Below are 144,179 nucleotides of genomic sequence, written 5' to 3'. Positions count from 1 at the left end.
GAAGCTTGCAAAAGATTCTACTACTTCTACTTTGCTAGACCAGCATACATCATGACTACATTCTAAATTTTATCCTTACACCCACGGCTAAGTGTAACTACTGCCCTTCATCAAAAAAGTTTCTCTTTACAGAAAATGGAGAGCAGCACAGAAAATCACAGCTAGATACAATACAGAGATCTGCTTTGTGGCAGAGCTCAATCCCAAATGATACATCTACATCACAGCTCCTGGATCTATGGCTTGAAGAACATCCCGGAATTCACTCTGCAGGCCAGGTTGACCTCCAACGCACAGAGATCCACCTGCCTCTGCTGGGGTTAAAGGCATGCACCACCACCCAGCTGACAAACACAATTTAAAGGGGAAATAATTACATTTGACTCATGGTTTCAGAGTTTAACCTGTTCTGGCAGATTCCAATGTTTCTGGGCATGTGGTGTGACAGAATTTCTGGTGGCACAAGCAAAAACTTAGAAACATTACATTGTGGTAGACAAGAAGCAACCAGGGCAAAGATGAGGGCTGGACGGAGTCTGCACTTCAGAGACACCCCTATTACCGCCAACCAGATCCTACCTTCTAGAGTTTTCCTACCATATAAAATAGTGCCACCAGCTGGGGACCAATCATTCCAAATGTGAGCCTTTTATAGATATTTCAGATTCAAACCATAGCATCCCCTGAACTTCTGAATTTGTTGCCATGTGGCAAAGGGGAATTACAGATAAATTAGAGAGATATGGAGAGATGTGACACTTACACTGGAACATCCTGTTGGCCCTGTTGGTAAGATAGGACAGTGGGAAAATAAAGCAAAATTTGGGCAATATAGTTAATTGACCAAACAAGCTAAACCACGAGCAGTAAGTGTTGAATAGACAAATTAACAAAAATAAATTTAAATTACTTTTATCATTCACATGTCTCCAAAAGAAATGTAATCATTAAATTGTTCTGATATTACTGTATAGCAAAGCTTCAATTTTCTGTGTTCATATAATTGCATTTTGTTTTTAAGATAAGGTTTTATCTGAAAAATAAAAATATAAATATTTCCAGGTCACATCTTTTACACCCCTGCAGTAGAAAGTTTTTACTAGATTGAAACAAAAAAGCATGCTCATTATCTTTCATTTTTTTAAATGCCTATGCACGTTTTGAGTTCTTTCATATTTCTTTTCCCAGGCATCCAGATGGGGTCTAAGAAAAGCTGAACAAGGATTACATTCCATCTGGTGCTTTTAAAGAAAGAATATTGTCATTCTCCAAATTTAGTTAGTGCTTTTCAACCCAAATTCCAGATTAGAGGGCTTAGGAGTTCGGAAGTCACAGACCTAGGAAACACACCAGCAAATCTTCACAGATATACCTTGGCTAAACACTATGTGACTGAAAAGATGAGAGGAATCTGACATCTCTAACAAGCCCTTGGGAAGCTCCGCCATCATGCAGATCTGTCCCCTGGGTTCTAACGTCTCTCATCATTCAAGGCATCATGGGGAAACCAAATGACCAGAAGTCAAGGCATTCTAAGTTATACCCTGTTCATTAATTACTAGTTCCATGGGCCTATAGAGCTTCCTCTGGCTAATGGTTGATCCCTCCTGTGACCAGTAGAACATGTACCCAACTCAAACACATTAGAATTCTATAAGGACTCATGTGAGGTAGAGCCCTTAAATTTTTCCCTAGGAATAAGTGCTAGGACAATGTGAGGTACTATCATATTTCTGAAGACATTCAAAAAAGGTAAATTCAGAGACATAAAGGAATAAAAATTTTACCAAAAGAAAACAAAAGCTGTGTATCAACTCTCATTGTCATTATTAGCATATTTTAAATCATCAAGCTTTGAACATAGAGGCATGATATAGAAGATCTCCTGATGTCAACACATCTGACAATTGCATAGGATGCTCTAGAAAGTCTGTGAACTTAGACCAGCACTGGAAGAAGCCAATCCTCATCACCACTGGACAGTAACATCACCCATCACCTGGCCCATTCCCTCTCCTTTATTTTTAGATTTATTTCATTTTATGTTTATGAGTATTCTGCCTACATGTATGTCTGTGCACCATAAGCGCACCCAGTTCCACAGAAGTCAGAAGTGGGCACTGGATCCTCTGGAACTGGGATTGTGAACAGTTGTGAACTGGTGTGTGAATGTTAGGACAAACCGAGGTCATCTGCAAGAAGCGTAGTGAGTGCTCTTAATGGCTGAGTCATCTCTTCAGCCTCTGGCCCACTTCCATTTAGCAGCTAGTTAAGACTGGCGGTTTTTAATTTTCATTATTTTGTTTCTTCTCCTCTTGGAAATGGAAACATAAATGTGAATGTGTGCTTTAAGGATGTAAATGTAAAAGGAAACATACTCTGGAAATGCTAAGCATTCAGCATCTGCTGAAATAAAGGCAAGAGTTGTGCCAAACAGAAAGTGTTATGTATTATTTTTTTTAACTATGTTAGAAACTAGAGAAGGGAGAGTTCTGTCAAGGAGAAAAAATAATGTCCCAAGGGAAACTAGCTCAGCACGGTAAGAGTTAAAATTCAAGAATATCTCAGGCTAAGAGGTGTGTCGCTTGACTTCCTTCTGCCAGGCTCTGTGTGGTTGATCCATATCATAGATCACAGTATCCTGGGGAATTGTTGTGTGCACATCCTGGTCAGGAACTGCGAGCCCAGATGACATGTTCTTCACCAGGTATGCCTTGAGTCAAGGAAACAGCAGAGGAGATGTTTACAAATCTTCTCTCAAGAACTAGATCTTGTACCCCGCCTCTTTGCTGAAGGTGTTTTTCAGCTATAGGAGTTCCCTGGTAGAGTTTTTCAGGTCACTTATGTAAACTATCAGATCATCTGCAAAAAGTGAGAGCTTAACTTCTTCCTTTCCAATTTGTATCCCCTTGATCTCCTTTTGTTGTCTTATTGCTCTAGCTAGAACTTCAAGTATAATATTGAAGAGATATGGAAGAGAGGACAGCCTTGTCTTGCTCCTGATTTTAGAGGAACTGCCTTAAGCTTCTCTCCGTTCAGTTTGATGTTGGCAGTTGGTTTACTGTATATTGTTTTTACTATGTTCCTGTTATCCCTTATCTCTCCAAGACCATTATCATGAGTGTTGGATTTTGTCGAAGTCTTTTTTCAGCATCTAGTGAATTGATCATATAATTTTTCTTTTTTAGTTTGTTTATATTATGGATTATATTGATAGATTCATATGTTGAACCATCCCTGCATCCCTGGAATGAAGCCTACTTGGTCATGGTAAATGATTTCTCTGAAGTGTTCTTGATTCAATTTCCCAGTATTTTATTGAGTATTTTTGCATCAATGTTCATGAGGGATATTGGTCTGTAATTCTTCTCTCTCTTAGTTGTGTCTGTGTGTGTCTTGAGTACAAAGGTGTAGTCTTGTAAAAAGAGTTTGGCAATGAACCTTCTGCTTCTATTGTGTGGAACAATTTGAGGAGTACTGGTATTAGTTCTTCTTTGAATTTCTGAATTTCTGGTAGAATTCTGCACTGAAGCCGTCTGGCCCTGGGCTTTTATTTTTCTTTAGTTGGGAGGCTTTTGATGACTGCTTCTATATCATTAGGGTTATAGGTCTATATGAATTGCTTATCTATTCTTGATTTAATTTTGGTGATACCTATCCAGAAATTTGTTCATTTCCATTAAATTTTTGAATTAAAGTGGGAGGTACCCTTGAACAAATAAGTACAGGAGACTGCTTCCTGAACATAACACCAGTAGCACAGATACTGAGATTGACAATTAATAAATGGGACCTCCTGAAACTGAGAGGCTTCTGCAAGGCAAAGGACACAGTCGACAAGACCAAACAGCAGCCCACAGACTGGGAAAAGATCTTCACCAACCCCACATCTGACAGAGGGTTGATCTCCAAAATATACAAAGAACTCAAGAAACTAGTCACCAAAACACCAAATAATCCAATTAAAAAGTGGGGTACAGAACTGAATGAGAATTCTCAATAGAGGAATCCAAAATGGCTGAAAGACACTTAAGAAAGTATTTAATATCTTTAGCCATCAGGGAACTGCAAATCAAAACAACTCTGAAATACTCCTGTCAGAATGGCTAAAATCAAAAACACCAAAGACAGTTTATGCTGGAGAGGATGTGGAGAAAGGGGAACACTCCTCCATTGCTGGTGGGAGTGCAAACTTGTACAGCCATTTTGGAGATAAGTATGGCAGTTCCTCAGGAAAATGGGAATCAGTCTACCACGAGGCCTGGCAATTCCACTCTTAGGCAAATACCCAAATGATCCATATCCATGCAACACAGACATGTGTTCAACTATGTTCGTAGCAGCATTATTTGTAATAGCAAGAACCTGGAATCAAATTAGATGCCCCTCAACTGAAAAATGGATAAAGAAGATGTGGTACGTTGTACATTTACACAATGGAGTACTACTCAGCAAAAAAAAAAAAAAAAAAAAAAAAAAAAAAAATGGAATCTTGAAATTTGCAGACAAATAGATGAAACTAGAAGAAACCATCCTGAGTGAGGTAACCCAGTCACAAAAAGACAAACATGGCATGTACTCACTCATATATGGCTTTTAGACATAAAGCAAAGGATTACCATCCTACAATCCACACTGCCAGAGAATCTAGCATACTAGGAGGACCCTAAGAAAGCCTCACAGAAGGGGAAAGGGAAAGATCTCCTGAGCATATTGGGAGTGGGGTGGGGAGGCAGTGAGTGGAGAGGGAGTTAGGAGAAAAAGAAGGGGAGAAGAAGAGGGATGAGGAGATCATGAGGGACCAGGAGGATTGAGTCGGGGGATGGACGAATGAAGGAGAGCAAGAAAAGAGAGACCATAATACATGGAGCCATTATGGGTTTAAAGAGAGAACTGACTATAGAAATGTTCAGACACCTACAAGGATGACCCCAACTAACAATCTGAGCAATAGTGGAGAGGCTACCTTAATGCCTTTTTCCTGATAATGGGATTGATAACTAACTTATATGCCGTCCTAGAGCCTTCATCTAGTAGCTGACACCTACAGATAGATAAATACTAAATCAAATTCCTGGCATCAAGTTGCAGACAGGCAGCAGGGATGATCAAAGGGGTCAAGACCAGGCTGCAGAAGCCCACAGAGACTGTTGACCTGAACAAGGGGGAGCTCATGAACCCCAGACTGATGGCTGGGAAACCAGCATTGGACCGACTCAGACCCCCTGAACATGGGTCTCAGTTAGAAAGCCTGGGCAGTCTAAGGGACCTCTGACCATGGAACAAGGATGTATCCCTGGTGCACAAAAGGACTTTGGGAGCACATTCCCCATGGAGAGATACTCCCTTAGCCTAGAGACAGGAGGGAGGATCTAGTCCCTACTCCAAATGACTTGACAGATTTTGATCCCTCCTGGAAGGCCTCACCCTCCCTCTGAAGTGGGTGAAGAATAGGATGGAAGGGGGGTCGGAGGGCATGGGAGGATAGGAAGGTGATAGAACTGGGATAGATATGTGAAATAATAAAAAATAGTATATATTAAAAAAAGAACTAGATCAAAGGGCTGGAGAGTTAGCTCAGTGGTTAAAAGTACTGACTGATCTTCTAAAGGATGCAAGTTCAATTCCCAGCAGCTCACAGCTATCTATAACTCCAGTTCCAAGGGATCCAACACCCTCACACAGACAAATATGGACAAAAACTAAAATAGACAAATAAAAATATTTTTTAAAAAGTAGATCAATGGGGAGCCAGAAACATGTTTTTGATGAGAAGGTCTTTCCCATGGAAAAGACAGAAGAAAGGAAAGAAACCAGAATTTGGAAATCAGGTTGGTAGAGGTAAAAGCAAAGGGGAGTAACAAGGACATAAGAAAAGAAAAAAGTAGGTTGATAATCCCCTCGCCCCTCCTTTATACAAACAACTGCAACTTCAGAGAAATTAACTTTATGGCAAAGTTGGAGATTGAAGCAGAGCACAGCATACTTTGTTCATGCTGACAAATCAGAGGTGAGCCAGGGAGAAGGCCCGGGCTACAGCATCCCACCAACCTTCCTGCCCAGCTCAATGTCGGAGTAACATTCTCCAGGCAAACATCTTGCTTTGCTGTGCATAGATTATGAAGCTGCTAAGCCAGAGCTCACATGTTGGCAAGGTCAGGTAATAGAACCAAAACATAAAATCCAGAAGGAACCTTGAGATATTCCCCACGATGGGGACAAAAACCAGCTCTTGTTAAAGGGTGACCAAGTCACCAGGAAGTGGAACAAATCTCAGAGTCCAGTTCTCCACAACCACAGGGAAAATTCTCTCTTGATCCATGATGAGTTTACAATCATAAAAATCCTGTCTCCTCATCAGGTCTGAATAAGATATAAACATCTATATGAAAATCCTGTTTTTTGATGGCTACAGTCTGTGATTTCCCTGGGTAGAGATCATTTCTCTCTCCCCATCTTCCCAGCCCGGCAATTCTAACTTCTTCTTTCCCTGAAATGGCTCATTGCTCTTGAATACTTACCTGTAGGGACTTCCGAATGCAGAACAAATACTTCCTGAGCAGGAAGAGAGGAAGGGGAACATTGCCCCTTCCTGTGAAGAACTGTAATGTTCTCCCGTGTGTGTGATGAGTCTTGGAAGTTACATCTCCTGAAATCTTTCATGTGGCACTTCGCGTCACATCTCCTGTCTTTATGAGGGGCTGCTCCTATCTTTCTGTGATTTTATTTTTAAGTATTAAATAGAGGTTAGGAAGATACTCTTCTGGGACTCAAGACTGCATTCATATATACATTTTCTTTTGTGGATTTATGTGGAAGCGACTCACACATCAGAGGCTCAGCCCTTGGCCCATAATTTGCAAGCATGAAATCAAAGCCTCATATTGACTGAAAAGTATAATACTTAGGGAACAGCATTATATTTGCTCGGTTCTCTAACGAGAATAAATTTAAATAATGGGCCAAATAAGAGAATGTTCTCAGCTCTCTGGAGAAGAATCCATCACCATTCTAGATGTTCCTGATTTGCTTGGAGGCGGTCGGGGAAAGTGGCTGATTCCACGAAGGAGGATGTTCCCCTTCAGATGCTATTATGGGAGTGAAGGGTCGGGCTGCATCCTCACACCGGAGTGTGAAACGGTTAACCAGCACTTCGGTGGATATGTGGGCTCAAGTGTGGCGCAAGCAGAATGAGGGAGAGCAGTATCCAAGCAGAAGAACCAGCATGAAGAACCCATGGCTCTCCAGTTGGTAGAAATGATATTTCCCCAGTGTATCGCAAACTCTAAGAGTGAACACAGGGATCTCTGTCCCAAATGATTTGAAAATGGGGAAGAAACAGTAGTTCTGCAAGAAGCATTGGTTAAATTATGTTCTTTAAGTTCATTTAAGGAAATAATTAAATAACTACTAAGCATCAACTAAACTCGGAGTAAGAAGAACAAATAGCATGGTGTCCAGCCACCAGTGAGCCTTGGGCAAACCAAGTATAGACAATATCCATAAAGTATAGCAAAAGATAGAGAAATCACAGAATGTACAGAAAAGACTCTGCAGTGAGGTTAGCTTTTAATCAAACAGTTGTGGGATCTTTAGCATCCTAAGTGGTCTCTGTTTTTTTTTTTTTTTTTTTCAGGTCACCTTCCACTCAGTTGTTTCTTCTCACTAATAGGGACACTCCAGTGGTTGAGGCCTCTTGCTACCATGGAACTTGGTGACAGGCACCGTTCGTCTGTGACTCTGCCATCCTCACGGCATCCAACAAAAAAGATGGTGTCACCCTTGAGTTTGAACTCTTAAGGATTCCTCTCAGGTAAGCTACAGGCTTAATTGATTGGTGGCACAATCAACGATCTAAACTACACTAGGCACAAACATTGCGATAGCAGTGTTCCTGGCCAACTCGATGAGCGCTTGGAAAACTCACCTGGATGACTGGAATCCACGCTAGTGCAGGTATTACAACAGCTGCTTGCGGTGGCTCACATCTGTAAATCCCAGGACTAGGGAGGCTGAAGCCTCCCTGAGGAGGCTAGCCTAGGCTAGCCCAGGCTATAATAAATATGTAAAACAAAGCTGAAGGTCTTCAGTCTGGCGGGGGGAGGGGGGGTGTAGTAGGGGGAGACAGACAAAGCCAGCCCAGTCTTCCTCATTTGCTCTGGGATGACATTTTGCAAGTGTTGAAGAGTGTTATATGCAAGCATTTGGAAGCCGACATTAAGATGAAGCTATTATGTGATTACATGGTGAGGATTGTAATTTATAGTGAAAACGCCAGCTGTTCCATTGCTTCATGTGACTTCAGGAAATATTTCTGGACACAGAACCGCATCTGGACTCTAAAACTGCTGTGTCTTAACCACCACAGAGCTGACTGTGATCTGCTGTAGAAAAAAAACAAAAAAAAAAAAAAAAAAAAAAAACAAAACAAAAAAAAACCCTGCTTGACACTGCAGGAGGTCCTGAGGGGGATGCAACTCCCCAAGTCAAAATTACAAGTCACGATTTTCAATACAACTGTCTTGTGAAATGTGAGCGAGCCGTCTTTAAACTGTTACCCCATGGGTACCATATGGGACTTCAACGCGTATGCATCGTTAAATCAATAATTTAAACATAGGTAGATATTTGAGTTTTGACAGATTTACTCCCCCCCCCAAAAAATAGTTGGATCCTGGGGAAAAAATCAATGCCTAACGCTGTGTTCGCGTCAATCCAGTAGACTAGAGTTAGCACTGCAGGGTTCAGTGGGAAGGCAGGATGCTGGGTAAAAGAATTAGGCCCTTGGCCATTGGTATTGGTATTACTAACTGAACTAGTCAATGGAGAAGATGTAGGTTTATATGAGCTAGGATGGGCCAAGTGATAGTTGACGTTAACTGGCTTTGAGGTTCCTGTGGGATTGCACAGTGTAATTTTGGATAAGGGATTTGCAAAAGGGTACATAGATTGTGACCAACACAAATAGGACAAAAAAATGATTCTGGTGGAAGTAGGGTAGGTTATTTACTGTGGTGATATCTTTCTTGCACAAATAAAGCCTGTCTGGGGCTCAGAGAATGGAGCGTGCCACTAGCTAACCATAGAGGTCTGGAGGTCTGTACAGACTGACAGGAAGTGACGTAGCTGGACAGAAACAGGATATAAACAGCGAGAAACAGGAAATTGCCCTCTTTGCTGAGATGTTTAGGAGATAAGGTGTGCAGTGGCTTGCTCCTTCTCTCTGATCTCTTAGCATTTCCCTCTATATCTGACTCTGGCCTTTTCTTATCTAGACCAATTAAGAACTCCTATTACAGTTTACACTGGAGCCTTGGAAGGAAGGCCACAGGAGCAGATCAATATAACACAAAGAAGCACAGAGACCACGGGCCAAGTGATGCAGGAAGTTAGTTGACTGCAAACAAAGCTGGGTGTTTGGCAAATAAGTAACAAGTGGCTTTGAGGTTCTTAATGCCAGTGTCCTGGCACTCACTGGAGACGTCATCTGAGACCCTAGTAGTGAGAACCCAGCACAGCAACCACTGGGCTCAGAGGAAACACAGAGGCCTGCAATCTGGGGCATGACGTCTCAAGGGCTCAGGGTTTCCATCCACAGGGAACAAAGCCAGCTTAGCTACTAGGTTTCTTGACCAAGAGTGAATGGCATAGACACACACATTGACAGAATAAGTCTAATCAGTGTTCTGCTCGGGAACTCATTGTTTCCCTCAATTCCTATCTTGGTGCCCTAATCTCTGGTATGAGGGATTAGGAAGAGTGTCTTTGGAAAGGTTTTAGGTTTGGATTAGGTCGTGAGGGTAGCATTTCCGTGATGGGAGAGGATGCACTGTGTGAAAGCCTAGCATGAGATATAGGTGGCAGACACTAAGTCAGGAAGTGGAACCATATCCCTCAACACTTGATCTTATTTGTCCAGTCTCAAGGACAGCGAGGTGATTTCTGCTGCAGAGCACTCAGCCCATAGCATTCTGCACACTAAACACAGTATGCCTCCGGGGAATTGTTTGGATAGAAACGTTTCCACTCTGGCTTCTCAGTGTGTGTGGCTGTCTCCATTTCTGGAGAACTGGGCTAAGGGCTTAATGCTGCTGAGAGTAAATAGTGGCCCGAGCCCAGGGGCCTGTCCCTTCATTTCACCATCTATAAGACAGGCAACAGACTCTCCCTGCTTACCTCTTGCAGGTAACCCGCATGGAGGAAAAGCTTAGGTCTTCATCTTCCTCATTGGCGGAGCTCTTACACGGCCCTTGACAGGGTCATGAAACTTGCTACCCCTGGCTCGGTCCCCAGGATCACTGGCCCACCAGACAGACACAGCATCTTCTCTTTCCTCAAACATCTGTTCTGTTGGGCCTCCAAGTGAGAGGGTGGGCACTCGGTGGCAGCCTGGCTAGGAAACTGTCCATTAGGAGCCGCGGATCATCTTGCCTTCCATTAAGTATGTGATTACAGCCAGATGCTCTGGTGATACCATTCCCTATAATAGCCATAATTATGAGCCTGGTGTGCCTTCAGCTCAACAAACTCCGATCTTGTGAAGTCAGAAGAAGTGGGCAAGAATTGCTTATTATAAAGGGCCCGCAATGAAAGAAGGGGGAAGTTCCTGCCTGACATGTAGGCTTCTGTGCAGCCTGCTCTGGCCTCCTGTGGGGTGGCCCCAACTCCACATTCTTCTTCCTCTCCCCCTCCTCCTCTGCTCTTCACTCGGCCCCTCCCGTCTCAGCTGGGAGAGCAACAAGAGCACCTGCCTGCCCACCAGCTTGCTCCTCCACTGTGAGGACTTGCCAAGAGGGGCGCCTCTCCTGCCCGTTTGGGCGAAGTTCTCGGGGTACCAGGGAGAAGGGGGTTGTAGAAAGCTACATTTGGCTGCTTGCCAGGATGACTAACTACCACCTGGCCTGCCGTTCTTGTGACTCTCCGTCTATTTGTGGACCACGGAGCTGTTTGGGGTGTATTTGTGTACAAGCTACGTCTTTACATACAAGGTGCTGGAAATGCACCATTTGAAGAAATGAGCTGACTCTGCTTTGTCCTGCTGTTACAAAGTCCCATGCCATAGGCGGCTTAATGATAGGCACTTGCTGTTAATCTTTCCCAGTCCGGGAGGAAGGTCAGGAGTTCAAGATCCACGGGGGTGAGGGGACTCGTTTCTTCTGTAAGGTGTGGGAGGGGCCTGGGCCCGATGCCTCCTTCATTCTGTGGTGCCTTTCCCTCTCCCTGAGTCTCTCCACACGGTGTCTTTCCATCAGCGACTCGGTCGAATTGGATTAGGGAGTCATTCTACTCCAATATGACCTCACCCTCTGCCGTGGTTGGAAGGAGGTCATATTCTGAGATGCTGGGATCAAGCATACACACAGATGGGAGGGGTTGGGGGACACAGTTCGGCTCTTAACATGTGTGTTTGTAAGCCTGCCATGGGTCAGGCATTCTCTGAATTCTGAAGATGGACTCGTAACCAAAGAAATTCCTGTTTCCCTACAAGCCTCTGAGAGGTATCCAGACTATGAAGAAAACTTATAGGATCAATAAGATGGCGAGTGTGGCTATAGGTTCCTGCCCATGGGAGGGCTGTAGGTGAACTCAGGCAGGGAAGTCTCCCCGGACACCAGAGGAGGCTGCCCTGTGGGAGTAAGGTCTGGAAGATGATAGGTAGCCACAAGCAATAGGGTAGGTAGAACAGATAGGAAGGGGCAGGAAGCACAATGAGCAGAGGGGCAAGAAATTGTGAGGAAGGTTCTCGGGGTTGGAATACAGCACGTGTCACTGTTCCAGGTGTGAAGATGAGGCTGGAGGAATGAGACAGCACTGTAAGGAATATAAAGCAAGCCTGGGAAGCCACCGAGGAGTGAGGACAGAAACCCGGAGTGACCCAGGGGGCGCTAAAGAATGAAGTCACTCACTAGGAAAGGGACTTACTAAGATAACCTCATTGGCTCAAGCAAAACATGGCTGTGGCCTGAGCAAGGGGAACTCTGGAGTACTTTGGCCTTCAGACCCCATCCCAGACTTCCCCGAGCTCACATGGCTCCTCTCCTCAGACAGCCATATCTCCAGTGTGTAGTCTGTCAGCCCCCCCCCTTGTTATTTTAATGTTTACACGCTTTACCATATGCCAGGGTACTACTGCATTTAAAATGTCCAGTCGTCTATGTGACCAATGGTACCTGTCACACTGCCGCAAATCACGGGTCTCACAGGTGGCAGCATCAAGGTGTGCCGTGGCTCATTTCTCCTTGGATACTGCAATTCTTTTCTTCAGTGCTACAGATGAAACGGAGAACCCCACACAAAGCGTTCTACCACGGCACCACACCCAGGCCCCCAGAATTCATAGCGGTAACGGTGATTCTCTCTACACTGCCTCTCATGAGCAAGCTGGGTTTTTTTTTTTTTTTTTTTTTATCACTATGCATAATGGAATGCTTGCTGAATGAATGCCTTTAAGAGATGGGAAGATGGCGCTGGGGGTATTAAACATGACTTCAAAAAATGTTTAAGGTGGATAGGAGGTAAGGCTATTCTCAGACTTGGAAACCACAAAAGAGCAAGGTGGACAGATGTGTAGATAGATCGGCAACCCGAAACAGCCTGGTGGGACACAGCAGGGGTTTGAGCATCTATATCTTCAGCCTCCCCTCTCCAGGTTCATGTCCCCCCATCCCATGTCCCGAGGAGGCGCGTCAACGTGAAAGTGCTTCGGCTTTACCCCATAACAGTTGAATAGCTGCTATTAGCTTTGGACTCTAGGCATTTTTATGAGATCTCAGTTCCAAGGCTTTGAGGTTTGGCAAAAGAAACATATTATTCACACACAAAACAACTGCATTAAAATAGCATTAAGCATCTGGCTCACAGTGACAAGGCCTAGGAAACCAAGAGCCGTGGTGAAGAGCTTGTCCTGAGTTCACCCCCAACGCCAGACCTAGTGCTGTTCCCCTTTGGAGACGAAAAGGTCTCCACTGTGCAGAAGTCACGTGGGGGAACCAGGATAAGGTCAGGAGGAGGAGGGGGACTCGGGGACGAGCCACCACAGTGGCGCCATTTCCCTGGCCAAGGCTTGAGAGATGTTAGAAGTGACACAAACCCACAGCACCAGACCAGACACCATGCCCCAACCCATGATTGTCTGGATCTGAGAAATACTTCTCTCTTAACTAGCGGAGCAATGGGAAAAGCAACTGTGTTCATTTCTAAATTGATCCAAATCACTCTAAAATACCGTCTATTCTTGGGAGTAAATTGGAGATCCATTTCATTCAGTGCTCTTCTTAACTTGGAAAATGAAGCCGAGCTAACAAATAGCGCACGAAGACCCAGACCCTAGGAAATGACCCGCCAGTCACTTCCCCAGTGTGCTATGAAGCAATGATGCTGCAAAGTCTGGCTGGAAATGCATTAAAGGACAGGCAGCTGGGAGTTGGCAGTAATCTGGGTGCCCCCTCTGACCCGTCACTTAGCAGAGTAGAGACGACCTTGGCTCTGTCATGCTGCTATTTACGTGTCACAGCTGTAAGTGAATCTGTGACATTCCACCAAAGACCACTGGTGACAATGGTGACATCTCACCATCCCCCCACCCCTTTTCTTTAGGAAGTCATGAGTTATCCTTGTGGAGCTGATGGACAATGGCAAGCTCATAGTTGCCGGGGACCATGGCGCTGCCATCAGAACAAGGCACCTCAAAGCAGGGGACGGACCACACCAGCACACCAGCGGATTTTAAAATTTTTCTTTGTAGAGCTCCCTATAGTTCTGTTCTGGCTTGAATCTTATTTAACAGTCTTAATGAGAGCATTAGCTGTGACTTAACACTACGTTTGAATGAAGCGCACAAGGATTTGACATGTTTCTTGGCAACAGCTTTTGACAAAAACGACGTGTTTGTCTCCAGCTTTGTGCTAGGATTCTTCAGTAGGAAGTCTCTTGAATTAAAACATCCTCTTTAGAGGTTGAATTTTCAGCTTGTTTTTTTTTTTTTCTTTCATGTGTTCCTCACTGCATACACCCACATGCACACATAAATCCACCAACCCACGTGTGGGCTTGCTCAGCCCAGACGTAGTCACTGACCTATGTACAGCGACGTCTACAGGGCAGCAGCAGCCTGGGAGGCAGGCATAGGAGATCAGAGCCACTCTAGCATCTTACACCCCAGAGATTGGCCTTCATGCGTTCTCCCGGAGCTATGGAAACTCAGTGAGGAAATGGCAAAGAAATACAGATATGAGGGCAGCAGGGAGGAAAGAAGGTTCTAGAGCAGCAGCTCTCAACCTGTGGGTCATGCTCCTTTGGGGGGAATCAAATGACCGTTTCACAGGGGTCACCTAAGGCCAACAGAAAACACAGATATTTATATTACGATCCATAAAGGCAGCAAAATTACAGCTATGAAGTAGCAATGAAAATGATTTTATGGCTAGGGGTCACCACAGCATGAGGAACTGGGTTAAAGGGTCGCAGCATTCGTAAGGTTGAAAACCCGCTGCTCTAGAAGGTGTTGCTGGCCTCTACTCTATCCCCTTTCCCGTGCAGCTCAGCACCGCACAAGTATGGACACAACAGACTCTACATCCCGGTTTAATTATGTAATCCAATAGCATGGGTGACTGAGTCGGGCTGATTGTGAAATCTCCAGGTCCAGAGCGCCGGGAGGTGGGGAGCAGCATGCGAGGAGGGTTCACTGGGTGCAGTCTCCTGGCACCAGCTGAGTGGGACCGCACCTTGTGCTGGGAATTACTGAACCCACGCAAACCTTTGGCCTCCATGGAAACAGCAGCAATGCATTCAGGCCTAGCTGCTGGGTTTTGGACACTGAGCATCCTGGCTGGGCTAGCCCAACCACTGACTTCCTGTGTTGTCAGTTGATGCCTCAGCTCCGCAGTAAAGGCCAAACAGAGTCCATAGGCATCTTGTCAAAGCTCTCGGCTTGCTTAGGGCTGTTTGGTTTTGCTCCTGTTGAGACAGGAGGCGGGATGGGGATGAGATGACTAACTCTTGTAGGCCATCCGCCACTGTGTTGAAAGGCTCCACAGGCTCATCCTAGGATAGCAGGGTGACAGAGAAAGCCAGGATGTTGATGCAGCCCAGGAGTTCACAGTAGCATGTGACTTCATGCAGAGCCACACTGGGTGTCGTCTACTGTAGCGGCAGAGCATTCTGAGTGGACATATTCATTGGGTATTTTAAACTTAAGGCCACAGACTAGTATGACTTCCCTGCTTTTCTCAGCAATTACCTCCCTAAAAAAATGACAGCAAGCATATTTCATGGAAGCCCTGGGTGACTTCTGACACCAGCTAATAAAATGAGAGGAAAATGTTAGAGGGAAATAAACCCATAAAGTTTTATTCTTACATACCTAAAAACGCATACTTACCTGCCACACTTTCCCGGTCAGCACGCACGCACACACACACACACACACACACACACACACACACACACACACACACGAAAAGAAAAGGAGAAAGAAAAGGAAAGAAAGGAGAAATGGCTTTTCTTGGGGAAGATATTGCAGATGCAAGTTTATAAATTCGGATGAATCTGAATGTTTGCCCGTGTGGAAGGCAACTAGGAGAGACGGGAAAACAGGGAGGAGAGATGGTTGTGGGGAGCTTCCTAGAGCATGTGACATCTGACTCAGGCTGGGGGTGGGACCAAAGGGCCAAGTAGAGGGACTGAGGAAATGAGACGCTATAGAAAATTCTGTGGGAGAAAATGGTTTTGCTTTCTCATCCTTCCAAAAGATGGGTGATCCCAGAAGAAGCAGGTTCATGACTTGGTGGGAGGTACTTGTTGACCCTGAAGACATACACCGAGACTCGCCGCCAGCATCTAAGTGGCCCCTGGGTCTACAAATGTTGACCTAGCTGATATGGGTTCTTGAGTAGTTCCAACCATGTCTCTGCAGCCACGAGGCTTGCATGTTTGCCGAGGACAGGGGCAAACAGTTTGCTGGGCTATCAAATGACAAGAAAAAGGAAATGGAAACCCCATGTGACGGAGCAGCGGGTAGAGGAGAGTAGCACATGACGAGGAATTAGGAGAGACCTCTCTGGAGTTGTGACTACAGAGGAGTCCTAAAGAAGAAGAAACAACCAGGCTTGGAATGTGAGGTGCACACAGATGCAGAAGGAACAGAACATGCAAAGGCCCTCAGGAAGTAAGAGTGACACATCCTAGGGACAGAAAGAAAGCCAAGAAAGAGAGTGACATAGCGCGGACTCTAATTGGTTGTCCAATGTCAGCCCTGAAAATATAAATACAAGTAACATTATACAGAGCAAGTTGTATTTGGGAGTGCGTATGTATGCGTATGTATGCATATATGTATATGCATGCAATAACAATTAATGTCAAACAAAGCAAAACAAAGTGCCAGGCAGCATTTGGAGACCAGAGAGAGGTAGCTATATGGAAGGTTTGTCGGGAGAAAATGGAAGGGAAAAATGTTGGCGTTATAATCTCAAAACTAAAAAAAAAAAGACAAAATTTTTTTTCTGTTGTAATCCTTCTCCCAGGGACTATTTAAGTGAGACATGTGTGAAGCATATCTGACAATAAATATGTCAAAAAAGAAAGAATGAATGGAAGACAGATAGAAGGGAGGGAGGGAGGAAGAAGAAGGAATGGAGGGAGAAAAAGAAGGAAGGAAGGAAAGAAGGAAGGATGGGAATAAAACAGTGATGATTCAGGGGGAGAAATATTAGAATGGGGGGGCTCTAGAGTTGTAGAATAGCCTTGTAATCCTTCTGATTCACGTGAAGGATTTGAACTTTACTGATGTATTTAATAGGAAAGCAAGGCGGGGACTTAGATGGAATAAGCTTTAGGAGGGGTATAAATTTGACCCTGGTGCGAATCTCAGGTCTCAGAACACCTGTGATGCTAGTTAATGGGTAAGATCTGATCAAAAGGACATATGTAGCTGGTATTTCTTAAACAGACAACCCTAGCTGAGAATGTCGGGGTCTTCCCTGAGAGTCTACTGCCTTTTATGCATATATTACTCCAAGCATAAGGCTGTCCCATGACTATCCAAATCGTGTCTGTATATTCTGTTTCCTAAGCATGTGTGTGGTCATGAATGATGGCCAAGTTGAAGATGCGATGCATTCTCCATATGGCATTCAACACTCTCGGTGGTTACCCTGAAATACCACGTCTGGTGTGTATGCTACAGACAATCTGAAAAGACGATGGGGGAGTCTCAATTTTTATTCCAACCCAGCCATCCCGAGAGGCCCTGGAACTCTGGGAAGAATCAGCCGCCTTTTCCATCCCTGTGACAGAACAGAACCTTGGGTACTAAGTCATTATTTCACAGCCAATGATCTCCAGTCTGTATCTCACTCACTTGACGAAACGTTGAAAGCAGCATGTACGCTTGCCCACCCCATCCCTCTTCCTTTTAAAATGCACGGATTTATCAGTTTTGTTAACAACAAAATCTGTTGGAGATTTTGAGGATGCACTAAGTACCCCCTTACACCTCCACGTGCAGATGGCAGAGCCTGAAGGGGCAGAGCACTTACTAAATGGGATTTAATGTGTTTGGACCAGCAAGAGGGCTTCGAGACCCAGACAGCACAAGGCTGACCGGAGCCTGCCTGACTGGAACTGCCCTGTAATTACTCTCCTCATACGTCAGTCTGGAGGGCTTCTGGGCTGAAGCAGAGGACATTCCCATCTTCTGTTGTCTCATAGCTACTGGACAAAAGGCCATGGAGCCAGAAAGGAGATGCTTAGAGATAATTTCATGTTAGAGCAGATGCGAGAAGTCCAGGCAATTTCCTTTGCTGTTCTTGTTTTTCCTGACATCTGATCTTGGGACACACTAGGTCTGGCATCTACCTGCCACAGATTCTGCCTTTTAAAGTGTTTTAAATAGAAACTCACAGCTCAGAGTGTTAAACTAGAATATAGGTTTTGTTTGTTCGTTTGTTTTGAGACAGGGTCTCAGTGTAGCCCTGGCTGGCCTAGAACTCACTATGGAGACCAAGCAGGCTTCCACATCACAGAGATTTGCCTGCCTCTGCCTCCCAAGTGCTGGAATTAAAGGCATGTGCCACCCTGCCTGGCTATACTAGAGAAATCTTGTGCTCTGTTCCATATGTTATGATTTATTTAAAAATAAAATAAACTCAAGTAATTGAACAATTCTTTTTGAGGTCACAATAGAACCAGGGGAGGAAGCTATATTTCTTTTTGCCAAATCTCCCCAGTTCAGAGCCACCCAAGTCATACCTACCTCAAGAGTCAGCCACAAATGTTCCAGTGCTCAGTTACTTAGGGGGAAAAGTTACCCCATTTGTATCCATCCAAACTCCTCCATAATGCTGCACAAAATGCAACTAGACATCAGGAAGCTAGCACAAAAGGCACCCGACATACAAAACAGCTCCGGGGCTACATGAGAGATTATAGCAGTCCCAGTGGAGTGGATGTTCTCACTAAGTCTCTGATTCCTGTTTAATAACCTCTAAAAGCTTGTTTGAAGAGTTTTCAAGCTCCAAGGGGACTGAGAGTTACAAAGAAATAAAGGGACTAACATTGCTACGGATGGGGAGCCGCTGGCCAGAGCGAGTCTTTGTTGCCGTTTGATTGCTATGAAGAGACACCACAACCAAGTTGAAGGCAGTTCTTATGAAAGTATTTAGCTGAGGGGTTCCTTACAGTTTCAGAGGTTAGCGGTGATGCCCGTGGCCGAAAGCAGACAGACATGGCACTGGAACAATAGCTAAGGATGCTCCGTCCTGATATCCAGGATGCAGGCAGAGACTGAGACCAGACGTGGGCTTTTGAAACCTCAAAACACACCCAGTAGTGACACATTTCCTCAATAATGCCCCCCCCCTTCTCCAAGAAGGCCGCACCTCCTAAATCCTTATAATCCTTTCGAATAGTTGCACTCCCTGCTGACCAGGCACTCAATACATGAACCTATGGGGGACCATCCTCATAAAGCAACCACCAGACAACACACATCTCAAAAAGCAGTATGCAAAAGAAGGGCTTCCAGGCTGGTTTACAAGGCTCCATGAGCTGGCAAACTGTCACAAGCTTAACACCACAGCTGAGGTTAAAAGCATCCCTGATTTCATGAGAAGTGTCTTTATCTTGTCCATCATGATTCGAAGAAACAGTGTGTTCCATACTATCAAGATTGGCAAGGCTGTTCATTAACAGCCGCTAAGACTGCATTGCTCAAGGCACACAAGTGGGAATGCGCCTGTCCGCAGTATAAGCCAAGGACTTATCCTGTTGGGGTACATGTGCCCAGTGTTCCCTGAGCATCCATCCCCAGACATCCCCCCCCCCCAGTGCTGGCTCCTCATCTTCATTCTAGGGCTGCTAAGCATTTGGGGACCATCTAGGTTTCATTTCAATACACTTCGGAGGCTGTGAACTGTTTTTAACTGATGCTCATGTCAATTGCCGCTCCATGTAGACACTCAGCAAATCTTCCCTGTGAAGACTGATTCTTCCCCATGTCCCTTCCTAAACTCAACACCCCTGAGCCATCATTCCCAACTTCCCCTCCTTGAAGAGTGATTTGTTTCTACTAGGAGTTTCTTTTTGTTAAGCAATGGCAGTCACCATGCTGAGCTCTCTATTGCTGTTCTTGTCAATGTGTGCATTCGAGTTCTATGGTTTCTCCTCATAAAAAGTAGTTTTGATTAAAGTACAAATTAAAAAAAGTGTCTAGTTCCATGTGGATGAAAAAAACAAAAGGAAAAATAATTTCAAGTCACGTGCAAACAGTCCATCCTCTGTTTCTATAATGAAACACCAGAAATACAGTAATTGGTGAAGAATAGTTTCATTGAGTTCATGGTTCCAGAGACTCTGGACGCATGACCGTTGTGTTGACATTTGCTTTGTGTTTGTTCAGGGCTTCCGTGCTTCACCTTACTATACCAAGCAGGTTTAAGGAAGTTAAATCAAAGTAGCTCAGGTTATCCTCTTCAAGTAAAGCCACTAGTGCTATGATGGGTTCCCCCTCATTTGTATTCCAATTCTCATTACTTCCAATACCTCCATCTCCAAATGCTCTCTCCATATGCAGATTTCTTTTATATGCAGAATGCAAATGTAAATAAGCACACATTTGTACCAACGGAGGGAAATTGATTGGTAGGCTTTCTACAAACCAATTATCTTGCTGAGAAAGAAATGAGAAGAAAAAAAAAATTAGTCTCACTTAATGATAGCTTTTGAAATGCCTAGGAGTAAATATGGCCAAAGAGGTCAAAGACCTCCATGATAAAAACTTGGAGATTGAAGATAACGTCAATGACAATTCTAGAAGACGGAGAGAATACTCACGCAGATTGGCAGAATTATTTTAAAAGCAGGTGTACTACTAAAAGGTATCTGTAAAATTCAATGCTTATAGGAGATCCAGCGCAAGGCAGGGACTGAGATTGTCGTGGGTTGGGAATATGCTTTGGGAAAGAAATAAACTCAGTGACTCTTCATTTATGCCTGCTACAAAAAAAAAAAAAAAAAAAAAAAAAAAAAAAAAGCTCTCTAGGACAGCACAATTAATATTGGGGAGAAAGCAGGAAAGTTTAAAATGGCATCAAATGATCTGTAGCCCTTCTGTTGCCAAGCCTGTTGGGATGAACTACCAAGTGAAGTGAAAATTGAAAACAATTGAAAATTCTCCAACAGGACGTCTTTCTTTATCAAGTACTGTGGTTGTTTTTCACCAACTTTTGTGTAATATGGATACGCAGGTCCCCAGGAGCCTGACTCTCACAACTCCATTCATCAATCCTGCCATCAGATGGAAGTGTAATTACAAAGGTTGTCTTCATCCCCAGTGTTCTGAAAGCAAATAAATGGGCAGTTGATCAGTGCTTGATGGTGTGTGACTTCCTCCCTGATTTGAACATCGAACCTGATCATTTGTCTACCCAGACGGTTGCTTTCCTATGAAAATGCTAAGTCCATTGAAGAACACTGAAGAGAGTATAGGAATCAAGAATGAATGGGGACATTGCTGAAGTTTAAAAAAGAAAAGAAAAGAAAAGAAAAAACTAATGTTCAATGATATTTAGCAATCCAAGGACATGTTTTCTCTGGGGTGTGTATAACTAACCAAGCCAGTGATGAGCAAGCAAGCATTGGAAAAAAAGTGTAAACAAAAGACAATTTCAAATAAGTTACAATGTTTTGTTTACAATTTTAAATAAGTTACAATGTTTGTTTACAATTTCAAGTAAGTTACAATGTTTTGTTTACAATTTCAAATGAGTTGCAATGTTTTGTTTCCAAATTAAATTTCCAATTAAACGTGGTGAAGGAAGCAAGGGTTTTGTTTCACTTACATTCCCCTCTTAAGACTCATGGAACAAATGTCTATTTTTAGTGAAACAAAGAAGAAATAGCCCCACACGCCAAGAAAGCCGTATTTCCCGGAAGTTCTAAGGCCTTGGCTGGGCTAGGTAAGGTGGCATTCCTGAGTCTCCAATTAAAGAGAGGTGGTCCAGGTACCGGAGAGGGGGAGATGAAAAATTGCCTCTATAGAGGCCCAGTTCCACAGTCCAAGAGTGGCAGGACCAGTCTGCTTGAGGCTCTTAGTGCTGCAATTATAATTCCTTTGTCTTCAAATGTGTCTCCCCTTTATTTGGTGGTAAGAATAATGGACTTTCAGGAAATCCCTTTAAGTTGAAAAAGACAACCTGTTTACAGGTATTCTGTGGTTCAAGGAGGGTACGGTGAAGCAGGGCTCACTACAGGAAGCAGGCCGCTGCTAGGAAGAGTTCTAGAACGTGGCAAAAATAGAAGTGACTGCTAATTGTGCAAAGCAGAAGTGGAAAGGAGGAAGGGAGGGAGGGAGGGAGGAAGGGAGGGAGGAAGGGAACGATGTTTATTAGTTAGCACTCCAATAAAAGTAGATGACTTTGCACACGTCTGTGCTGACTTTAGATGACACCAGTCTTTTATATGTGAATATTCTGGCAATGGTTCGCCTTAATTTTCATCAGCATGTCCCAAGTAGTTTTGTACGATAAGTGTGAGTCACATGTATGTGGCTCCATCTAGAAGTCTCCCCTTGAGGTTGGGGAAGGATTCTTAAAAGAAATGTGAGTGATTTGGTATTATGGCATTAGCCTTTGCTGGCATTTTTTATAGAGAATGCTTAGTCTTCAGGGACAGGGTGACTGTTGAAAAGGTCTATAGAACTAATTTCCTTAGTTTGGAATCAGCCAAAGACAAGGGAAGATACAAAACCTGAGAAATTGTAGAAACATAACTCAGACTCAGACATTGCATGCCTGATGGAAAAGAAATGTAAAGAAAACATCCTTGTTCTAAGAACCTTTGAAGCTAATTATTTAAGAGTCAGAATTTGAGCCTTTGAAAGTCCCCGGTTGAGCATCATAACCTAATGATGGCTGGGAATCTACTATGCAGTGTTTGTTGTCCTAGTTGCTGAGTAAATCAAAAAGTACCTTAATTTATCATGTTCTCGGGAACAGACAGAAGTGAGAACCATCCTGAATCACTCATCACTCTGAAACTGTGTGCATGTGCCATTCCTAAGTGCAATACTCATCACCTAAAGCAAGGGCTAATCACGCCTGCCAGCTAAGAGCCAGAGTTCTGAAGACAGGAATCCCTCCCCTTTCTTCCACCTCTCTCTACAACTAATGTGCTGGTATCAATCCTTGTTAATCTAACCATGCTCATGACTCAGAATGCATCACTTATAATCTAGCTGCTCTGGGCTTGGAGCAAGATGAGATGTTGCACAGGGTTAAAGAATCGATGGATGTCCCCCAATAGACCAGGGCTCGTTAACTACCTGTTTCTGACCACATGTTCCTCTGTCTTTTGCACTAACCCAGCACATGCTGTTCCTCTGGTTTTGTTCCAGTAGGCCGGGGAGGAACATCTGGGTCTGCTTGTCTTGTATGGGGGGGGGGGTGGAGAAGTGGATAAGTGTTTGACTCAAAGGTGGGAGTGATGGAGGCCCACAAGCCAGGAGGGGGAAGAGAGTGAGGCAGAAGACACAGCTGATGCTAAACTCTAAGTCTTCACTTTCCACTTAGGATTAGGATTTTTCCTTTATTGCAAAAACCAAAGCTGAAACCATCTTCCCAACTTTTTAAGTTAGAATTGTAAATCCTCCAATATCTTCACTTAACAGCCACGGAGCTTTAGAGCAATCTCTGGCAGGGACATCATGCTGAAGGGTATTTGAGGAAAGGAACCCTTCATCATCTCCCCAAGGGCTGAAATAACCCAACTGTGTGGATTTGCATCACTCTGACTGCTATGCAAATCAGAGAGAAGCCTGCTGGGTACCCTTGTTTATTTTGGTAAATGTGTGGGCAGTGAAGGGAAAGGGGCTGTTTAAAATGTATGTGAAACTTTCAGTTTCAAGTTGTTAAAGTCTCCAAGAAGGAACTTAGATGCCCCAGGAATAAAATCTAACCTTACTTAAGAAACATGTAAGGCATAAACATACTTAAACTCTTTATTGAAAGCTTTATTTTATGTGCGTAAGGGTGTTTTGCAGGAAGATGTCTGTGTGTCACATGTGTGCCTGCTGCCCAAAGAAGCAAGAAGGGTGTATCTAATCCCCTGGGACCAGAGTTGCAGGCAGTTGTGAGCCACCCTGTGTATGCTGGGAATCCAGCCGGAATTCTCTGGAAAAGCAGTCAGTTCTCATAACTATTGACATCTCTCTGGCCCCATATTTAAAATCTTTAAGATCATATTGCTGGCAGTTTGAACAAAGGACTAGAAACATTTTCTTCCAGATGTATGAGACAATGTCTCTCACCTGAAGAGACAATATGTATGCTCCCACATAAAGCATTCCAGTGCTGGAACTGGAATGTCATAATTCTAGGTCCTGCTTCAATTGTCCTTCTAAGACTGGCCATGGCCTCTGGTCATCTTAGTCATGATGCTCCAACCAACCATGACTTCAGGATACAGAACTTATCTGGAGTTTGCATCCTGTCTCTGAGATTTTCCTCACTGTGTCTAGGTTGCTGATGTTTGGTCCTCAACTTTTCCCTTGTCTCTTAACACTGAACTCCCATTGGTTGAACTACACACTATTAATACAAGTGTGCTTTTGAGCCCCAACAGCTGCTTCCCATAAATTTAGCATCACACAATTGAATTATGTGGACTTTTACTATCAAGTTGTTATTAACAGTAGTAGGTATATTAGTTACTTTTCTGTGTTGTGGTAAAACACCATGAACATGCTGGGCGATGGTAGTGCATGCCTTTAACCTTAGCACTCGGGAGGCAGAAACAGGCAGATCTCTGTGAGTTTGAGGCCAGTCTGGTGTAGAGAGAGAACACCATGACAACCAACACTACACAGAGACACTCTGTCTCTAAAAATAAAAAACCACCATAAACAGAAGGAAACTTGTAGAAGGGAAAATCTATAGGCTTACAGTTCCAGAGGGAAAAGGGTCCACCATGGCTTGGAGGCATGGCATCAGGCAGCATGGTGGCTGGGGCAGAATGCTTACATCTTCAGATCAGAGAGAGCAACTGGAAATGAAAAAAACCCTGCCTTCATCCCATACTTCTTCCAACAAAGCCGCGCCTCCTATACCTTCCCAAACAGCATTACCAGCCGAGGACTGAGTGTTCAAAGACATGATCCAATAGGACACATGCTCACCCAAAGCGCCACTGTAGGGGAAACGAACAGAAAAGAACAGATATAAACCTAGTTGAAGAAATGCATGGGGTTGGAGAGATGGCTCAGAAGCTGAGAGCAGCGCCTTGTCTTCTAGAGGACCCATACCGGAGTCCCGACAGACACATGGCAGCTCACACTGTCTGTAACTCTAATTCTAGGAGAGTGGAGGCACTATTTTGGGCTTCACAAATACCAAGCATACATGTGGTATATAAACATACATGCAAGTGAACCATTCCTACGCATAAACTTCAATAATATATATTTTAATTGGAAAAGAAATATGCATGAAAAGAAATCGATCCAATCAGACCTCCAACTATTGTCAGGCTTCTGCACTTAAAGCACCTGGTGTGGACCATATGATGAGATGAGCAGAGCCATAGGATAAAATAGAAATTCTCCAAGTACAGATAGAAATTGAGTGTGTCTGTGATAGAAGGATCGTATTAAGTTGCCAAGACAAAATAGCTGGGTAGGCATGGGGAAAAGATAAAATGAGCATCTCACACCAAATACAAAAATAAACTCCGAGTGAATAAAAATCTAGTCATAATCAGAAGAATATAAGAGTAAGTTCCTTTTTAAACTTGGTATGGAAAGCCAAAAAAAAAAAAAAAAAAAACCAACAACAAAAATTTAAAAAGCTGAAACCTAGGGTTCAATAAAACTAAAAATGACCATGTACAAAAATCAAAAGACAATTGACACGTAGGGGAAAATATTTGTCAGCATATACCACAAGCAAGGAACTATAAGCCCTAATACTCAGAAATTCATGACAAATCAGCATGCACGGGTCTGCACGGTCTGCACCAGGCCCACCGTACATGTATTAGAGCCTTTAGCTTAGGATTTTTATGGGACTCCAGAATGTGAGGACGAGTGGGTCTCTGATTCGTGTGTCTGCTCTTGGGACTCTTTTCATTATGTTGGGTTGCCTTGTCCAAATTCAATATGATGGTTTCTGCTTCATCTTATTATATTTTATTTTGTCGCGCTGGCTTGTTATCTCTTAGCAGCCTGATCTTTTCCAATGAGAAATGAAATGGAGTGAATCAGGAGGGTAGGGGGAGGCGAGGAGGTTCTGGGAGGTGTAGAGAGAGGGAAACCATAATTACGATATATTGTAGGAGAAAAGAATGTGTTTTCAATGAAAGAAAGAATAAAAAGTATCTAAAAAGGGTTCATGAACTAACCAAACTAGTAGAAAAATAAGAAAGTGTCATACAAAGACGATTTCAATATATTTCAAAGTTTTCATGACATTTGGTGCAATAAACACAAGCTAAAACTGCAGCTTTTCTCACCCACCGGACAAACTAAATTAATTTCAAGAATGACAACACAATCAATTGACAAGGCTGAAGAGAAGCAGGTGTGCTCATGCTGGTGGGGACAGGTGCAGACTGGCATAGCCCTTTCTGAGGGGAATCTGGTAATGACTAACAAATCGATCCACACACTCGCCTTTCAAATGAGCAATCGCACCTCTAGGAATCTCCTTTGAAGATGCATTTCCAAAGACTGATATGCAATTTAGTCTTGGTGGTATTGGTTGCAAACAGCTCAGATATTCATGGGAGTAGGTGAATAAACTCTATCATATACAGACCTACAGTCAACAAAATGTAGGCAGCTGTGAAAAAAAGCTATGATGAGCGTTCTGTGGCATGCTGTGCTTAGCAGGATATGCTGCTTAGTGTGAAAGGGTAAAATGCTGAACAAATTGACAAAATACTACACATCGACAAAATGTGCAAATCTCTTTGCAAAAGATGGAGATGACTACAAAAAAAAAAAAAAAAAAAAACCCAACCAATCAAAATCCAGAGTTGTGGAGCCTATTCCTAATGGATACATCTTCAATACACTCATGCACCAAGGCTCCAGTAACAAATGTTGCATTCAAGGGAGTGGTGGAAAAATTATAAAAGCCCGGAGACCAAGGAGCTTTCTGTGGGACGTTGTCTCCTAGTAATGTCAGAAGCTACACCCATGTCGCCTCACCAACATGACTGCTCATGCATGAACTCAACAAGGATGACACCAATCAACATGCCAAACTGGACAGAGAAAAGCCCACGGGGCCTCAACCCTACATAAACACCTGTAGGCAATTGAGGGAAGCTAGGTGTGGAAGAAATACCAAAGAGTCATCCCACAAGTAACATTACGTGGACTCAACGGGTTATATTTCGGAATGTTTGTGTATATACATCTACATGTATGTATGCATGCAATGACAATTAGTGAAAAAAAGAGGCCATGAATTTGAAAGAGAGATAGGAGGCATACATCGGAGGACTTAGAGGGAAGGGCAGAGAGAAACGTTTTAATTAGATCATAGTCTGAAAAATGTTTAAGTAATGGAGGAAATATCAAAAAGATACAGGGATCAGCTGAAGGAGTTACCTGAGTCTGTGGGGATTTAAACAAACACTGTCAGGAATAGGCTGTTACAGAGTAAACATATCTATGACTCTTGTCAAGCATGACTGTGGGTGCTGTATTCCCAGCGCTCTGGAGGCAGAGGCAAGCCCTGGGGAGGGCAGGCTGGTTCACATAGCAAGTTCCAGGTCAGCCAGGGTACATAGTGAGACTCTGTCTCAAAAGATATAAATCGGTGATTTTGTTCTGCTATAAATAATTACAAAAAGCAACAGATAAGAAGAGAAAGCTTTCTCTCACAATAGAATGCCAATCAGTAAGTGTAGAAGCAATAATGGAGAAAGCCAGTATCTTCAAATACTCCACAGCAATCACGACGTTACAAAACAATTGCCAATGGATGATAAAATTAGAAGGGAAGATAGTCACGTGGTCTCAAATTATATTCCCAACAAAGACTTGCCAGTTACAGGGAAAATATTTTACAGTAGAGAAATCCACTTTTAACCAAATGATCAAGGACAATGTCAATAGATACTGAACACATCAACACTGGGTATGTCTTCTTAGAAACAGTAAGAAACTCAAAACGTAACTTCCAGAGCAGTTTACAAAGGCACAACCCAAATTTATTCATGAAGAAACCTTAGATGAATAAACATGACCAGTATTTTTTAAGAGTCAGGGATGACAAAGGAAGATAAGGAATCAATCTGGACTTAAGCGACAGACACAGAGCAAGCAGAGCAGCCAAGATGAAGACTGAAGGAAGCTTTCGTGCTCAAGGTCATGCCCTACAGAATTGGTCTTGAAGGGGACATGACAAGGTCATGACATTCTGGCTGAGATCTGGGGATTCGATGGGAAAAGTGGCAAAATTTGCATAGAGCTCATTGGCCACGAACAGCATCCTATCAATACTAATTTCCTGGTTTTGATTGCTGTAGTTAGGTAAGGTGTTAGCATTTGAGAATCTACTGTACTGTTTTGTATGATGTTCTTTTATATGGGTAAAATTCATTTAAAACGAAAGCTTAAATTTCCATTTTAAAATTCTTACAATAACAGCATGGAAAAATACATTCTTGTTGAAAATCTAGCATAATGTTATATAGGGGGCTATTTAGTAAGCAAGAAAGTAATACTTCGTGGTGATCAGATGGGTTTTGAAACCATCCAGATGTAGGCTCAACTCTGGCCTTGTGTGATGCAGGCTAGTAATGTTTGTAAGGAATGTATAAGCTCAGCCAACAGAATTTTTGGCAGTTGTTGTGATTGGGATGATTGGCCCCATCAATGACTAGTTGACTCCTTGTAAACAAACTACCTGACAGGTCTCTTAAAGCCAGAGAGAGAGAGACCCCGTAATTTATGCTTCTAATATTTTGAGATGTCTCACTGTAATGAAATACCATACATGGACATTTGAACTTACAAAACTCACAAAAATTGATCATACATTTTTTTAAAACCTGATTTATAGGTCTCTCTTGAGGCCAGCAGCACCTGGTTTACTTGTAAATTTAGAGGGACAGATCTATGCCACAGGACAATGGTTTATGTGTTGATTTAAGCAGACTTAGAAAGGGGCCACTACTGGGTGACTTGAGCCTGTGGAGACGCTGGTTTAATACTAAATCTTAACAGCATCGACTTTCACAGGGGCAAAGAAAAGCCAAACTCCCTGGTTTGCCTTTTCTAAGCAGACTCTGAACGACTCGAATGTGATGACATAGATCAAATATTTGAGGTTAAGGATTGCTTGTAGGTTCATGCTTGCTCCTTTAATCCATCTTTTGAGATAAGTCCAGGATAAATAATGAGCAAACACAGAGGGTGAGTGTGGCTAAACATGATCCCGTGTCAGTGCTAAGTCAAACACTGAGATGTCTGGTGTTTCTAACAATGCATTCGTTTTGGGAGGAGGATGTAAGATCAAGGGTCTTCCATGGCAAACATTCCATTTATAAATAAGGAGTACAAACCATCACAAACAAAACATGCCACTCTGCTGTCCCATAAATATTTCCAATAACAATTTAAGGCTAAGAACAAAGGCTAAATTCCTGAATAAATCCTCTTATCTTCCAAATCTGATCTAAGGTTTTAGAAACCCTCACTTCTGGATATTAACCAAAGAGAGTTTCCATCCAGTCACTGAGAAGGGCAGGTCAAATTCATGCTAATTTTAACCTCAGCGGAGACATTTTCTAATCCGTTTCAGAGTCCTTGTTGATCCCTATGCACTCTGATGGTGGATTCCAAAGCACCTTCATGTGCTTGGCATGAACTTCTAACTGTAGCTAAGATCTAGGGTATCAAGCCAGCATCGTATAAATCATTGTTGCCTTCCCCACAGTCATCCAGTCTCCCAGCTCTGCACTCTAGCCTCAGAAGCAGCACACTCCATCCTTAAGATTCACCTTCGTTTTGGGTTTTAAATGTCATGACTTTAGAAGCTTCTTCCAGTGGGTCCTTTGTTTTTCTGATTATCATTTTTCTTCCTTTCATTTTATTCTACTTATTGCTTTGTTTGTTTCACAGAGGGTCTTGTTATGGCTCCCAGATAGGTCAAGAGCTCATTTTTTTACAGCCCAAGATAGGCATTTATGGCAGTCCTCGTGATGCCATAAATAGGCCTCTCTTACTGTCTGTTAGTGCTGTTTTTGCTCCTTGTCCAGTTTCATTTGAGGGAGAAAGGGGCGATTTGCCTTGTGAACCATTAAGATAAGTATCATAAGTAGAAGAGCTCTGCCTTATGTAAATTATGTGTTCCATAATTAGGGTATAAATTTTCATTGACACAGCAAGTAGTATTGTGTTTATTATTTCTTCAGCTAAAGTACATCTTGAGCAACTTAATTTTTGTAGTTCCTAATAAACCACATATTAAGTGTGAAAATCTTCATTCATAAAACAAAAGTACTAATTACCTTGGATTGTTTTCACAATTCTGTTGTGGTGAGGATCACTCATTAATTTCCACATCTTTTGATGGGCTGGAGTTGTATATATGATGGAAAAGTCCACCCCCTGCTCTGGCTTGAATGTAATATCCTTGAGTTATCTGGAGCTTCATTTTGCAGTTTGTTTCTTATGTAATCATAACACCTGGACCTATTTTGGAACCTTTATTATGAAGCATTTTCAGATATAACATATTGTTTGTTATGCTGATTGCACATCATGGAGAAACTACTGGTAGATCACGTGACCAAGACCAAAACCAGAACTACAATAGGAAAAGTCTTTGCTTTAATAGTCATGTTCTTTCTTCTTCGCCATAATTAGTAAGCTTCCCTTTGGGAAGCAATTAACTGTTGGGATTGTATTTTATTTACTTCCCACCGTGTTCAACTTGTGCGTACCACCGTTGTTTAAGGTGAAGGATGTCTCTCCGGTTCTTCAAGAGGAAGACAACAGAAGCAGTAGTTGGTTACTGTACATTTGGCCAACAGACATTCAGCGAGTGCCAAGTACAACACATTGAGCCACCTTCAGACAGTAAGAGCATTCATTCAAGCTTTTACGCAGCTCTTGCTCTCACTGTAGAAACACAGGCCAGTAGCACACAATACGGGAAGCTAGCATAAGCAGGCGCGACAACACAGTTGTGTTCCCCTGAATGTTCATATCCATCAGGACATAGAATTGAATTCCTCAGACTGTCTTGTTTGCCCTCCTCACTCTGCAGGCACCATCCCTTCATTTTAAGTTATCACTTCCAAATAACTCTGGATTTCAGAGGTGATCCCCAACACTGCCTTAGACTCGCAAATTCCTGATAGATCCTCAGCAGTCTACTAAGCTCACTTAATTTGTCCTCCCCAAAAGAAGCAGACAGTTGCCTCTATTATATCGTCAATGGTGCAGGACAGGATGAGACAAACAGGCACTACGGGATACATTGTGGATGTCTTCTTCAGAAATGCACTTTGGGCAAGCAATGTATCTTAATATGCTCAGGCTCATGCTATTTTGCCTCTAGGGTCAACAAACAGAAGTACATAAAGATTTCCAACTTTCTTCAGAACATGTACCATGAAAATGGCTTAATTTAAAAGAAGAAGAAGAAGAATGCAACAAGCAAATTATACTGCAAAACTAGACAAAGACACTTGCAGAAAAGGGTGTTTGAAAGACAAATATAATGGCATATGCCCACAGTACCAGCTCTTGGGAGGTAGAAGAATAAAGATCAAATGTTCAAGGGCAACCTGAAGAAAACAAAGAGTATCTGATAAAGAGACTGGACTTCCAATCAGCCAAAAAAGTCCACCTTTATGAAGAGATGAAATGAACATCATTGCAGACTGGCTTAAGGATGCTGCTATCATTGTTTTTTTTTTTCCAAAAGAGCAATTTGTACAGGGTCTCGTTTTCATGTATAGATACTGCTAATGTGGATGGACTGGGGAATTGCTGGGATGATTGGAGAAAAAGAAAAGGCATCAGATTCTATACACATTACTTTTCTGATCTTCCACAGGTGGGGGGGGGACTGAAAGAATACAAAATACAGAATGAAGAAGGGCAGTGATTAAAATTCTGTGCACATGTTTCAGCATAATGTTTTTTCGGAGGCCTTGCTAAGAGCTCCCTCACAGCGCTCACATCGCGTACTACCAAGAGGCAGATGTCTCCATCAGCAATGTACAAAGGGGAATGGAAAGACTGTTGATAACTGGGATGATCAGCAATGTACAAAGGGGAATGGAAAGACTGTTGATAACTGGGATGATCAGCAATGTACAAAGGGGAATGGAAAGACTGTTGATAACTGGGATGGAGTTGGAGGAAAAACCGGTTGTGAAACTTCCATTTATTGCACAGGCTTTCAACCTGAGGAAGGCAAACCCATCCTAACCCATCCTTTCAAATCCAGCCCTGCGTCTTAATACCTCTGTGCCTCCAGGCCACCTAACTGCGGAAATCTCAGTTTCTTTACACCCAAAGTGAAAATATGCTGCAGATTGAAAGAAAAAAAATGGCTCAATTGTTCATCATTCTTGGCATTCATTCCTTTTTATTAATGACTTATTGTTATTGTTTTAATCATATATATAGGCACATGGGAATGCAAGTACCTCCAGAGTTCAAACAGATGTCAGGCCCAATGGAGCTGAGTTGCAGACCCAGTGTGGGTACTGAGAATTGGACTCATGTCCTCTGCGAGAGCAGTATCTGCTCGTAACTGCAGAGCCATCTCTCCAGCATTACCATGGTCCATTCTTTTGCCTTCTCCAAGGAAATTAATGGTGATTGTATTAAGTAACTAAGCTATATATACTCTAAGCCTTAGCCATGTGGCTTGGTTTAGCTAATGATATATTAACAGTCATGTGACAAGCAAAAGGTTGGAATGGACTTAACTGGATTATTCAGACCTTGAGGGTAGAGCAGGTATACTTCTGCTGTGGCCTACTGAATATAAGCAAGCAGCCCAGCATATTGGAGGATGAGGGACATGGAGAAGCTGACTTGCTCTGGTCATCCTGTTTGAAACCAGAACCAGGCTAGATCACACTCCAGTGAGATGAACCCTCTCTATAGTGTAGGTCAGCCCAGCCAACATCAGTAGATCTGGTTAACCCAATACACCAGATGTGTAATATGTCCACAGGATTCCATGAGCTTTTTGGTACACAGTACTGGTGTTACAGCAAATCCGTGACCTCTGATACTAGTATCTACCAACTCTGCATCTACCTCGTAATAACAGTAATACTAATATGCTATTCCTTCCCATGAACAATCACAGAATATGGGAATGTGTGGGACGTTCATCCATGAACCTAAAATGGTATCTTTCCTGACAAGTATTCCAAAATCATGTTACTAGTTTTTGTGAAGGACCAGGATGATGTAGTTACACGTTTAAGCTAATAGATACCCTGAGCTCTATTCTACAAGGCAAGCAATTCATTTCCTTCTACAAGGTTTACACTGTTAAATGTTTTAAAAACAAAAGCAACACCCCCCCCCACACACACACACATACACACATCCCACGAAGACATTCAAATCCACAGTCTACGGAGAGAAGTAGAGCCTGGCTTCATAACTAACCCTGAGTTATAGGATTGTGCTGCAGGGAGGGATGGGCAGGAAAGCGTGTTTACCATCATCCTTTTCCAATGTTTCCTATGTGGGCAATCGTCCTGAGGAGGTTTAATGGCATAGGAAATGGGAGCTTTGGAGCCTAAATGCCAGCTCTGCCCCTCTGTGATCTTGAGCAGGTTAAACTTTGTAGACCTGGATTACCTCATTCCTTGAATGAGGATAAGAACAGGAACCTCTGCACGTTGCTGCAAGGCTCGTATAAAGTTATAGCTATAAAGCCCCCACAGTTGTGCCTGGCGCACAATAAACAGTCAATAAATACTCGCGATCACCAGCTACTCCTCGGTTGAGTCTGAGGCCTTGCAGCTCCATTTGGAGCTTTGCTAGATTCTGTGGGACACACTGCTGTCTGTGGTAGGTGAACCTAAAATGACTTGATTCCAAACAGGTCGCCAGCACTGAAGCTGTCACCGTGCTCACTTCAGATTTCACAGCCCAGTGGAGGAAGAGCCACACTCAATGGCATAAAAGGAGGAGCCGCGGAGAATTTAGATAAATGCCAAAATGATGCTTTCTTTTTCTCTTTCTTTCTTTCTTTCTTTTCTTTCTTTCTTTCTTTCTCTTTTCTTTCTTTCTTTCTCTTCCTTCCTTCCTTCTTTCTTTTTCTTTCTCTCTCTTTCTTTCCTCCTCCTCCTATGGATTCTAAGCTATCTCACCCAGCCTCTTAGAAGAAAGGGGAATTCAGAGACTTTCAACGTCCTGCATTAACTCTGCCCATTACCACCCAGACAAATCAAATGCCCTTCACCTAAGCCAGCCAGGTAAGCAGATAGGCTGTCCTTCCTGTAGACACCAGTGTGAACTATTTCTCTCGTTGACTTAGTGAAACTGACAATTGGAACTATAGTATACTTGCAGTGCTGCTCTTTTAAAGCATGGGTCAGGAGAGAAGCTACCAAATCATACTTTCCTTCTTCGTGGAGCCACGTTCTGGTCCTCTCCACACCCCCTGATATCGAGGAGATGGCTGTTCAACATCTCAGGGCTTTTGCAAGTTCTCTTGTTGTGGTCTCCAGATGCTCAAACAAGGCATTAATGCCAATGCCACAGACATTCCCAGTTCTCCTTTTGAATCCTGTTCAGCGAATGCTACACAATCCAGCAGGATGAGCAATGGGTAGCAGATGGAAGCGGCAACACTCTAAAATCCCTGAAATCACTGCCACCTTATAAAAGTTAACAATACAGACTTTCCCCCATTATCAATTCAATCTACTGCTTCCACAGGCAAACCTTAGTTCAGAGTGTGGCTCTGCCACAGGCAAAGGAGATGGCATTTGGGGATATGGTGGAATCCAGGGGCCTTTGGCAGCTGTGTCCTGGGCTGCTTGCCAGTATAATTAGACAACTTAACACTGCCGATCACCAAGTATATCAATGCCATGTCTCTTTTTTTCCTCCATTCTCTGTCTTACCTAAGGGTCAAGAGTGCACACAAGACGATCACAGAATCAGCCTTCACTCCTCCCTCCCCCCCAGAATTCAGAAGCACAAACCAATTTCCAGTTCATAGCATAAGTGTAGATTTCCATCTGGTGACAGTTTCCAAGCTGAACAGGCTTTCCCAGAGCCCAGCGCGGGCTATACACCAGACCTCTCTCTCCTTGAGTGCCAGTAGCAGACCATTGTAAAGAATAGGGGCGGCCCGGGTCTTCAGGGAAACAAATGAGGAGGGCATTCATTTCCTGCCACTGAATCCAGCCATGGAGATTGCGCCAACTGTTTGAAGTCAAGTTGGTGAAGAGAGTATCTGCATCAAGACATGGACTGTGACACGTGGTCCTTGCTGAGCTCTGCCAAGATAACTGAGCTTCTATGCACTATGAAAATGGCAACTTAAAAGCAAAGACTCGAGATAATCTGCCACATCAACTGCCTGCTCTGCTGTTGCCAAAAGTAATCGCCACGAAGAGATAACGCCACTGGTATTCAAACTGAAATGTTACAATAATAATAAAGCCTACGGTCGCCTTCCGGTTAGTTTATAATAAAAATAACTTCTCAATCCTGGAAAACTTATCCAGTTTCTTTCTCCTTCTCATTCCCCACTTAATGACTGAAGTTATTATTTCCATGGTGGTCTCCAAAACCACATTTGGTTTCTATGTAGATTGGCATGTCACCTCCAGCAATTTCACCGGCTAAGTTTCCCCTCTCAAGAGACTATGCTTAAAATGTCAATCCAGTTTCAGGACTGATTTAGCAAAAGAGTTATATAAATACCTAACACAGAAATCCTTCCCTAGTGTCGCCTCTTCTTTCAATTGTCTCATGGGAACGCTACCGAAGAGGAAACAAACACTGCATATCCCTGTTCCCACTCCTGGTTGTCCTTTCCGGGGTTTCAAATGTGAAAACCAGAGCGTGGAAGCCCAAATCCCACATGTCAGCTTCCAACCGGCATAAATGAACTGGAGAACATCTGGAGTCCAAGCCATGCTCCCTTGGCTGCCCAGCTGTCTGGCAGTGGTGGCCTCTGTGAAAAAAAGGAGCATTGGACAGTGGATTTGCTCAGTAATCCAAGAGGACAGCAGCCTCTCTGGTAGTGCTAATTCACCCATTTGTCCTGCTGCCTGGAAACCATCCAGAAACGCAAATCCATCACTCAGCAAGCATTTACTGAAGCTGCCTCTGGGCCTAGTATTGGGCTAAATCCTTGCTTTTGAGCAGCTTACAATCTAATTACTGTAATTAGAGACCAATTGGGTATTAAACTATGTGACACTAAGTAGGAGTTTGAAGCAAAGGATCACTGTGGGCTGGGGTATCTAGGTATCTAGGAGAGATCTCATAGAGATGGCGGGCCTTTGAGAAGATAACATAATAATGCTGAGGTTTCCACCTCTGATGAAGGAGCTTAGAGTAAAAGGTCACTGGTGTGTGTGTGGGGGGGGGTGTTGGGCGAGGTAGAAGGGACACATCGGGGAAAGTAGAGGCTGGCTCTCCTGGTATCATGCCAAAGTCCCTAATCACAAGGAAAACGGAATTTCTCGAAGGTTGAAAGGAAACTCGGGAAGGAGAGGCAGAGAGATGCCTCAGCAGTAAAGACCATGTGCTGCTCTTGCTCTGGGGGGACTCCCAACTGTCTGCAACTCAGTCTCCAAGAGGACCCAATGCGCGGGCACCTGCACACAGGTGTACATGCCTACACACAGATAAACAGAGACGCAACTGAAGTTTTTAAAAAAGGTAATACAATCTCTCCTGAGACCATCTAGCATTCAAATCTTGATGGTGACATTGCTGAGATCTCAGACACCTTTAATTTCTTTTGGTCTCTAATACAGAAATATCATGAAAGGAGACGACTTGTTACCAATGCCAGCACAGGCTACAGGCAAAGCAGAAGGCTGCAGAGGGGGAGAAGGAGACACTTGGTGAGACCCCGGGTAAGGATCAAGCTGACAGAGTAGCAACAGTCTGTCTGCTCACCCGCTAACTTGTGAGTTTCTATCTAAGTAATTAATGGAAGTAGCACGTTCATTTTTCTTTAATTATTAATTTTGCATTCATCTGAATATTTTAAATAAACTATGAGAATTCTGTGATAAAATCCATTCTGATGAGCACCACGTGGAATAGTTTCTCTTTGCTTTTAATTTGTCCCAAAAAAAAAAAAAAAAAAAAAAAAAAAAAAAAAAAACCAAAGAAACGAAAGCCGAAAAGATCTGACACCATACTAACTGTCCTTGAAGAGGACAAATGCTCGAAAAGCCTTTTGATAGAATCCTAAGTTAAACGCACCTATTCCAAACACAAATAAAATGGTGCATGATCTTTTCTCTTTGCTACTCTTGAAAGTAGTATATAAAGAGACATAACATAGTTGGAGCCGAAATAGATATTTCAGTGTCTCCAATCGCACTTCCATATTTATAAACAAACATAGAAAGTCACGGCAACGAGGTAAAGCTGCACGGGGAGCCACACTACCCAGTTGCAAAGTCAAAAGTCAGGGAACTTGAGTGAGCATGGTGGGCTCCAGCCTGGTCACCTTTCCCACCCTCCATCAGGGGGCAGGAAGCGCTTTCCAAAGGGCCCGACGCTATTACAGACCACGTGACCCAGCCGGCCCTACTGCTCATCACTGTGTCCTTGCAGCCCCAAAGCCAGCGCAGCAGACAGAAACAAATGGAAGTTGCTCTGTCCCCCCGGAAAGATTTAGTGAAGCGTTATTTTCCTCTGAGGTTCACAAGCCCCTAAATATTATCCAATTGATTTTTTTTTTTCTCCCCAGCTACTTAGAAATGTTCAAAAGAAGAGTATATGAAAACAGGCAGTGGAGGGATTTGGTCCACGGGCCATCTCTGCGGGCTCCTTCTCTAGATTTTTGTTTGCCCCTTCAACCTATTAAAAGAAAAATTTATCCCAGAGCTTGTAAAGATGGGAAAGACAACGGCATCAACACTGTCAAATTTGGGGAGAGATTTTGCTCAAGCCCAGACATAAAAACAGTCGGGGATTTATAATCAGAGTACGGGATGGGGGGGTGGGGGTGGGAAGGAGGAAACAACTGTTGACCCATTGCTAAAGGTAAAACAAGGCCAATTCCACCAGTTGTTGCCGTGAACAATTCGACTTCCTATTGAGAGTGGGGGAGAGGTTCCTCTCAAGAGAGCTAACGGGACTCCTGTAAAAAGCTGTGCAGACCCAATAGGCAACAGGGTCAGTGTTGTGGGCTGGTTAAGAGGCCTTGGACCTGGACCAAAGCTTGGCCCAGGACAGCCTTTGTCAAGTAAAACTTTCCCTACTAGTTGTCATTGATATGTGGTGTCCAGCACGTAAAAATCCGCCTGAAAAGCAGGTGAGAAAGGATCGTGTAAGCCTGCTTTTATGAGCTCAACATACAAAAATGTAGGACCCTAAAAATGTCAAACTTTCACCACAACGCATGCCCGTCTGACCCATAAAAATAACATCAGCCATCAGGCCTTTCCTCACTACACACAATTAGCGCCCTGTGAAGTAAGGAAATAGCTGGCAGTTGTCTGCATAGATGAAGTCAATACAGTCTCATTCCTTTGCCAAAAGGCAGGGGAATCAATTGCTGATGTCTCCTCTCGTCAGGCCTACTCCAGGCCAGCTGATGTGGAACAACCAGGCAAGACTGGCTTTGGCTCCCCGGGACTCTTTCTTTTTTGAAAGAATCTACACTACCTTTAAAACAAATGAAAAATGTTAAGAGTCATAGCTTTTGCTTTTACATACCCTCAAGTGGTGGGGTTTAAAACATTTAAGTCAGGATGTCTCTATGGAAACACACACACACACACACACACACACACACACACACACACACACACAAAACAAAACTTGTATTTTATGGCCAGGTGATTACCAGCCTAGAATTCGGTGTTCTATTGTATTATCATAGGCCATCTATGATGTCAGAAGTACCTTGGACCATTTTCCCACAACTCTGTTAGTTATAATGGAGTTTACGTAATGATTTCTTTTATTGAGAAGGGAGTCTAGAGTGGAAGTACTTAGTCCTGGGACTTCCTTTTAATTTTTATTGACAGTGTGCTGTTTAAAATATTCTTACTAGAGAAAAAAATTAAGACTTTTTGGACATACAATAAAGAGGGGACATGAAATCAAATAATTCAGCAGCTGCTTTTTGAATTCATAGAATTAATTTTCCTTCCCTCCCTTCCATCAGTGTCAAACACACTTCCTTATTTAAAAAAAAATTTACAATTTCTTTCCCCACAGACTGCTCATTCACTGCAACCAAGAGGAAAAAAAAAAAAAAAAAAAAAAAAAAAAAAAACTGAGTACGGAGTGAATAAATCAGACATCTTACCCACATGAGCAAAGTTAACGTCACTTGCAGAGTCTGCTGGCCCTTGCGTGCCTCCGGGTGAGCAAAACAACACAAACCAAAAACAAATAAAAAGACCACTCTGATACCCAGAAGACCAGAAGTAATGGCAGAGCAGAGCGGCAGCTGAGTTGAGGGGTGGGGGGGTGGGGGGGCGTGGTTCAGTGGGAGGGTGGGAGCTGGAGAGCACCCAGGAGGCCTAGGCCAGGCCCCAAGGCCCAGGCACTGTGAAAAGGAAATAGTGTGAAAGGCAAAGGTAGCATTCTGGTTGGAAGGAGATAAACACAAGGCAGTAAGGTGTAAGAGAGTCCTAGGAAGCTTTAGGGGGCTGGAGGAAATTCTCTCGGGCGCTTAGCTGAGCCAACTGTTGGGACCCGAACACTGACAATGGATTGAGACACAAGAGCATAGCCTGGTGGTGGAGGCGCGCGCCTTTACTCCCAGCACTTGTGAGGCAGAGGCAGGCCGATTTCTGTGAGTTCGAGGCCATCCTGGTCTACAATAGCTAGTTCCAGGACAGGCTCCAAAGCTACTGAGAAACCCTGTCTCGAAAAACCAAAAGCCACATGAGCATTAGACTCAATGGGTCATTAATTATAGACTGATGATGGCATCCCAGAGCACTTTCAGCTTGAATGTTGAAGTGTCTCAGAGTAAAGGTTTAAAGAGTTCGGTTTTTCCACCCGCCGCCACTCTTGTCCGGCAGCCGCGCCAGCCCCAAATAACACACAGAGACTCTGTATTTGATATTATACTGTTGACCAGGTACTAGTTTCTTATTGGCTAGCTCTGCCTTAATTATTAACCCATTTCTGCTGATCTATGTATTTTCACATGGCCTTCTCTTACCGCAGAGGCGGCTGGCGTCCGGCTCTCTCCAGACTCTCCATCTTGACTCCTCCTTCCTACTTCCTATTTCCTCCTTGTTTCCTAGTCCCTCCTATGTTCCTTTCCTATTGGCCAACAGTGCTTTATTATTAACCAGTATGAGAAACATATACAGAATGACATCTCCCATCATAAAGGACCATGAGGATGCATGCTGCAACTTTTAGAAAACTTGAAGAGCTCTGCGTGTAGGTAGCTCAGTGGCCGGAGGGTTTGCCAGGCGTTCACAAACCCTGACGTTGATTCCCTGGCATTCACAAAGCTGGTACAGTGACAAACACCTGTAATCCCAGCACTCCAGTAGCGGGAGCAGGATTTGAAATTCAAGGTCACTCTCAGCTGGACAGTGAGTTTGAGGCCAGGAGGGACTACATGAGAAACAAAATACAAAGTGGGGGGGGGGGAGTCTCTTAGAAAAACAATCTTGCCTACATTTGGGTCACTGGCTGTGTTCTCCATATTGGAATTGTACAACACAGGAAGAAAAGTGCAGATGTCTTGACATGCCCTTTCGTCAATGATTGCAGCCTGTCAACGCATGACATAACCACCCATCCTCAAATTCTGCTACAAAACCCCAGCAGACACTGGGTCGTCCAGCAGCTTGGATGTGGCCATTTCTCTCTAATGTCTCTTGACCGGGCAGAGACTCTACAGCCTGCCCGAGTCCTATGCCTACTTCATGTGCAAAGAATGGCTCTTAGTCTCTTCTGCACGCACAACCCAATGGTTAGGTAGGTTGGATAAGCTTTCCAGCTGGCCTCTTAATATTTGAAAGCCTTGGCCAAGACTGCTCGAGAGACCAGCGCTCAAGAGTGTTTCACTGAATACAGGTGTACAGTTCCTCGCCTTCTTTTTGAGTTCTGCAGACTTGGTGTGTGTGACATCCACAGGGACCCTGACCCAGGCAGTGGTTGTAGTGGTCCCTAATCTACAACAATCGATCCAAAGTGATTTTTCCCCTACGAAACTATCTATGCCTGTGTCCAAAAACACTGTCAGTGGCTGGAAAGGGAATGTAAAAGGTGGTAAAAAGAAATTAAACTGTTCAACCCTGCTTAGGGATCAGGAAATGTCCCCTAGCCATCTGCTAAGACTGAGAAGGGAAAACATGCTCACTGCTTTACTTTCTGGTGTTAATCTCCTCCCTTCCTAATCCGTGCTTGTCTCTGGGATAAAATGCCCACACGAGATTTCTAACTGTGCTTTTACCTTACTTAGTCTTTTTATTCATTTCTCCCTAAAATTCAAACTAATCACTTTAGCAAAAGTTTACCATGAACCCGCAGCCAGCATGACCCGGTAGTACTCTACAGGCGAAAGATCCCAGGTTACTTGGCCTACAGATAATACCCAGAAAATAATATGAAGTCAGTAAATGTAACGACGTCTGCCAGAAGTGAATTAAGACCAACTGCAAAAGCGAACACACTAGTCAAGGCACTAAAATTTAATGAGAAGACAATTTCTTAGAGTAGATAAAAACAAGAAGAGAAGGTGTGCAGCCCATTACTGTAAATTTGAAATCGTGCGCATTCTTTGCCCATAAAACTTCTGAAATGCCATTTAAAAACACACAGGCACAAAACCACGCAATTACAAATCCCCTGAAGCATGTAACTGTGATTAGCCGCCCCCCCCCCACACACCCCTCCCCACGCCAGCAATATAAAATACTACCGCCACAATCACATTCCAGCCTGTAATGTAATTCAAAACAAACAAGTCGGAGAAGGCGCTCAAATGGCAGAGTCAACAAACACAGCCGCTTTGCATCAAGGACTTGAATGCGCTGAAGAAATGCGGCTGCGCTGGCGCTGGCCCTGCGGTGGAACGGCGAGGCCCCCTGTTGGGCACAGACGCGCACTGCACCTTGCCTGCGTGTGACCCTTCTTGAAGATTTTGTTGTGAGGTCAAATTTTTAGCTACTCAATTTAAATGTTATCAGTTGTATTTGAAAGAGTAATGGCTTTGTCATTTCGGGTTAAATGGATCATTTTATTCAAACCTGTAACCATCATCCCAGCATTCTTATCCCAAGTGTCATCTGACTGTAATTTGGCGGGGGTGGGGGTGGGGGGATCCTACACAGCTCAGGCTTGAAGTCATGACCCTCTTGCTCCTACCTCCCCAATGCTGCATTACAGTGGGTACCATTATGCCCAGCAGCACCTAGCATTCTCCAGCAAGTCACATACTTTTTCACCCATCTCTCATGAGAACGAGGTCTTTTGTTTTGAAGTATAATGCGTCTTTGTTTTGTTCTAGGAAGATATGGACCTTGACACAATACTTGCTCTATTATAAAGAACTACACTTTCAGTTTTATCTTTAAAAAAAGTTTTAAGTGTGTGTGTGTAAATTGTGGAAATGTGTGCACATGTAAGTGTAGGTGCCCAAGGAGTCCAGAAGAGGGTATTGGAGCCCACGGAACTGGAATTACAGGCGGTTGTAAGGTGCCTAGTGTAGGTGCTGGAATCCAACTTGTATCCTCTGAAGGAGCGGTATATATCCTTAACCCCTGAGCCATCCCTCCTGCACTCATTAGTTAACACTATTCCTCTTCAAAGAAGGCAGGAATACAATTTTATTGTAGCAATATGCGATGATTCAAAAATGACCCTTAAGCATTTACTTTAAAAAGCAACCATTTTATCTAAATACTTTAAAAAATGTTCTAGGGCTGGAGAGAAGGGTATCTGACCGTACAGTGGCAGAAGGGACCTGAGCTCAATGTCCTAAACTCACATTTAAAAGAAGAAGGGAGGGAAGCGGGGGGGGGGTGGCACATGCCTGTAATTCCTGCACTAGAGGACACAGGTGGGACCCTGGGCATTCCTGGCCAGCCGGCCTAGCTGAATGATAAGTTTCCGGCCAGTAAGAAACCTGTGCTAACAGACAAACACAGTAGGAAGGAAAGGGGACTACATCTAAGGAAAGGCAACTGAGATTGTCCTTCGCCTCCACACACGAACCCCTGACATACACAGTCATATATAAAATCCTATTACAAACCAGCACGAGCCCAGGTCCCCATACCCTGGCGGAAGCATGCGCAGAACTGGAACACCCAGTAAAAGCCCAAGGCTTTCTTTCTTTCCTTCTACTTGATCAGTCCTCCAAAGACTTTTGTTTTGCTTGTGTGTGTGTGTGTGTGTGTGTGTGTGTGTGTGTGTGTGCGCGTGCACGTGCGCATGCGTGCGTGTGTGGTGTCAATGTGTGATGTGCGGTTTCTGCATTTGCAGCTTGTGTCTGCATTTGTGTGGGAGTAGGTGCACTGTGAGGTCTAGGGTTGAATCCTGGGGGGTCTGCTAGATCACTCTTCACTTCCCTCGCTGAGGCAGTGTCTCATGGGAACACAGAGCTCACCAATAAGGGCTAACCCAACTTGCTTGCTTTGGGATCTCGGAAACCCAATTCTGCCTCTTAAGCACCTGGCATTTGTGCGTGGTGTTGGGGATGGAGGCCTTTTGCTTGCACAGCAGGCTCTTTATCACTCAGTCATCTTCCCAGCCCCCTAAGAGCTTCCTTAAGACCGGGACTAAGGCTGTGGCTGAAACAGGCACTGTTTGCTGAGCTCTGTGACTTCAAAAGCTTAATCTTTCCCCTCCCTGAGACACTCTTTCAGCTTGGGGAGAGCTAATAGTTGTTTACGTTTGTCAGACTTTAAAAAGGGCTCATTTGTTCCCTTAACAGAGCAAATGACATATGAGGAGAGACACCATTTTCCCACGCAGTAACAACAACATATAAACATGGCCAGTGAAGGCAGCCGCTCTCAGTCAGGAATTCTGTCCAGGTCCCCAAAGGGCACCAATCTTCCATCAGAACATCAGGATTTCTGACAATCCTTTTTCCGAACTTTTGATTTTGGTGCTGAAAAAAAAAGACAGAGAGAGAGAAACGGAAAATGAGGAATGCCAAACTTTGCTCACGCCGAGTTTTTTTTTTTAAGGTGGGCACTGTACTTGGAGAAAACTGACCGTTTGGGTTTTCTTGTTTGTAGAAGGTCTTTAGGAGTTCCACAGCCTCCTCGGCACGGTACCCAGGGATGCACTGAGGAAGGGAGGAACAGTAGGTAAGCACTGGCAGTTACTTTGTGTGGGTTATACCCCAACAGCAATGTATACCCAGCTACGACATGAAGAGACTCCACACAATATTCACTAGGCAGGACAAATATTAGCATGGATAAAGATGTAAATTTCTAGGGTTTCACCAAGCATGGGATGCTATTTACCTAGTGCAGGTAAACTATTCGTGGTAGAACAAATCTAGTCCACAGCTAAGAATGACAAGCTAGCAATCATTTTTATACTTCTAAGAGATTTTTCCCCCAAATATTATTAAACCAAACACTATGTGGCAGAGACATGTTTCTCACAATAGCTAAAAATATTCACTATCCGGTCCTTTACAGGAAACAGTTTTCAAGTTTTGCTTTGGAAAATTTAAGAAAACTGTTGAGTTTGTTTTCACTCTGGGATCTGGGCAGAAGAGACGCCAATAAAAGACGAGAGCTATAAGGAACAATGGATGAAATGTGGGGTAAAGATGAACCTGAACATGTACAGAAGCTAGAAAGCACACTTTTGGGAGGATGGGGAGGATGGGGGAGGATGGGGGTAAAATGGGGGAGGATGGGGGAGGGTAGGGGGGAAGATGGAGGATGGGGAGGATGGGGAAGATGGGGGAGGATGGGGGAGGATGGAGGAGGATGGGGGGAAAACAGGGGGAGGATGGGGGAAGATGGAGGAGGATGGAGGGAGGGTGGGGGGAAAATGGGGGAGGGTGGGGGAGGATGGGGAGGATGGGGGAGGATGGGGAGGGTGGGGGAGGATGGGGGAGGATGGGGAGGATGGGGAGGGTGGGGGAGGATGGGGAAGGATGGGGAAGGATGGGGGAGGGTGGGGGGAGGAGGGGGGAGGATGGGGAGGGTGGGGGAGGATGGGGGGAGGATGGGGAGATGGGGGAAGGATGGGGAGGGTGGGGGAGGAGGGGGGAGGATGGGGAGGGTGGGGGAGGATGGGGGGAGGATGGGGAGGATGGGGAGGATGGGGGAGGATGGGGAGGGGTGGAGGAGGATGGAGGGAGGGTGGGGGGAAATGGGGGAGGGTGGGGGAGGGTGGGGGGAAATGGGGGAGGGTGGGATGGGGAGGATGGAGGGAGGGTGGGGGGGAAATGGGGGAGGATGGGGGAGGGTGGGGGAGGATAGGGGGAGGGATGGAGGAGGATGGAGGGGAGGGTGGGGGGAAATGGGGGAGGATGGGGGAGGGTGGGGGAGGATAGGGAGGAGGGGGGGAGGATGGGGGGAGGATGGAGGGAGGGTGGGGGGGAAATGGGGGAGGATGGGGGAGGGTGGGGGGGAAATGGGGGAGGATGGGGAGGATGGGGAGGATGGGGGAAGATGGGGGAGATGGGGAAGGATGGGGGAGGGGTGGGGAGGAGGGGGAGGATGGGGGAAGATGGGGGAGAATGGGGGAGGATGGGGGAGGATGGGGGAGAATGGGGGAGGATGGGGGAGGGTGGGGGAGGATGGGGGAGGATGGGGGAGGATGGGGAGGGTGGGGAGGATGGGGAGGGTGGGGGAGGATGGGGAGGATGGGGAGGATGGGGGAGGATGGGGGAGGGTGGGGGAGGATGGGGGAGGATGGGTTGTGTGTGTGACGGGTTTGGAAGGGCAGGGGAAAGACATTAAACACATATGAGGTGGGGCCAAAGGCTCGGGGTTTTGCACTAGGCTGGAGAGACTGGAAAGGCTCTCACCCACCCTGCTGAAGTTTATGGAACAATACAGTCATGCTCAACAAGCTGCCTAGCCAGGCACCTGCAGACTCTCTGGGGCTTTGCTCAGAGTGAGCTTCCCTTTCCAAAGCACCGGCCTGCTCTTGCCTCGGAACATTCCAGACTTCACCTTCGGTCTCGTTTCCTCCTCATCTCACCCCCCACTGTCTTATGCTCTCAAGAGGCCATTGCAGCTGCCCCGGGACCGGTGCCATCCAGTTCCTCTACCTTCACTCTGCAGATGTCCGCCTGAACCCACCGGGCCCTCTTCCCCAGGGGCTGGGAAAGCAGAGCTGCTCCGTCAATGCTGTTAATTACATGGGCAACCTCTGCAAGCACAGACGCTCATCCCTGCCTTGTTACCCATCTGACCCACAGTCTGGGCACAGACAAGTGCAAGACCCCTCCAGGAGGAGGGCAAAAAGTAATAGTAAAAAATAGTCAAAATGAAAATGATGAGTCTATCTAGCAAGCTAGCATTCTGACACACCACAGAGCTACCCACATGTACTTTTAACAAAAATAATATTCCAACAAAAACTTAATGTTTTAAACAGAAGAGATATTAAAAATGAATACCCATCTTTTTAAAAAAAATAGTTCCACAGGACTCTGAATTTTATGCTGCCTATAATACAGTATTATAACCTACAGAATCTATAACCCTGACATAAGATCCCACCTCCCCTTTGTCCTTTGTCCCATGAACCCAGACAGAGGAAAGGAAGGAAACACAGCATCCAGAAGCCTGGACCACCAAGGTGTTAGTGCTTCCAAAGACCTCCTTGACCTATGCTTTCAAACCATAGGCATTTATTTCCCATTGAGCCAATATGGCCACATAGATGACCTGGAAATGAACTTTTCAGGTTGAGAAAGAGTGACTGCACAGAGACCCCCCTGAGAGAGAACTGCTCAAGACTTCTTGTCACCAACATTCTTTCTATTTGTGTGTGTGTGTACACACGAGCGCACGCTCGGGATGTACACGTGTATGTGTGCAACTAGCAGGCAAGTGGAGCCCAAGCACATTCCACCTTATGGACACAGAGTCTCTCATTGCATGATGCCAAGTACAGCAGGCTGGCTGGCCAGGACTCTCTTTGTCTCTGCATCCCATCTCATCACAGGAGCCCTGGATCCCAGATACTGGCTTCGGCATCTGGTTGTCTGGTCTTCATACTGCATGGTAAACACTTTATTCGCTGACTGAGCTGTCTCCTTGGCTCCTCACCTACACTTTAGAAAGTAATGTTCAACCTATGTCTGAGCCCCAAGGACACATCTTAGTTTTGCCCAGAAACTCTGAGAAATTAGTTAGGAGCCAACAATCCGTGCAGTTACATTAGCAATGTTTGGGCGGCTCCTAGAAATGACTGGAACAATGAAGTCACTTTGCAGACGTCTTTAATAATCAACCTCATTTACTCCCCATCACTCTCTTACAGTTTCTGTCTGACGTGATGGTAAAGGTATCTGTTCTTAAATACAACAGTGGCCAGGAGACACTCGGCTGGAAAACTCAAGGCAGAATGCTTAACAAAACTTGCTCTGTGTAGGACTGGGGCTCTGTAAGTTCTCACTACAGCCTATGAATCTGTGAGGTCTTCAAGGGAAACTCCAACCTTTACTGAATCTTTTTCAAGTGCAGTGCCTTGGGATTAATCCTCTGTCTTGGAGAATGAACCAGTATAGAAAACTGGGTATGTATCCAGACAGTGTAGATTCCTAATGCTTACACATTCAACTATAAAACTTCCAACAGTGTGACAAGGAAATTAGAATTAATAATAGCTAAGATATTAAGTTCTCTGGTCTTGGGGAAGCCCCAGCATTAAAAGGCATCAAAAAATAATGAAATCACAATGACAACTGGAAAGTAATAATGGTTCGTGACAGAGTGATGGAATTTGTGCCTAAATACTGTTGTCTGTGAACAGCATCCAGGTCACTGATACAGGCCAAGTTCCATCACCACTCACAAAGCTAGCATTGGCTCCAACAGACAGACCGTCTCTAAGCTCACACAAAGTGCCAGAGAACCCCATTGGGAGCTAACAGTTCAGGGTAAATTGCAGACTCCGCCGTGGAACACAATCTGGAAGTGAAGAGAAGGCACACACATTTTCCTCCAGTGAGATGTAACCTAGGGCCCCAAGGTAATGTCGGATTTTGTTATGGGCTTTTGTAATACTGACCACACATGATTGGCAAATCCATCAGGAGATGGATAAACAGAAGAAAGGGGTGAGGATGACGATTAGGATGGAGGGAGGGAGGGGAGGGGAAAAGAGGGAGGTAGAGGGAGGGAGGGAGGGAAGGAGGGAGGGAGGGGAGGACATAAGCAGAATCTATTACCTGGAACGGTCTCCCAGTATTGGGTAGGTCAGCAGAGGCAATGTTTAGGACGGAACCACAACCACCAAACCGTTCATTCTGACAGCCATAGACGACCAGCGGGATTTATAGTACAGAATTAAAGTCTGTCACGCATGTGCAGAACCATGGCAAGGGCAGGATGATGCTAGCTAGCCACCTTCGAAACCTCAGTCCAGACTTCAAAACAATGAAAGTTCATGGTTTAAAGTAATAAAATGCACTTATACAATAGAAGAGAAAGAAGGTTTGAGCATCTAGAAACCAAAACATAGCAGTCGTGGGTCCTAAAAATGGCCCAGCTGGCAAAAGCCCTTGCCATGCAACCAGAGTTTGATCCTGAGAACCGTGCGAGTCAAAGGAGAGCCAACTCCTCAGGATTATTCTCTGACCTTCACATATGTGCCATAGAATGTGCTGGCCCACATCATCATAATAATAATATAATAATACATAAATTCAAAAGATGAAAACCTGGCCATTGTAAATGGAACAGAGAGGCCCTTACATTTAATATGCAATTTAATCAATTCTCTGCTCTTTCCAAAGTCACTTTTGGAGAACCATTGCAGAATTGGAAAGTTAATTCATTATTTCACCTTTCAAAATATGTAGCATAATCCCAGGAACCCACTGTAAAACAAGAGAATAGATTCCTGAAAGTTGTTCTCTGATTGAATACAAATGCCAATGGCATGCCCATGGTCCCACAATAAATACATCAATTTAATTCAAATGTAAAAGGGTGGATGGTAGCTTCGGGTGGTGGCATGTGCCTAAAATCCTAGCCTTTCAAGAGTGGAGAGTCAGGATCTTAAGGCCAACCAGTATTGTGAGCGCCATGCCAGCCTGGGCTATGTGAGAGCTGGCCTGGGCTATGTGAGAACCGGCCTGGGCCATGTGAGAGCCGGCCTGGGCCATGTGAGAGCCGGCCTGGGCTATGTGAGAGCCGGCCTGGGCTATGTGAGAGCCGGCCTGGGTTATGTGAGAGCCGGCCTAAGCCATGTGAGAGCCAGCCTGGGCTATGTGAGAGCCGGCCTAAGCCATGTGAGAGCCAGCCTGGGCTATGTGAGAGCCAGCCTGGGCTATGTGAGAGCTGGTCTAAAAGCAAAAATAAGAAACCAGACCAAAATAATCACCTAAACAAAAGCCCCCCCCCCAAAAAAAAATAGCCACATTGTTCTCTCTGCAAGGCAGGAGAGGAAAATGGCCTAATAAATCCTCTAGTAACGGTGTCAACAACTCCTCTTACATGGAGACAGTATGCTTTATTATACCCAGAAGGCCCTCTGCATTATTTTAAGTAATAAAAGCATACATACTTTTAAAAACAAGTGAAGATGCACAAATGAAGTAGTGTGCTTGCCTGGCACTCACAAGTGCTATAAAATGAATAAATAAGGAATAAATACACCCTCAAAGCTGACTACACCCTGCATGTAGGTTGCTCACTCTAGGCAGGACACAATCCAGCCACGGAACACTAACTCACTAATATCCACGCACACACGTACAATGAGCTCCTTGAACTCAGTGTGTTTGTACTTTGTGACAAAACAGATTGACAGAGAACAGTTAAATTACCCACAATCTGCCATCCAAGGGCAAAGCATATTCCTCAGAACGCATTCCTCAGAACGCGTCTGTCCTGTGCTCTAACTGAATTTGGTGTAATCCTCACTCTCGCAAGAGTGTTAGTTCCAAGCTTTGCTCTCTGTAGCTTATGGATTGGGCAGTTCCTTGGCTATTTGGGCAGTTCCTTGGCTATTGACACAGAGAAAGAACAGGAGACGTTACTGAGGAAAAACAGTCTCTCCGGTCTCTGGCTAAATTATACAATGTGTCTCATAACTGTTTCCACACTTTAAGAGACTCAAAGCTGGGGAGTGGCTCCATAACAGAGCATACTCTTAGCCTGGCTTCCATCCCCCCCCCCCCCAAGGAAAAGAAAAACAAACAGTCAAAGGGGAAACAATGTGTCTCGTATCTGGCCGTTTCCTTGTGCTCGGGCAACCGAAAGCCAAAGGATACTCATGAGGCGGACAGCGGCTGCACACATGATACAAGGTTCCACGGTGACATACAACACGGTGTGTTCAAACACTTCTGCAGGACTACGGCTGTGTTGATGGCACCAGTCTAGGACCTGATCGATGGCCACCATTTCAGCATGCCGAGTAGCCTTGAAAGAGAGAGAAGGCAGGACGTTGATGCGGCTGGTTTCACACAGCCGAAGCCTTTAAAAAATGCAAAACATAAATTCAAAAAGCACACTCCTGCCTTAGAACCCTAGGTTTCAGAATGCCCGTAGTAGCTGCCCAGTTCAAATTCATTACCTCACCGACAGGATGCCTAATCCAAGACATTACACAAACATGTGTTGCTATGGTTTTAGTGAAATTCCCATGTACCTTGGGGGGAAGTTTTCATTAAAATGTTATAGATACTAAGTCTCAAAAAAAAAAAAAAAAAAAAAAAAAAAGAAAAGAAAAGAAAGAAAAGAAAAGAAAGAAAAGAAAGAAAGAAAGGTGTCTGTGGTTTCTGGATATTTCAAGGGAAGGTTGAAATTTTCATAGGCTCCTCCTCTAGTTTCAGAGAGTTTCAACTGACCCTACTCTAAGGCAGGGCTTCATTGAACAAACCAGACTATCGTCATACACACCGTAGGAGAGGAGATTTCCCAGCACAACTGATTCTAAAAATACACAGACCTGACACTTCAGCTAGTCCCTGGGAGACAGTACTACAGGAGAGATCACCCAGCGTCCACGTGGGTCCAGTCCTACCAGCATCTGAGTCCTGACAGTGATGCACTGTTGGTCTCAATCAAGCTTTGCATCTCCGTGTCTAGAGTTTACTGTTCCCTCCTCTGCCGCTCTCGAGCAATCGGAGTCTCCCTAGCACAGGGTGGTGCGATGCTGTTCAGGTACTCTTCACCTTCTTTCTCCTTTCCTGCAGTGGTGAAGGCACGGCTCGAAGATTAAAAGCCCTCGTTGCTTTTGTACAGGTCCAGAGTTCAGTTTCTAACACCCACACTGGGTGGCTCACAACAGCCTGTGAGTCCAGTGAGCTCCAGCACCCCTGAAGGCACCTGAATGCTTATGACACACACACAAACACACACACACACACTATTGTGTACCGGTTTCCTCTGAGATAAAGCCTTCGACTTTAGACATGAGTTCCTTAAGACCCAGGATGTTCTAGAGCAGAGGTTCTCAACCTCCCTAATGCTGTGACCCTTTAATAGTTTTTCATGTTATGGTGACTCCCCCCCCCAACCATAAATTATTTTCTTGTTACTTCATAATTGTAATCTTGCTACTGTTGTAAATCATAATGTAAATGTGTTTTCTGATGGTCTGGGGACAACCGCTGTGAATGAGTTATTTGACTCCTAAAGGGGCCATGACCCAGAGGTTCAGAACTACTGTTCTAGGGGGAGGAGAAACATTCCTTCCCGCAGGAAGCTCAGGAAGTAAATATCTCAAAGTCCCTGAGACTGACTGAATACCCTCCTTCCCCAATGCATATAAGCAAGCAATAAGGGCTGGTAAGGGACACAAAGCCTGGCAGTGGTAGTATACCCTTTAGTTCCAGCACTCCAGAGGCAGAGGCACATACATATAAAAGAAAACAAGCCTCCAAAATAACTTACAGCAAACTCCTAAACACATGTAACATACCGATAATTAAGTCAAGAAGATATAGACAGATTAAAACTATGATACCCTAATGAAACTGAAACAATAATCAAAAGTCTCCCACAAAGAAAAGCCCAGGACTGGATGAATTCATGGCCAAATTCTACCAAACTTTTGAGGAAGATTTAATACCGGTATTCCTCAGACTCATCCACAAAATAAAAAGGGAAAGAACCTTACCAACCTCTTACAATGCAAGTCTTAACCTGGTAATAAAGCCAGACGAGGGTACAACAAAGAAAACTCTAGGTCATTTTCTTGATGAACACAGATGCAAACTTTCTCAATATTCTCACAGACCGAATGCGAGAATGCAGTAGTTGTTCACACATTACAATCAAGCTGCTTTAGTTCCGGAGGTGCACGGACGGCTCAACATATACAAATCAGTTAAGTGCAGGGCACTACATCATCTAAAAGAAAACTGAGCATCTCAACAGATGCAGAAAAGGAAACAGACAAAGTTCAACATGTGTTCGTGATAAAAGTTCCTGAAAAGAGTAAGAATAGAGGCGCTATAACTTAATATAAAAACCGCCCTATGTGGCAAGCCTACAGCCAACAAACTAAATGAGAAAAAAACTTAAGACATTTTCTCAAGAAATCACACTATGAGACAAGAGTGATCACTTTCTCTCCTCTTATTCAAAATAGCGTTCAAAGTCTTAACTAGGGCAGCAGGGCCCAGAGAAGGAAATGAAAGGCATATAGATCAGAGAGGAAGAAATGAAATTATCTCATTTTTGGATGACATGATACTGTACTTAAGGAGCCTTGTGGATGTAAAGAAAACCTTTACATCTGACATTTTCAACAAAGTGGCAGGGTAAAAACTTAGCATAGACAAAAAACAGTAGGTTTCTATATACCAATAACCAACTACTCAAGAAAGAGACCAGGAAAAACATATCTCACCTTCACAATAGTTTTTAAAAACTACCTAGAAGTAAATTGCATTAATGAAGTCAATAATGTACTATAAGGAAAACTCAAGACATTCAAGAAAGAAATGTAAGAAAATAGAAAACAGAAGGCCTGCCCATGAGCATGGATTAGCAGAATTAGTATTGTGAAAATGGCTGTATTACCAAGAACAAGCTACAGAGTCTATGCAATCCCCATCAAAATCCTAATGGCAGTCTTTGTGAAACTATAACCTTTGCAAAACTAACCTCAATATGGAACCACAAAAGACTCTAAATAGCTAAAGCGATCCTAAGCAAAAAGAACAATTCTGGAGGGATACATTACAATATCTGACCTCAAATTACTCTACAGAGTCATCGTGACAAAACAGTAGATACTGGCACAAAAACAGGCATAAAGATCAGTGAAATGGAATAGAGAACCCAAAACAAATCCGCCTAGCTATAACCAACTGACATTTGACAAGTATAAAACCACGCATTGGAGAACAGGTAGGTAGCCTCTTCAACAAATGGTACTGAGGAAACTGGATTTCCACACCCATGACTACCATTAAACCCGTTTCTTTCACCCCACACCAAAATCAATGTCGAATGAACTAAAGGTGTTGATATAACATCTGAAACGTTTTAGCCCCTAGGAGAACTTTGGGGACTACTTCAAGAGATAGTAGGTATGAGCAAAAAGTTCCTGAAAAAGGTTGCAACAGCACAGGCAATTGGCAGCTTGAGGAACTGGTGCACAACAAGGAAAACTAAATGCAGAATGGAGAGAGGGGCTTCAGGATGGGAGAGAATCTCTGCCAACTCCACCTTGCTGTGAAGACACCATGACCACGGCACCTACATGTAGAAGAAAGCATCTAACTGGGGGCTCGCTTATAGTTGCAGGGGGTTATGCCCATGATCCTCCACGGCAGGGAGCATGGCGGCAGACAGGCACAGTGCTGGAGCAGGAACTGAGAGCTATACCCTGATACACAAGCACAAGGAAGAGAGAATGAGACAGAGACATGCAGAGAGACAGAGAGACAGAGACTAGGTCCGTCCAGGACTTTGGAACCCTCAATGCCCACCCCTACTGACACACCTCCTGCAGTATCTCCTAATCCCTCCTAAGCAGTTCCCCAACTGGGAACCACACATTCAAATATTTAACTGGACTGGCTCATTTTTATTCAAAGGCCCCCATGCATGAAAACTATGAAAGGGGAATAAGAGTTGTTAAGGGAGAGTGAGTTGGAGAAGTGAAAAAAAATAAATAAAAAATAAAAAAAAAAATGGCTGCCCGGAAGTAGAGGCCTTTAATTCTAGAACTTGGGAGGCAGATCTCTGAGCTCAAGGCCAGCCCGGTCTACAAAGCGAGTTCCAGGACAGCTAGTGCTACACAGGAATCCTGAATCCTAGCTTGACATACATAAAAAACAAAACACAACAAACAAAAAACACAGGGCAACAGACTCCAAGAAAGCAGAAGGGGATTAGCTAGCTGTGCAGGACGGGAAGAAGGCCACCAACGAGCATGTATGAAAGTCTCCCAAAGAAATGTATTACTTTGCACACAGATTTTAAAAGAAAACTACCCAAACCGTCCAAAACTTTCTATGCAATAATTTATAACACCTGTGACAGTAACTTTTATCAACAATTGAAACTGAGTGCTAACTCTATACAAGCTAACTAAATTCTATACGTGACTTTAAAAAAAAAAATCTGTCCTCAACAACCTGGGTGAGGTTAACAGAAAGGCGTCCTTTTCCTGTGACTTAGAGCACAGTGAGAGAAGATCTGGCATTGGCCCACGATGCTGTGATAAGCCAGTGGCAGGCAGGGGCAAACCTGTGTGAATACAGAATCAGAAACCGGGGACAGGTTTCTTCTATAGAAGAGGGTATGGCTCTGGATGCATACCAAGGCAACAAGAGGACTTAAGACCAAAGATTCCTCCAATTGGAGTCTTTAAAGCTCAGATTCGGGATTCCTGAGAGATGGCATCCTCACGGCTCTCAATAAATGCCAGTTGAACTGAAATCACCTATGCTGGCTTATCATGCATTGAGAACACACAGGGAAAGAAGGTGGGGAGTAACAGAGTGGTGTGGCTATCAAAGCCCAAAGCAGGACTCTGGGCTCCTCACACTAGAGCCCACAGTCTTTGTATGCGGCAGGAATAACCCCGGTGGCTAACTCCTGGTTAACTTTGTCTAAGAACAGAACTGCTAGGTAAGCATCAACATGGCCTCTAACCTTAGCACAGCTTACAGATCTGGGTTCCTACCTGACATGAGCTTTGCTAAACCTCAGGGTTGTGATGGATGAGCTTTAAAGGCCTCAGAGCCCCAGTGCTGAGAGCAGACTGTTCTATGCTCCCAAAGCACATAAGACCAGAGTCCACAGGAATGGCCTTCGGCCCATCTGGTGCTATATTACAGCTCTTCCACCTACTTCCACTTCCCAAACAAGTCTACAGAGACACAATATTGTGCCACCATGTTTAAGAAGCACTGCTTTAAGCCATGACCTCTGCAATCTCCCAATACATCAGTAAGTTGTTAAAGCTGAATCACATGGAGTTGAAGACAGCTCATCCGGAAAACCTTATTCCACTGACTATCCAAAATGTTGTCTCCAATATAATCCTTCTATGCTTCCCTCCAGTTTGTACACCGAGGGTTCCCCCTCCCTCCCAGAAGGAAAAAAAAAAAATGTAAAGAAACAAAAAGGAAGTCATTACAAGTTAAAAGGCTCTCCTTTGCAAAGGTTCATTTCCAGGTTGAATTTGCTACAAGCTGCCTGTGAACTCCGTTCTTCTGCACTGACATTCCAATGTAACAAAATTCCTTCTTGGGTTTCACTCATGTATTAAAGGGAAACATAATGAAATAAAAAAACAAAGAAACAAACAACATTTTTTAGCTTTTGGTTAGTATCACAAATGTAGAAATAGGAATCCACTAGAATTATATATATAATATATAATATATATACATATACATACATATATGTATGTATATATGTATGTATATGTATATATATTATATAATCAGCAATAAAAAAAAACAAAAACAAAAAACAAACAAAAAAACGGACATTACAAAGGAAGAAAAAGAGATGGCTGGGGAGATGGGCTCCGTAGGTAAAGTGCTTGTTGGGAAAAAAAGAGGACCTGAATTCAGAGCCACAGCACCCATGTAAACAGACACAGACCCATACAGTCATAGACAAACCAGGGTAGAAGAAAGGAAACCACAGCGAGGGGGTTCCTAGGGCTCCCTGGTCAGTTACCCTAGCTGAACGGATGAGCTCCAGGTTCTGTCTCAAAAGTGGAAGGTGAGAGAGGAAGGCATCTTGACCTCAACCTGCACACGCACGCATGCACGCGCGCGCGCACACACACACACACACACACACACACACACACACACGTCACATTTGGTCTTGTCTTGCCATCTGGTCCCCACCATGGCTATAATATATGTTTTATTTATACTGCTCAACTCACATTTTTCGTTTGATTCACTTCATTTCTTCCCTTCCCCACAACTTCATTGTTATAGACCATCAGACAGCCAACAGGAACTTCAATATTTTCGAGTGCTTCTTTGGCCTGAAACACAAAGTGGAGAATCTCAGAGGCGCTGGGCAGTGTTTGAAAGGCTATGCAAAAGAAGGGGGAGTGAGAGCAGATGTGTGGATAATGACCAGGACAAACATTCCTCCACTTTCCCTTCTCAAATCTGCTGCGCTATGGAGTGCTGTGTTCTCGCCTACGTTAAGAAGGACTCGGGAACGGCTCCCTTCACAGGTCCCGGAGCCTTATTTTCTCTCCCTGGAAGCACATATAATGAATGGCGTTCTTTAAATGCCAAAGCTACCCCTTCTCAGAGATGATGTGCATATTTGCAAAGAGGAGGGACAATATATAACACACGTATATATTTTGTTACAATACTTTCCCTTGATAAAATTCTACTCAATTACTTTTTTAAATAAAAGGTTCTCTAAGAAGACAGAAACAATCCCATGGAGTACCAATACCATAAAAATGATCAGACTGGATGTCGCTCCACCCCACACTTCTATTCTAAGAGACACACGTAAGCTTAAGGATACTTTATGTAAGAATGGCACAAACTTGGGAAGCTGGCAATAAGGCTTTCAGTGAGCCTATTTCCTGGAGAGCTGGAGATGTGGTCACATGAGCAGCTTCAAACACAGAACAGAATCAAAGGCTGGGCCAGTGATATGGTTCAGCAAGAAAAGGGACTGCCTGTGAAAGCCTGATGACCTGAGTTCAATCCCCAGATCCCACAATGGAGGGAGAAAAATCTCTGTCCTCTCAACAGATGTCCTCTAATCTTAATACATGCGTGCCCTTCGCGACCGTGCAAGCCCACACGCATGCGTGCACACACAAATAAATTATTTTTAAACTCCCCAACCAAGTAGGAAGTACCTAAGTGTACCAAGAGCTCTGTCCACTGTGCACCTGACATGGTACACAGCACCATCTAGCAACCTTTCTCTGCTCCCAGATCAACAGAGGACTGGGTGTCTTGGTCCCTAGTTCCCCTGGGTCCTCTCCTTTCCCTCCCAGTAAATTTACCTCACTAGAAATGATAGCACTGACTTAAAACAACAAACAGTACTGAGAAGGAATGGCTTTGTAGGACATGCTGAGGGCGAGTGGCTGAGCAATGATAATGATGGGCCAGAGAAAGAGAGGTGAGAGGAATCCAGTCTCTGGGAGTCGACTCGGAGGTACCATTTTCCAGTACGTAAAACTGTGCATACGTTTCCGCTACTGACAAGTTTTAAAACCTGTTTAAAAGCTGGAAATCCATGTCACTCCACCCTACCTCAGACTTTCCAACGCCCCCCCCATCGCAAGTGCAAAAGAGTCCAAGTAAAACAGATCTAATTGTGTAGATGGCTTTGACCTTAAGACGCCAGCCTTCTTCGGAAGAGGCCAAAGTTCTGCCACTCAAATGGGGAGTTGATCTTCCTTAAACTAACACATTCTCAGCTTCAGCTTCAAAACTGAAGAACAAAGGCTCTCTTCATATCACCCCAGGTTCTGAGAAAGACCACAAGGCCAAACAAAAAAGTTATTAATTAATAATAATATAAAGGAGAAATATTCCACTTATTTAAAAAATGCATTTCTGTTTTCACAAGGTCGGAAATACATGAAGGGTGCTCACAAAATGTCAGCAGTGCTATCTCTGATGTCAGGACTTTTAGGCAATTTTTACGTAAGTCGTGAAATGTTCTCGAGTTTAATTTCTCATGAATTTAAACTTTTGTGACCATCAGAATAAGAAGTTGAAACAGTTTAACTTTGTAAAAGAATAAACGGAACGGATATTCCTACATCAACGACTGAGTTCAGTTTCTTGACCTTTATAAGGATGTAAACCAATTAATGTGTAGATGGCTATACCACTAGGTCCCTGTGTAGTACCTTCCATCATGTTCACAGAATGAAAACCTCCATCAGAAAGACTTCTATCCCTGGCACACATCAGGATGGGTAAAGCTTGGAACAGCATGTACATACCACCAGAGCCCTGCAGTATTAGCAATCCCTGAAGGGATCGAAGAAAGGGGATACAAGGTCAGAGAAAAGTGTTGTAGAAAGAGCGAGTGATAGATGAGGATTGTACTGGCACACGTTTTCAATGACTCTTTACCAGAAACTTCTTCAGCTTCCTTGCATTATATATGTTCAAGGGTGTGGGGAGCAAGGCACAAAATAATGTAGCTGTGTGGGTTTGAAATTCTGTGTCAATCCATGGAAAGGAAGATAGGCAGGGAGGTAGAAGAGCAGCTAAGGCTACATATAACACACACAGCACACCAGTCGCTACATTTTCCCTGGACTCCAACTCCTATGAGACAAAGTCAAAGCACACCTCCCGAGAATACAACAAGCTGTTGATTTAGAGGTTCCGAGAGCCGATGGGCAGTGGTGCTGAGAAAGAGCGCCAGGCACATTTGCTCAACTACGCAGGGTCGGGACGGGCCCACGTTTGCACTCTCCTCATCCACCTGCCGGCTTCCTCACCATTCGCATCGCCTCCTCCATCCACTTCTCGGTCTCCCGAGCCGACACCATGCACGCGGCGGGGGAGCCCACCTGGTCCTCCATGCCGCCGCCACCCACGCACCCGGGCCGAGGAGGAGCGAGGACCGCGGCGGAACGCGGCGGGCGCGGGCCCTGGCTTCCGGGAAGACACTAAACGGGGAGGCACCCGGGAGCTGTTTGCGGACGGACCCAGGCGGCCCGGCCCAGTGAGCAGCGGCGGCTGCGGGAGCCAGGGCGCCGCCGCTCCGCTGCAGTCCACGCCCCCTTCCCCTTCCTCCGCCGCGGCCGCAGCCTCCGCGCCCAGCAGCGACTGTGGCTTCCGAAGAGCGCCCAGCGCCGCCGCCGCGCTCCTGCCCGAGGGGAGGCGCGGCCCCGGGGGACGACGCCACGGTTTCCTGGTGAGCCAGCCCCTGCCTCTTCCCCTAGGCAACCCACGCAGCCCCGGGTCCGAGGATGCTGAGATCCATGTGGAATTTTCTGAAACGTCACAAAAAGAAATGCATCTTCCTGGGCACGGTTCTGGGAGGTGAGTGGCAGCGTGCTTTGGAAGGGGACGTCGGCAGGAAGGAGCGACCGGGGTGACATCTAAAACAGGCAGGGCCCGCGGATCCTAGCGCAGGCTGCTGTGCAGGGCAGAGTGGCTCAACCGTCCAAGGAGACCCTCCCAGGCCCTTTTAGCTCCTCGCTCTGTGCCCTCTGCCCCTGTTTCTGCCCCCCACCCCCACCCCCACCCCGGACCTCGGGACCCTGCCCCAATGGGGTTTCTTTTCCAATCACTATACTCGTATGGGTACATTTATTTGCCTCCCGGTCCCCTTCTGTTGCTTCCCTGCTAGATTTCTTCATTCTTTTTGGCAACTCTAGTACTCTGACTTTCAACCTCTCACAGGGGTTTCGAAATATCCTAGGGCAATTAGCTTAACTCTGCACTTTGCTGCGGCGGTGTCCAAAGTTAAACTTGGAACAGCTGTAACATGTTGCTGTAAGATGCACTGGATAAGTTGGGGGGGGGGGGGGAATAAGTATTTAAGAGTCTCCAGTTCTAAAATACAAGATTGTCTAGGTTGTGGCCGTTGCCCATTCTGCTGATATAGTTGAGTTTACTGGCTGAGAGGAGAGTTAGACGTAGGATGAAAATCTCAATAGTGGACTTGTGGATTTGTCATAGAGTGCTTGCTTAGGCTAACTGCATTTTGGATCTCAAACAACACATAGCTTTAAACACTTCGTCTTCGTAAAACACTCACTTCATAATTCTGGGACTTTAAGAAGGAGATAGAAATCTTTTGAATCACACAAAAAGGAAACCTGGAAACTTTATAAAGGAATTTTTAATCCTTGAGTTTTAAGAAATATCACTCTTCTCTTATCCTAAAATAGTAGGTCACTGATAAGACAATGTCATATTCTGCATATATCTGAAGTGTATCATAATTGGGTAATGACTGATAATCACCTTTGAGAAATACTATATGGATACGATGTGTTTTCTATTTCCTTCAGCCTCTAATATCTAAGGTGTATTTAAATTGTGCCAATACTACAGAAGGCATGCATGAAAGATAAAGATGGATGTGTCATTGAAGACATATAAATAAAAGTGTTTGGCCTGCCAAAGGAAATGAAATTGCCCCTTACAATTTCACATGGGGACATCCTACCCCTTAATCACAGGAGAAATTAAAGAGTATATGGATGTAGTAACAGATTGTCTTTTGGAACTCTATTGAGAGCTTTATAATTGCAGATTAAGAGGAAGGAAAAAGCTGGCTGTTGTGGCTCATGCCTTTAATCCCAGCACTTGGAGGCAGAGGCAGGCAGACCTCTTGAGTTGAAGGCCTGCTCTACAGAGTTGAGTTCCAGAACTGTCAGAACTTCATAATGAAACAACTCTTGTCTCAAAGGAAAAAAAAAAAAAAAAAAAAAAAGCCAGAGACTTAAGAGAAACACTGCAGTTTTCTAACAAAATAGAAATCTTAAAATAGTTCAACATGTCTTTGATTTGTAAGAGTTCATATTTTTTCTGTGTCATGTGGAAATTCCCATCTTACATTTCAGTTTAAGAAATATTTATTAATTGGTTGTACTGCAAAAGGTAGTAAGATTGAATAGGTACAATTTACAAACTTTTAATCATTAACATTTATTAGAGACACCCTGTATGTTGAATACCATGCTAAGTTCTTTTCAGCCAATAGAAATGACATCAGAATAATTACTTTTATGCCATTTTTAAAATGTAGACTTAGAGTCCATAGAAGTAAGAAGCTTGCAAAGAGTTTGAGTTACTAACAAGGAAATAGTTCAACCTCAGGTATGTTAGATCCTAATGCATGTTATCATTCTATACTACTCTGTCTTTGTGGATTCCTTGATCTTTTAAGAACTAAGAAATAAGTGAAAATACTGCTAACAGACCATGATAGAGTTGAATACAGAGCTCATTGATTGAAAAGTAGCAGCATGGAGTTGTATAAAATGAGATTTCACAAGAGGAGTGGCACACTTTGACAGACTTGAAAGCTGAGTAAGGTGTTATTCTGCGTAATCAAAGGAGTTTGGATATTTAGTGATGGAAAAACACAGGCAAGCAGAACTTTGAGTAGTGTGGCTTCAAAAGTCGGAATTTGTTTCCCTGCATTTTGGATGGTAGTTGCTTCATGTCTATGTAGTTTGACCGTTTGATGGGAAGTCTCCTTTCTACTCTTAGAAACTAAGATTCCCCACTCCCGCCCAAGCCTCCTAAGGTCTGTATCTATTAACAATTATCACAGTTACAACCTTCAAATATGGTAAGATGTTTTAAAAGTACTTATTAGCTTGTGTTCAATAACAATAATAAACCTATTGAATATTTGCATAAGATATTTTCAGGGCTCTCTGAGAAGAATGGCATTGTTTTACAATTGCAAAACTCTTTAGTTTGGCTTAACTGCTGAAAGCTTCATTTGCATCCCTTCTGTAGTCTCAGTCATGTGTGAACCCAGCCAATAATTAGCTTCTAAAATTCTCCCCTGTACACCCAGGAAAGAGTGTAGAGTGCCAGCGACAACATTTTAGTTTGACAAAAACACTGTGGACCTCACAGGTCCCCAAACAGACTCCAGAGATGCCGACACCATACTTTGAAAACCAGTGCACCAGAGAAGGTGTTACAGAGCATAGGAGACAGAGACAGGCTTGCTGTCTTGCTGATGTTTTAAAAAAAAAAATCACAGAATACTGAGCTGTACCTTGAGCCTTGCAAATTTTAACCTCTTTGGGTTTTGTTTTTTTTTTTTTTTTGTCATTTATTTACTCAACATTTGTATAGGAATAAGGCCTACTCTAACTATACTGAGCGCTGAATATACAAGGACTAAGACACCATTTCTATAGTCTGGAAAGTAAGGGTAGAGATAAAGCGGTTTGGAGTGTGAAAAGCCTACCCTGTGCCACTGTGTGTAACGTGGGCAGGGGTGTGTGTGTGGTTGCTTCTCAGACTCTACTGTGGATGAAAACCATTTAAAGTGGTTCAGAAAAATAGAGAATCTTGCCCTTCACATTCTAGGTCTTCAGGCGTAGTCCACCTCAAGAACGCCTCCTGGATTGGAGATACCACTGGCCTACCATTGGCAAGTTCATTGCTCAGCACTGATAATAAAAAACATACAGAATCAAAACATGAGAACGTAAGGGCCTGCCCAATTAGATGTGCTATTGATTAGTTATTTTCAAATTGTTATAGAAAATAAAGGTGGCCGGGCAGTAGTGGCACATGCCTTTAATCTCAGAGGCAGGCAGATTTCTGTGAGTTCAAGGCCTGTCTGGTCTACAGAGTGAGTTCCAGGACAGCCAGGGCTACACAGAGAAACTCTATCTTGGAAATAAAAAAGAAGAAACAGAAAGAATCATGCTGTACAAATTTTCATCCTGGAAGGCAAGACTAAGAGGTGGTGTTTAAAACAAACGATTTATACAAAGACTAGAAAATATTTGCTTAACTAGCCATGAAAGTAAATGTCCAAACATTTCCACTTATTTCTTGGTATTTAGTAGATGGTCTCATTGCAAATAAAGAAGGCTCTGCTTACAGAAGAAATCGGAAGGTATTTGATTTTACACACAAAAAAGACGTGTCCACAAAGGAAGTAAGTCACCTGCTCCAGGCCGCCTCACTTGGTGTTTTCCAGCCCTGAGTCAGGCTGCCAGAGATGCATGTACAGCCCTGAGTCTTATATCTTAGCTAATGATTGTTTTCTTTCCTTAATATTTCCCAGAGAAACAAAGCTGAAAAAGTCAATTTCTGAATTTGTATATGGGATCCTAAGTGAACTAGGCCTTGAATATGACTGTCAGTGCTAACTAAAGAAAACCAATGGGTCTAGGGCCTGAGAGAATTTCATGTGTGACTTTTCTAGGGCCTCCTCAGCGAAGACCTACAAACTGAGTGCCTGAAGAAACTGAAGCTTGTCTTACAGGTTTGAAAGTTAATAGTCCACCATCAGGTGTGGGCAGTGTGCTTCCGTCGCGTGTCAGGGGTCTGTCCTCGGCTGTGCCCCATGACGGCCATCTTGTTTGCAGGCAGTCTTCTGCAACAGAAGCCAGAGAGAGGCTCTAGGAACCTTCCAGGTGTCTTCTCAGATCAGCGCATGTCTGTCTAAATTTCACTCTCCTTACAGGGCACTGGCCGTGCTGGTTTGGGGCTCATTGGTCTCACTTTGTATTGACCTCACATCCTAGGTGCTCTGCCTTTAACATATTTATGTGGTGTAAAGGGGGAGTGGGCACAATTCAACCTGTAACAAATCCTCTCCCTCTTTCGCTTTAGCTAGAATATACTGCACTTGCCAAGTAAATGCAGAATTGCTAAGGTTTTTTATTTTTGTTTTTTTTTTTTTAAATCAGCTTTATTAAGAATATGATGAAAGGGACAGGCCATCTCCCTAAGAAAACACATATAAGAAATTTACCACTGTCCCCCCCCAAATATGATCTATGCAAAGAGTATCACCTCAACAATTCAGTTTACAATATAACGTGAAAGATAATGATCACTTTGTATGTAACTTTCAATAATATGTTATGGAAATAAGCTACAAGCAGTGCATTCAGAATTAGTTGCACTAGAATTGCCTGTTAGACAGCCCCTTGGCTGAATGCCACTCAGTTTCTTCATTCTCTTGTGGTTTTAATGGGGAGAGAGGAGAAAAGGTTCTCACAGTGTATCTCAGGCTGCCCTCAAAATAGTGTTCCTCCTGCCACAGCTGGGATTGCAGGCACGAGCCACCATGTCTCTCTTATTCTAATGGTAATGATGTTACAGAAATGGCAACCATTTAAGCAGCATTTATGAATGTCTATTTGCTCTTCAAGCTTAATTATAATGCATATATCTATACACATAGTAGCAACAATCCTATACTACTCCTACTTAGCACATGATTTTATGGAACTATCTAAGGATGTGTAACATCTTAGATCACGTACAACATCTGTCTTAGTGAAAATAATTTAGGATGTGTTTGTTATGCAGTTCCTGGCTGTGAGAAACAGACCAAATCCAGCTACTTAGATCATACATAATTCTTGAAGCCCTTTTGTAGATATTGTGAGCTACTTACAGTGGACATAAACGAGAGATGGTTAGTCCCCTTTACCCTTGCTGCCAGGTTATAATGAAATCAAGTTCTGGCACACACACAGACAGCTGTTAGCAAACAAAGATGAAATAGTAACACAGCCTGCTCTATAAGCTTGTTGAATTCTGTTCTTCTTTGGCACTCTGACAAAATCATGTACCTGAAACAAAGGCAAACTATTGTTGCTGTAACTCATTTGACTCAGAAGCCTTTTCTGGGTTCCAGGTTAAGCCATCCCTGAGGAGAAAGGCCTTGCTAGAGCTGCAGATTCGTGTTCACAGACATGGTTCTAAAACGTTTCCGCTAATCCAGTGTCTTGGACACTTACCGATGTGTTCCATGAAAATCCAGTTCTGCTCTTCATTGTACCGCTTAGCAAAATATCTGGTGCTGATCAGAGATGGTTGCTTAAGACAGACCATGTGGCACTGGGGAACTGCCTGGGGAAATGTGGGTGAGCAGGAGTGGGAGGGAAATAAGAGTGACAGTGACCTCAGTGCGTTGTGTCCATATGTGCAGTTGTCCACAGCGTAATTCATCAGATTTTAACACTCGGTCGTTCTCCCGGCTAAGAAAGCCGATGGCTGCTCCTTCTGAATATAAACAAAAATATACCACTTGTATTATACCATCTCTGCTTAGGTGTGCTAGAGACTGCAGGACACTGCCATATGCTTATACCGTGTGTTATGATGCTGTCCTCCTGCTGTCTGTATGGTTCAGTAGTTTTTAGACAATGTCAATTCTTTTTTTTCCCCCTCAGGTTTTTCTAACAAATGGATGGATAAACACGTGTGTGACTGTATACCTGTCTTTCTTTCCTTTAAATCTTTTATTATATTTTTAAAGTTATGTGTTCATTGAAGAAAATATGGAAAATATAGAAAAGCAAACAAAGTGAGAAATCACAATTATCACAGTTTATTTTACTTTGGAAGTTAAATCCACATTATAATAAAAACTTCCTGGATGCTCTTTTATCACCTAATAATGTAAGGTAGATATTTCCTGAGTCATTAACTATTTAGCAATGTGGTTTTTAATAGCTACATAAGATACCATTATGTGGACAGATCATGATTTATTTAAATAACTCTCTGTTGGTGGACATTTAAAATACCTTCAGTTAACTATTGAAGATGCTGCCAGACTTTTATAAATTCAGTACCTTTTTGCCAGCCACTTCTCTCGTTGCTGGCCATATTGAAATGCATTGTATACGTGTAAATAAATAAGAAAGTAAAATATGCAATGTCCTTTCCCTTTTCAATTCATTAGCTAAGGTATTTTAGAAGCTGTAATTCTCAGCTTGTCTCTAATATAAACCTTATAATTTAATTAAAAATACTTAAAATATTGTTTGTAATTTTTAGAACTTGAATATACTACTTTGGTTTTTTAATGATTTTAGGAGTATATATCCTGGGAAAATATGGACAGAAAAAAATTAGAGAAATACAAGAAAGAGAAGCTGCAGAATACATTGCTCAAGCTCGGCGACAGTACCATTTTGAAAGTAACCAGAGGACTTGTAACATGACAGGTAAGCAGAGAGATATATGTATTTAATGTGTGAAAGTGCTTGTTAGTTTATATTAAATTCACATAGTTTCAGGCCCCAAGTTAGAGAAAAGGCAAAGAAAGGGTACTAAATCTCCCAAATGTTCTTATTAACAAACATAATTTCAGTGTGAATTTTTAAAAACAGTATAAATACTCATTTTATTTATCACTCAGCAGATATTTGCAGTGCCTGCCACTGAGGATATAGAGTATAGTAAACTTCCCTGACCTCTAGGGTCTGTGCTCTGGTGAAAATATGATAAGCAGCAAATAAATCACCTTAGGTAGTGGTGGATCCTGTAAGGGAGGTAAAGCTGTGCGGGGCGGACACCCCTGTGGAGAGTGTGCTCAGCTGGCGTGTGCAGAGAAGCCTGGCAGGACAGGAGAGAGAATGCCCGAGGGGAGAGCATGCCTCTGACATTGGAGAAACTGCACACAAGCACTGGAACTAGAGAGATGGGCAGGTGCTCGGAAACGAAGCTGCAGAGATCGCAGGCCTGACCCACATGGCCTTAAAGGCCACAGCAGAGTCCTGAGTCTTGTTACATCTGCAGCAGGACACTTAATTAATGGTAATAATGTAACTACCAGAGCCAGAAACCTACTGGGAAGATACCACAATAAAACCAGCCTGCCTATATTTACAGAGAGCAAGAAGTTAGGTTCTAACTGGTATAAGGCCTTGAAAAATAGTCTTTTGGTTATTTGTCAAGCCTATTCTTTCCACTGTTTAGAGCTCATTTTTTTCTCCAACAGTTCCTTCAATAATAATTTAGGGAAGAATTTACAAAGCTAAGTACTTCTTGTTCAGCTTACATGTAGAACTTCTCTAGATTTGAAAGGACTATTGCAGCTAACTTGCCTCATGTTACAGATAGAGAAGCTAAGATCAAAAGAAGAGATAGTTCACAGCCCAGTGTGAGTTTTATATTGAGGCAATCATATCTAGCCATATGCTTCTATTCTATGAAATCCTGTCTGTAATGACAGAGCTCACGTGCACCGTGAGGACAACAGAGGCCCGAAGGAGAGGCTGAGCTAGTCTAGTTTCCAGTTTGATTTCTATATACTGTGTTCTTTGAGCTGACCTAAACTTACTTCAGAAATGGTTTGTGAGGGGCCAGGTGTGTACCTCAGTTGGTGAAAGTGCTCGTCTAGCATGCATGAAGCTCTAAATCTGATCCACATCCGAGCACTTGGGATACTGAGGCAGGATGGTTGTTTCAGGTTTGAGGGCAGCCTAGTCTACATATCAAGTTCTAGGCCAGCCAAGGCCGTATAGCGAGTCCCTGCTTTAAAAAGAAAAGTGGTTTGTGAGGAGATGACAAGGGAATGCACATAAAGTGCTCAGCACAGGCACCCTCAGCAAAGTATGAGCTCACGAATCGCATTGAACTTGCTGCTGCTACTAAGGACATTTCAGTGAGCTTTTAGAGAATATGAATAGTCTGTCTGAGATTATTATGCAAGGTTTTATAAAACGGTAAAAGGTCACTCTTGGGATCTCAAAGTACATCTCAGCTTGACAAGATCCTGTGTCAGCCTGAGTTTCCCAGAATCAAATTGGATGTGTGAGCAATGTCTTGGGGAAATGCTTTATGAAGAATAATAGAGAGGCAGCAGGAATAGTTAAGGAATATCTGACACTTGGGAAAGAAGGAGTTGAGGTTAGAAGAGCTTGAGCCAGGCATGGTGGTGCACACTTTAAGTCCCAATACTAAAATCCCAGGGGGAAGAGACAAACAGCTCTTTATGGGTTCAAGGCCAGACTGATCTTTTTTTTCCATGTTCCAGGACAGTTGTAGTGAGACCAAGTCTAAAAAAATAAAAGCCTGAGACGACTCATCACAGTTTTAAGAAAGCTTGACAAGTTAACAGGAGCCTACAAGTCCTGGTCCCTATTTGGGGAGTACCCACCTGAGTACTCATTGGCTAAGAACATAGTAATGAATCTGCTGGTTAATTCTGCTGCTCTCAGAAGATATAGCTGGCACATGCCCATGGCCGTCACAACCCTCAGCAGACAGCAGGCTGTGAACAATTAAAAATAGTGTTAGCATCACTAGGAGCTAAAATATAGGCTCCCCAAAAAAGCTTGACAAACTGACTTACTGGTATTTACATACAAGGGGGCTACAAGTAATGTGATTAAATGTCTATCACAGAAAGCTTTGGTGGATACACAGAGGCACTGAGGACTTTAGTTGCATACATGAGAGGTTAACTTGGCCTTGAGTGTTGTAAGATAATGGGATGCTTCTGTGTTTTCTCCTTTGTCTTTCTTGTCTTTGTGAGTTTAAAACTTACACATGACATGATTTTTGCTTATGTGTATAGCTGGCATCACTAATTTTCACACTACAAAATACTCTGTGTTTTGGACTGTGGTAGATTTTTTTTTTTTTTTTTTTTTTTTTTTATGAGAAGTCAATTTTACAGATCCAGAATGGTCCAGAATATTGAATAAGAATTGAATAAGAATGGAAAATTCTAATGGAACACAAACCACAAACTTGTAATGAACAAACAGTACACCGTAACCTCTAGAAATACTTATTGTTAACTACAGTAATTGTACTATAGTGGTGAGTTGTGTGGGGTACAGGTCCACTCCTACCTCTTACGGGTTAAGAAGGCGACTAGATTATGTCATCGGGGCCACAAAAAGAAGAATAACACTAACAACGTTAACACAGGCCATTTCCATAGCCTAATTCGTGCTTTTCTAACCCCACGGCAGTTATCTAAGCTAAGTCCACGTTACCTTCAGTTTACAGAGGAGAAGACTGAGTATAGAAAGGTTGAAAACCATTTGCTCGGTTCCACACAGAGTCAGGCCTACAGGTTGTCCTGTATTTGAGTCTGGATCAGAACCATTTAGTGTGGTGGGAAGGATGGCTCAGTAGTTAGGAGTACTTACTGCTCTTACAGAGGACCTGGGTTTGCTCCCCAGCATTCACATGCTGGCTCACAGTCCCAGGGCACCCAACACCCTCGTCTGACCTCCACTGGCTCCTGCATACACACAACGCATAGACATACAGTCAGGTGCACACATATACATGTGAGATAAATTAATTTTTAAAAATTTTGTGGAGAGCAGATTCCTCCAATGTTCATACAGCTTGCTAGAGGAGAATAGAATTATCAAAGGTATTCTTCAAACTAGGCTGTTATAACTACAATCTTTAAACTAGTTATCATGAACTCCATTCTCTGAATGTGGGATTAGGGCCTTGTTTTTTATTTGTTAGGCTTCACCCCCCCCCCTTAGTACTCAGGAAGAATTGGCTCCAAAATTGAGTATGTTCAACTGTTACACTAAGTAAAATAGTATTTTCAACAACCTGTAGTCACCCTTCCATATGCTTGGGAGTCATGTTTAGAGTACTTTCATTATGTAATAACATATAATAAGTGGTTATTTAGGGAATAATAGCAAGAAAAAGTAGGTACATGTTCAGTACAGACCTAATTTTGGAACATTTTGATCTGCAGTTGTTTGAATCTATAGGTGCAAAGTCTACAGATACAGGGGGCTAGCTGTTTAGAGTAGACACATAGGCTGCATACACAGAGCAAAGATATCAGATTCTGAGCAACTTCTTTAGCTAGTGATCTCAACAAATAGGAAGATAGAAACATGCAGGTTGAAGACATTTACTGAAACTATAGATTGTGCAAAATTAAAGCTCAATGTTGAGCAGTGTAGAACCTGAAATGTCCTATATAAATATGGATTTTCTTGTCTCATCAAAAAGGAAAAATTGTTTACTCAAGTTTTACCTTCTAGAAGGTGATACTTATAATCTCTTGATTTTTTTTTAAATCATTGTTGTTCTCGTGCTAAAAACTTTTCTTAATTTCTCTGTGTGTGTTTCCTCTGCCACATGTAGAGGCACAGACTTGAGCATAGTCCCCCATAGAAAAGGAACTATCCATAGATCATCATCCAGACACCCCACTGTTAACAGTTTTTGTCTTCTGCGTGTTTTTGTTTGTATTGCTGTGATTATGATAAAATGTTGTTGTGGTGATGTAAGTAAATGCATGGTTTATTAGCATGTAATGGTTTTATGTAATTACTTGGAATTCTCTAGCCTGGACAGTTTATCCCAACTCTTGCTAGTTGCTACTATTATCATATAGCCTAAAAAAATATGACTAACGCAATGTGTGTTTTCATGTCATTTGTGAGTGCCTTATTTTCTGTTTGTTTTACAGTGCTGTCCATGCTGCCAACACTACGAGAGGCCTTAATGCAACAACTCAATTCTGAGAGTCTAACAGCTTTATTGAAAAACAGGTAAAAGCAAGTTATGTTCTTTGGCTCATCGGAATGCCGTTGAAGTTTATAGAATGAACTGAATACTTTTTTGTTGTTGTTTTGTTTTGATTTTTGAGGCAGGGTTTCTCTGCTCTGCTTTGGAGCCTGTCCTGGAACTAGCTCTGTAGACTATACTGGACTTGAACTCACAGAGATCCACCTGCCTCTGCCTCCCTAGTGCTGGGATTGAAAGCATGTGCCATCAACGCCCAGCCAAACTAAATACTTTTCATAAATTCCTGTTTCTTTATTTTTTAATTAAAGCTTACATAGGTTCAGTTTTAAAAAGTAAATGCATATATCACTTAACCAATATTTACCTTTATTTAAACTTTGCCTCATTATACAAATTATATGGACAATAATATTGTCTTTATATAACATTTTATACCATTTTTATATTATTTAGCAGTTTACTGAATAATATTGTTGACTAATATAAACTCAGAGAGAGATATTGGAGTTCAAGCTGGAGATTAGAGAAACCAAGCAGCCAGCCACTAGCTCTTCCCTCTACCTAGGGCTGAAAGGGCTGTCCTGACTTCAGTGTGGCTGGAGAATGAATCTCTGAAACTGAATACTGAATGCCCCGCTCCTATCTAGAGCTGTGATTGAAGGCCTGGGATCCCAAGTGCTGAGATCACCTTTGTGTGAGCTGTTTCTCTTTCAGATTCATTCACTCTAATATAGCCCTGGTTGGCCTTGAACTTCCAGAAATCAATCTCCCTTTTTCCCTGGAGTCCTAGGATTAAAGGCGTGTGCCATTACTGCCCAGACTTTATCACTAACGCGTGTGGCTGGTGGAATTAAAGGTGTGTGTTACCAGTGCCTGGCTCTATGGCTGTGGCTCGCTTTGCATTTTGATCTCCCCTAACTTAATTAAATCAGAAACAGTATATCACAAGTGTTTGTAGAATATATTCCTGCACAAGAAATGTAAAGCTAACAAAAATTATGCTCGCTACTGTGTTTCTTATAGTGTTAGCAACATAGTAGATTGTTTTGCTTAAGGCACGTAAACTTATCAATAATAAAATGACATACAAATATAACATGAATGTGTAATGCTGACAAATTGTTATGGCAGTTCAGAAAGCAGTGCCCACTTCTGTGATCTAGTGTGTGGCTTGTATTCACAAAGGCATTAGACGTTAGTGTGATTCCATACTAGTTTGAGGAGACTTCTGAAAAGCAAATGGCTGCGCCTTTTGATGAACAAAATATGGACAGTGGTGGCTTCACCAAGTAAATTTTGTGGCTGGAAAGAGAGAGACAGAGGAGGAGAGAGAAGAGGAGAAAGACACGGATGAGGAACCAAACCCAGCAGCCCATACATGTCGGGTACATGCTCACCACTGGCTCACACCCCAAACCAAGTAACTCTCAGCAAAGTGATTGTACTGAGCTGTCTGTGTGGCTCTAATGAGCTTCATGTAGCCAGGGGGGGGGGGCGGGGGAAGTACAGTTTCCAGAGTCTGTGGCAACCCTGGCGCTAGGTGCCTTCCACACATACCTGCTCTCATGCAGTTTTCACAGTGTCTGCGAGGCAGATGTTATCATCTGCACTTTGCAAACAGAAAGTTACTACTCAGACAGGTTGAGCAGCAAACTTAACAATTTCATTTTGTTGTTTCTTTTATAATACTGGGGACTGGCCCCGCAACCTCACCCATATGAGGTAAATACTGCCATTGAACTACATCCCCAGCCCTCTTTGAAACATGTTCTGTTATCCAGGAATTCTTCCCAAAACGACAGTGAAATTATACTAAAACTTTATATCAGGTTAAAATATAAAACCAGTGGCAGGTGATTGTCATTCTCAGAAGTAGACTGAATTTAATCTCTACTTTACAGATGTTAAATTGTGGCTTATATATTACTTTATATAATTAAAAGTATATAATGTGGGAGGTCCTTCTGTAAGCTTTGAATATATGTTTCTCTCACTGGGGGATGAGTAAATGATGCTAGGCCAGTAGGTAGGCAGGAAGTATAGGCAGGGCTACTAGATGAGAAGGATTCTGGGAGGAAGAAAGACAGAGAGGGGCCAGGGAGATGCCATGTAGCTGCTGAGGGAGCACAAGGACTGGGCATTATCTGGTAAGCCAAGACAAAGTAGAGAATAATAGTTATGGGTAGTAATTAAGAGAGAGCTAGCCAATAAGAAACCTGAGCCATTGGCCAAACAGTTTATAATTAATATAAGCCTCTGTGCGTTTATTTGTGACTAAAGGGCTGTGGGACCAGGTAAGGCAGAAACACCGCCTACAGGTATATATGAACAAACTAATCTCAATCAAATAGATACCTAATTACTAGTTGCATGTGTGTGAGTCAAGAACAAAAAAATAAATAGATTTTAATTGCCATGAGTTTTAGTCCTATTTAGGAAGCAAAGACAAATTAAGTGAATACGACTTCTCTTTTTAAAAAGGGATAATAGTTATAATAAATGTGTGGCATTGGTCCTCCTTGGCAAATCTGTGCCCTACAAGTCTCTGCATTCTAAATGCTTAGAAGGGTTCTCACTAGGTTAGGGCCTGGGTGTACAGCTCAGGGGTAGAGCCTGCACTTATCGCCCTCAAGGCCCTCAACTCAGTCTGCAGCACCAAGAAAGAGACGAATAAAGGCCTGCTAAAATACCTTTATGTTTGAGGCACTGAACTGATGGCCAAGGGGGGAGATGGGATAAATATAGTACATTCAAATTATGGTAATTCCGTGGTAAAGACAAACACTAAAGGAGAGTGTGGGAGCTTAGAGGAAGCTTGACTTTGCAAGGTGATATGAAAAAGTTGACTCAGTGTGCAAGCAAAAGAATTTCTTATATGCTAGAGTTTAGGATGAGCTGGGATTCTTCTCACTCACTCTTTCTTACATTTATGCACCTGAATTTTTTTTCCCTTTTGCATTGTAATTTCTATTTTGCAATTGGTAGATGTCCACTTTGAAAAGCCTTTGTTATAAAAAGGACTAACAAGACCTTCAACTTGACAATTGCTTTTCTATTAGAGTCCAGTCAACTCTGGTCTCCTATAAACCTGCCAAGCAAGTTGGGTTTCTTTTTAAATTAGTTTGTTCATAACTGATAAGCGATAAACAAATGATCTGATGGCCTTGTTCGGCAGGTGCATGGTAGCAATACAGAACCACCAGTTGCAGAGACTCTTACACACCCTCCTCACAAGCAGCAGCACACTGCAGCAAGCATGGGTCGAGTTTTAGGTGGATATTTTAGTAACCCTGAAAAGCCAAGTTATTTTTAACTTGGACTGGATGTCTACTTGAAGCGTGCTTTGAACAGACGCTACATAGAGAGTACGGTCCCTACCCTATGTGATTTGAAATTAGAATTCCTTAAAAAGATCATTACATGTGTTTGCATTTTTGTTTTGTTTGTTTTGTGACCCTGGGATCTGAACCAGGCGCTCATACATGATAGCTCTGTACTGCAGTTGAAAACTGCAGGTGCCAGTACCCCAGCCCTTCCTAGTTTGCTCACTCACGCCCGAGGAAATATGGTTTAGCAAGTATGGATTCAGCTCCCACGCTCTAATTTGTCCTTTTACATGTGTCTTGTAATACTGACACCGCTGTAATCGTAGTAATAGTGCTAAATTGAAGATTTATTATTTGTGCATTCACACACAAAGACGCACATACACACTCGCACATATGTGTGCTCATGTTTGGGAGCCTGGAGACAATCAGATGCCTCTGGGTTATAAGCAATTGTGAGGATGCCGAGAATCGAACTCGGGTCCTCTAGAACAGTAGTATTTTCTCTGAACCTCTTAGTCATCTCTCCAGCCCCATAACTCAGTTTCTTATTGAAGCACAAATTTGTGCCCAGTTATAATAAGGATTATTGGCCTGTGTTTTGTTTCTCTGTGTACTAATAAAAATATTCATTACATTTTATAAAAATATGTATGACATTGAAAGTAGTAAGAGTATTTGTCCTTTGACACAGTTGCACTGCACTAGGTCTGCATAGTATGTTCACGTGCCCCAGTGCTACACTGCAGCTAATACTTTTATTACATTGTATTTGTGTTGTGTGTGCAAGTAACACAGTAATTTGCAGGGGCTGGTTCTCCCCTTTTACTGTGCTGGACCTGGAAACAAATTCAAGATCATCAAACTTGGCAGCAGGTGCCTAATAACCACTGAGCCAATTTGCTGGCCCATAAATATGTTTTTAAACTGGAATGCCTTTGTGCCACTGTGGACTCATCTGGATGTGTTGTGATCTTATTTTTAAGATAATTAAAGCTTGTATAGTATGTCTACATGTCTGCATTTATTTCAGGAGCAGCTTTAAATACATGGAATAATATACCCGTTTGTCTAAAGCAATACAGCAGGAGAGGGAAGCATGTTTACACCACCTAGAACTTACTAAGCCTAGCCCCTTTTGAATATTGTAGCACCATTTTAAGACTACTATTCTTGAACTGAGATGAATAACTGTTGTTTTCACTGATTTCTAGTGTTGGCCAAATAAAATGCATGTATAAGATCAACAAAATTAAGCTAAAAGCCTATAAAGCTGGCTTTGAATTAAACTATCAGTATAAAGTAATGATATAATTTATTTTTAAATGTGCACATAATATATATATATATATATATTATACATATACATATAATTAGTTGGCTTTTTCTTATAATAAAATTCCTACAAAGGGCTTGTTTTGGTTTGTGGTTTTGAAAGTTCTCGTCCAGATCAGGCAGATGTACTGCACTGGGTCTCTCTCTGATGGCAATTGTGGGCCAAGCATGATAGAGCAAGCTGCCACCTAATGGCAAAGAATACACAATGAGCCAGGCTCTCCAAACCCGGTAGACATGTCTTTAATGACCCAGAACCTCCCTGTAGCCTCCAAGTCTTAAAAGTTCCCCTGCCTCCCTGTTATGTCCACCTGATTACCAAGCCTTTAATGCACAATCTTCTGATATGACCAGCTTAGCACATGGAAAATTATGAGAAATAACACCTGACCACAAGCAGTGGACATACAGAATCATCCAGAAGCCATGTAGCCTCTAATGTTTCTCAGCACCTAGAGACAGGACTCTTAAAGAAATGGATCATTTCAGATCTGCAGCAAGCTTAGAACAGGATCAACTCAAAACCATTCTCCTTTTTAAAAATTAAAGGGTAATGGGCTCATGCAAAAAGATTTAAGAGCTGACCTAAGTAATCCTCCAGCGGTGATTTGAACTCGAGGGGGAGAGTAACTTCAGAGTTCAGTTTGTCCTGCATCAATTATGTGTGTCAATGCGTGTGCTTACAATGATGCTGTAAAAAAAAAAAAAAAAAAAAAAAAAAACAGTATCACCTTTGAATGGTCACAGTATCTGCTTAATTATACGTAAGATGATAAGCAGAGGGAAGAAACTTTTCCTGGTTTTCTTTACTGTTTTAGTATGACCATGCATGTGCTCAGGAAAAGGGAACAGAATGGAAGAATATACACTGGTAAAAGTGGTTGTTAGCATTGCTTAAAAGAATCACACTTTCCTGCTATCTTCTGGGCATTGTTTCTTCGTTATTTATGTGTTAGTTTACTTTTTACTCTGCATAGTCCAAAGTTACATTTGCTTATATAGATTATTGTTTTCATGTTTTCTGGGTTTTTTTCTTTAGGCCTTCAAACAAGCTGGAAATATGGGAAGACCTAAAGATAATAAGTAAGCCTGCATGTTTCTGTTTAACAGCCCGTCCTTAAGATATTTATAACAGGAACTTTTTTTAGACAATACTTATTGGGTGATAATGGTGATATTATTGTGCTTGTATTAGGTATTATATTTTTAATGTTTGTATTTTAAAAGAATTTCTTTTTTACCCAACCCAAGTAGCAACTTTATTTTGCAAAATTTCATTAGTGATAAAAATTTGAATCAAACAACATTCCTAGGACTTGTGTATGTGTGTGACAACTTCATACCAGCTTTCATGTCTCTTCATTTCAGCTAACATATCTACTGAGTGATGCCTGAGTCTTCACCTATTGGAAGACAAAGGAAACTTCTTGAGTGCCCTGTATTTCCTTTCAGCTGCTGCCCTTTCTCACATGCCCTGTGAGCAGCTATTTCTACATTCTCTTTCTTCATTTCTTCACTGCTACTTTCTCTTTGATGCTTACAGCACACCCTGCTTTCTGCTCTTGTCTCTGCCCAAGCGGTCCTCATAGGCACCCCAAGAAATCTCTCTGTTTCGGAATCCGCTAGGGCTTTTTTGACCTCTGAATCCCTTAGCCCAGTGGACATCTGTGCCCCTTTTCTCTGTCCTGAACACTGTGTGTGTGTGTAGTGCTGCTGGCAGGCTAAGTCTTCCTGTTTCCCCATCCTCCCCCTCCTCCAGTTCTCTACTGGGCTCTTTCCCTGACACTGGGAGCAGGAGCTTCCATGCTCCGCCCTCCTTTAACTCTGAGCCAGCTCTCTGGACATCTGAGTTCTGCAGACACAGCTTAGTCAGGTCTGACTTTGCCTTGCCCCATCCCCACGCCTATGGATTCAGGGCCTTGTGAACACTCGGAAGCAGACCTATGCAAGCATAATGACAACAGCCTGAAATCCTGGCACTTAGGAGGCTGAGACATAGTAAGGTCCTGCTTAAAAACAAAAGGCTGGGGGGGGGGGGGAGAGAAGAGACATAACTTATTCTAAACAGGTTATAAAGAGATAGAGTCTTTTAAATTGAGATAATTTTGTACTTGATCCATTTACAAATGTATTTGCTAAAGTCAGCTTATTAAAAGTAGTCATAGGGATAGGTCGTGGTTTTATATGTTCATTGGTGGCTTAGTAAAACGTTGATGTTTTGTTACTAAAACAATGCTAAAGAGTTCCTTTTCTTCCCGAAGGTTTCACAAGAAGTATTGTAGCTGTATATAGCACGTGTATGCTGGTCGTTCTTTTGCGAGTCCAGTTAAACATAATTGGTGGATATATTTACCTGGATAATGCAACAGTTGGCAAAAATGGCACTGTAAGTTTAACACACTCCATCCATCGTACACTGTGACTCTTTTCAAAGGGTAACTGAATATTACTTATTCTGAGTAATTTCAACCGTTAATCACGCCTGAGGAACAGGCTTTTCTGTTTTCTGAGTGAATTTGTAGCATTTTGATTGTTGTCTTGGGAGAGTAGACGTTTTGGCACATTAAAGACTTTTTTCCTTCAAAAGCTTAGCTCGTTTAACTCCACTCTGTTCCATACAGACCATTCTTGCTCCGCCGGATGTACAGCAGCAGTATTTGTCAAGTATTCAACACCTCCTTGGAGACGGTAAGATTCCAGTCAGCAGTGCGTATGTTTATACTGTTGAGAGAGGTTTTAATTGAATAGGCTCTGGTATTTCTTTAATAGGCCTGACAGAGTTGGTCACTGTCATTAAACAAGCTGTACAGAGGATTTTAGGAAGGTAAGCCATTTTTTTTCCTTTGACTTTTCTGACCTCCTTATTCTGGTGATAAGAGTTGTGGTGGCACAGTTCTGTCATCCCATTATCCCAGTGGGAGGATCCCGTCCGTGTTCAAGGTTTGCTTGGCAGATCGAGTTGAAGGCCCGCCTAGACAGCTTAGTGGCCTCTGTCTCCAAATTTCAAATCAAGGAAAAGGTCGGGCTTGGGTGGGCTTGTGAGTCATTTGCTTCGCATGCCTGCTTGAGGCCTCACTCCTCAGTCCTGCAGAGTAAAGGGGGGTAGAAGATAGAACAGAACGGTCCGTCCTGCAGAGTAAAGGGGGTAGAAGATAGAACAGAACGGTCCGTCCTGCAGAGTAAAGGGGGTAGAAATTAGAACAGAACGGTCCGTCCTGCAGAGTAAAGGGGGGTAGAAATTAGAACAGAACGGTCCGTCCTGCAGAGTAAAGGGGGTAGAAGATAGAACAGAACGGTCCGTCCTGCAGAGTAAAGGGGGGTAGAAGATAGAACAGAACGGTCCGTCCTGCAGAGTAGAGGGGGGTAGAAGATAGAACAGAACGGTCCGTCCTGCAGAGTAGAGGGGGGTAGAAGATAGAACAGAACGGTCCGTCCTGCAGAGTAAAGGGGGTAGAAGATAGAACAGAACGGTCCGTCCTGCAGAGTAGAGGGGGGTAGAAGATAGAACAGAACGGTCCATCCTGCAGAGTAAAGGGGGGTAGAAGATAGAACAGAACGGTCCGTCCTGCAGAGTAAAGGGGGTAGAAGATAGAACAGAACGGTCCATCCTGCAGAGTAAAGGGGGGTAGAAGATAGAACAGAACGGTCCGTCCTGCAGAGTAAAGGGGGGTAGAAGATAGAACAGAACGGTCCGTCCTGCAGAGTAAAGGGGGTAGAAGATAGAACAGAACGGTCCGTCCTGCAGAGTAGAGGGGGGTAGAAATTAGAACAGAACAGTTCTTCCTGCAGAGTAAAGGGGGTAGAAGATAGAACAGAACGGTCCGTCCTGCTGAGTAAAGGGGGGTAGAAATTAGAACAGAACGGTCCGTCCTGCAGAGTAAAGGGGGGTAGAAGATAGAACAGAACGGTCCGTCCTGCAGAGTAAAGGGGGTAGAAGATAGAACAGAACGGTCCGTCCTGCAGAGTAGAGGGGGGTAGAAGATAGAACAGAACGGTCCGTCCTGCTGAGTAGAGGGGGGTAGAAGATAGAACAGAACGGTCCGTCCTGCAGAGTAGAGGGGGGTAGAAATTAGAACAGAACGGTCCGTCCGGCAGAGTAAAGGGGGGTAGAAATTAGAACAGAACGGTCCGTCCTGCAGAGTAAAGGGGGTAGAAGATAGAACAGAACGGTCCTAGTGAATTGGGTGACCTGGCCACTCTCTGTAATCTGATGCACACACATTTGTTACAGATCTGCTTCATCAGTGTCCGCCTTTGCATCCTGAGGGATATTGTTTACATTCTATTGTCTATTGATTGATTTCCAAGTGAATTAGAGTCACAAGATTAACAAAAACTATTTTAAAACCTGCCTGCCTCCCCCTTACCCTAGTGAGATCTATCGTTGTGACAGGACTCGCTGTGAAATCTGTGCAAAGCCTGGCTGTGGCTCTATAGAAACGGCCCTTACCTGGTGGCTAGCTTCCCAGTCCATTCCAGTCCAGCAGCTTCAGGCTTGACCACATGGGGCAGGGTTTCAGATCCCAGCTTATTAAGAGAGGGTGCTGTGTCCTTTCAATTTACCTGACTGGCTTTTCTCCACTCTAGTGTTTCCCTTAAACATTCTTTGTCCCTTTTGGACTTGGAGCAAAAACTAAAAGAAATTAGAATTCTTGTGGAGCAGCATAGGTCTCCTTCTTGGACGGATAAAGATGTATCCAAATCTTCACTGTGCCAATACATGATGCCAGATGAGGAAACGCCATTAGCAGCTCAGGTACTTAATCCATAACCGTTTCTGTGTTTTCTAACTCATATTCCATATTTTATACATCTGTTACTCTCTCGAAATATAGATTTGTGAGTCTTGTATTTCAGCAATTTAAATGAAGTATTATTCATTAGAAAAACTGTAAATATGGTTCATTGTAGCCCTTGTAATATTGAGTATTTAGCAAATTTTTATTGTCGTAGTTAAGTTCCAAACACTGTGATATATATGCTATAAATAGAAAGGAGATTACAAGTTTATCACACTTTGGGAATTTGAGAGACAAGTTCGGTTAGTATGGCTAGCATTGTCATAAGATCAAACAGGACCCAGAGGAAGGTCGTACTGGAGACAAGATCATGAAGAATTTTGTGTATCTAGATAAAAAGATTGCACTTTAGTTTACAGAATTCAATTTTAATGAAACTAGGACTACATTCAAATTTGCTTAAATTTATGGTCTCCTCTTGTTTAATGATTGTGACATGTATGTGTCACACACACCCATACACAGTTACGTAACAACGAAGGAAAAAAGAGGCCATGAAGTTCAGTGAGAACAAGGCAGGAGGGTACATGGGAAGAGTTGGGAGGAAGCAAAAGAAAGGGGATACGAGGTAATTACACTCCCTTAAAACTAAGAAGACAGAAAAGAGTGGTTGAGGCTGGAGAAATGGCCCCCTAGTGAAGAGAGCTTGCCAGTCTTGTAAGACCTGAACTCAGTGTGGGTGGTTCACACATTTGGAACTCCAGCTCTCTCCTGGTCTCCTCAGGCACCGCACTTACATGAGCATGAGCACATGAGAGTACACACACACACACACACACACACACACACACACTCTCACATGACAATGAAAAGGTTTGTTTGGTTTTTTTTGTTGTTGTTGTTGTTGTCTGTTTGTTTTTTTTTTTTTTTTAAGAATAAATAATGGCTATGGGACAACAACCTGAAAGAATCTCTCTCTAGCCATGCAACTGTTAGAACACCAGGCCTGGTGTTATTAACCCACCAGTGTGTCCTGAGCAGGTGTTACAGATGTTAAGAACAATACAAATGTCAAAGGTTTTAGGTTATATAACTCATTTTTAAATTACTGGGTTTTTGACATTATTATTATTTATAGGCTCAACTGAATCCCTTCTCAGCCATTGAAAAAGAGTAGCTCTCATGTACGGCTGAAGAAGCCTGGAATGGATTGTTTTCCAGCAGGGAGGCCCTGTAGACTAGAATGTTCCTTTTCATTGCCTAAGAGTTTTCTCTTCCCCAGGGACTCGGATGATGATCTATTTGTGTGCTGAGAGACACTAGATTCAAGGTTAGGCAAGAAGGAAAAGGGAAAAATGGATAGATGGATGGGAGGAAGGACGGAACCCGGGAAGGAGGGGGACGAGAGAAAAATTATAATCCGTAAACGGAGTCTTAGAGTTGAAAGATTAACCCTGACTTGAAGAAGGAGGGCAAGTGAGACAGGGTTAATGAAAGTGCCAGTCGTGGTGGTGGTGCACTCGGGAGCCTGAGGCAGGGGCTAACAGTCTGGACTCACAGAACAGTGTCCAGACATCAGAAGTCAGCCACGGAACAGAGCAAAACTGATGCGGAGGGATGAGCGAGGGCAGGAGCGTGACACAGGTCGTACTGAATTGAAGCATGACACTTTAGATAAAAGGGACACGCAGAGCCTCACACTAATGTAAAGAAAGCGGGGGTGGGGCGGGGGAAAACCTACACATCCTAAGAAAAGTTCTCAAAGGTGCAAGAAAGACTTTTAGTTTGGAGCGTGTTGGGCTGCACTCTGTGTAGTGAAGGTGTGGGGCACATCCCTGAAACTGTACATGAGTGCAGGCGTGTCTCCTGTGATGCTCTGCACCCGTGCACAAGCATGTGTACATGAGTGCAGGCGTGTCTCCTGTGATGCTCTGCACCCGTGCACAAGCATGTGTACATGAGTGCAGGCGTGTCTCCTGTGATGCTCTGCACCCGTGCACAAGCATGTGTACATGAGTGCAGGCGTGTCTCCTGTGATGCTCTGCACCCGTGCACAAGCATGTGTACATGAGTGCAGGCGTGTCTCCTGTGATGCTCTGCACCCGTGCACAAGCATGTGTACATGAGTGCAGGCGTGTCTCCTGTGATGCTCTGCACCCGTGCACAAGCATGTGTACATGAGTGCAGGCGTGTCTCCTGTGATGCTCTGCACCCGTGCACAAGCATGTGTACATGAGTGCAGGCGTGTCTCCTGTGATGCTCTGCACCCGTGCACAAGCATGTGTACATGAGTGCAGGCGTGTCTCCTTTGATGCTTACACCTTGTTGCCCTCACTGAAGATGGAGCTCCACATTTTGGCTAGACTAGCTGGCCAACAAGTTCTGGGAGCCACTAGCATCTGCTCCTTAATGCTAGTGCTTTAAGCGTGTGTACCCATACCTGGACTTTTACAGGAGCACTGGGGATTTTCACCCGGGTCCAGGTTTGTAGAACATGGCCTCGTACTCACTCACAGAGCCACCACCCCAGCCCTTAATGTCTGTTACTTTGTCTGTGGATGCTAGAAATACCCAAAACAAACAAACAAATTAAGCCTTACAAAGTATATTTCAATTCATTTCTTAAGTACTACTTGCATGTTTACATAAATGTAGCATGAACTCTAATTGGTATTAATAGTAAAAAAAAATGGAGTCAGATATTGGAGGGTTGGGAACTGAAAGATCAGAGAAGCAAAACAGCCAGCCACTAGTTCTAAGCTCTACCAAATCCTTAGACCAAAGGGCAGTCCTGTCTCTAGGAACCCTCAGATGGTCTGCCTAGACTGTTGCCTCAAACTGCCTAGACTGCGTCCATCTCTACGAATCCTTAGACTGCATCTCTCTCTTGTTTCCTCCCTCTTAAAATCCCTCTCTCAGTCCTGTCTCTACCTTCCTGGCGCTGGGAGTAAAGGCATGTGATCTCAAGTGCTGGACTAACCTTTGTGTGAGCTGTGTCTCTTTTAGACAGATTCAATCTAGTGTAGCCCAGGGTAGCCTTGAACTCACAGACATCCGTCTGCCTCTGTCTCCCTAGTGCAGGGATTAAAGATGTGGGCCACTGCTACCTGGCCTCCATGGCCAATTAGTGTGGCTAGCTTTGCTCTCTGATCCTCCAACAAACTTTATTTGTTAGATCATAAACAAAGTGTCACCAGACATAAACCTTCATAATTTTTTTTTTTTTTTTTAATTTGACGGTTTGGGTGTTGGCAAAGCAGAGGCATTCAGATTTCCCAAACCCTTAAGTTTCTAATGTGATTACTTCAGTCATGACTTTGTATTGTTTGAAACTCTAAAGTCTAGAATTCTAATTTTACAGGCCTATGGGCTTTCTCCAAGAGATATTACCACTATTAAACTTCTCAATGAGACAAGGGACATGTTGGAAAGGTATGTAGAGTCCATATAAATGTAGTTGTATTTTCAGTGTAAGTAAGGCTATTTTCTAATGTTTCCTGATTCAGTATACTATTACGTGAAAATTAAAAGTTTAATCTATTCCACTCCTTTATATAGGATTTCCTACCTAAAGTAGAAGGAAGCAGAGTTGTTTATTTTTTTTAAGTAGGTTACAGGTGGCCATTTTCCTGTAAGTCTATAGTGTACTTTGATTATATCCCACCATGCCCTTCTGCCCTGACCCTTATCACCCCCTCTCTGCCCCTGATGTCTACAGTGACTGGATTCATTTGGATTCTTGCCAGCGGATAAGTTTTAAAGATAACATTGTACAAAATGCATGTTAATACAAAAAATTTTAACAGTTGGTGAATAGCTTTATCATGTCAGGGTAAACAATACAACTGATTTTTATGCAGAACTTCGAAAAACTGATAAGTTTAGACGGTTTTTCATTCTGTGAAAACAAGATTGTACCTAGAAATATTAATGAATCTGAATTTGTTTTCTCTGTCCACTGGGAATCTAAAGAGTAATATACTTCTTATTTTATCTAGTCCAGATTTTAGTACAGTTTTGAATACCTGTTTAAACAGAGGCTTCAGTCGGCTTCTAGACAATATGGCAGAATTCTTCCGGCCCACTGAACAGGATCTGCAACAGGGTAACTCCATAAATAGGTAAGATGGTGTAGAAGACAGTATCATATGAACACATGCTCTCATGTGATGATTTGGATATAGTTAAGTTTTTGTAACAGATAAAAAGAAATCTTACAGTTTTCAGCAAATTAAACTCATGTAAACCAATGGTTTCATTGACAGAAATTCCTTCTGAATTCAATAAAACTTACTTTTCCCCCAATACCTTTGCTACTACAGTGAAGTATTTACATGGTGAAACTATCTTTTTAGTAAGTCAAAATCCATTTTTAAAAGTTCTTTAGAATAAAAAGCTGATAATATAGTCATTATTGGCCTTATTAATTCAATGGTTTGGTCATGGTAATAACCAGACATTCTTGTAGATTCTTGTTTGGTGAATTATTTCCATATAGTCATATTTTTATATTCCAATAATTATTTCCAAAAGTGTTCATGGGGTGTTCAGCACTGTACTTTTGAAGACCAAAATTTAGGAGCACCATTGAATTTTCCTATATTTATCTTTAAGACAAACAACTAAAAAACATTAATTGACTCTTAATTTCCTAAGTTAAGCATATTTTATATTTGAAAATATAAAATCATTTTTAATGGTAAAAAATATCAAGTGACAGTAACAGAACTTTATACTTACAAACCCAGGAAAATTAACTAAGAAGGTTAAATTCTTCTTTGAAAAATGTATCTATTAGTATAGTCAAAATAGTTTTGAAACCTCATTAGAGACAGGAAAAGAGTTTTGTTGGTATTAACCCTGTCAAGTGCTAGGAAAGGTAACTGGTCAGATAATGGACTGAAAATTGACAGGAATAAAGACATGTCTGCCTGCTAGGCAGACAGAGAGACCCTGTGTGATGTGGGAGAAAGCCCGTGGTGTGGGAATTCCACACCAATGAGACCAGTGGCATCTGGCAGGTGATACTGCAGACCTTACATTCATACCCTTTCATACCAAAACCCCATGGTTAGACAGGCACTTCAATACCAAGAAAACCTGGGCAGGAACTTCAGTTCCATCTCTAAGAAGCTGGTGACATTGTAATGGCATGAACTGCCATCTAAGCATTGAAAACAACAGGCAGATGTAGAGCACTCAGAACAAAAATATGGTCTTAAATTAAAAACTAATAAAAACATATAAAGATTACTAGAGGAAAATGTCCATGAAGACAGCTGTAGTTGTCATTTTCAGATGAGGAAGTTATGTTTTTGTTTTCTCCTAACATAATTATGGAAATTGCTTCAATGATGTGTATGCTTTTACAATTAAAATGTTCAATGCCTATGATATAATTTCAGAAATTAACTGCTGTGCTAATGTATGTTTTGTTTGTTTTTCAGTCTGTCTAGCGTCAGCCTGCCTTTAGCGAAGATAATTCCCATAGTAAATGGGCAGATCCATTCAGTTTGCAGTGACACACCCTGTCATTTTGTGCAGGTAAGCAAGAAGCTTGGGAATATTGAAATAAGCTGTGTTCGCGCTGTGTTTGTTTCCAGCACAAAAGTGCATTCCCTGCTGTGATAACCTGCTTACAACAGAAGTTGGCAACCATATTCTGAGTGGTAGCGTGCTCACAAGAATAGCGGTGCTTGGCAGCAGACTCATAGCAATGCCATGTCGTCCAGCTCTAGTTAGACTGTTGTGATGGCAAACGTCCTGAGGGTTGGCCAAATCTATGTAGTGTTACGCTTTGCATTAAAAATTCAGTTCTGCACAATTTGAAAGAAGCTGAAAATGTGTGTGCACAGTGCCCACGCTTAAGGACTGAGCTTCCCGCCCTGACCAGTCATTAGCCCATTCTCTACATCTAGGTGGCCCTGCTCTGTGCTCTCTAGTCATGCCTCCCACCCTTAAGAGCTGGCCATTCACACTGCAGGAGAAACAGTAAGGAGGCTGATAGCATGTCACTGAAGTGTGAGCCTCACAGTTTTTCTGCTTCTGCCAGCATCTCTGGTGTGACCTGTAGGCATCCATTTCTACAAATTCACGAGGGATACAATGGAGTCTATATAATACAGCAACCACAGCATTAAGTAATTTGTGCATTACATTTTAGTCAGTTATACATTTAAGCCTGTATAACTAATAATCAAAACAAAACCAAAAAAGTGTTAAGTTTTATTGTCTGCATTTGTAGTCATGACTCTGAATAAGGATTTGTGGGCTTCACCAAACGGCAAATGGGTCCATGGTACTAAAGCTTGAAGCCTGTTGGAGCGTGAGGGACCGACCCAGGCATGGAGCCTGGCCCATGTGCTCCTACTACACGGTTGAGCATGAGGGAACCAGGCATGGAGCCTGGCCCGTGTGCTCCCACGACATGCTCGGCTTCTTACGCTCAGTCCAGCTGCTCAAAGCATGCTTTCAATCAGTGCTTCTTAGGATTTATAGGCATGACTTCAGGAGGTCAGGAAGTTGAGGAGAAAGTTTATTTGATACCTATGGAATTAGAAAACTAGAACCCACCCAAGATCATTTGCAAAATTAAAAAAAAAAATCCCCGAACTTAAGGTACATCTCTACCTTTATGTGTGTGTTCTTGTTGACCCCATGCAGTGTTAAACTGCTTTTGAATTGAGGAGAAAAAAAAAAAAAAAAAAAAAAACAGGAAAATCATTCATATGAAGATCAAGTCAGGTAACTTCACTTCCACAAGCAAATGGTTCCAGAGCAGTGGGAACAGATTTATTTTTGAATAGCATCCCAAGTAAGTCAGGTATAGAAGCACATTGAATGTGTAAAAACATGAATGCTAGTAGGCAGTTCCATATTCACACTCAATCAGTGAATTAGTAACCATCAGCCTTATTTAGTAAGGTGTGTTGAGTTTTGTAGGGTAGATTCCATTTAATGGAAAATATGATTTTTTTGTTTATTTTTGTAAGTAGTTCAGAATGCAATGCGTTCAAACATGTAATTGTCCTCTGTTAGTCTCCAAAGTCCTTGGAATTTCAGGATGTGTCTCTGTGCCTTGTTTGTGTTTTGGTTTTTAGTTGTGGAAAAGCTCTAAGCATAAGACATTTCTGTATTTTTCATTTACACATTAAAATAATATAAGCTCCAGCCAGGTGTAGGGAGGCACATCTATAACCCTAATACTCAGAGGCTGAGACAGGCCTGTCATGGCCTGTCTGGGCTGTGCAGCAAGACCCTATTTCAAAAACCAAACAATACTAAGAATGGAGCCCTGCCTGTATTTCCAGACTGGAGGTCTGTGGACGTATGGGATGCGTTGCTTCCAGAGAGCAGAAGCAACCGCAGCAAAGCAAGCACTGACAGGAAAACATACATTTTTAAAGGGAAACACTCACATAGTCTTCAATATACATTTGAAATTAAATTTAGGAGAGAGCAATGTTGCTTCTTTCTAAATTCAGTGACAAGATGTAATGGAAATTCTAGTAGCTTCCACAGCTGTCATAGGGAATTTTTAAAGAGTCTGGTTTATATTGAATACAGATTCCCTTTTCCCATTTAATACTGATGCCGTTTCAGGCCTGTAGTGTTGTTTAAAGGAAACACGGCATTTCAGATAACTGAAATAGAAGATAATGTCCTCCCACAGCCTTGCATTCACCATCAGGAGGATATTGAAATTTTTGCTATAAACCGGACATGCATGTTTATATAAAATATACATAAACTACGTACTTAAGAATCATTTGCTATAATTCATAGAAATAAACAGTATTTCCTATGCTTTAGTTAAGAAAAACCTCCCTTTCCTTAGTTTCTTCTTCTTAAGTACACAGAGCTTCAGGACAGACTCATAGCTTGTAGAGATGAATTTCACACCACCTTTATGTCTCACGAACTGTACTGTTATCATTTTTGCTAGGATCTTTTGATGATGGAGCAAGTAAAAGACTTTGCTGCTAACGTGTACGAAGCTTTTAGTACCCCCCAACAACTGGAGAAATGACTTTCTTCCTTCAAGAAGAGCTAGAATCCCTCTACACTTAAATCATCTATACCTAGAGTGACGATTTGCAACCAAAATGCCTAATAAAACATATTCTTAAGCAAAGTCTTATTTCATAACGAAGTAGATTCATTTAGCACTTTATTGTATTTTTAATTCATCAGCAGTCTACTTCATCACGTGTATCTAACTGGTGCACAAAATTACAACACCGGGATCATTCATGATCCAAACCAAGCAGATAACTTTATATGTGTGTGTAATGGAATGTGGTGTCCTTTCACACATATAATGAGGGGAAGTCTGTCTTGGAAAGTAGACCTAGGGTGTGTGGACTCTGAAGATAGAATGTTTGACTAATCATGAAGTTTCCTGGACTCTGAAGTCAGACAGAGCAAGCCAGATTCTCTCCAGTCACGTGATTTGTCTCACACACCTTGACAGAGGGCTTATCTTCTAGAAATCAGTGCATTTTAAAACCTCTGATCAACTACTTTTTCCTTTGCTATTTTTTCTTCAATATTTATTTGCAGAATTTTCTAAAGCTTTCTTAGCAACCCTTAGAAAGTTGCATATAGATTTACAGGCTAATGTTATGTTCATGTTGTTTACTCAAATTATTAATTACAGTTTCATTCATTTGTGTATAAGTAATTTTAATGGCTTTGTATTGATTTTGAGCACAACAAATAACTTGTTGCAATAAATTATTTTCATAAAATAGAGTTTTGTTCAGTTAATACTTTTCAGCCATTAATTTATTTTATTTAGTAATTTTTTTGCCATTTTTCTAAGAGAGCATGCTAGTTTTAAGTTTTAACTGATAGTTGGTGCTTTCTTCTAACTTTTTTCTTTTTCAGAAAAAATGTAAATAAAAGTAAATTATTCCTTGTCTCTAGTCAACTGTGGTTCTTCAATTTGGAGGCCATTAAGGCCTAACTGACTGAATCAAGTGTCAGGGATGGGTTAGTGACATTCGGTAATACTGTTTTGAGAACTTAGTTTTATGCCCTCCCACATAATGTAATGTAGCTAAGCAGGAGATGGTGGAAAATGGATCGGGAAGGATTTCGTGTGTAAAGATGACAAAGGGGACACGCTTTTAAACCCTGAAGAGACACCCTGATGCTGCCCTTTCTAATGCAGTAAGAAAGAAGCTGCACTCTGCAACATCAGGAAATGGGAATGTGGAATGGGGCATGCATCTCTTCCGTCAGGGAAACTGAGATTGTACCGCCTTGTCAGAGGAAAATTGTCACCCGGAACCAGCAGTATCTGTAGAGTCAAGACCATTGAAGCGGTGGCAAGGATTAAAAGAAATGAAAAAAAGTAACCTATGAATTTAGAGTTAATTAACATTACATATTTCTAATATGCTCCTGATAGTGTCAGAACAGTTTAGTTAACCTAGAAAATGATTTTAAACGGGCTATTATCAATCCTTAGCCATTTTAACTTAAAATCCAAGCACTTAATTAGCAGATATTTCCATAGTAGCTCATCGTACTTTTTCGGGTGCATCCACTGTGTCCTCAGTAGGATTACTCAGATTCTTTCTTCTCTGTAGCCTTTGTTATACTTCCCATTTCACTTACATTGAACTAATATTGGGGTTTTTCTATTATTTTTATCTTTTTGTTTAAAGGCAACCCTCTGTCATCTAGTCATTCCACACTATTCAAACTTAGCTGTCAAGCAAACTGCAGCTCCCCAGTCATTAACTTATACAATCAAGATAATGAACTATTCCCCTGGCATAGTTCCTTTGTATTAGTCTCCTAGGGATGCTGTAACGATTTGCTGTTAATTGGATTACGTGAAACATCAAATCTCTTTTCTCTCACTTCTGGCGTGAAATCTAACACCAAGGTGTCGGCAAGACTGTGATACCCTGAAGGCTCTAGGGGAAGCCCTCCTGTCCTTTGCTTGTCTCCTTCAGATTGTGGTAGTGCCATCCCTTCCTTTGTAGAAACAGAGCCCTAATTGTGTGCTGTGCCCTTTTCTAAGGATGCTGTCCATCCCCCAGCCAATACGAGCTGCTTTCGAAACTGAATTCCGTTAACAGAGACGTTATGTCTGAGATCACATTTTAGAGGTTCAGGATGGACGCATTGAGCCCATTGCAGCCACACAACTACGCTTCGGTACACACAGCCCATGGGAATGGAAGGGAGTGTGCCACTTCTTTGCTTATCCTAGACATCAATCAGCAGGAAATGAGCCTCACTGAGCTAGTGCATGGCTAAATGGACATGAATTGCTTCTACTTACTTCCCCTTCAAGACACAATCTATTTGTTATTACACGTGTGTAAAAATTTGAAAGGCATTTTCTGGGGAGGGGGGCGGTGGAAATAAGGCTGTCAACTTTTTACCTAGTGGCGTTTTTTCACTTAGCGAAAGGAAAATGAAGTTTTTCCTAATTCAAAGCTGTTTGTGAACTCTGACCCTTTACAGCCATTGTGTTGCCCCTGTATGGCAACTCACAATTCATGTTTTGCTCAGCCCAGTAACCTAGCTTTGTTTGCCTTCAATATTTAGATAGTACGTGTAAATTAAAAGCTACCGAAATTCAAACAAGACAGCTTTGTACCTCTTAGTAACTCTAAGGAAAAGATTAGTTTTGTTTGGAAGGGCAAAAAGTTACCTGATGTAGGTAACTGAAGATCTGACCTTTTTTTTTTTTTTAACTATTCTTGCGATTCTTGTCTTCCATACCACAAATATTTTGAATCCTTATTATAGTATACTTATAGATGCAAATATAGTAAGTTTCACATGTAAGCAAGATACACCATGAATAAATTTGAATTTAGGCTCTCAGACATTTTGTTATATAATCTAGTTACTAACTGTACATCTTATCAGCCCCTCTGAATGCTGAGACATTTTACTATGTACCTTCCTCATAGCTAGTGTGATGGCTGATTGTCACTGTCTACTAGATTGAAATTGCCAAAATGAGTCTTTGGTCATGAACACTATAGTGAGAAGACTCACCCTGGAAGTCGCAGACAGCCTTCAGTAGGCTAGAATCCCACACTGAATAGAAACGATAGAGTGAGTGGAGAACAAGCATTCATCTTTCTCCTTCCTGACAACGTGGCCATCTGTGTGAAAGCCAAAGGAACATTTTAAGTTTTAGTTACTATGCCTAAGAGATCCATGAAACAAAAATACCTCTGATCTGCAAGCCCCTTGCCCAAAGACAGAAATAGTTCCTGAAATGCTGGAAGCTATTGTTTCTGAGAGACCCCTACACAAGTTTGTTTGACTCACCTACACCTGGTGTGTTTGGTCTCGTGGGTGGGAGGTTCGGGGCAGGAAATGCATCAGGATGTACGCTTGCCCCTGATTTAATGTAGGCAGCAGGTGTGCTTCTTCAAGAGTGATTTTATGAGATCAATTTAGTGAATGGTATTTTATTTGTCTCCACTTAAAGGATTTTTTTTTAAACAATCCATTTTCAGACATAACAAAAGATATGGCATTTAGAAATTGTTTTGCTTTTCATTTGTTTGGGATGGTCACTGTATGTAGTCCATGCTGGTCTTGCACATAAGATCCTCCTCCTTGGCCTCCCTAGTGCTGGGAATATAGGTGTGCGTTACATCCGCTCATACTGGACATCTTCTGCGAATGGGCTGTTTAGTCGGTCTTTCCTTAAACTCGTGTCAGAATCTCTATTATTTTGCCTCCTCATTCTACACGAACATTGCGGTGGTTTGCATGAGAATGGCCCCACGGAGGCTGGTGTGTTTGAATACTTGATCCCACTTGTTGGAACTTTGGCAAGGACAGAATGGGCCAACTTGTTGGAGGAGCCATGTATGCCAGAAGCCTGTACCACCTTTCCAGTGTCTCCGTGCCTCCTGCTTGTGGATCAGCATGTGAGCTCTCCAGCCACCCACCTCCATGTCCCTGCTCTGCGTCACATACTAACCCTCCACAGCCACAAGCCCAATTAAACTCCCGTAAGTTGCCTTGGTCACAGTGTTTTGTCACAGCAGTAGAAAAGTAATACAAAGATCTAAGGAGCTGTCTGTGGTTTGGATGAGGAAAATCCTCTATAGAATGAGGTAACTTGGTCTTCAGTTGGTGACACTATTTCCTAGAGGAAGTGTATCCCAGAGGGATTTGATAGTACAGAACCATGGTTCTTAACCCGTGGGGTCACAACACCCTTAAAACTATTGACATTATGATTCAAAACCGTAGCAAAATTACAGCTGTGAAGCAGCAACAAAAATAATTTCATGGTTGGGGGGGGTCACCACACATGAAGGAAATTAGAGTCACAGCATTAGGAAGGGTGAGAACCACTAGTGTAGAGCCAGCCTCACCATACCGAGTTCACTCTGCCTCGTCCTTCTGATGGAGGATGTCATTTCCGATTGCCATGCCTACCGGGGGCTGCACCTCTGTACCGTGACAGCCTCTTAACCCTCTGTCACTGTAAGCCAAAATAGATTCTGTATATTGCTGGGGTCATGGTGTTTCACCGCAGCAAAAGAAACCAATAACACCTTCCCAATTTTCAGCTATGTTTGCCTCATGAGGTGAAGCCCTCCTTAAAACATAACCCAGCCCTTCAGTCTCCTCCTGCCTCCAAACTTGGAGGGTATATATATATATATATATATTAAAATATTGATATATTTTTAATATTAAAGTTAAATGTCTACAGAAGACAGAAGTTTTATAAAAAAATAGAGGAAAGCTTTTATAAAGAAAAGGTAATTACTGGCCAGGAATGTTACACAGAGAAACCTTGTCTTGAAAAACTAAAAAAAAAAAAAAAAAAAACAAAAACAAAAAGGATCATTATTGAATTTATTGGAAACATACATCCAATGAAATTTATTACATACTGCCCTCATTTCATATGAGGGTTTGATAATAATGAGTGGGGGAGATCAAGCATCCTGGATGGTTTCAACAACAGGAAGTTATCCTTCCCACGCTCCAGGAGGCCAGAAGTCCTAGATCAGGGTGTTGGGAGATTTGGTTCCTTCTGCACTCTTCTTGGCTTACAAATGGTTGCCTTCTTGCCATCACTTTGCATGGCTTTCCGCTGTGTCCCTGCATCATAGGATACCAAATCCTATTGCATTAGGGATAGCCTTATGGTTCCGTTTAGTCTTAACCGTCTCTTTAATTGTTCTGTTTCCAAATACAGCCACAGTGAGGTGTTAGGGCTTCAGTATTAAGACTAGAACTTGGGAGAGACTTCAGCCCATGGCATCATCAGTTTCTAAGATCTCTAGAACGGATTGCCACCTGGGATTCAACGGTGAAATGAATTCAGCCAAGAGGAGCTTTTGTAGGAAAGCAATGAAATGTTCAGATAATAACCCGGGCAATTTAGGACGAGAGGGAGAGGAGGCTGTATCACCTAATGACTTGCTTCTTCTTATCATTTTTACCCTGATTTCGTTAATGTTCCTATTAAAAAACCTGCCATTTCCTGGGGTTAGAGGTACCTGTGGCATACGTCTCTCAGCTGCAACTTAAGTCACATTAGTTAGTGCGAGAGTCCATCCCCATTTACAGGGCATCTGATGAGAGCTCAGCTGTGGCAACTCCACTATGATCCCGCTTGGCTTTGAAGAAGTCCAGGTCAGTGGCATCCCGTGACCCAGTAGTGCTACCTGTAATTGGAAACACAGACAATGCAAATGTGCCCAAGTACATCACTGTGACATGCACTTTCTAAGGTCCATTTTTACCTTCAGCATCACAGGCTGATTTACATCTTACTTGTGTTCCCACGTTACCCTCAGGAAGCAAACAAACATGTAAAGATTAGGAAGGGAGAATGGAGTGCCAGAGTCGGGAAAATGCTTGAAGAGATGATGAGAGAGATAGGAAATAATTAGGAGCAGTTTGCCCTGTTAAGGCCTGCTCAGTTCTTACACAGTTTGAATAAATGCTCCCTTCTCCTGGCCAGCCCTTACTGTCAGATTCTCCAGTGACCTCCACTGGTCGGTAGCATATGAATTCAACCAATGATGCCTAGGATTGTTTTACAGTCTTGATTTTGTTTAAGGGAATTCACATAAGTAGTTCCATGCATACCCAAGGGTTATTTGAACCATATAGTATTTTATCACACGGATCAATACAAAACAAAACCCCTAAATGTTAATTAGTGCCATGCAAGACAAGGTTAAGAAGGATAACCGCTCCCATATCCAGGCTGAGACTATGCTTTAACTTTGGATCTGAAGTCAACCTCCAGTGTCGGAAATAAAATGTGGAAAGGGGAACCACGTGACACTTTACTCCAAAGAGGTTCTCAGCTCCTTAAGGGCCCCAAGACAAATCACAGTTATGACAGAAGAGTCATAGCATCTTCCTTTGACTCAGATGTGTTCTTGGTGAGGTGTCTTGGGGGAAGCAATTAGAGTTCTATGAAAAACTCATTTTCAGTGTATGGCGGGAACTTGAACACCACAGAGAGACTCTGAAGAATGACGCCTATTTTACATTATACATGGGAGGCAGTTTATAAGTTCAATTTCAAAAAACCGTGGCTGTCACTGATGCACTGTCCCCAGCATGTTTCAGTCAGCAATCTAAAGGGACAGTCAAGGTAAAATTCTTACCTCTGTTTCCCCCAGGCTACCTACGGGTTGTTGGAGAAATAGCTTTCCTGAGATAGGCCACTTAAGAAAAATAGCATACACTATTTTTCTCTCAGGTTTAGATGTGTACCTGTTTAGAAAAAAACAAACAAAACAGCACAGTTAAGTTATACCCCCATGTTTCTCCTTATTTACAGATCACGCCTGGAATTGTTTCATAGATATTTGACAATCTCACCCCTGGTAACATTAAAAGGCCTATCCTCCCACGCACCCCCACCTCATGGTATAAAAAGTCCAACATTTAAAAAAAAAAAAAAAAAGTTTTTGCTCTGTTTTGTGGCAGGGCCTTTTATGTATTTATTTTTGATTTTTCAAGACTTGTAGCTCTGGCTGCCCTGGAACTCACTCTGTAGACCAGGCTGACCTTGAACATAGAAGTCCTCCTGCCTCTATCTCTCAAGTGCTGAAATTAAAGGTGTGTGCCACCACCGCCCAGAGAGACGGGTTCTTAATCTATGCTAAGACTAGCCTTGAACTCACCACAATCCTCTAGCCTTAGCCTCGCCAGTATTGGCATTACAGGCATGCCGCCACACCTGGTTAAAAGGAAGTTCTGGGGAGAGGGTTTCATGAGCCCTGATCCCTCTCCACACGGCTTACAAGGAGGGAGATTAGAGTGTAGAGATGCTCAGGGCAGCCGCATGGCTTCCCACCTGCTGACTCCAACTCACAGGTTATGTGTATGTATAGTGTGCTTACTACTAGGGAGGCTACAGAAAGCCAAACACACCTCTAACTTTTATGTGGCTTAGGCTAGAAAAGACAGACAACTACAGAAATGACACAGTGCAAGTTTTGGAATAAAGGGTCTCTTAGGGTTTCTATTGCTGCGAAGATACATCATGACCATGGCCACTCTTATAAAGGAAACCATTGGGGCTGGCCTACAAGTTCAGAGGTTTAGTCCATTATCACCATGGCTACACACGGTGGCGCGCAGCAGCCATGGTGCTGGAGAAAGGGGCTGAGAGTTCTAGATCTTGATCTGCAGACAGCAGACCTGTGGTACTAGGCTTAGCTTGAGCAAAGGAGACCTCAAAGGCCACACCCACAGACAGCAACACACATCCTCCAACAAGGCCATGCTTACTCCAACAAGGTCACACCCCGGGGGCATGTTCTTTCCACCAACCACAAAGGGACTTTTTATTGTTTTTAAAGATTGGGACCTCGGACAGCTTCCTTAACGAGAGACCCACATTTAACCCAAGTCACAGCAGAAATGATAATCACTCCCGACAAAGATACATTCATGGGCTCACCCAATTTCTCAACACAGTATTTATAGAAATCTGTAAACAGTCCTCAGCGTCTGTGTTAGTGCTCAGGCGTCTGTACTGGCCTGTCCTTGGGGTTCTGACAGGATACGCCCTCAGCTGCAGCCACTAAGAGCACCACCTGTGCACATTCACTGTGTTCCCTTTTAAAAGGGCCCTGCCCACCTCCCCCACCCTCTCCCCCACCCGTTCTTTCTTTCTCCTTCTCTGCTTGTCTCCCCCCCCCACACACACACACACACACCTCTCTTCTGCTCCTGTCTCCAGAGAGGCTGGTCTCCCTGTCTCCTCCCCCCTTTTCCTATTGCCTTCCCCTTAAATAAATAAACCTTCACATGAGGTCTGCTTCGTGGCATCATTTTCTGTCACGCTGCTCACATACACCACAGTTGTAAGGCTGGAGATCCAGCATCGGAACACAGTTCCTGACTTCACGTGCCCACATTCCAGTGTAATAAACCAGAATGACCACATGAATGTATGTAAAGTACTGACTAAACATAAGGACACGGGCATGGGAGTCCCAGGCTATGTCTAGGTTAGGGTTTCTATTGCTGTGTCAAAACGCCGTGACCGAAAAGCAGGCTAGCAAGGAAAGGGTTTTCCTGGCTTACACTTCCATATGGCTGTTCATCACTGAAGGAAGTCAGGACGGGACCTCAAACAGGGTGGGATCCTGGAAGCAGGAGCTAATGCCATGGAAAGACACTGCTTGTTGGCTTGCTCAGCCTGCTTTCTTATAGAACCCAAGGCCACCCGCCCAGGGATGGCCCCACCCACCATGGGCAGGGCCCTCCCTCATTGCTCACTGATTAAGAAAACGCTGGATCTCATGGAGGCATTTCCTCAGCTGAGGCTCCTTGCTCTCTGATGACTCTAGCTTGTGTCAAGTTGACACCCAACACCAACCAGTACAATCCTAGCAAGCAGGCAGATCTCTGCCAGGTCCAGGCTAGCCAGAGACTATACAGAGGAACAAAATCATGCAGAAAGACAAGGCCTACTAGTGTTAGAAAAGTAGGCCTCGGTGCAACATTGAGCAGAATAGGCAGGGGCCATGAAAGCCAAAGAACAGGAAGGAAGCTCTGTGCACGCATGCGGGAAAGCCTTCCAGGCTGAGAAACAAGCTCAAAGCCACAGAGCACAAGTGTTCTTGCCTTGCAGCTAAAGCAGCAAGGGGTAAGGGGAGAGGGAGAGGCAGGCAGAGCAGACAGAGCAATGGTTTCAGCAGGCCAAGGAGACCTCTGTGAGCCCTTACTTCTCCCCGGAGACTAGAAGCCTTGAAAGAATTTGGAGATGGAAATACTCTAAGCCGGGCATGACATCAGCCTGGGTTACATCATGAAATGCTGACTAAATAAATAAACCATAAATCAATAGTTTTCTCTGATTGCTTTCTAGAGACTATATTTAAAAGGACCGGGGAAAAGGGCTTGGAGATGGTTCAGTTGGGAAACTGCTTGCCTCACAAGTGTGAGGACTTGAGTTTCAATCCCCAGAACCCACATCAAAATCTGAACACAGTGTTACACATGATCTCAACAGTGCCAAGATGAATACCTGGCAACGCACGTGTCAGCTCACCAGATCTATGGGGTGAAGTTTCAAGCCAGCTGGCTCAAGCAAAAAAAAGTGTCTGAGGACTGGTACCCAAGGTTACCCTCTGACGGACTTGTGCATGCTGCGCATACGTGTGACATTGTACCCACAAAGACCATGCACATGCCCTAACCACCCCCCAACAAAAGGCGTGATGGTAGAAAGCAAAGGACAGGGCTGGAAATGGGACGTGGAAACAGGAAACTGTGCTACATACGTGCCTGGAGGGTTTGGGATGTGAGAAAGAAAACATTAGCTTAAACCCACATGTATGCTAATTTGACGTGACCATGGGTCTAGTCACACTTAGTGGTCCAGGGGCAGCCTCAGAAGGTACAGCTGGATTGGACCAATGGCGATCTTCTGCCAAATCCGTACAAGGGAGGGAGGGAAGGGAACTCAGGAGTTAGAGTGCATAGCATGAATTAACTGACTGGCAGGGCAGGCCACTTGACACCCCTAAACACTTTCCCATTCGCTCATCCTGCTAGCTCCTGCCTCTATGATTTTTAACTACTCCCAGAAATAATATTTGCCTCTTTCTGACTGAGTCCTTTCACTTAACACAAACTCCTGAAAGTCCCCATCCGAGCTGTAGCATTTCCTTCCTTTCCAGAGCCGGATAATATACATACACCATAGTGTGTATGCACACTCCTATAGCTTAATCGTTCATAAGTAGATCCCATTACTCTCACGTTAGTTTCTGGGAATAGAGCTCGTCTGGTATCATTCTTTTGCATAGATACTCAGAGGTAGATTGCGGGGTAGTGGAGTCATTCTATATTTAATGTTTAGGAACTGGCATTGCCCATCACAGAAGTGCTGGTTTTGCATTCTCATAACACTGCAGTATAGGAGTTCCAATCTCTCCAAGATCATCAGCTGTGCTTTTAAAACTAGCAGCTATTCTAAATGGGGTGGTAGTGGTGCATGCCTTTCATCCCAGCACTCGAGAGGCAGAAGCAGACAGATCTTTGAGTTCCAGGCCAGCCTGGTCTATAGAGTGAGTTCCAGGCTAGACAGGACCACACAGAGAAACCCTGTCTCAGAAAAACAAAACCAAAAAAATAGCTATTAAGGATGTGAGATGATTTCTGGTTGCAGTTTCATTTACATTCGACCCGAAGTTCCTAAATGGGACATTAAGTATCATCTTTGATGCTGGTCCATCATTGTACAAATCCTGTACCACAGCTAGTGTTTCTGTAGGGGCAGTTGGTACATCTTAATCTATTTTTCAGAGTGCTGCTTTGGCTAACTTTAACTTACTATGTGCTTTGCCTTTGGGAATTTCTTGCTTGCTAATTTGATGGGATTTCATACTGGGAAAACTAGGGATTTACTAGTGACTAAACACTAGTCTGCTTTACATTAAAGAACACTCAGTGTTCTGGCCTAAATATCTTCCGATTTTACTAGACACTGCCCACTACTAGGGGGTATCTAGGTATTATTTCAGCAGAATTTGATAAACGCTATGTTCAACGACACTAATTCTTATCCCTTCTGTTTGTGTTCGAGTCAAGTTGGAATATGTGTTACAGATAGCAGCAGCTCAGTCTCTCCTTTTAACCTGCTCTCTCTCTCTCTGTGTCTCTCTCTCCCTCCCTCTGTGTGTGTGTGTGTGTATGTATGTATGTACTGAGCTGTATACACAGCTGATATTAAATGCTTTCCTCTACTCAAACAGTACCTGCTAATCAGGAGAACTCACCACACATCTGGAGTGGTAGTGTCATTCTGAGACCTCCAAGGGTGTGTTTCGTAAATAGCCTCCCCATTGACTTTGAGCCACGTTCCCATCTGCCTTAATCGCTCCTCAAAAATTACAGGGATGATGCCATCTAGTGTGGGACCAATATTCATTAGAAGATTTCCTCCGCATGCGACCGTTTCCACAAGTTGCTAAAAGAAAAATTAGAACAAATACAGTTTGAAATAGAAGAAAATAATTCATCTCCCATGTGTCAATCCATATGTGTGTGCATATATATATACATATATACATATATATATATGTGTGTGTGTGTGTGTGTATGTGTGTGTATGTGTATATATATATATATATATATATATATATATATATATATATGATGAATAATCACTTCATTTAAAAAAAATCAGAGGATAATACCCTCAGTTTGTGGCACACTATCCCAATCAATCATAATAGAAAAGAAATCTTCGTAACCTCCTCATCACTAAGGACATCCCAGAGTCACAGCCCCTATGCCATATTTGACTATACCTTCACCAATTCTTCAATTGTAAGATAATCACGGATTCCAGCATCCCTCCTGTAGCCCCAAGAGAACTGATCTATTGTCATGCAGTTTTCCCATTTGTGGGGCAAAAGATGTCCAGGGTTATACCGGTCGCTGCAGGTATAGTAGCCACCATGCTTGCAGATGGAGCCAGCCCCCCAACGGTCATTGGTGACTACTGTGTCCCGAACGGGGCTGAAAGGGAAAGCAGAGTTTCTCTTCAAGGAAAAAGCACTCTTGGAACAAAAGGACATGCCACTACAAACAGAACCTCTCCAAATCCACTCCCTACAAATGACCATACGAAATCAGAAAGCCTGTGTTTCTGGTGACGTTCCCGTTTCTAGGCCTGAAGCATATTCCTCGGCCTTGTCTGAAGAATGAATTCTTTCGAGTTGTTACAGCACAGGTAACTGGCATATAACCGGAGCCCAGCGATGAGTGTGTGTGACACTGGACAGCACCTGAGGTTCCCATTCTCATGTTGTGAATGGTACACTAAGCTGAATTAATACTGAAGACAAGCCCCCCCCCTCCCGCCCAAGTCTAAATAGCCTTATAATCCTTCCTAGCCTTTCTCTTATAATTTGTGCCTACTATTGGAAAATCTCTGAGACACTGATTGTTCACATCATGTGAAATATACTCCCCAAATGTCTTATGTCTGCTGGATCAAGCACAGGGGATAGGACTCCATTTACAGTGGCAGTTTTGACTCACAAATTGAGGTGGTCCCAATCATTCCTTGATTACAAAACCAGTTTGGTTGTATTTGATTTGTTTACTCCTGATTAATTTTACTGGATCCTGACTAAGCTAATAAGCATTGTCTATAATGATTTCTTCCTCCCACACCACCAATGAGCACACAAACCACAGAAACAGAAAGGCCTATATATACTTGAGGAGTGTTGAGACAAGTAGAGATGCGTGATTGTACATACAGACCTTTCATTATACAGCCAGGCTAAGAACCCTGTGCTGTTCCAATAGTGATCTGGTGCTCCGCCATCTCCGTCTGACCACAGAACGTCCGGCTGGTACTTGTTCACTAACTCGTAGAGTTCAGGCAACGTCTTAGAAATGGGGAATTGCCGCTTCTGGAACGAACTGGATTTGTCCTCCAAGAAGAGTGGGTGGAACCATTCAAAAAGGGAATAGTACAGTCCAAAGCGCAAGTCAGTGTTGTTCCTGATGGCCGCCTCAAGCTCCTTGACAACGTCTCTCTTGGGCCCCTCATCAACTGCATTCCAGTTCCAGGAATAGTGTGACCCCCACAAGGTAAAACCTGGAAAACGACAATGGAGGCATCATCGCCTTGATGAAAATCATTGTTACTATTATCACCTTGACCTTGATAGGTTTCAAGCCATGAAACAATTCAAATAGAACACACAACGCAAGGCTTCTCCAAATCACCGGTCCTTGGCAGACTTTTCAGTCTGTCTTGTATTCATTTAAGCAAACAGATGAGAATGTAAATAATGTAAGATGGCAGTTTCCAGATGCATTGTAGGAGCTGTACACGCCATCTCCAGTTACAGATCTGAGGTTCTTGGGGAACAGCATGGTGTCATGGTGTCTGCAGTGGTTTTGGCTACACCCTCCAGCCAATTGTCAGCACAGCATGTAATGCAAAATAGATAACCAATAATAGTGGATGGTCTCTAAGAGGCACATTCCACAACATCACACTGAGCCATTATCTCCACTGTTTGGAGTGGAGCCCTAACATGAATCTTCTGCAGGATGTGTGTGCATCTTCTGGACCGATGGGTAAACCGTTGCTTGGATAGATTGCACTACAGCGTGATTCTCAGAATACCAGTGAAGACAGGAAGCAAAGCTCTGGTGCTTGATAATTTAAAGATTTAAAGATACACGATTCCCAGGAATTCTGTGCTTTTTACCTCCCTCATCTTACTCTAGAGCCATAAACTTGGTTATAGTTTTTTAAAGTACCCTAAAACAACTACTCTACTCATGAAAAAGGCTATGAAAAAAATAACACACAGTGTTACACTTTGGAACAATTCACATTTCAACAGGAATTGGCATTTTATATCAAATGTTAGAAGAGGTATATTAACTGAAGAAATAGTAGAAAATCCTCAGAAATTTTTACTCATGCCTTAGGCCCTTAAAAACTTCATTACTGTTTTATTTAAAACTACTTTTTTGTTTTTCTTTTGTTTGTTTGTTTTGCTTTTGTTTTTCAAGACAGGGTTTCTCTATACAACAACTTTGGCTATCCTGGAACCAACTCTGTAAACCAGGCTGACCTCGAACTCACAGAGCTTCGCCTGCTTCTGCCTCCCATGGATAGGCACTCACAAGACACCGTTGCCATTCACTTCACTATTATGTTAGGACATGCCTGGGAAATTTCTCCATCTTTAAATTTGTTGTAAGAAGGTCCTCAAATAGTTTGCCCTTTCTCTAGGATGTCTGCGGGGAGCTTGAAGGCAGTGTCAACATTTAAGGTCTGCCTCCGAACTTTCAGTCCAACAGGCAGTACAAAGACCACATGGTTCTTCATCCAGGTACATCACCAGAGCACACAATGACCCTCCTCCTAGCTGAAGTGGGCAGTACATTTTCTGTTAGCAGTGTTTGGCAGCTCAGGTCCTAGAACCCAAACACATCCTGTCTGCACCCTGCCCTCAGAGTCTAAAGCAGTGGTTCTCATGACCCCTTTGGGGAGTAGAATGACCCTTTCACAGGGGTCGCTTAAGACCATCAGAAAACACAGATAGTTAATTCCATTGCGATTCGTAACAGTAGCAAAGTTACAGTTATGAAGTAGCAATGAAAATAATTTTATGGTTGGGGGTTACCACAACATGAAGAACAGCATTGAGGAGCTTGAGAACCACTGCTCTAAAGGTATTTGGGCCTTCTTTTCAATGAACTTACTTTGTGTCCCATAGTTTGGGAAAGTTCCTAGACAGAAGGAAAACAACATATTCCCATCAGGAGGAAATTGTGCAACTACCGGACTGTGGCCAAAGGGGAAACGATTTGAGGTAACTGCAGGATTTTGGTTTCGGTTCATCTCGCCTGCCTCCTTCCCACTGCTGTGGAACATAACAAGGTGACTTCTCAAGATAAAGAAGATGATGCAAAATAAACTGCTTTGTGCGTTAACATGCGCCTGGGGTGACGTCAGCCAGTGCTTCTCTTGTCTTAGGGACACTGAGTGGTTGTAGCAGAACTGACTGATTCACAGCTCTTATGTCACCTTATATTCTTTTGATATTTCTGGCCACTATGATAAGTCTCCCTTTTCCCTTGGGGTCTCTTTCTTTCGCTACCAGCCAACTTACCCACTACTTGCAATATAAATGTTAGCCTCACGTACGGCCAACGGTGTGAGGAGTCTCGACTAAGGCAGTACAAACCTCATGATGGTTTTGCAGGATGCATTATAGAAAACCAGCAGTGGTAGGGCGTGCCTTTAATCCCAACACTTGAGGCAGAGGAAAGTGGATCTGTGAGTTTGAGGCCGGCCTGGTCTACAGAGTGAGTTCCAGGATAGCCAGAGGTACACGCAAAAAAAAAAAAAAAAAAAAAAAAAAAAAAACCCTGTCTCAAAACAAAACAAAGCAAAACCAAAAGAACAGGAAAAGGAAGCGTGGCTCTAGTTGTAGACTTTGGCTGCACGAAATCTCCTCAAACAACACTAAATAAGCCCAGTTATTCATTTAAATGGTTAGATGTGCACGTACATTAAAACTGTGCCCATCTTTGCTCTCATTCTGTGGTACTAGCTGGCTGGGTCCATAATGCTTTTCAGCTGAAGCGGGATGCTGGGACCCTTAAACTTTAAGCAACTGTCAATATCAACCTGCGGCTATTCTGAGAGAAGCCGGTTTCTTAGGATTACTCTGCTTTAATGTCTCCGCCTTACATCCCTGAACATTTGTCAGCATATATTGTATGTGCCCTGCTTACCTTCGTGATGTTTGGAAGTCAAGACAACGTATTTGGCACCCGAGGCCTGGAGGATATCTGCCCACTGGTTGGCATTAAAGTACTTGGCTGTAAATAGCACTCCAAAATCTTCATATTTAAAACCAGGGGGGTAATTATTGTTCATGAAGTCCACAAAGTTGGGTCTCTTTTCCTTTTGCCAATACCACCTGTGGAAGGAAAAGAAAAAGCACACATATGACACAAATAGAAATGCTTGAAGTAATTGCCCACACACACGCATGAACGCACGTGCAGATTATTGCCAGATTCTCTGTCGTCTCTCTATCAGTGTGAGACTTTGCTCTAAGGGCAGCTTATGCAAACCAATACTGTCTCCTTGTTCTCCATCTTGTCCCCTCTGATATCTCCACTTAAGTCCTAACATAATCCTTACTTTCGCAAATGAGTTCCCTATGGAACCCACATAGCTGAGATTTCAAAGCAGGCCTAAAACATAACGCACACCAGAAAACATTTTAGACAGATGGGGGAAACACGAGCAAACAAACAATCAGCATTGCCTCCCCTGAGTGGGAGGACAGCTTGGTGTGGCTGAGGCTACACTGACAGACCTCACAGACAGCAAGCAGCATGTCTGGTCCTGACCCAAAGCCACATGCTTACTTCATGCCATCCATCACAGCGACCCATGCCGCTAGTGGATCACAGAGATTCATCATACTTCACACCATTGATCACAGAGACCCATGCCTGCTAGTGGATCACAGAGATTCTGGGATTTCACTTTGTTGTTTTTAAAGACAGGGTTTCTCCGTGTAGCCTTGGCTGTCCTGGAGTTCACTGTGTAGACCAGGCTGGCCTCAAACTCAGGGATCTGCCTGCTTCTGCCCCCCCCCCCCAACAGCTGGGACTAAAGTCCTGCGCCACCTGGTGGTTGTAGAAATTATTAACGAAGAGAGAAACTGGCTTTCAGGTAGGGAAGAAGTTTATAACACCTGTCTGAGAACATCATGTGACTTTGAAGGTAAGGTGAGATCATGTGCCTGAATTATTAACCCTTTATTTGCCTTGTTTTTTTTTTTTTTTTTTTTTTTTTTTTTTTGCTGCTTTAGCACGGAAGGATCTTAATTTCATATTTCATACCTGATCCATGGAGGAGCCAAGAAGCACTCGTTTGTAAAAGATTGTATTTATTTTACTTTATTTACTTATTTTATAAGATGTGCATGTGTGGGAGGAGTTCAGAAGCATGGGATTTCCCCTGGGACCAGAGTTTCAGGTGCTTGTGAGCCTCCCAATGTAGGTGCTAAGGCGCCAAACTCGGGTCCTCTGTAAGAGCAGTATGTGCCTTTAACCGCTGAGCAACCTCTCCATCCCCTTTGAAGCACTATTTTATTATTATATTGTTATTAAATCCTGGGACTCTCATTCCCCTGTGCACACAGGCATTGCCAATGAGATACACCCTACAGCCAGACTCCCTACCGTGTGCCCAGGAACTCAGGGAAGCACACATATTCAGTGTTGATGCAGACGAGAGACCCGGTCCAGAAACGGTGTATTCAGCACCTGAAGTGCAAACGGGCTGGCGACTGACTGTCATTGCTTGGGAGACACAAAGCCCAGTGTGTGTGTGTGTGTTGGGCAAGGGTGTGCACTTACCAGAACCATTCACTACCGAAACTGGGCACGGAGAACACTCCCCAGTGGATGAAGATGCCGAATTTGGCCCGGTCGAACCAGGAGGGCAGCGGGCGGCGGTCCAGAGACTCCCACGTGGGGTCGTAGTGCGGGGGGCTCGTGGCCCCGCATTGTGACAGGAGCAGCGGCAGCTGCAGTAGCAGCAGGAGCGCCGGGCGCATGCGCACCATCCAGGGGACCTCTGGGCACCGCATGGCACCAAGATGGACAGCCCCAGACTTTCTCTACCAGCTCCCGAGCTGGCCAAGCCGGCCTTCCGTCTTCTGCCAAGTGTGCTCCGCCGCTGTCACCTGACCCAGGCCGGATTGGTCAGATGACCTACTGCTGAGTTCCCCGGAGAGTTGGGCGTGGCTGGGCGTGGCCTAAGGACCCCAAGGAGGTTGTGCCACGCAGGTGTGCAGCCACATTTTACCAGCCCTGGTTCTGTTTCCCAGGCAGACCCGATCTGCTCAGCCAAGACTCCGGGTTTGTCTGCTGTGACACAAAATCCCGAGAGTGATCTCTGACCGAGGCCTCTGACCTCCCTCCCCAGGGACTCTTCCAGAAACCTCTCAAGAGGTCAGCACGACCGCCTGGTCCTGCTGCCTGTGTGTGTCAGAGCTGTGTGTCCCACCGTGGGAGTGGACCCCGAGACAGAGCTGCCCCTCCCGGTCCAGAACTTTTGAAGCAGCCCCTAGGGCTCCGAATCTGCCTCTGCCAATCTCGAAAGTGCAGATGAAATCCCAAATTTTGAGTTCAGTCAGTCTGGATTGGTGGGGTCCAAGAATTGGCATTTCTACTCAGGCTCTTGGTGTTCCTGGTTTTGCTGGTTGGTGGAATAAACTTTTCTGAGAAACTGCATTAGGAAATAAGGCCTTCTGAGTAGAATGAGTGGTTAAGAAATTTGCATACAAGGAGAGGCTGGGGACCTGATTGGTTTGCTGAGTGCTTGTCTAGCATGCCATAAGTCCTGGGTTCTAATCCTTACACCTAATGAAGCTGGAGCAATAGTAACCACAGCGGTATAGAAGGGGAGAGAGGAGGGTCAGAGTTCAATGTCTTTGACTCCATAGACCCTGTCTCAAAAATGAGGAACGAGACCAGGCAGTACTCGCCCGTGCCTTTAATTCCTGCACTCAACAGAGGCAAGCGGATCTCTGTGAGTTCAAGGCCAGCCTGGTCTACAGAGTGAGTTCCAGGACAGCCTGGTCTACAGAGTGAGTTCCAGGACAGGCTCCAAAGCTACAGAGAAATCCTGTCTCGATAAAACAAAAAACAAACAAACACATGAGTAAAGAAGGAAGGGAGGTAGGGGGAGAGGATAAATGTCCTAGGTGGTGTGTGTGGGGGGGACCTGCATGCAGACTGGAAGAAAATAGCCAGACACCTAGAATAATTTCCAAAGAGCATCTTCAGGACCTCATATCCTCAAGCTTTTTAAAAGCTGGCCCAAAGCTGCAATCTCCACTGCTTTGGCAAAGTCCCTGTCCTATGTCACCTCTTCGGGGATGCTTCTTGCTGTCCCTCCAATAACATTCTATTCCTCCTGTGTGCCCCTGACACCTTTAACCATTAACAGAAGAATGCACAGGTGATTTCGGAGTTGGGTGGCCAGGGGTCACATTCCCCTTAGGCAGTGAACTTCTGAAGGGCGTCCACGGTGACTTGCTTGGTGCTGCGCTTTTCTGAGCTGCAGAGTCAGGCATTGAGCAACACTTATAATGCGCTTTCTGGAGTTCCTTGGTGAGCTGGAGTTCTCCTTACTGAACCAACAAAGGAGGAAGTAACACTAAGTAGCTGTTGCTTGCAGTTCCCTCTTCTGCACAGCTGGAGCAACAGATGCCACTGTCTCCACAGGCGTGGGGACACTGCCCCCTCCATGATGCAGACGGCTCACCAGGCCACCATAAGATACCTGACAAAAGCAGCTGACAGAAAGGTTTACTTTGACCTAAAGTGTCTGTATAGTGACGAGAGGGAGGCAGCTGGTGACATCCTCACTCAGCAAGCGGGCAGCAATGAATGCTGGTACTCAGCTCGTTTTCTCCCAGACATGGTATGGGTCCCACCTACAATTACCACAGGTGTCCCACTGTGGCGCTTTGAATGAGAACAGCACCCAGTGGCTCACATAATTGAATGTTTGGTCCATGGTTGGTGAAACTGTTTGGGAAGGATTAGGACATGTGGCCTTGTTGGAGGACCTGCGTCAGTAGGAGTCGGCTTTGGCCATGCGCTTCCTAGTTAGCTTTCTCTGCCTCTGCCTCATGCTTGAGGACCAGATGTGAGCTCCCCGTGACTGTTCCAGTGCTTCCTGATGCCATGCGTCCCCCCCACCCCGTGGCGGCCATTGTCTTCATTGGGGTTGTTATTAAAGTGATGAAACATCATGCCCAAAAAAGCAGGTTGGAAAGAAAGGGTTTATTTGGCTTATACTTGTGTACCACTGTTCACCATCAAAGCATCAAAGGAGGTCAGCACAGGAACTCAAACAGTGGAGCAATCTAGAGGCAGGAGCTGATGCAGGGGGCTATGGAGGATGCTGCTTAGTGACTTTCTCAACCCAGAACCAACATCCCAGAGATGGCTCCACTCACAATGGGCTGGGCTCTCCCCGTCAACCACTAAGTAAGAAAATGCCTTACAGGTTTACCTACAACCCAATCTTGTGCAGGCATTTTCTTCATTGAGGTTTTTCTCTCCTCAGATGACTTTAGCTTGTATCAAGTTGAGCTAAAAATTATTCAGCACAGTTATGGACTCTAATCTTCTGGAATTGCGACCCCCCCACGTTATATGCTTTATTTTATAAGCTGCCGTGATCATCATGTGTTCTTATGGTGACAGAAAAGTAACCAAGACACCCACCCCTCAGGAAACTGATCCACAATGCGCTCTGAGGTCTGTCTCCTAGGTGAATCTAGACTCTGTCAAGTTGAAAATCAATATTAACCACTGGACTCAAGGAGTCTGATGTGCTATGGACCACCACTGGCCCCAATTCCATTAAAAAACAGTGACAACTGTTAGAACCTGGTCTTAAAACCCTGCCTTAGTTCTATTGCTGTGAAGAGACATCATGACCACAGCAACTCTTCAAAAGGAAAAACGTTGCATTGGGGCTGGCCTACAGTTTGGAGGTTTACTCCATTATCATGGCAGGAAGCGTGATGACAAGCAAGCCGACATGGTACTGGAGAGTTCTACACTAAGATGGGCAGACAACAGCATTGGCTTGAGCTTCTGAACCCTCAAAGGCCACCCTTAGTGACACACTTCTTCTATCAAGGCCACACCTCCAACAATGCCACTCACACTGTGTCTGTGGGGGCCATTTTCACTCAAACCACCACAAAGCCCCAAACAACCTAATCTCTCAGTGGCTGCAGATCCCCAAGGCTCACTTGAACAAATAACAGACTTCCTGACCACTGCCTGCATCTTCCTAAGCAAAAGTCTGTTCAGTCAGTACAATATACCCTTCAATTTTGTGCCGTGGGCTGGGGGAGGTCTCATAAATTTTATTGTGGTGACAATGCAGTACTGGGCTCTAGATGAATCCTCTGCAGCAAAATATTTCATCTCCCAATAATTATTTTAGCGGGTATAAATTAGTTATATTTCCATGTAGTATTTCAGTTTGAGCCTGACCATCAGATCTGAGTTCCTGAAATGCCATTTTAGGTCATTTATATCATACATGAATGCAAAGGAGTACTGAGTTAGTACACACCTTCTTATTCTAAAATTATAGTCTTTAGGAAATACTAAAAGCATTGCAGCCCTCACTTAGCCCCCTCGAAGGTGCAGGAAAGCCCTAGACTCGCAGATTGGGATTCTAGCCTAAGATCACATGGAACACCAAATAGTATTGGAAATGAAAACTATTCTGGGGGATGGGCGCTAAATGACAGGAAAAAAAAAAACAAAAACAAAAACCTGTGAGATGTTCAGAACATGATCCCTGATGGAGAGGCCTACCTATAGTAGACTACGTGGAGTCTCTGCTCCCTGAACAGTAGCGCTGCAATACACAAGAGCCTCTGCACTTGCAGATGCCAAAATGGATCACCGGTTTCTCCAGGTATGTATGGCACATTAAAGAAAAAAATCGTTGGGGAGCCTTGGCCGTTAGCGGGGAGCACGGCTAAGGAGCCCTGATATGGCCTTGTTTGACCGGTGTCACCTCGAGGTGCCAGATGAATTAAGAATAAGGTCTTTGTCCCTTCAGCAGACAGGTCGCTCCAGGCAGCAGTAAGTGTTGACAAGTATGGGTGAGTAGGAGAGGCTGGAGGAGGGTGGGGGACGGGGAGTTTTCGAAAAATCTTGGTTGCTGCCAAGAGGAAGCAGTCCTGACCTTGCCATCCTTGGGGATGTCACCAGCTGCGGAGGGTGAAGCTGACATTTGAGCAAAGCCCTGGTGGGCCGCTGTGGATTCGCGTGTGCTAGCTGGACGGCGGCCACGATCCTGTATCAGCACTTCCCAGAACTGCTCTGAAGTGAGCGGTGGAAGATGTGAGACCTTTGCTTCACAGCTGACATCAGCACGCCGCCTCTGTCTTCCTCTTGAAGTGTAGGGGGAAAGCTCCAAGAACCAGCCAAGCCCTGTCCAGCCTTTATTTGGTAACTAACCCAGGTCCGTGATAGGACGAGTAAGTGATGAGACAGAAAGAGGGGGGAAACCTTCCTTCCTTTTCCTGGTCCATGGGAAGGAAAACAGAAACAAGGAGGAGTGTAGGGAAGAAGCAAAGAAGGCCACAAGGGATGAGAAGCGCCCAGGACACAGGCTGGGAGTGGTCACACCACTGGGTTAGCAGCCCTCTGATGGAGAGGCCCATCTGAGGTAGACTCCATGCCGTGTTTCCAGGACCAATGCTTTGCCAAGCCAGTCTTTGTGCTCAGAGCCTCCGTTCACTGCACAGTAGAGCCACACTGCCCTAGAGCTTCTACCCTGCACTTGCAGGTAGCGAAGGGGCCAAGAAGTCACAGATCCTTTTATAACGGCGAGCTAGGACGATCATGGCTGATGGAGAAATAGGGGGAACTTGGGGGAATGGCATTCCCTTCCTGATTCCCATTTAGGATTTCATGGTAGCGTGTAGGCTGATGGGCAAACGTAATAATATTGGAGTCCCATTAGACACAGCAGGTATTTTTATTTTTCCTGGAATGACTTTGATATTTGAGTGACAAATACAGGACCCAGAAGTATCTGGAAACATCGCACGATATCTGGCCTGAATTGCTCTCTGTGGCTGGTTGTCTTTGCCAACAACTTGTGGGATTCACAGCCGCAAGTCAGAGGGCCTTGTCACACTCCAGGCCCCCCTCAGGCAAGAACTTCAGACTTCATCTGGGAGTAGCTGGAGGGCAGGGAGGCAAAAGCACTGTGTTTCTTCCCAACACCTGGAAAATGCTAAGGGCCCGGGAAGATAGCTTTAGTACTGAGCATCTTTGCCCAGATAAAAGACCAAATATTTGCTAATGGGACTGTGCACCTGTCAGTATGCATCTAAGTTTAGTGCATATTTAACAATTAAATATACCACCAAACCAGTGACATGTTTATGATGACAGAGTAAGGAGTGTGCCAGTCCACTAGGGGGAGAGAGGAATATGCTGGTCCAACAGGAAAGCAGATCATCTATAAATAAAGAAGATGCGATGCGTGGTTTCTCTTTCCCACAACAGGCAGCCACAGGTAGAGGGAAGAGCCATCTCCATCACACATCATGTGCTTTTAATAGCCCTTGTGACTTAAAGGGGCAGCACCTTCCTCTGTCTGTACCAGTCCGAGCAGACAAGTTTCCACAGCCCTGGTGTGGAGAGGGGTGGCAGGGAAGAAATATGGTCTCAAGGAGAAGAGGTAGGAAAAGGAAAACTATCGGAGAAATGAGACAAGAGGAACAAGGGGTGTATTTATTGCAAAGAAACAAAAAAGAACTGACCATAGGCGAATAGAGCCACGAAACCACAGAAAAGTGGCAGAAGAAAAGTGTACCAGAACTGGTATCAAAAAGCAGCCGGAAATTAGGGAGAAGAAAAGCAGCGTGAGAAATTCAAGGGACAGTGGGACAGATAAGGCTGAAAGCTGAGGCTGGACTAGGCATTCGTGCCTTGCGTGGACGGCACGGAAGCATTCTGAGGGTGGTGGTTTCCAGGGGGATTGCGTAGACGCTGCCACTGGGCATGCTGGAAAGAGCAGGTGGGTGAGACCGAGACTGAGGGAGAAGGGACCTCCCTAAGGCCCACAGCTGACTGCTTGGGAGGGTGGGGACGTAGAATTTTCTAGTGCTCGGATGTCCTTCTCAGTGACCAGGCCACCCTGAGCATACAGCAAGGCCAAGGCGACAGTGGCGTGACGTCATCCGGAGAATTTCTCTCCTCCTTGAGAAAAAAAATCAGAGTGAGTGGAGCGAATCCGAGGGCAGGCAAAGAACCACTGGGCCCCGCCATGCCTTGCTCGTAGTCCTCAACTCTTTCATTAATAACAAAAGAACAAAACTATTTTGGGGTGGGGAGGTTGTAGCTCAATTGGTTCGGCCTTGACTATTGTACACAACGTCCTGGGTTCAATCTTCAGCACCGCATTACCAGCACTCAGGGGGCAAAGACAAAAGGGGCCGACATTTAAGGCCATTCTCAGCCAGCTAGTGAATTTGAGGCTAAGCTGGGCTATCCAGGAGCTTATCTATCCACTTCTTTTTGGGGGGAGGTGGAGCATACGTTTTCTTTTTTCTTCTTCCATGTTGTTGTTGTTTTTTTTTTTTTTTAATTTAAGTGAGTAACAATCTTGTGTTACACGCCAATCCCAATTCCCTCTCCCTCCCCTCCTCCCTGCCCCCCCAGTCAAACCCCTACCCCACCCCCTTTCTGCTCCCCAGGGAGGGTGAGGTTGGTCACATTTGAAGCAGGACCTAGGACCTCTCCCCCCCCCCCCGTGTGTCCAGGCAGAGTGAGTATCCCTCTATGTGGGATGGGCTCCCAAAATCTACTTGTATTCTAGGGATAAATACTGATCCACTACCAGAGGCCCCATAGACTACCCAGGCCTCCTAACTGACACCCACATTCAGGGGGTCTGGGTCTGTCCTATGCTGGTTTCCCAGTTATCACTCTGGGGTCCATGAGCTCCCCCTTGTTCAGGTCAGCTGTCAGTCAAACCACTGCTATAGGTCTCTACAGGTCATACAGACACAGCAGAGCCTTTTGTACCTAATCGATAAGACAGTCCTGAACAACTAAGAGTCACAAAATAATAAGTTCTAAAAATATGCTGAGATTAAATTAAATATTTATATTAATGTGAGGCAGGTTAGTGCAAGTGCATTCAGATAGCAGCAGTGGATGCAATGATCATAAGAAGTCCATAATTCCAGGGAGAGGTGGTTTTTACGGCACAGACTGGCATGTGCTGTTTTTGCTCACAACATGGTAAGCACTATTCCATGTAATTTTTCCCCCATTAAATCCCCATAGGATGCCTTCAAGGTTTATAAAGTATCCCAAAAGGAACGTGAACAAAAACATTGACTGGACCGTAAAGAAAGCTCAGTGGCCAAGGGCATTTATCGCTCCTCTGGAAGGGCGATGTTTGGCTTTCAGCACCCACATGGCCGCTCAGAGTCATCTGTATTTCCCTTCCAGGGTGATCCAGTGCTCTCTTCTTGTCTTCAAAGGCACAGACGGCACTCATAACACATGCATACAGACATGCAGGCAAACATTCACACATGCGAAGTAAAACCTTTTCTTCAAATCATTTGTTGTATGTGGATGAGGGTGGATGTTTCATGTCTCATGGCACACATGTAGAGGTCAAAAGTCAAAGATGGGTTTTCAGGAGTCAGTTCCCACCTTCTGCCATGTGAGTTCCGGGGATCCAAAGAGGTCATGGGTCTCAGTGGCAAGCACATTTACTGGGCAATCCACGCTGCCCTCAAAGGATACTTTTATTCTCCTTGCTCTACAGGAGCATACACACTTAAGTCCTCACCACATAGCCCAGGGCCTGTTTTGCAATCACTGTTACACGGAGAAAAGCTATGTAAACTCTTGTGTTGTATGACTGCAACCATGCATTCACTCACTAACCCAACTGACCATTACTTTTTTATTTTGATAGTTCAAAATACATATTTTATTTTGATGGGCCAAGATGGCCTTTATTTTGTTCAAGACACTGAGCCAAGAAAAAGGAAGAAAGTGTTCACAGCTCTGTCTTTCATATGTCAGCTCTCTGGTGGACTTGAAGTAAATAAATGCCTAGATATTATGTTGCAAGCTGGAGTTCATGTGGTGAAATGGAGAATGTTCTCGAAACTTATGTCATGGGACCCTAATTGAATCTGTGCATCAGAAAGAATCTCCTGAAGAATTCAAGTTTTGATGAAGGCCTTAAGAATGGATAATTAAGTAATGAGTGGGGGTGAGGGTTTCCCAGGTAGAGTCTGGATTAGGTACCCAGAATGTTAAACCACTCCTCACCCTGCCAAAGTTAAGACAGAAGAGACCCTTGAGAAAGTGCTGGTGTGCAACAGAGCTGCTGGAGATTTGAACTTGCAATGGGCTAGGAGGGGGGAGGAATGGATTCAAATCTATATGTACCACAAATAATAAAAACTCACAGACAGATATTAGGATTAAAGCTGAAGATCAGAGAAGCAAAGTGGCCATCCATAGAGAGTTCTCACCTCTACCCATGCTCAGACCAAAGGGGTGATCCACCGAACCTCAGACTCACTGAGTCTGCCTTCTGCCTGGACTGCAGTGAGCTCCTGTCTCCTCCCACCTCATAGTTCTCTCTGCCAAGCCATATCTCTCCTGTCTCCACCTCCCTAGGGCTGGGATTAAAGGTGTGAGCTCTATCTCTCTTTTAGACTGAGTCACTCTCCTGTAATCCACAGCGGCCTTGAATTCACAGAGATCCACTTGCCTGTCTCCTGAGTGCTGGGACTAAAGGTGTGTACCACCACTGCCTGGCCTCCGTGGCTGTGGCTAGCTTTGCACCTTGATCTTCAGGCAAACTTTATTTGTTGTATCATAAACAAAAGATCACCACAGACATTTCTGTGAACAAGAATGACACAGACTAGTGCGGAGGCACATGCCTGTAGTCCTAGCTACGGGGGAGGGGGAGGAGGGGAGGGCTGAGACAGGAGGATCGCTTAAATCCAGTTCTGGACTGTAGTGCGCTATGCTGATTGGGTGTCCAAACTAAGTTCGGCATCAATATGGTGACCTCCCGGGAACGGGAAACCACCAGATTGCCTAAGGGAGGGGTGAACCGACCCAGGTCAGAAACGGAGCATGTCAAAAATGACATGGAAAAGTAAATACGCCTTTAATGGCTTCCTGGGGAGGCGGACAGAGGAGCTTAATCATTTAGAGCCCTGAGGGGCATTAAGAATAAGATAGTCCTGTCGTGTGGGCATTCTAAGAAGAAAGGAATTGTTATGACATTCCCCTCGTACAACCAAAGGCCATGTAAGACTGAGGAGTATAGAGCTGTCTTGTGGTTACATGGTGCTGAAAATGAATTAATAAGCCAGTTGAAAGAGATGTCCTGCTCTCCAGATTGGCACCAAACTGGAGACCCCTCCCCATAATTATATGGAGAATCTCTTGCAGCAGGATGGCTGTGACAGCCTGCACAGCACACAGGGCTGTAGTCACTGCAGGTTTGCACTGAGAGGTCACCATTCTCTGCCTTCATTGCAATTCCCATTCATCCATAGATACAGCCACGTTCAGATCTTAGCAGAAGGGACTTCACGCAGACTGCCTTGGTGGAGCATGGATGTAATTCCAGGGACTTGATCTGGGACCCTGGGGCAGGAAGATTGCATGCCAGCCTGGACTACGTAGCAAGACAACAACAAAACCCACTCCCCTCATTCTCGGATCGGCAAAGCTCGTATTACCATCTTACCCCAGTATGGCTTCAGCTTCCACATACTAAAAAGTAAGGCTCCCATGAGCATCAGTGGGAGGTTTACTCTATATATTTTGCTTTCCCGATTTTTCCTCAAGTACATATTTTTATTCATGAAAAGTAAAAAGCTAAAAACAAGCCACCACGTAGGTATACATCAACATATGGAGCAAAATGGAATTATAGAAATGTAGTATTCCTTACAATGTTTGGAACCTAACATGAACTCTTCCTGCTTATTTTCAAAGACAAGGCCAATGTCTTTTTGACGATAGCTACCATTACAGAGCAGTTCCTAGATTTTGTTACTGCTGTTGAAAATACCAAAATAAATAAATAAATAAATAAATATAAAAAACAAAAAAAAAAAAAAAACAATATTAGACTTACGGCTACACAGGAGAACACGTAAGATTGTGATAGCTGATTTATTGATTTCCTAATTGCTTTAGATATGCAGGTAAGCAGGAGCCTAGAAAAAGGCTTAGTGAGAAGTGCTTGCCATGCAAGCCTGCTGTCCTGAGTTCAGATCCCTTTTTCCAAAAGCTGGGTGTGGCAACACAGGTGCGAAACCTCAGCCTCCCTATGTGAGATGGGAATCTCCTAGGAACTCTCTGCCTGGCTAGCTCGTGGTATGCAGTGTAATCATTTAAGCAAGGACACCCTGCTTCAACATGGTGAAGTCAAGGGCTGACCCCCAAGGATGTGCTCTAATGTCCACAGCTGTGATGTGCTATGTATTGCACACAAAAAGTTTTTAAAGATATGCTAAAATGTAACAGGGTTTTTCCTAATATTTCCGTTGTATTGACTTAAAATCAAAGCGTATTAAATGTATTCAGATGAAACAAGTACATTTTGAGCACCATGCATAGGATAATAAATATGTCAAGTCCAGAAGATTTAAGGCTGAAGTAGAGGATGTTCTTGACTCTGAAGAGCTGCCTGTCAGCCTAGGAGAGATGAGCTCATATGAACAGAAATAAATGAAATATGGAACAAAGTTACAATTGCAGACAATGTGCAAGGTAGTGAAGACACTGAGCCCCTAGCAGTGTGGAGGAAACTAAAAGCCATTCACCGCTTCTATGGGACAGACACTGTTTTCTGTTTGTTGGCTTGCTTGCCCATTTTACTTACACATATTCCACACCGAGCACTCTGTTCAGTTCCCTTATGATACAGTCACAGACACCGATTAGAGTTCAAGTAGCATCCGCAAAGGGGGTTCGGGCCGTTTCCCAGGGGATGGCTCTCTATGGTCATCGGGGTTGCTCACGTGCCGGGTAGTGCCCCTGAATGCCAGCATGCTCCTGTCCCTGAGGGCAGATCTTGTACTTCACACACATGGCCATCTTCCAGAATTCCAGGGCACTGAGTCATTGCTAGGTCTGGGGATGAGTTCCTCGCTGATTCTGTTTTTCCCCAGGGAGTAAGGACTCAATGTCAAAAGAAGAATGTTCATCTTTTCTTTGAAAACCCTCAGACCCCCTCTAAATACAGCATTGTAGCTCTTGACTAATTCCCCAAAGGAGGTGATTATCCTTGGAGTATCCATGAGGGCTCATGGTCCCTCCAGAGCGACGCATGCCTGCACTAACTCAAACTCTTGTGAGGTGCCATACCTACACTTCTAGAAGTGGGTAGGACTAAGAGAAAGAAGCCCAAACGACCAAGAGGCCATACAGTGTGGGCCCATTTTAGAAGTTACAAGATGAATGACAAAAAGCAGATTCGCAAGTTGCCTGGGGCTATGGGTCAGGGGGAAGGGAAGGAAGGACCACAGAACATAGGAAGAATCTTTGGGGAGTGATGGATATTGTCACTGCTGTCACCAAGGTACTTTCAAAGCTGTGTCCATCTACCAAAATTTACCAAATGAATTTTGAAGTAGAGAGACTCTATTCAGTATAAATTAGATGAATTTGAGTTTTAAGGAGTTATTTCCTAAAGGAAAACCAAAAGATTGATTGTTAAAAAAAAAAACCAACATATGTGTGTGTGTGTGTGTGTGTGTGTGTATGTATGTATGTGTGTGTGTGTGTGTGTATATATATATATATATATATATATATATATATATATATATAGTCCCTGATGCAAAGAAAGGTCCCAACGAGGAACAAGTGGGAATATGCTAACGGCCTTTCTACATGAGGTTAGAGATTTTGCTGTCATTTTTATTACCATTGCTGATAGCTAAGAGAATCCTGACCCAATGCCTTCTTCAAAAGGAAACACTTTAGAGCAGGCTATTCCCAAGAAATATATGTATCAAACCAATAGCCAACTGCATACTTACTAGTGAAATTCTAGAGGCATTCCTACGAGAATTAGGAAAAGCTGTGGTGTTTATTATCAGCATTCTTTTTCTGAAAATGCTATGTCAAAAATAATGAGTTCAATTATTAGAAGGGGTTTAAAAAAAAAAAAAAGGCATGATAATCCATGTCTGTAACCCCAACACTAGGAGGTCAACATTACAGACTCAAGAGTCCAAGGCCAGCCTTGATAGCATAGTGAGTTCAAGCCTGGGGTAATAGAGATCTGATCTCAAGAAGAAAGAAGAGGAAAAAAAAATTATTTCCACTCTATTTGTTGGTGTGAATCGGGAGAGCAGAGCCTAAAATGAGGCAGACTATAGTCTCTTGCAATAGCGAACTTTATTCAGGACATCAGACAATTTATATTCTAAGGGTATCTTGAGGGTTAAGCAGGGTTATGTGAGCAAAGTTCACTTGAGCGTAAGTTCCGATGATAATGTCCCGTGAGTTTAGGCTTATCTAGTCTTGAGAACAACTCATGCTTGGAAACAGCATTCTGAATAATAATGGGTAATCTGAAGTAAAACCCACTCATGTTTATTACACCTGGGAGCGTGTAATAAATTCCAAGAACAACACATGTTACGGAGGAACAGAGGTCATGTTTAATTCGAGTTTCTTACAAGGTGTCAGAAATCTCAGAGCTTCAGTGTAGGGCCATATGCTGGCACCCTTATCTCTGTGTACTTGTGAGGGCTAACATTATGTTTTAAGTTTTAATTACTACGCTTAGGAGATCTACAAAACAAAGCTTGCCCTAACCTGTAAGGCCCACTTGCCCTAGGACAGATAACTTCCTGGAATGCTGGGGGCTGTTATTCACATAAGATTAAAAAAGGAAAGTGTTTTCACTTTTGTAAACAACTGCACAGGATGTGCTTGCTCATAGGCTGGAGGGACGTAGGCAGGAAGTATATCAGGATGTGCGCCTGCTCCCTATTGGACGAAGGCAGGAAGTATGTAGCCTTGTGGGTTTTATCTCTATAAGCACAGGACACCATTCTCTAGGAATCCTGGGAAAGGACCTGGCCAGTGTCCATTGTCCTGGCCAGTATTTAATAACGCGTGCTTCAGGTGTGGCTCACAAATTGTGGTAATGCCCTTGTTCTTGCCTGGTGGGATTTACATACTATGACTCCAAGAGGAACTCTGACGGCTGTAGAGTTCACGGAGAGTTGAGTGACCGTGATACAGAAGCAATAGTTTCTTCATATGCATCACTGTTTTGAAAATGGAAAAAACAAATTCCATGAGCAACAGCATTAAAAATGTAAAATAGAAACTGAGAGGCCGACAACAGGGAAGCAAAATGCATTTTCTACAAATATGGAATAATTATGGGCTTGCTCTCTGAAGTGCTTTGTGAAATTGATAAGGCTAAGATCCCTGTGGACTAGCAGACACCGATTGTGACTATGCCATCCACCATCAGGGGAGACAATTAGCTCCTAGGCACAAAGGGAAATATTCAGTCATCAGATCTTATTTTAAATGCTAATCTAACAAGAAAACCATTTTTCTCATCAACTTAATTTTTTTCCAAAAAATATGGCAAGCCAGCAAAGCATGGCGTGTAGTAGCCAATACCGAGCAGGCTGGAAACTGGTAGCCTTGTGAGCTATAGTGTACACCACATACAGTCTGGGAAATGTAATTTACTTTTTTCTACTGTTCTGAATACATTTGGTAAAAATGAAAGATTGTAGACGGAAGCAGTTCAAAGATTTGTTTCTTCTTTGTGTGCTCTCTCATTGCCTAGAAAGTGTTTTTCTATTTATGTTTGATTGCTTTATGATTCATGGTTTCTATGCATTTAAATCTGTAATCCATCTTTTATCAGGGTGTCTTTCTTGGAGAATGTGCCAAGGGAATGTTAAAAAAATTTTTATTCTGAATACTTTGGAAATAAGACACATTACAGACTAATTCACATGGAGTTTTGCTGGTGCCATTATGATGGACTGAGATTTAGCCATATCTAGGACTTCTGATCCATATGCTATTCTGTGGGCCTGGCCTTCCGATATATAGCATCTGACTGAGAAAAGGTGTGATAGAATGTATCTTGCACAGCCTTGGAGCCTGATCTCTGAGACAGCTGGTTATAAGCTTTGTGTCTTGGGACAGCTTCCTCTTTTTGTACCTTAACTCCTAAGCAGTAAACAAATGCTGTGAGATGTCTGTCTTGTTCAGTGTTAGGATTAACTCAGCTGCCCATATAAATGACGAGAGTGGTATCCAGAGCACTGGGCACATCACATAACAGTCATTTTTCATGCGCCAATGCCACATGGCTTTAATTATTATTGCTATGTCTTATTTCAAAAGGTATCGAATAAAACAAGTTGCTTCTAATGTCAAGCCAAAAAAAAAATTGTGTGCTTTTCCTATTTCCTACTGTGTGGGATCTGGAGTCTGGAGGTTGAACTCAGGTCATCAGGCTTGGTGACAAGTGCCTTTACCTGCTGAGCCATCTTACTGAACTGGTATTTGTATTTTTAAAAGTCTAGAGTGACTATATACATTTTTACCTGTAAATGTTTTTAGTTTAGTTTAGTTTTGTTTTTTAATATGTGTGGGTGTTCTGTTGTCTGCCTAGTGCCATGTGAGGCCAGAAGAGAATGTCAGATCCACCAGAACTGGAGTTACACAGTTGTGGGCTACCATGTGGGTACTGGAAATCAAACCTGGGTCCTCTGGAAGAGCGGCAAGTGCTCTTAACCACAGAGCCATCTCGTCAGCCCTAAAGTAATTATTTAAAATGCCGTCTGGCTCATGCCACTCTCCTGTTTCAATCCCTGGTTCACGTCTCCTTCTTGGACTGGGACAGGACGTCTATGCACTAACATCTCCATGTTACCTTACCCCCAGTACTCTCTCATGACACCCAGCCCTACTGGCTCCCCTCCTTGGCTCCTTGCAACAAGCATTTGCTCCTCCAGCCTGCTGTGGACTACTTCCTCTCCTGGTGCGTACGAGGCTTTGTGGTTCCAGTCTTTTCAAAGCTTCCGCCTTTAAACCAGGCTGGCTAAGTACTCCCCTCGTATATGCTTCCCGGTAAATCATCCCACTTACTTCTACGTAGCAACACACCCAGAGTTGCCTTGCTTGCTTGCCTGTTGTTATGGTTGGTATATGATTTGTGTGCTTCTCCGTGGAATTTCGTGTTTGATGATCCCTGTTGTCGGGGCCACTAAGGAGGTGGCCACTGGGAGGGGTTCAGGGCTGGGTGAAGTCACTGGGGCTGAGCTCCTGTGGTTCGATTTTGATGGCTTTGTAAGAGGATGGAGAAAGAGAGAGCAGAAGAGGCCCACAACACAGGCAGGCTCCCCTTCTATCCCTCACCACCAGATATCTGCACCATCTTAGGACTCAGCTAGCATGATGACCGTCTCAGACCCCTTGACCTTGCACTTCCAAACCACGAGCCAAGAGAACTTCAGCTCCGCTCAGTCAATCCACAAATGAACACCCCAGCTACTTTTCTTCAGCCACTCTGCACAATCTACTTTCCGTACCCTCAGATCCCAAAACAGACCTCAACCTGGCGGTCAAATCCTGAGGTGGGTACCGACCCAGAGATACGGAAGGACAGGAAGTTGATCAACAAGTTACTTTGGCTTGTTTTTCTACAGGTGCAGGCTCACTGGGAGATTGAAGGTCTTCCTCCTTCAACTACTCCTCCTCCTTTGGGAAGCTTGAGCTTAAAAGCAAACGGATCCGATATTGACAATACATAGCGATACACGCTAAACCAACCTGACTTGTCATTTCCTTCTCTCCTCTCCTCCTCCAATTCCCATGCAATTAAAGATGGGACAAGAATGACACATGAAAGGTGTGCCTCTGTCCTAAACAGGGAGCCAGGCCTTTGCTCCCTGACAAATACAGGTGTATATGTAGAAAAGGATAACATATCCTTAAAATGGCATCCTATTCCCTCTTTCAAGCAACTGGCAACTGCTAATCTTTTGTTTTCCTACAGTGTTAATTAAATGGCACCGTGCAATAGGAAGCCTTTAAAGCCTTAGACCCTGGCATCTTCTTCCAAGTGGGATGTAACACTCTTCCCATTACGCAATAATGGTTCTTGTCTTCCTGGTGTTGAGTAGCATTCCCCTGTACGGTTGCACCTACTGAGCTGCCTTCTGATTTGGCGAGCACTAATAAAATAGTACCATCAACACCTGCTCTCACAGTTTTGCATGGATGCAAGCTATTGTTTCGTTTGGATCCATCACTCAAAGTAGTATGGTTGGGTCTTAGAGTGTTTCCTGATTAGACTTTCCTCCTTTCTACCTTCCTTCCTCTTTTAATTTTTAAAAATTTTATTATTTACTTACTTATTGCCAATTTGACACAAGCCAGGGAAATCTGGGAACTCTGCTTAGGAAAATGCCTCCAGTAGATTTTCCCGTAGGCATTTTCTTGGTTAATTTTCTTTCTGTTGAGGGCCCAGCCTACTGTGGGTAGTGACACCCATGTGCAGATGGTTCTGGGTTGTAAGGACAGTGAGGAATAAGCTAGTGGTCTTCCTACCTCTCGCCTCCTTCCCTGACCTCCCTTCATGATGAGCTATAAGCACCTAGGTGAAACAAACCCTTTCCTCCCCAAGTTGCTTTTCTTATTGTGTTGGTTTGAAAAAGAAAGGCCCCCATATAGTTGAATGCTTAGCCACACGGGAGTGAATGCTTTGATAGGTTTAGAAGGATTAGGTGTGGCTAGGCCCAGTTGCCCGTACCCTCTCTCTCTCTCTCTCTCTCTCTCTCTCTCTCTCTCTCTCTCTCTTTCTCTCTCTCTCTCTCTCTCCCTTACTAAGGTTCAGAGGTGGACCTCTGTGGGCCTCCACGCTTCCTGCCATGATAATAATGGACTAAGCCTCTGAAAGCGGAAGGGAGCTCTCACTTAAATGCTTTCCTTTAGAAGGGTTGCTTTGGTCCTGGTGTCTTTTCACAGCAATAGACCAGTGACTAAAACAGTCATGGTGTTCATCACAGCAATAGAGGTCACACTACGACAGTGCGAAAGTACATTTCTGCTTCTAGGAAGCGGCTCTAGTTTTCCACATTTGGGCCCATTTCGAATTCCCACTAGCCCCGTTCCCAGACAGCTCTGATTCCTAAGTAGTAATGAAGACCTTCAGTTCTGAGTGATACCCATGTAGCCTCCCTCCAATAGATCCCTCTGGAAGGGATCGGGACATGGATGAGGGAGTTTTGGTGGTCCAGTTGCCCGGAGCTTTGCATGTGATGCTGCTGAAGTCTAGTCAGAGCACTATGTGGCTGGGCCTGGCATGGGTGGCAGGAGCCACCACAGAACTACCTTTAGAAGGACAAGGACTGAGGCTGAATAAGCAACAGGGAAATGTCAGCCCATCTTCCCAGACCTAGGAGCTCAGAAAGTCCTTGTTTAGTCCAAAGAGGACTGGATTCTGGGAGGTGGCTTTGGAAATGGGGGGGGGCAATGTGCAGGTAGAAGGAAGAGATGAAGGCAAGAGGGTGACAGAGAAGCTGCACGAGAATCACACCAGGGGATGCAAGTGTCCTAGAAACCAGCAAAGCAGGGTCCAGAAGAAGCCAGTGTTCAGTTGTGTTCAAGCCAGGCAATGTGGCCATGGGAACTTCCCAGACACGGGCATCTCGGTGCTCTGATTTGATTGCTACCGATGCTGCTCTGTGCCGTAGTGGGGTCAGGAGTCATAAGACATCTAGCAAAGAACGCACAGGAGACAGAGCTCATGAGGACAGGGGAACAGAGGTATGGAAATGGAGAGGAAATGAAGGGATGAATTCAGGGCGGGAGGCATTAGCCCGGTGCTGGGCCCATAAGAGCCACTCAACGACATTTGTCAAATAAAGTGACGAATTGCCAAACAGCTGGATAATGAGCTGAATAATGAGCCCAAGACTTCTGGGGTTCTGAAGCATCTGATTAGCTATTTGTCGTCACAAGAGATGACATGGAGGATTAACCAAAGGATGGAGAGGCAGAGCCTGAAGGACATATGCACACTCATGGAGCAGATGTGGTAAGTCCCTTGAGTGGGCAACATGTTTCAGAATGAAGATTGGCTTGCAGGTTGGGGACGGAGCACCCGAGGAAGACACCATCAGAATATGGACAATCATAGCAGCAGGAGCAGCAGGGGTAGGATACAATGAATGGCAGACTAGCAAACTTGGTGACAGGGCTTTACTCTCACAGACTAATCTAATTAGGATTTGAAGCAACCCAAGGGTGATCAGTTGGGGTTAGTATAAAATCTAAGTGCCCCTGCAACCTTAACACTGTCCTCTCCGGAACCATCGACCTTCCCTTTCCTGAACCACACAGGATTCCAAGAAAGTAGAGTAAGTTTAGAGTACTACGGGTTTAATGTTTTACATCACATAGGGTGTGTGTGTGTGAGAGAGAACAGATACGGAATGCCATTTTGGGGGATTTGGAGGAGTCAATTCACTTCTTCCAGTGTGTGTGTGTGTCATAGGAACTGAACCCAGGTCCTTAAGCTAGCCACAGACAGTACCTTTACCTGCCTATCCATCTCACTGGTTCTGGAGTAGTATACATAGATGCACAGATTTTATTAGCAGGAAATACTTACAAGTCCGGATGACTCTGGCTGACCGAGAATGGATCTGAATCGGGACAGTTTTCACAGCCAAGCTAGAATAACCAGATCCCCCCACCTCCCCCCCCCCACAGGAACACACAGAGATGCTGTGAGAACAAGCCGTTTTCAGTTGTGGAGGATGCACCGGTGAACACCATGACCTAGTTGCTAGGCCTTTTGGGTGGGTGTCTTTGTGTTTGTATAGCTTTGCTCTCTTAGTTGTTTTTTTTTTTTTTTCTCTCTTTTACTTTATGCTTAGGTTTGGTTTCTTGATAAATAAATTGTTAAATGTTAAATACAAAGTGTTTGTTGAAGCGTCTGGTGTGTGTGTGTGTGTGTGTGTGTGTGTGTGTGTGTGTAGTTGTAATGGCTGACTCGCTCAGTCTCCTTCTCTCCGTGCCACTGTCTATGGTCCCTATGTGAAGCCCAGAAACACTCCTCCACGGTCAGAAACGTGCAGAGACGGTCAGCTCCCCAGCTCTGCTTTACAGCCTTTCAATTTTGAGCCAGCCATTACTTGGGTACCTCACCTCGAAACTGATAAAGCTGGCATTCCAATTAGCAAAATCAGGGCTCCTTTGCTGGCTACTGAGGCACCCGCTGCCAGTCATCTCAGCGGCTCTTCCACTGGAAAGCATCGACTCAGACATCACATCTGTGACACTAATTTGGCCCTTAGAAGACCGAGATCTTAGAAATGAAACCACGCACGACCTTTGAGTCTGACCCAGCACAGACCAGGAATGTAGGGCTACGAGACACAGAGCTTTGACAAGGGCACGAGGTGGTAAAGGGAGGGTCAAAGGACCACACTTCACAAGCGACTCCAGATCTGCCAGGAATCATAGGGCATACACAGAGCCCTTTGGCGCCAGTGTCTCGCACCTGTAAAATACAGATGACAGTCATTGAGTCTTTGTCCTATCATAAGCCGTCAGGTGTGTGCTCGCCTGTCCCCACCCCTCGGGACTGACTGCAACCCTGACCTTGCAACTGGGCTCTGCAGCTTAAACTTCACTCCTCTGAGCCCTGCGGAGGCGGCGTGAGCCCTGCGGGGGGCCATTGGTACAGACCCCTGCCTTCCGGTGTGGGGGGGGGGGCCGCGGTTGGGGGTGGAGCAACCGGGCAGGTTCCCGAGCACCGAGGGCAGCAGCAGGCTCGGAGCCCCGTGGCTGTCACCGGCGAGAGAGAGAAAGAGAGAGAGAGAGAGAGGGAGGGAGAGAGAGCCGACTGTAGGCGGCTCCTTCCTGTGCAAACTTTTCTGTGCTCTTCCTCCTCCCGCGCTGCGCACCGCTGCCTGCGGCCGCCTCCCCGCCCTGCCAGCCGGCCGGGGGCTCCACGCGGGGCCGCAGCGGACAGCGCAGCACTCTGCGCCGGCCGCACCCTGACTGAGCTCGCTCCCTCCCGGCGCTTAGGACCGATGGCGGAAGCCGGCAAGAGCCCTGCGACGTCCCCGGACGAGCCAGCCGGCCAGGAGGAGACGGCTGCGGCTGCGGCGGCGGCGGCGGCGGCGGCGGAGGATCTGGACCCCGAGCCCGACACTCTGGGCTCGCCGGTGCCTATCTTGCGCTGGGTACCCGGGGACCCAAGCCCCCGCGGCCGTTCCCAGAGCGACCTGTCGTCCGCCTCGAGCAGGGGCCGTCCGCTCCGAGTCCACATGTCCGGCTCAGGTAAGGATGTCGCGGGATGGTCTGGGGTGGCCCAGGGAGGGCTAGCCACGGGCAGGTGGCAGTCGCCGCCGTGTGGCTACCGTCCCTGGACGCCCCGCGGGCAGCCGTGGGGGGGGGGTGGGGACCGAGAGCAAGGACCAAAGCTTGCCGTCCGCACATCGCCCTCTCCAGCTGGGCTGCAGGAGCTTGGGGTCCCTCGGCCGAGGGACAGGCTCCCGGTGGGTGCGCCCAAGTGGGTGCGCCTCTCTCCTGCGCCGGTGCAGCGCGGCGCGGTTTCCGCGGGTTTCCCCGGACTCCCTGTCCGCTGTGCGGCGCCAGGCGGCACCGGTGTTGGCTTTGGTCCTTGGGCTAATTTGGTGCTTGGGCTAACCGGTCTTGGCGTGATTGTGGTCCCTCAGAAGGGTGTGGTCCCCTCACTTGAGGGGTTAGGATTAGTACCGGGTTTGGAAGCTCTGGCCGCCACTCATTCCAGTTTCTGAAAGAGACATTTCTTAGCGGGCTTGCTGGTTACAGGACCTGGGGTTAGAGTTTCCCTGACTGTGAGAACCCATGGAGGTGTTAATGAGACTTTGGCCTGGCTGTGTATGTATATCTGCTTCACTCTTCTCTGGGAAGCCTGGAGCCAGTAGGGTTGCTGCAGAGGAAGGCCCCTGTGTCGTGTCCTGTGAGGACTGGCAAAAACCAGGAACTTCCCTGAGGCCTGATGTTGCCCAGGCTGTGCTGTGTGATGGAGGACTGATCGCTTAACTGCATCTCTCATATCTCAGTGGTTAATGTGGAACCATCGGGTGGTGGTGTATCATGTGGAGACGTTAGGTGAATTAAGTCATTATTTAAATATCCTAAGAACTGGAGAACCTTTGTCTTTTAGTCCAGCCAACTGTCCAGTTTCCAAGGTTGTTTTATAATTTCCAACCTGTGAAGGCTGCGCCTAAGGTGGGGAATTAGTCATGGATAACATGAGAACGACCAGCTTCAAGAAAGAGCTTGCTGAAGCGAATTGCAACCCTCCACCCCCCCATACATAAGCCCCCTGCATCTTCCCCAGCTCTGGGGTCATGTCTTCCTTGACACCCCTCCCCCATTTATTAATTGTGTACGTGCACATGCAGGCACACCTCGGAGTGCGTGTAAAAGTCAGAGGACAATTTGCTGGGCCTTTGTGATGGAGCCCAGATCCTCAGGTGTGGGGTCAAGTACCCTTACCCACTGAGTCTTCTTCCTAGCCTTGTCCCTCGTCTTAAACTCAACCTCATTTCTACCCAACGCCAATTCTAGTTTGTAAAGAGCACATTTCTGTCGTCTGTCTCCATTTGAGCTACCTAACTCTGTTCCACACCAGAACTGTTTTCTTTTGTTGATATGGTCTTCCGTATCCAGTGTGTTCAGGGAGCACTGACAGTGTTTCTGTTCTGATTTTGAAGATTACCATGGATAGAGGCCATCAGAATTATTAAGTTCAGGTTGTGTGATGTTCACCCCCAAAGAATCCTCTCTGGATTCTTCCTCTGAATTTATTCTGTGGAAAGTGTTGAATGGAAAAAAGCATTTTGCCATCTGCTTTGGGGTCAAACAGAATGGAACTGTAGATAATCTTCATGGGCTTTTTAAAAAGATTAAAGGATTAACCATTCCAATGACCCGAAGAGACAGGTGACTGTTAGTTTAGTTGGTGACTGTAGATAAATAAACATAATTGTGTCTCAAGTTTTTGTTCCCAAACATAGGAATTAAAGCTGCGTGAAGGAGAATAGCAGTGAGAAATTTAAATGTGCATGGGTGCATATGTGCTATGTGACAATGACAGGGGAATCAGGCTTTCCCAAATCAATATAATGGATATTAGGAAGTGCCAGCTTCCAAATCATTTGTCCCCCACAGCACAGCGTATTGGTGCTCAGGAAGGAGAGTGAATTTCTTTCAGGAAGCTTTGGGTCTTGTGGTGGTCTGAATAGGACTCATGTGTTTGGATGTTTGGCCCATAAGGAGTGGCATTTTTAGGAGATGTGGCCTTGTTGACGTCGTTTATAGTCCCAGGGTCCATCTCATGGATTCTGCTATGATTGTATCAGGTGCAGCTGGGCATTAGGTGACTCAAAGGCATAGCCACACACGAGGCTTGCTTTCTTTTGGTTCTGAAGCATTGGAATACTGTGATCAGAGTTGGTCTGAGCAAAAGGAAGCTTGAAGCATGGATGCCTGCTCATTTCTCTCACACTCATCCTCTGCCATCTCCCCCCCCAAAGCATTTTTCCTTGTGTCCAGTCCTGATTCAGCGAGCTCTTCCTGTAGGATCATTTCTAATTGCTGTGGAATAATCCTTTTGTACACTCTTAAGAGTTAATCCCCCGGTGTTAGTCCATGATGTTGGATGAACATTAAGCAAGGAGAGAAATCATCTTGGGCAATGCCATGGAGAGCAGAGGGAAGAGAAAGAGGGAATTTTCTTCTCGGGTTATCAGACAATACTTACTCCAAGACAAATAACCAACCCGTCATCCCACCTCTCATCCTAGCTTTTGGTCCACCTTTGAGACTCAGCCCCTAAAATTGCCAACTGCTGCAATTAGGGTTCAATGCCAATCCTTTTTAAGGGCCTACTTAGTGCTAGCAGTGTATGGAGACATCCTAAGAGCCCCTGCTTTCCTCATTGTCCTGGGTTATCACCGGATTTTCTAAAGGAAAGCATCTCACCCTTTGGGGCTATTTATTTAACCTGTGGATTCAGGAGCAGATTTTCCCAGAGAAGACACATGCATTTCATCAACAAAATCCATAGTTTCATAATTTAAAATCCATATAAAATGGGTAAAAGCCCCACTATTTTTGAATTTTAAAAGCTCAGACTGATTTTTGACTTTTTATTTGTTTATAAACTCACAGGTCTTTGGGGTTAACAAACCCTGGACTTCTAAAATCTAATGTTTCAGTAAAACAATTTTCAAAAATGAAATCTTGAAATGAAGTTCTCACAGAATGCACTCTTAATTTTTACTCCAACCTTGCCAGTATTATTCCTCACTCAGAATTTTACTGGAATGAGCTGTTTCTGAGGTGTTTTTCTCACAAGGATGTTCAATAAGCAGAGGCTGCCAGGATACCACGCAGGTCGTATCCCTGTCAATAGCTCCAGCAAGGGACAGACACTGTTTTGGTTCCATGACTCACTCTTGTCCAGAACATGACGAAGATCTCTGGGCTGGGCAGAAGTACACCAGGCTAGCAACAGAAGACACCTGCTAACTTCACATCTGAGTAATTCAGAATGCAGGGGATTTGTGTCTGTCAGTTTTTGCCAAGTAGTGGGTATCTGGTCTTCAGTTTACTTTCTGCCTTTGCCTGGTCATAGAACAATAAGGCTACCTGGCTGGCAAAGGTAGGGCAGTTTGGACAGTGTCAAAGCAGGCTGGGTACCGGAGGACTGACATCCAGGCCACCTCCCACCATTGTCGTTCTAGGCATCTGGTGTAGACATATGCACCCAGCCCATCCTCATCTCGGCAGCTGGGCCAGTAAACTATTGCCCAGCCAGAAGGTGGGCCTTCCATCTTCTCACACAAGCATCGGGCGAGCTCAGGGAACCCCATAAAAAGCCTGTTTCACATGTGAGTAAGTTGGTCCCTTCTCAGTCAGGGTACACTTGACCTGGGTCCAAACCAAGGCAGGTGTCAGGAATTTAAGCAAGCAGTTCCTCTTTCTCTGTCACTTTCTTAAGGCTGTTATGACTTCAGCAGGCGTACAGTGTCTGCTTGCCTCTCTGCAGGCAGGGGTTCTTCCTCTCTAGTTTGAGCCCCTTTCCTGCCCTCATACTGTTGTAACACACTGCACGGGCACTCTACCCACCCCTGGGACACCCAGACCCTTCCTTCTGTGAGCTCTCGAGTCTGTGGTTGCCTGAGGAAGAATTCTTTGTTCAGATTCATAAGAAAGACGTTTCAAGCAGGGTGTAGATCACAAAGCACAGTGGAGCCTGTGGATTAGCTTCCATTGTGAGATGCCCATCCAGTCCCAAGCTGGAACTAAGCATGTGTGTTGTCCGTCCATCCGTCCATCCATCCATCCATCCATCCATCCATCCATCCATCCATCCATCCATCCAGTCTTTCATTCAGCTGGTGTTCCTTGACATCACTGGATGACAGGTACTACTCTAGGCACAGGGCTCATGGCAGCCAGCAGTATGATTCTGCAATCTTGGATGTAAGACTTTTAAACACAAAAGCTCTTTGGAATGGGTATGGAAGCAAGAGACAGTGTTTCTCTAGGGATCAAAGCCATGTGGCATGCATTATGGGCAATATGTTACCTGATGGTGGCAGTCATCTATAAGCTCGGTGCCTTCTACAGCGTAGTCTAGCTACACCAGCCATCTTGCTGTGGCTCAGAGACTGGTGTGGAACTGGGCACTCATTCTGCTGAAAGAGGTAAAACTCATGTGCCAAACACACAGGCAGCAAAGACACCCACAGCCTAGCGGGGGAAAGAGGACAATACACTAAACATGGCACAGTAAGAAAGTATGAGCTAGGATCAGGGCCCTGTGGCCAACTGTGAAAAGAGCTTGAGAAAGGTCCTCCAGAAGGGTGTCACAGAGACCATGACACCTACACACACACACACACACACACACACACACACTCCATACAACCCATGCACACACATACACACACCTACACACAATATTCCATACACACCCATGCACACCCATACACACCCACTCTATACACACCCATACACACCCATACACACACTCCATACACACCCATGCACACACATACACACATACACACACCTACACAATACACTCCATGCACACCCATGCACACCCATACACACCCATACACACACACCTACACACACACCTAAACACACACTGCATACACACCCATGCACACACATACACACACCTACACAATACACTCCATGCACACCCATACACACAACATACACACCCATGTACATATACACCTATACACACATGCTCCATACACACCCATGCACACCCATACACACCCACTCTATACATACCCATACACACCCACACACACACACTCCATACACACCCATGCACACACATACACACATACACACACCTACAAATACACTCCATAACCACACATGCACACACATACACACACTATACACACCCATGCACACACACACACCTATACACACATGCTCCATACTTACCCATGGACACACATACACACACATACTCTATACACACCCATGCACACACATACACACACACCATACATACCCATGCACACACACCTATACACACATACTCCATACACACCCATGCACACCCATACACACACACCTACATATACTCCATACACACCCATGCACACACATGCACCTATACACACTCCATACACACACATACACACACCTACATACACACACTCCATACACACCCATACACACATACACACACTCCATACACACCCATGCACACACATACACACATACACACACACTCCATACACACCCATGCACACACATACACACCTACACACACTCCTCTCCGTACACATCCATGCACACACATACACCTACACACACACTCCATATACACCCATGCACACTCATACACACACACCTACATACACACACTCCATACACACCCATGCACACTCATGCACACACACCATACACACCCATGCACACACATGCACCTACACACATACTCCATACACACCCATGCACACACACACACCTACACACACCCCATACACACCCATGCACACATACACACATACCTATACACACACTCCATGCACACATACATACCCATGCACACTCATACACACACACCTACACACACACTCCATGTACACACACCTATGCACACACATACAAACACTCCATACACACCCATGCACACACATACAAACACACTCCATACACACCCATACACACACTTACTCACACTCAATACACACCCATGCACACACATACACACACCTATATACACTCCACTCCGTACACACCCATGCACACACATACACCTACACACACTCCATACACACTCACGCACACACACCATACACACCCATGCACACACATGCACCTACACAATAATCCATACACACCCATGCACACACACACCTACACACACTCCATGCACACATACACACCCATGCACACACATACACACACACCTACACATACTCCACTCCATACACACCCATGCACACTCATGCACACACACCATACACACTCATGCACACACACGCACCTACACACACACTCCATACTCACCCATGCACACACATACACACACACTCCATACACACCCATGCACACACATACACACACTCAATACACACCCATGCACACACCTACACACACTCCATACACACCGTGCACACACATACACACACACCTGCATACACACTCCATACACACATACACACCTATGCACACCCATACACACACTCTCCATACACACCCATGCACACATCTACACACACCATGCACACACACTCCATACACACCCATGCGCACACATACACACACACTCCATACACACCCATGCACACACATACACACACTCAATACACACCCATGCACACACCTACACACACTCCATACACACCATGCACACACATACACACACACCTACACACACTCCATACACACCATGCACACACATACACACACCTACACACACTCCATACACACCATGCACACCTGTGCACACCCATACACACACTCTCCATATACACCCATGCACACATCTACACACACCATGCACACACACTCCATACACACTCATGCGCACACATACACACACACCCACACACACTCCATATACACCCATGCACAAACATACTCCATACACACATGCACATCCATGCACACACATACACACACCTACACACACACTCCATACACACCTATGTACACACACACTCCATACAACCCATGCACGCACCTACACACACACACACACACACACACACACACACACACACCACTCCTTCACACATACCCCCCACACACTTTCTCTTTCTTCCTCTCTGCAGAAAGTAGAACCTAAACATGGCGCCGGACGCATGGAGGAAGGGAGTGCTTGGGAAAAGAAACACTACGTTAAGGTCTGAGACAACTGTCATGCCTAGAGTCTGGTTTTTGCTTGGTGCAGAGAGGAGGAAAAGGATGTAACAGGAGTGGCAAGGCCAGAGTCCGAGGGGGCTGTGTCTGACTGCTCATGGAAGTCCACTGCAAGGGGCATTCGTGTGGCGTGGCGTTTGTGAGTCTGATGGAAATACGGTCTGGACTTGTCTCTACGTGTCCCAGGAGAGGCCCTGAAGACAGTGGAATGGTACAGGCAAAGCAGACAGGATGTTGGCTTATCTTCCCTGTGATCTTGGTCATGTTCCTTCCCCTCCCTGTACTTGACTTCCTTATAGCTGACCTGGAAACGATTCGTAAGAGTGACACCTTGCTTACTGGATGACTGTGGGGGTGAAAGGTGAGAAAAGAGACCTTGGACTTTAAGGTTCTGGGTAAAGTGTGTCCTTTGGCATACTTCTATTGAAAGTTGCTTCAGGTGCCTTCACTGAATGCATGGTCTCTCACCTTTCATATGCTGTGAGAGCATCACAAACAGACTCAGTCTTTCCTTAGTTTTGCCGAGTTGGTGCCTAGGATAGGACCTGATACATACAGGGCATACAAGTGCCTGCCACATATCTAAGGCACCGATGAATGGATTAACTAGGTCAGTTCTTTTAAAATCAAACATCTGTCAAAAAGTAGCCTAAAGTGCACACACACACACACACACACATATGCACACACACACACATATACACACTGCACACACACACAGACACACATACCATCAAGTTGAACTTTTGATTTCCAAATATTTTAAAACGAAAGAGTCAAGTAAAATGTTTCAATTTTTTTTCAGAGCTACTCATAAGCTAACTAGGTCTTCCAGGGGGAAGGGCTCATTGCACAAGGCTCACCTGGTCACAGCCACAGGAGAAAGTTTGTGGAGAGGAAGTCATGGCTCTCTGTGTCTCCTGAGGCCAGTGGAGATGGAATCCTAGACACAGGGACTCTGCAGGCTCCTGGGAACACTGGGCTGGTATCAGATCCCAGACTGTGGGCAAGGAGGGTCAGGAGGCAGCACACTGTGTCTAACGCGGTCTTGATCTGTCTGCACACACCACAGGCCCCATCTTCACAGCAGCCCCTTTAGAGATAAGGAAGCTGGGTTTTAAATGGTGGAGGAGGATGCTCATGTCCCTTAAATAGCAGGGAAATATGGGAGGGACACAGACCCATGTCTTCCTGACTTCAAAATGCATGCTCTTTGGCTCGTGGGCGCTGGAATTATCTGCCATTCCCTCATAGAAACAGCTCACACATACCCCCAAGGAAAAGAAGAAAACTGCATTATGCTTTAAGACTCAAAAATAACCCATGAGGGAGAACATCACGGTGGGCAGCTCTTGGGACTGAGGCGATGGCTGAGTGACTGAAAGTGCTTGCCCAGCGAGGAGAGAGCCCAAGGAACTCCCATCATCTGTGTAAGTGCTGGACACAGATTAGTCTCTATAGCCTCATCTCCCACTCCAAGCTGGGAGGCAGAAACAGGATGCCCAGAAGTGTGCTGCGGTCCACAAGATGATACAATGAGATTACAGAGACAAACTCACCAGGCTACCCTTTGGAATTCCGCTGGGGAGAAATCCCCATTTGCAAAGCTTTGGGGATGCCTGCCTTTTGAATAGTTGCTGTCATCCCTGTAAAACCCTGTGAAACCATAGCGCTCTCCCTTTTCCATAGTGGGAGTCGTCTCACCAAAACCCTTTCACCGAAGAATAAAGAACCATGAGAGGAATGCATGTGTGAGCTGGTTTGTTTCCTTTTACTTTCAGATTCCTTTTTGCCAAGCCTTACCAGCTTGCTGTAAGCCCCTAGCCTGGACCCTGAGAGAGCATAAAGGCTGGAACTTGAATCATTAGAAGTGTGCAGCCCATAGCCAGGCATATGCAGTGCAATCCATCAAAACTATCACAAACACAAGGGGAGTGCAAACACTAGAGACTTGGTCTCCACATGTGTCCTTAGCATGTGCACTCACATTCACACATGTGAATCCACACACACACGAAAATGCACAAACACACACTTGACACACATGAATATATAAATATACATACATACACACACACACACATATATATATACACACACATGAGTACCCAGAAACACACACTTGACACACACACACACATGAATACACACAAACACACACTTTACACACACACACACACACACACAAATCAGAAGTTCTTCTGCCATAGCTTACTGGCTGTCCACTTTAAGGTACATGCAACATGTCAAATTATAACAATAGTGTCAGGCCAGTATTGTTCAGGGATCACTAATTAGATCCATTCTTTTAACCGAAAGCTACTCAGTCTTAGAGTTATGAGCACGACTCATGTGTAAGCACCATAGCACGTCTCAAAGTTCAAACGTACTTTCAGTTACGGCGAGGCTCAGGAAAAAATAAAAAACAAAAAACACTGAGCCAGCTTGGGCGGATGAGTCATAATCTTTGATCACACTAGCTGAAATTTGCACAAAGAGGCAGGCTCTACTGGCTTGCTTTAGAAAAGTTGGTGAGCCTAACTCACTTTATGACCAACGAGCTAAATCTTGACATTTATAACCCTTACTTTGCAAGTTTCTCAGTGCCTCTGTGAACAAAAAGAACAAGAAAATTAACCATTACTTCTCTGCCCTAACAGGAAGAACCTTAAGACTTCTGAAAATGGCAATGCGCCCTTTTCGACCTCTGGACTGTGGGTCAGGAGTCTCGAAGGCCCCGATAGGCTTTTGCTCTGCATCAGTACTCATATTCTCTTTTGGTTGTGAAGCAAGTGAATGATGTCCCTATCTTCTTCAGTGTTCATGTGTATTTCCACTACCTGAGTGCTAGGCTGGTCCTCTTCAAGGGTGGAACTTCTCTTAAATAGTCATTTAAGTGGGCTAAACATTAATAATCAAGGTGTTTTTAAGTTCTTCTTCCACAATGTGCTAGGCTCCATGATTCTGGATTTCGACTCCAGAAGACTCAGCAGATAGGCATGATGATAAAAAAATTCTGTTTGATTTAATATGTGAATCTTTCTTTCATAGTTGGTCTATCAGAGGAGTACATGCTTATTCCAATTATAATATTACTGGTCACAACAGTATTTGACATCCAATACTGTCCAGTGCACTGCTTTGCCTAAGAAAATTTGTGACTGATTGAGTATGATCTCTTACTTTTTAATGTGTTTGTCTATTTTGGGATCTCTCTCTCTCTCTCTCTCTCTCTCTCTCTCTCTGTAGTTCATGGCACATGTATAGAGGTCATAGGACAACTTGTAGGAATTGGTTTTCTCGTCCAACCATGTGGGTCTTGGGGACTGAACTCAGGTCATCAGCGAGTGCCTTTAACTTCTGAGCCACCTCAATGGCCCTGTCCACCTTATTTTTGAGACAGCCTCTCTTTGGCCTGGAGCTCATCCATTAGGTTAGGTTGCTTGGCCAATGAGCCTCAGAAACCTACCCATCTTATCCTACCTCAGTGCTGAGGTCCCAAGTGCATACCACCATGCCCAGATTATTACTTTCTAAAGATGAGTTCTGAATATAGACTTCAGTTTCCTGTGCTTGTAAGCCTGACACTTTATCAAGGGAACTATCACCCCAGTGTGACAGCTGTTTTTGCTCTCTGATATAGGTTATAATTCATTGTAGCTCTTTGGATCCTCCTTTAAGAGTCACAGATTGCTGTCCCCAAGGAAGAGGTAAGTAGGCATTGCAGAAAGAGCGGGGGTCATGGCCATGAGGTGGGAATATCTTCCTGTGTCTTGTCAGAACTGTTTCGTGGTAATAACAGTTATTTGGATAGCTAGCTCTGCCACATCCTCAGCCCCCAGCCCCCAGAGTATATAAAGATTCAAGAGCACTTCCTGTGTTGAAGGCCTCCAGTTAGGAATTGCTAAGGGGGAGGCTGCTTCTCCCCCATCACCTTATACTTCTAGAGATTTCTCTCTCTCTCCCTCTATCAGTCTGCCCACTAATGCAGTTATTTCAGTGCATATGAATTGCTATAATAAAAGTGACACAGACTATTAAAACAACACAGATTTCTTCTCATAGCTTTGGAGGCCAGGAAGTCTCAGTAGATTGGTTGTGACGTGGAACTCAGTTCACGTGATATCAAGCTATCAGTCAGCCACTACCTGAAGTGCTTATCATATGTATATAGGAGCAGGTAAAAACCTGATTCCTAAATGTCCTAAAATGAGAATATAGCCAAGTAGTTCTGTATTTGCTTTTTCAGAGCTGCATCATGAACTAACTTGGTCCCCAGGGGAAGGAAGGGCTCATTGCACAAGGCTCACAGCCACAGGAGAAAGTTTGTGGAGAGGAAGTCATGGCTCTCTGTGCCTCCTGAGGCCAGTGGAAATAGAATGCTAGACACAGGGACTCTGCAGGCTCCTGGGAACGCTGGGCTCGTACCAGATCCCAGACTGTGGGCAAGGAGGGTCAGGAGGCAGCACACTGTGTCTAACGCGGTCTTGATCCATCTGCACACACCACAGGCCCCATCTTCACAGCAGCCCCTTTAGAGATAAGGAAGCTGGGGTTTAAAAGGCGAGTCAGGACATCCATGTCCCTTGAGTGCAGGGACGTGCTGGACTCAGACTCACATCCTCCAACCTCAAAGTATACACGTTTTGCTCATGTATATCTGGGTGTGTATCTGTCACCCCTCATGGACACCACATCAACACGGAAACAATGACACCAGAGTCATAAGGCTTTGCCAATACCATTGTGTAGGGGCCTGCTTCCTAGTTTATGGATGGCTGCCTTCTTGATGTATGGTCACGTAGCAGAGAGATTAAATAGGATTTCCTTTATGGATTCTAAGCCCATTCATTAGTGAGACACACTCCAGAGTTCTTCTCATCCCAGTTACCTCTCAAATACCTCACATCCTGATAGCGTTGCATGAGAGAGCAGAGCTTCAACATTTGGATGGTAAGGGGTTATAGACCATTATTCCATGATGCTATCTGTATTTTCCATTCACCCATCCATCCCAGAGTGTTCTGCCTCTGTATACATGTGTTACTATCAAAGCTAAATCTACCTGTCTTCAATTCAGACTAGCGGTGAGCTTCACTGGGGATCTTGGATTCCAACTCGAATGTAGCCAGAGCCAAAGAGCCCAGCTCTCTTGTCAAACCTATGTTCGGATGTGGGACATGTGTTGGTGATGAATCCAAGTGGTTATACAGAGGGGAGTTCTTGAATGGCAGGTGGAAGGGCCAAAAGCTAACGAGAAACCTTCATTGCTTCCTGCCCAGAAGGCTGGGAAGCCCTGGCTTCCCGGAGGCATAGATGTCACCAAGAAAAGCTGGACATCTACCATGGCGAGAAAGAGGGGAAAGAGTAGACTAAGAAATCTGTTTTGATACAAGTACGTCTTTATAGCACAGTGGGTATTCCTTCACACAGTGTGGCCTTTGGAGGTTTGAGGATGCAAACAAGGATGGAGATGTTCTATGGGACGACAAGATGAGAATAGGATGGGTGATAGATGCCATTGGCTGAGGTGCAGACTGGAGTCACCCTTTGAAATATGGGTCATAAGAGTCAAATTTTATGGTTTGAGTATCAGAAATATCTCAGGAGGTCTTCATGAAGCTCAATATTTTCCCTCCCTGGATATAATGTTCTTCCCAGTAACCCCATCCTAGCCTGTTTGGTACCTGTTGCCATGAAACCATTTACATCCTATTTTCATTTAGAGTAGCTCTTGAAGGCATTTTGCTAGGCCTCCCTATTACTTTAGGGGGTTGAGCCTGTGTCTTTCTCCAAATGGAGCCCCATGCAAGTAAGACTGATTTAGACCTTTGCCCTTTGGGGACCATAACATCTGGTTGGTGATCTGACTTCAAGGACCTGTTCAGGCAGCGAAATGGCATTCTTCTGGCTTCATTTGATCAGATACATCTCAACAAGGATTGGAGTTGGCATGCGGTTGCATATGGTAACCCAGATCAAGATTTGAGGGCATTCACTGGAAGGGCTGCCCCTTGGGCAGCTGACAAATCCCCAGAAGGCTGGCAGCTCAGAACGCTCTGGGGCCTTTGCCAGTATGAAACTAGAAAGGTTTGTCCAAGTACAGGAACATTCCAGAGGGAGCCTGCAGCTACCAAGCAACTTCAAGGGAAAAAAGTGTTCTGAAGCCTCTGGTGCTGGGAAAATCCGCCTTGTGATTCGGGCTGTGCATACAAGGGTCCTCATCACACCACTCCCTCTCAGGCCACCTGACTCCTTGTCTTGCTTCCCCTGCTGCATGAACCTTCTTGAACATTTGCTTTTCGAGTCTTCTTCCTCCCAAACCTCTCTTCAGTCCATGTTTCGGGGCCTCGCTTATGTTAGAGTATTGATGGGGAGGGGGAGGGGTTGTCTCAGTCTGATTCAGCTGCTTCTTGTTCCTCACCCAGAGAGCACTAGATTAGGTGGAGGCGCCTGCTATTGGCACCCTGCAGCTCTAGGCTTTCGCTGTTTACTTCAACTTGCTGGGTTTGGATTTGGGGTTAAAGAAAATCTCAGGTAGACTCAGCTGGCCTCAGACTCCCTATGCAGTCCCGGAAGAACTTGAACTCCCGACCCACCTCTGAAGTAAGAGGGATTATAGACACGGGTCACCCACCATTCCTGGATTTCCTGGATTTGTTTCGTTTTTGAAGTAGGATTTTGCTTTGTGTCCCTGACTGGACTTCAACTGGTGATCCTCGTGAATGGACCTTCCATGTTCTGGGATTATAGCTAGGCATCATTAGGCCCAGCCAGCAATAAGCTTACCACAAGGGATGAGAAATGAGGGTCCTCGTTAGCTATGTCAGGAAAAGGCCACTGCTATCATGCCGTCTTCTGCTAGATGAGCACTGGAGGGTTGTTTCAGTATGTTTGTCTACCACGGGTCCCAGTTCAAGTTCTCCTGGGAGCTAGTGACAGTTATATAAAACAGCATTCATCATATATTGCTATGTTTGTGAAGCACCCAGACTCTTATTGAAATGTAACAGGTTTGGTGCGCGAATTGAACTTAGGAAGTTTCTAATGGGCTTCCGTGCTATCTCTTGTTATTGGCCCATGTTACACTTTGTGAGCCTGGCAGCTATTTGAAAGAAGGAGTCCTTCTTAGCACTAATTATACCGGGAGAAAACAATGATTCAAATTTATTCTTGGGTGGTCACACCACAGCTAACACAGTAGGTATCCATGACTCTAAAAGATGAGGGATCTGTTACCACCAAGAAGCAATTCACCAAGTAGATATCTTCTAGTTCAACTTACTTCTAACACTGCCCACCTAGAAATATAACACAACCCATGAATTGACGCCTTAGTCCCCAAGACCAAACCCCTTCAGACCCAGTCCTGAAACTGGGTACTTAGAACTTCTGGTGGGCCAGATAAAAATTGGGAGCCCATGCCATTCCCCTTGGATTCAATGAACTTACTAACTCTCTGGACTTGGGGGAATACTGTAATTACACCTAGAGTTCTTTACAGAGGATATGTCAAGGGCCACAAATGGATAGCCACGTGAAAGATATGTAGGACAAGATCTGGAAGAGCCTGGGGACAGGTCCTTCTGTCTTGTGGAGTTGGAGTGTACCACCTTCTTCTTTGAGGATGAGTTTTCATTTGTCATCCTGCAAGCTGCCACAGGTTAGTCTATCAAAAGCCTCTGCATCCTGTCCAGTGGGGGTCCATGGAGATTTCATTGCATGTCCAAGGCTGATAGGGAAATCCAGAGAGGCTGGTACCCCTTTGCAAAGATGAGTATTTTGTGACCCATTATCAGAGATGATGGCAGGTTGGAATATTTTTTTATGGTTAGCTTCAAGACAGAGTGCTAAGGGAAGATTGGGAGGACAGAAATTCTAGTTTCTATGACCTTGCTCTAGAGAGGGAGGCATAAGCCAGGAACCATGTACCAAAGCCTTCATATCATATCATAATATTCCACTAATGCTCCTCTAACCTCTACCCGTCAAGACTCCCATGATGCTTCAAAGACCATTTCTGTTTTTTTGTTTGGCAAATTGAACAATGGAGTACTGGATCATAAGTGAAAGCCCTGGCGCTTTGGAGGGTGAGCCGTGGAATTTCTGTCTACAATAGGACCTTTTTCTTTTAAAAATGTCCATATGAATTGATTCCTGGGACTAAAGACTGGAGAGTTTTTAGCTCACAGGATTAAAAGCTGAGAGAAGATTTTCAAAAACAAAGATTAAGCAGGATGTCATGTCTTGTACCAATAATACCAACGGAGTCTGAGGCAGGAGAAATGCCAGATTTTGAGGCCAATTTGATCTATCTTGCAATATATATATTTTCTCAAAGAGGCAAAATTCCCATCTAAAATAAAGACTAAAATCTCTTAACATTAAAATTTTTAATTTTTTTAATTAAAATTCACTGAAAAGTCGAAACCCAGATCTGTCCTCTAAGATGATTGGGTACCCAGTTCATGAAATGTAAGGGTAAAAATGAGCAGTAGTGGAGAGGGTGCCTGAAGTGGCCTTCCCTTATAATCAGCAACTGTCATCACAGAGCTTTCATCCAATAATTGATGAAAACAGATGCAGAGATCCACAACCAAGCTCCGGGAATCCAGGAGAAGAGAGGGAAGAGGGAATACATGAGCAAGGGAGGTCAAGATCATGATGGAGAAATCCACAGAGACAGCTGAATCAAGCTCACAGAAACTCATGAACTCTAGAGTGACAGTTGTGGAGACTCCAGGGGACTGAACTAGGCCCCTACATATGGGAGACGGTTGGGTAGTTTGGTCAATCTGAGGGGCCCCTGGCAATAGGACCAGGATCTATCCCTGGTGCATGAGCTAGCATGCTGCAGCCCATTCCCTATGGTGGGATGCCCTGCTCAGCCTTAACGCTGCCGAGGGAGGGGGGTGCTTGGTCCCGCCTCAACTTAATAGGCCAGGCTTTGCTGACTTCCCATGGGAGCCCTTCCCCTTTGTGAGGAGTGGATAGGGATGGGCTGGGGGAGGCAGGAGGAGGGGTGGGAGGGAGAACTGTGATTGGAATGTAAAATGATATTAAAATAAATAAATAAATACGTGAAAAACAAAGAAAATGACTAAACAGGGGGGCGTTTTCCAGCTGCGGGACAGTTTGCATACTGAAGTTAGCCAATACTGAGGGAGGTTGAGGTCAAGGTTACTGACATTTTCAGCTGATGCTGAGATAACAGGAATGGAGGAGGGGGGCTCGGGAACTGGTGCCGGATGATGTGGATATGGACCTGCTTCTAAGGAAGGCGTAACTGTCACACACCCTAGCATCAGAGTGTTGGTGACAGGGAAAATAATGAGCGTTCTGTTGAATGTGCCTTGAGGCTAAAGTAAGAAGATGGGTTCCTTTGTCGATGGCGCTTGTGACGGTTTGAAAGAAAACGGCCCCCCGTAGGGCGTGGCACTATTAGGAAATGTGGCTTCCTGGAGTAGGCGTGGCCTTGTTGGAGGAAGTATATCCCTAAGGGGTGGGCTTTGAGGTCTCATTTGCTCAAGCTACACCCAGTGTGCACGAACTCCTGTTGCCTGCGGATCAAGACGCAGAGCCCTCAGCTGCTTCTCCCTCACCATGCCTAACGTCATGCTGTTGTGTCCTGTCACATCGGTAATGAACTAAACCTCTGAAACTATAAGCCAGGGCCAACTAAATGTTTTCCTTTATAGGAGTTTCCGTGGTCGTGGTGTCTCTTCACAAAAGTAAAAAGCCCAATGAAGACAATGGTTGATATTGTAACATCACTGGGAATGTCCTGGTCTGATGGCTATAATAATAATAATAATGATAATAATAATAATGATAATAATAATAATATAATAATACATGCTACAACTCCCAGTTGAGCACTTTGGCCTTCTGACAGTATCAATAATGTGGTACTTTACTAACATCTTAAATAGCTGTGTTTTCCTGCAGCAGAAATTTAATCTTTCATGTGAGCGTAGGTTCTCTCTCCTCTCTTTCAATGCATTGTCTGAGAGGCAGGATTCTGTCATCTCCATTGACCCCCAGTCATAGCATTATAAAGGATTTATTTCCTGAAGTCCATGATTACATTTGGAGATGTTCGTAGTCACCTGAAATATGATGCCCCCTCCTCTCTTTGTGTGTGTGTGTGTGTGTGTGTGTGTGTGTGTGTGAAGAAGGGAAAAATTTGCATGGATAGTTAGTAGCCCCATGGCCACCTAAGACAACTTATGGAGCCAACAACAGACACCTATGGTTTGCATCTGATGAAATTCTTAGCTGAGTTTTCTCTCTACCATGTTTTTAAAGATAAAGTCCCAAGCCTTGAACATGTTAAGTCCATGCTTTCCCCCAGATGGTAAACTGTGCAACGTACTGCAAAATAAAGTCACCAGCTGGGACTCTTGCTTCCAGCATGGGAGCCTGAAGACTTCTTTTCCCACTCAAACCCTAACCTGCAGTAACACAAGATTCCGTGTTGCCCCCTATAGGCTTATAGGTGGTACTGCAAGCTTAGAGGTGTCGATTTCCATTAAAAGCAACTAAGCTTTATAAAGGTAAGACTTGCAGTTACTTGACTTGGTTGCAGTACTGAACATTGGCACTTGCCAAGTGTTTAAGGACTTAGTGACACTGCCAGTTTTCTCCAGCTAGGGTTCGTTTATTCTTTCTTAAAGACTATTTTTTTAAAAAATTGTATGGATATGCCTGTGCAGGTTTGTGTGAGTGTGGGTTCCCACAAAGGCAAGACAAAGATACCCGTTTCCCTGAAGTGGGAGCTACAGGGGGTTGTGACATGGGTGCTGGGAACTTAACTCTGGTCTTTAGTGAGATCAATACACATTCTTCATGGCTGGGTCATCTCTCCATCCCCTCCATGAGGCTTTTTATGCAGCGAGGTCTTTTGTTTCTTTTGAAGCTCCCTTTCCCTCAGGGCTTGAGTTTGCCATCCATCAGAGAATCATCGATACATCAGGAAGCTCCATAGTGTGAGGCATCGAACCCTAAGACTAGGAGTACAATGGTGGCCCATGGTATCAGTTTTCATTGTTTGTTCATCTTCCCCCCCCCCACCCTGTGTCTATTAAAGTCAAGTAATTACCCTTCTATAGAACCTGGGACACAGGAAGATGACTAAATTGGGACTCTTCTAATGTTCAAGTTTCTCAGGGCAACCATTTTTAAGAGGGTTATGGCTTACCTGAGGTTCGTCTTGAGCTGTCAGGTTTTGCTCCATTCTTTATTGGCCAAAAAGAGATACCAACATTAGACTGGTAATATACAATAGTAATTCTAGCATTGGAGGCTAAAGCAGGAGGATTGTGAGTTCAAGACCAGCTTGGGCTATATATAAAGTTCAAAAATCATCATAGGTCATAAGAGACCATGTCTTAAAAATTCATGTCTCAAAAAAT

General features: G+C 44.1%; 4 protein-coding genes across 5 annotated transcripts in view; 2 read left to right on the top strand and 2 right to left on the bottom strand.

Moving 5' to 3' along the window:
* Positions 1-41,608: 41,608 nt before the first annotated feature.
* Positions 41,609-58,861, bottom strand: Adat2 (adenosine deaminase tRNA specific 2). The gene is made up of 6 exons (XM_051206174.1): positions 58,778-58,861; positions 56,213-56,317; positions 50,112-50,262; positions 48,063-48,169; positions 43,904-43,976; positions 41,609-43,796 (listed from the first exon to the last, which is right to left on the bottom strand). Exons 1-6 carry the CDS (start codon positions 58,859-58,861, stop codon positions 43,753-43,755), a joined length of 564 nt encoding a protein of 187 aa, XP_051062131.1. The 3' UTR covers positions 41,609-43,752.
* Positions 58,862-59,193: 332 nt separating this feature from the next.
* On the top strand, positions 59,194-87,799 carry Pex3 (peroxisomal biogenesis factor 3). Its single transcript, XM_051206165.1, has 12 exons — positions 59,194-59,324; positions 65,831-65,962; positions 70,207-70,288; positions 75,966-76,009; positions 77,188-77,312; positions 77,548-77,614; positions 77,696-77,750; positions 79,514-79,682; positions 83,027-83,097; positions 83,664-83,786; positions 85,113-85,209; positions 87,611-87,799. The coding sequence occupies exons 1-12, from the start codon at positions 59,252-59,254 to the stop codon at positions 87,692-87,694; spliced, it is 1,122 nt and encodes a 373-aa protein (XP_051062122.1). The 5' UTR covers positions 59,194-59,251; the 3' UTR covers positions 87,695-87,799.
* A 4,713-nt stretch (positions 87,800-92,512) lies between these two features.
* Fuca2 (alpha-L-fucosidase 2) lies at positions 92,513-105,341 on the bottom strand. The gene is made up of 7 exons (XM_051206177.1): positions 105,085-105,341; positions 103,441-103,628; positions 100,435-100,774; positions 99,471-99,681; positions 98,937-99,127; positions 94,302-94,410; positions 92,513-93,344 (listed from the first exon to the last, which is right to left on the bottom strand). Exons 1-7 carry the CDS (start codon positions 105,315-105,317, stop codon positions 93,204-93,206), a joined length of 1,413 nt encoding a protein of 470 aa, XP_051062134.1. The 5' UTR covers positions 105,318-105,341; the 3' UTR covers positions 92,513-93,203.
* Positions 105,342-125,192: 19,851 nt separating this feature from the next.
* Positions 125,193-144,179, top strand: part of Phactr2 (phosphatase and actin regulator 2) — a 261,285-nt gene continuing 242,298 nt past the window's right edge. For both annotated transcript variants that reach the window (XM_051206153.1, XM_051206152.1), the window contains exon 1: positions 125,193-125,643. In XM_051206153.1, coding sequence (XP_051062110.1) covers positions 125,394-125,643 — 250 coding nt within the window. In that variant the 5' untranslated portion in view covers positions 125,193-125,393. The remainder of the gene's footprint in view (positions 125,644-144,179) is intronic.

This window comes from Phodopus roborovskii, unplaced genomic scaffold (assembly GCF_943737965.1).
Source record: "Phodopus roborovskii unplaced genomic scaffold, PHOROB, whole genome shotgun sequence".
Taxonomy (NCBI): Eukaryota; Metazoa; Chordata; class Mammalia; order Rodentia; family Cricetidae; genus Phodopus; species Phodopus roborovskii.
The sequence above is the reverse complement of the archived record's forward strand: the minus strand, read 5'-3'. Positions and strand labels throughout refer to the sequence as shown.

Excerpts from the sequence above, each read along its gene's own strand:
- Fuca2 (XM_051206177.1), bottom strand. The coding sequence starts at position 105,317 with ATGCGGTGCCCAGAGGTCCCCTGGATGGTGCGCATGCGCCCGGCGCTC. Across the intron at positions 99,682-100,434 it reads GCCTGGCTGTATAATGAAAG|CCCCGTTCGGGACACAGTAG; the intron begins GTCTGTATGTAC and ends TTTCCCTTTCAG. Across the intron at positions 93,345-94,301 it reads GTAGCCTGGGGGAAACAGAG|GTAGCACTACTGGGTCACGG; the intron begins GTAAGAATTTTA and ends TTCCAATTACAG.
- Pex3 (XM_051206165.1), top strand. The coding sequence starts at position 59,252 with ATGCTGAGATCCATGTGGAATTTTCTGAAACGTCACAAAAAGAAATGC. Across the intron at positions 65,963-70,206 it reads GAGGACTTGTAACATGACAG|TGCTGTCCATGCTGCCAACA; the intron begins GTAAGCAGAGAG and ends TTTGTTTTACAG. Across the intron at positions 83,787-85,112 it reads CAGGGTAACTCCATAAATAG|TCTGTCTAGCGTCAGCCTGC; the intron begins GTAAGATGGTGT and ends TTTGTTTTTCAG.
- Adat2 (XM_051206174.1), bottom strand. The coding sequence starts at position 58,861 with ATGGAGGACCAGGTGGGCTCCCCCGCCGCGTGCATGGTGTCGGCTCGG. Across the intron at positions 43,977-48,062 it reads ATACTGGGAGACCGTTCCAG|TGCATCCCTGGGTACCGTGC; the intron begins GTAATAGATTCT and ends TCCCTTCCTCAG. Across the intron at positions 43,797-43,903 it reads CAAACAAGAAAACCCAAACG|CACCAAAATCAAAAGTTCGG; the intron begins GTCAGTTTTCTC and ends TTTTTTTTTCAG.